The sequence below is a fragment of the Vidua macroura genome, chromosome 13 (genome assembly GCF_024509145.1).
Source record: "Vidua macroura isolate BioBank_ID:100142 chromosome 13, ASM2450914v1, whole genome shotgun sequence".
In the NCBI taxonomy this organism is placed as follows: Eukaryota; Metazoa; Chordata; class Aves; order Passeriformes; family Viduidae; genus Vidua; species Vidua macroura.
This window is the reverse complement of record NC_071583.1, coordinates 18699368-18842228: the sequence shown is the minus strand read 5'-3', so window position 1 is coordinate 18842228 and position 142861 is coordinate 18699368. Positions and strand designations below refer to the sequence as shown.

The following is a 142861-nucleotide window of genomic DNA, read 5'->3' as shown; positions in this document are numbered from 1 at the left end:
AATGGCCTGCATGACTCAACATTTTCCACAGTTTTTATCAGTCCAGGCAGACTTTTTTTTATGCTTTCAATGTTTTCAAGCAACTGGTCTATTGCAGCAGGGTTAAAATCCTCTTGAAAACCACTTCTACAATTTCAGAGGTAGCTATTTAGACATAGGTGATACAACTTTTTTTAGTTTTTATCAGTCCAGGCAGACTTTTTTTTATGCTTTCAATGTTTTCAAGCAACTGGTCTATTGCAGCAGGGTTAAAATCCTCTTGAAAACCACTTCTACAATTTCAGAGGTAGCTATTTAGACATAGGTGATACAACTTTTGTTAGCATAGGAAGGGACAATTTAATAGTCTCTGTTTACTGAACAGCTCTGACTCATCTTGTCCAATCTGTCAGTGCTCTCAGTGAGGTGGAGGGAGGGAGAAGAAAAACAGAAATAAAACAGAGTGTGCAAGAGAGCAAGAGAAAAGGAATGTGATCGTGTCATTAGAGACTGCATTCTAAATTATACACAACGGGGAGCTGAATTAAGATGGTAAATCCCCTGTGTTAAGTGTTATATTTGTCTTGTTCAGAGAACAAACCCATGTGCTGCCATTCCAACTGTGCTTTCTGAGGGAAGCATGCAAAGGAAAACAGCATCACCTCCATAGGAAACAAAATACTCCTCCTGCATCTCCTCCAGGCCTGGCTACAAGCAGCACATTCATGTTTCAAAATATGGCACCCAGAAATCCCAGCCACCTGTACAACACTCACTTTTGCTTTGCTTGAAATTTCAATAGAATTTATTCACATCCAGCAGATAAAAATGTGTATGCTTAACCCTCTTGCCCCAAATACCCTTAAATCCAAATCCATGATTTCCTCTACACCCACATCCCTCACAGAAGTCAGTACCTCTGCACAGGAACAGCCACAAACAAATTCTGGCTAATTAATTAATGTTAGCAACTCAATTAAATAAGGCTCTAATCATTAACTGCTGTGACAGGGATTGCTGGAAAAGGCCAAGAGGGGTTTTTGTTGCTCTCTTTCAGAAGTGTGGCTGCTCCCCTGCAAAACCCCACAGGGATTTGTCTCCTGTTAAACGACACGAGGAATTCTGCAAAACTCGTGCAAACTCCCAGCGCTGCACGCAGTGCTGGCTCAGGCTGCGGGAGGAATTTTCACTGTCGACCACAACGCCTGTCAGATGGAAGTGAGAATATCACTTCTAGCCCAGCCCATCCAGTTCATTGCTAAAGGCTGGAATTCAGCTTTCCTTGCAGTGCTGGGGAGGGATGGATGGATGATGGATGATGGATGATGGATGGATGGATGGATGATGGATGATGGATGATGGATGGATGATGGATGGATGGATGGATGGATGGATGGATGGATGGATGGATGGATGATGGATGGATGATGGATGGATGATGGATGGATGGATGGATGATGGATGGATGATGGATGGATGGATGGATGGATGGATGATGGATGGATGGGTGGATGATGGATGATGGATGGATGGATGGGTGGATGGATGGATGATGGATGGATGATGGATGGATGGATGGATGGATGGATGGATGATGGATGGATGGATGGATGGATGGATGGATGGATGATGGATGGATGATGGATGGATGGATGATGGATGGATGATGGATGGATGGATGATGGATGGATGGATGGATGGATGGATGGATGGATGGATGGACGATGGATGGATGATGGATGGATGATGGATGGATGGATGATGGATGATGGATGATGGATGGATGGATGGATGGATGATGGATGGATGATGGATGGATGGATGGATGATGGATGGATGACGGATGGATGGATGGATGGATGATGGATGGATGATGGATGGATGGATGGATGGATGGATGATGGATGGATGGGTGGATGGATGGATGATGGATGGATGATGGATGGATGATGGATGGATGGATGGATGGATGATGGATGGATGGATGGATGGATGGATGATGGATGGATGATGGATGGATGATGGATGGATGGATGGATGGATGATGGATGATGGATGATGGATGGATGGATGGATGGATGATGGATGGATGGATGGATGATGGATGGATGATGGATGGATGGATGGATGGATGGATGGATGGACGATGGATGGATGGATGATGGATGGATGATGGATGGATGATGGATGGATGGATGATGGATGATGGATGATGGATGGATGGATGATGGATGGATGGATGGATGGATGGATGGATGGATGGATGAATGGATGGATGGATGGATGGATGGATGGATGATGGATGGATGGATGGATGGATGATGGATGGATGGATGGATGGATGGACGATGGATGGATGGATGGATGGATGGATGGATGATGGATGGATGGATGGATGGATGATGGATGGATGGATGGATGGATGGATGATGGATGGATGGATGGATGGATGGATGGATGATGGATGATGGATGATGGATGGATGGATGATGGATGGATGGATGATGGATGGATGATGGATGGGTGATGGATGGATGGATGGATGGATGGATGGATGGATGATGGATGGATGATGGATGGATGGATGGATGGATGGATGGATGGATGATGGATGGATGGATGATGGATGGATGATGGATGATGGATGATGGATGATGGATGGATGGATGATGGATGGATGGATGGATGGATGATGGATGGATGGATGGATGGATGGATGGATGGATGATGGATGGATGATGGATGGATGGATGATGGATGGATGGATGGATGGATGATGGATGGATGATGGATGGATGGATGATGGATGGATGATGGATGGATGATGGATGATGGATGGATGGATGATGGATGGATGGATGATGGATGGATGGATGGATGGATGGGTGATGGATGGATGGATGGATGGATGGATGATGGATGGATGGATGGATGATGGATGGATGATGGATGGATGGATGATGGATGGATGGATGGATGGATGGATGGATGGATGGATGATGGATGATGGATGGATGGATGGGTGATGGATGGATGGATGGATGGATGGATGATGGATGGATGATGGATGGGTGATGGATGGATGGATGGATGGATGGATGGATGGATGGATGGATGATGGATGGACGATGGATGGATGGATGATGGATGGATGATGGATGGATGGATGGATGGATGGATGGATGGATGGATGATGGATGGATGGATGGATGGATGGATGGATGGATGATGGATGATGGATGATGGATGGATGGATGATGGATGGATGGATGATGGATGGATGATGGATGGGTGATGGATGGATGGATGGATGGATGGATGATGGATGGATGGATGGATGATGGATGGATGGATGGATGATGGATGGATGATGGATGGATGGATGGATGGATGATGGATGGATGGATGGATGATGGATGGATGATGGATGGATGGATGGATGGATGGATGGATGGATGGATGGATGATGGATGGATGATGGATGGATGGGTAGAAGATTATTTGGATCACAGAACAGATGAGTGCTGAATATACACTAGGAAGAAAAACTTCTGTATTTCATTTCAGAGCAATCATTAACCTCTGGAGCCAGGTGAGCAGCCCAGGTTCCAAGTAAAAATCTTCCCGATTTCCGGAACACTAACTCATTAAATAGGATTTCAATTTTAAAATCCCATCTAATGTTTTTACAGCAGGATGCTAACGCTGAGCCACAAACAAATTCTGGCTAATGAATTAATATTAGCAACTCAAATAATGCTCTAATCATTAACTGCTGTGACAGGAAATTCTGGATAAGACCTTTCAGGCTGTATTTACTGTATTTATCTAGATCTTTTCAAAAACACTCTACAGGAATACTTTTCAATCTTACAGATTTAAGTAATGCTGTAGTTTAACACAGCACTGTTATTCCTGTGCTAGTCCTATTCCTGGGACTACTGAAGTAGCAGAGCCTGTATTTCTGACCCCAGTTTAACCTTCTGCCTTGATATCATTGTATTATGGCTAAATGGTGATCTCTGCCTGCACCCAAGCTGGTGCAAGCTCTGAATTTTATAGTGCCAAGGCCAAATGATCCTTTGAAAATAAATTCTCCAAAAGTGGGTCTTGTCTTCTGCCAGTGCACGAGGAGCAGCCCAGGGGAATGACTCTGGGGCTTTCTGTGGGAAATACCAGTGCCAGTCAGCCCAAACAATATATTTTATTTATAGCCTCTACTTATATTTTGGCCAGGCAGCAACGTCCTTCAGGCTTGCTAAGAGACACCCACACCCTCCAGGGCACAATCAGCCTGCTCTGAAGAGAGCCCCTCTCAAAATGCAGACTTGTTTTCATCCTTCTAGCTGGGGGAAAAGAAATCACTTTGTGGGTTAAGGTGTTGGCAGAACTGCCAAGCAATTCATCCTGAAGTGGTTTTCTTTGTTCACCACCTAAGGTACCCATAATTTTGTTAAAAGAAGCATATTAGCTCTGATTCCCCATCGTGTAGAACCTTCCCAGAGCCTGCCCAAGGGCCCAGCAGTGTATTTATAAGAATATATATATAAGAAGATATATATTCTTATATATCACTTCTAGAAAGACAGAAACACCAGGAATAACTGGCAAAAGTAAGAACTGAGTCCAAAAAAAACAGGTTCCAGCTTGTCTGGAACCATTGTTTAACACTTCTCTCAGTTTTCATGCTGCTGTTCACTCTCCCACTGCCTGAGGTGAGAGACAGGCCCAGAGAGGATCCCAAACCCTGCAAGGATGTAAGAATTTCAGTGAAGAGACTGAGGGAATGCTGCCTTAGCCCTGCACCCTCCTCTGCCAGAACCATCCTTACCTTCAGTGTGCTGACAAAAGCTCAATTTCCTTTCCAAGGATCTGCAAATGTTCCCCAAAACACTTTAATTAGAGCTAAGCAATAAATAACTACATAAGTGATCAATGGATGGAGTAAGATCATTTAATCTGCCTGACGTTGCTGTTACATCACCTCAGTGAGTGGAAACATAATGAAATTTCCAAACTGATTTGTTACAAATCCTGCTTTATGAACTGCACTGTCTCCTTTATTCCTTCCCTTGCAGAGATCCTCTCCTCCCCAGAGTGATTTAATTGTAGGAGCAGAAAATAAGCACTGTAGCACTGCTGGGAAAAGCCCTGATGTTCAGCTATCAAATCCCAAACAGAAGGTTTCCAGATATTTTTATAAGTACATATTATAAATTATTCCCACATCTAATGTCAGAATGAAGTAGTAGGCTCTGGAAGAGTCCTGCAAAGGAGACTGATTCTGAAATTAAAGATCCAGTATTGTGTTAGACCCGCTTAGATTTTCACAGAGCACCATAAAGACATGAAGTTCTGTATTTCCCTCCTCCTTTTGATGAGTCACTGCTTGTGACATGGAGACACTGTGCAGACAGTGTCTTTATGAAGATTAAGTAGTCTTATGAAATGCAATTGGAATAAATATGTACCTGTCAGTTCGTAATTACATTCAGAACAAACCTCACGTTAACAGCAGGATGAGGAGCCAGCAGTAGAGGAATACAGTCTGCATGGGTCCAGCCTGTTTCCCTGGAGCAGCAGGCAGGGATTCACAGCCAGCCTTCCTTTCTGATTTCAGTAATCAGTAATCCCAGGGCACAAAATGGGAGCCATTAGGGCTGTCTCTAAAAATACAGGGATATCTGGTTCCTGTGGCTGCTGAATCAGAGGCACCTCAGAGGCTCCATGGGAGGGGTTTCTGGATAATCCACTAAGGGAGAGGAGTTTGAGCAGAAAGAGCTCTGGGAACAGCCAGAGGAACTCCTGTTCACTGTCCATCAGTGAGGGAAGGAACATGTGTGAATAGAAGAGTTGAGGTTTGGGTACCACCCTACAGAATGCCCTGCCCAGGCAATGCCACCCACACCTCCACCTGGAGATTTCTCAGAAACTGATATTAAAAATCCAAACTAAGATTTATTTTTGCTGTTTGCTACCTCTTCTACCTCTGTCAACCAACTCTTAGCTTTTCTCTCACCTAATTTTCCTCAGAAGGCATAGCTAAAAAGCAAAACTATTTAAAGACAAAATGAGGTACCACTACTTTTAATGCCACTTCTACTTTCTGATGTGATGATGGCTGTCACTTGGGGAAAAAACAAACCAGGAAAGTGCTGCAGGATTGCAAATGCTGCCAAGCTTGCCCCTAGCATAGATTTGACATCTAAGCAAAAGACAATACTTCAGTTCTCTGAATCAATCCGAGGAAGCAATCAAACCCCAGGTTTGTTGGATATTTTTAACCATACAGAAATAATGACTGCTAATTACTATGCCCAGCACTCTGTGTGTTTATTTACAGAACTTCCTCAGGAGCTCTGCACTTCACCCTGATTAAACAGTGAAATAAGTTTCAGTTGTGCCACTCAGAGAGAAAAATATTCAGTGTCTCCACATGGGTACATTCACTGTTGCTGCAAATAATATGTCCAGAGTGAAATGAGGAACCTGTGCTGGGGAGGGCAAAAGCAGAGCAGGGGCAGGCAAACAGCTCCCTCAGGAAGAGCAGCATGGTGGAGAAGGGAATTCAGGGCTCTCACTCCTGCAGGTCAGCGGCCCAGCAGATGCTGCATGCAAAGCCTGAAAGAAGAGCAGAGGGGAAACATCTCACCCTGTTTAATTTGTGTTGACCACCACACCCACTGCTCGGGGAAGGTTTTAATTAGACGTGTGGGGAGTTTGCCAAAAGAAACTCATTAGTCAGTTGACTGTGACAATTGGCTGCAGTGTGAAAAGCATCACTTTAAGTCCTTGTTCTGTCCTTCTCCCCTGCTCCCAGGTCATTCCCCAACCAACAGTTTCTCTGGCCAGCTCTTTCTTAATATTAATTAATCTTCTGTAAATAGTCACTATTCAGAAAAAGGTTTTCCAAGCATGGATTTCAGGTACTTAAAATCTTGGCAGTATAAATAGTTACGTGCAGTTATCCAGCTACAAAAAGGACAATGGGGAAAATTGGACAAAATGTCAGCCATAAAGGCTCTAAGTGAAATGGGAAACCACTGTTTCTGGAGAGAGGAAACATTAATATTTCAGGTTATTTATTAATTTCTTCTTACTGTTCTCAGAAATGTTTTGGAAAATCTTGGGATCATCCCAATGAAGAACAGGGATATATTGTATTGTATTGTGTATATATTTTCCTAAGATTTTGTAGAATGAAAGAATGTTTCTGTGAGCAACTTTTAATATATTGTCAGTTTGTGGTTCTGCATTTGCAAGAGTCTTTCGTTGGCTCACCACTCGTATGTGGTAATCAGAATATTACAAGTGCTAAAGGCTACAGACAGTGTTAAATAAAAATGAGGTATTCCTGAACTTAGCTAAGCAAAACACACTGCATTATGTGAACTAATTCTCTTCAACTGCAATGCCTCAAAACCTTTGGATTGAATCCAGGTTTTTTCCCACCCAGAAATTTCAGCCATGTTGGATGCTCTTAGAGCTGACAGAGTCATCAAACTGTTGTTTCACTCAGAAAAAGCAAAGGCAAACAGGATTTCATTTTGCTCATTGTCTTGCAGGAGTTTGTGTCTATTCCTGTGCTCCCCAAAGAATCTCCAGTATTTACCCAGAGCTTGTAGCAAGTATGCAAAAATAAGTTGGCTGTTTAACAGGACAGTGCAGTGTGCTCTTCTTCAAACACAGTTTTACATCCATCAATTTAATTATCTCATTTACCAGGTACAGCTTCATGGTCTTATTCCTTGGGTTTTCTAGAGGGCCCAGAGCTCTGATTGAATTTCTACAGCATTGGCTTTTGTTTCCCACTATTTATCAGTTGAATATCACCTGCAGACCAAAATGTTTACTCTTGCCTACAGGTGTGCGCAGTCTGACATACAGGTGTGCAACCTGTTTTATCCTCATTTGCAAACCTGTACAGGAATGCACAAAATAAAATAAAATTAAAAAAAAAAAAAAGAAAGTAGAAGTTCAAGTGACTTGAAACATTTCAAAATGTCATTTTTCTCTTTTGCCTTAATGTCCTCTCCTGTCACTGAATACTTGGAAAAATAATGAAAGCATTGCATGATGGAAAATACATTTACTCTAGTATGCGAGACATTTTTAGTGTTTCTACTGTCTGACATATCAAATGAGACAAATTAAATACACACCAAGCAGCAGCAGACAAAAAGCACAAGTGACAAACACAGAAAAGGGAGGATGGAAAAAGGATGTGGTTGTGGGTTTTCAGAAAAATACCTCAATGGATTTATCAAGTAAACAACTCTATTCATGCTAAGAAGTTCTTAAGGGTCAATCCCTTTGCTGAAGCCTATACAAGGACACGAGGGTTTGGTCAAACCTTTCAGTGCCATGTGGAAAATAAAGCTCTGCTTACAGGCAGGTGCTCTGTACCAGCAGAGGGAAGAGAATGCATCTCTAATGGAAGGCCATTTTACTGCAAGGCAGTTTTGGGTTAATGACACCTATAATAGGGCAGTGACTCCCACTGCCCTTCAAACGTGGGACTAAAAAAGCCCTGTGCTATGGACATGGCTCAGCAGCCATTGACATCCGGGTCAAAGTCATCCAAGTCAGGCTGTCCAAGTTGGTGCCATCCCAATCAAAGCCATCCAAGCTGACATGGTGATTGTCCCAGTCATCATCATCATCTGAGCTGTCATCATCACCGTCATCATCATTGTCATTCCAAGATGAGGTCACCCTTATCTGAGCTGTTCTCAGGCAGGAGAGCATCCAAGTCAGCCTCTGAGTCACCACTGGCCATGTGCAGCTCACCATTTCTGCCACGGCCATCCAAGTGATTGTTGTCCTCTCAGTCATCATCGTGACACCTGAGCCATTCCCTAATTTACTGTAACACTTCTCCTATTTGGACAAATTTACATGTTAGTAAATTTAAATTAATATTAGACATTAATTGTATTTAATCAATTCAAAACTTACTAACCCAAGTTCTTTTCTAACTTAACCCTTGTAATGGGTATGTGTTTCTAGGAGTTAAAAAAAAATGTGGCCTTTAAAGTTTGGTTTTGTGTTTAGGCTTTTCTTTCTGGAAAGTTCTAGTGGGAACAGAGAACGTTTTATATAAGCTGCATATAATACCAGGATGAATAACCAGAAAGTGCACTCCAAGTATTTTTAAAAATAAATTATTGAGTCTGTTAATAATACAATAAGATTAAAGGACAAATAAAAGAATGAAAAATGAATTTTTATTAGAAAATCTGACTTCATTGTCACATTCTAAGGATAAAAAAGAGAGAAAAACAACTTCTGGATTAATCAACAAAAGACAGAAATTTTCCTTCTAACTTGAATACACAATGTTAAAGTTGCACTGCATTTCTTAAATGTTAACATGCAAGTTTAAACTAATTGTTTTAAGACAGACAACACTAATTTGATTCTCTAAGTACTGAATTAGCTCAATCACAAATTTCACTAAAATGCAGATCATTGTCCAGTTAGGGAAAGGTACTGGAAGTAAAAAGGAGACAGAAGAAAAAACTTCACTGTAACAAATAGCAACAGATTTCATAATTATAAATGTCATCCTTATCGATTTCATACTTCCATTCTCCAAAGTTCTTTACATTCACCACTCATAAATGGTAAGAAAGCCCAAAATAAAGCCTATTTTAACAATAACATATGTTATTCAGCTACTGTGGGCAGTCATAAATTATGGTTCCTTCAAAATACTATACACAAGCAAATAATTTAACTGTCTGAACCACAGTAAAAGCATGAGAAGTTTTCTGAGTAACTCTTAAAAAGCTGTGCAATAACTCAGAAAAAAAAAACATGGATTTTTATTGAGTTGTGCAGATTTATACATTTATCTTTTAAAAATAAATAAGAAATTATGTATACATTTATTAGCAAACATTGGAGTCTTTATAAGATCAAGACTGTTACAGACATAAAAGAAACTCTAGATGAATTCAGATGTCTTTTCTGGATTAAGCAAGAACTCCTGGCTGCTGACCTGAAAGGGGAACATTTTGTCATTGCCTCCCATCTCCCACATTCAGGCACTGCCTGCCTGAGGCTGTCTGGTGTTTGCTGCTGCTGGAAGCAGTCCCAGCCCAGCTCAGAGCAGAGTTTGCAGGTCCTGGAGCTGACCCAGCCTAAACCTGCAGACAACCCCAGCAGCGGGGCAGAATCATAGTGAGGAACAAATGAGGATGAAGAAATCACAAGATTTTTTTCCTTCAATAAGGTCCATCCCTAAATTACAGCCCTCTTTAGTATTAAAGTTCAGCTTCCCCCCAGCGCTGAAATTTGGATTTTACTATATATTTTTCAATCATGTGTGTATCAAACTGGAGGTTTTCAACTGCTAGAAACCTTGTCTTTTCTCAGTTACATACTTTTTTTCTTCTCATCTTAGACATATTGTACTGATGAAATTGTTAACACAGACTTTCAACACAAACTATAATTTGGCAGCTGTGAATTGCACTGCAGCATTTATATTTAACTTTAGATATGTTATTAAGAAAAAATCATCATTTTTCATTTATCATTTCCATTTATTTCTATTTGCAGTTCTGACTTTGTACTCTCTCCAAGTGAGAGCCCTTCCAATGCTTTTGGCTCTAGCAGGTTCATTCTCCACTCTGTTGTTCTACAATGATGCCCATGAGAAAAGACAGTTTTTCCTTGGGTGTTCTGTTGTACAGGACTGGACAGCTGAGCACTCATAAGAACTTTGATTTGTCTTTCAACAAGGAGGAATTTCTTCTCCCAGCGATAAAATTATAAGAAGCAAATGAAGAGACCACCTTGGAATGCAAGGATTCAACAAAGAAATAAACACAACGGTAAGTATGACTTGTCAAGGAAAAAAACTCAGATAACCAATAATCTTCTAATCCTGCACAAGGAACCTCTTGCCAGCACCTCAGTGTTTAAACACATGGCTCATGCTGTAACCTCCCCGAGCCAGGCACGCTGCCACTGCCACCATCAGCTGCTTGGCAAAGCCAGCAGTGAGGTCAGGCAAGAGCTGCAATTCCTGAAACTCTTGCCAAAACCAGGCAAAGGCACCTGAATAAAGGGCATTCTAATGCCTAACACAAGCTGTGTCCTCCTATAGCTCATCAGAGATGGGCTGGCTCAGAATCCATACTTCTTGTTTTTATCTTGTGGGGTTTTCTGAGGCTTCAAGATGATCTCTACACCATGGAGGCTCCTCCAGACTCTCTGTGTTGCTATAGGAACAGATTATTTCACTCAGGCTGCTCTTTTAAATGGTCAAATTGGGTAAATGCAGAAATCATCGGCTGCAAAACTGAACTGATTACTCTTTTCAAGTCCCTTCTGAGTATACCAAATTTTAAGAGAAGTGAATCAGCAAGACATTTGGCAACTGAAAGCAAAATCAGAGCTGAAGACAACTTTAATGGGTATCTTAAAAAATAACTTTAAATAAACTATATAACATATTCTCTTAAATGAAAATTAAATTCTCTTTAATTTCTCTTGAAGTATGCTTGCTACTCACTATTTCATCATTTCTGGACTGTTTGTATAGATCTAGACTGAAAGAACACACATTTCCCACCCCTTCCTGCTGCTCAATATATTTGATCACCCCCGATTTCCTGTTAAAATTCAGCAAGGAAAGGAAACTTTAGGAGAGGAAGCATTTTAATTATTAAATCACGCTGTAATAAGGATTGCATGGACTGACCACAAGGAAAAAGGCCCAAATGATATTTCTGTTGTAGTGAACAACTTCATAGAGTCATCATTTGTGATATTGTTCATATATGGTAAACAGAGTATGGACACCAAAATTGAGGAAGAGGGGAGGGATAATTATGGTCATTATTACACAGTCAAAAAGTTAAAACAATCTGGAATTCCACAGAAAACTTCATTTGCAAACAAATCATCATTTGGAGTTTTGTGATGGTAAAGGTTATAGACATTTTTTTTAAATGGATAGGATCCATAAAATTGGAATGAAAAAAAAATAAGGAAAGGATGAGTTTCTATAAGACACTGACATTAATCACCTTGACTGTCCTCATGCATTGGAATTACTTTATGTTATCAGTAGTATATCCAGGTAATAATGTGGTACGTTTTTTTTCCTAAAAGAACTTTGGACCTCTGAGTATTTTTTCATTGTGCAGGGGTTATTCATATATTAAATGGCTTTCTGCTCTCATTTAAGAGTCAGATTGCTGAAATCATCCTGAGAGAAGGAATGAGAAACCTCAGGAATATTCTGTTTGGGCTTCGTATCTCACCTTTCTTCTTGGAAAGAAGAGTGCAGTAATTCTTTCAGAGCACAGAGCAGGTGGAGAGCACCAAAGAATTGTTTTCATGCACACAACAACCCTGACCATTTCTTCTGCCTCACCCTGTGCATTAGCAAAATGTCCAGAGGGGATGGGGCCAGCAGATGGTGATGCTGCATCCCAGGGAATGGCAGACTCACCACCCTGCAGGGAGCCTCTGGGTCAGTGCCTTAGGATTTCAGCTTTTGTATTTTCCATCTCTTTGCACTCCTGCAGTTCTTTGGTGTGTAACTCCAAACTCCACACACAGGGGCAGCTGCAGCTTTCCCATTTGGGGCAGACACAACAATTCCTCTCCAGGCCTGGCACTCAAGGACACCTCACTGCCTCAGGCCCCAGGGATGGGAACAAAAGGGACTTGGAGGAGTGTTGGAACCCAAGGTGTCCCTCAGACACTCTTGGATGTTCCGGGTCCAGGGCAGAAGCCTCTGAGACCCTGGCATTTAGCCAGAAACCCCTGTGGTCTTGAATTTGATCCATGGAACAATTTACCAACCTTGCAGGAAGAACAAGAAATCACAAAAGTTTAGATATTATAATAGAAGTAGTTGCAAAGTGAAAGGAAGGATTTTTGAGTGCTGTACAGGGGGGTTTTAGGCCTTGTACAGAGGGGTCTGAGTTTTGTAAATGGGGGTCAGAGGTTCTAAGATGGAGGGATTTGGGCGTGCCCTGTCCTCCTTCTTTCTTCTTCCTATTCCCCATGTTCTTGGTGGTGTTGGCACCCACAGATTGGTTTAGAGTAGAAAGCCACTGTTCAACATAGGTAATAGGCATTGGGAAAAAACTATAAACATTTAATACGTAATGTGTGATATAAAAGATGGCACCAACCCTTGGGCTGGAGAGACGGAGAGAGACACAGAGGGAGAAGGAGTCAGGGACAATGTCAGGAAGTCTGTGTGCCTTGAGATAACATGCAATAAACTGCCTTGAGACCAGACAACTGAAGACTACTGAGTCTTTCTTTGAAGGCACGGGTTGGAGGAGAGACTTTATCACCACCCAGAGTCACCCCAATCTGGGGGTGATTCTGACATGGGAGTAAACCTGGGGTAAGTGACTTCATTGCCTGGAGCTGGAATTGGAAGATTAACCCCAATATGTAAATGGACCAAACTTATAAAAGTGTGAAACCCATGACCCATGGTCCATTTTTGAGTGTAGGCCCTGGGGGGCTTTCACCTGCCCAAAAGGTACCTGAAGGGCCTTCAATAAACAGAACTGCTTTTTATTCTCTAATTCTGTCTGGCCTGTGTTTTGAGGTAGCCCCAAAAAGGCACCAGGGCAGTGCAGGAGGCCCTCAAGGCATGTGGAGCAGCTCCAGCTGAACATTGCCAAAATGTGCAGGGTAAGATGTGAGAGAGGGAGCCAAGGCTGAGCTCAGCAGAGCTTGGAGAAAAGGCAAAACTATGGAGTGTAACATTCTGAGGGGGAAAGGGAAGCTTGTGATAAACTCTGGAGATGAAGGGTGGGTGGTGGTACATTGAGGGAAGAGGGGGGGAAAATTAAAGGAAAGTCCTGAAATAAAACATTGGGAACCTGATGTAACGAGAAATGCCCCAAGAAAAATCTGTACATGAACAATCTCGGACATTTGATTGAATTAAAGATGGACATTCTTCCATGAGTAAATTTGACAGGAATATTCTTTATGTCTGTCTGAATGCCTGATCAATATTTACTACCTGCAGAATACCTTGCATTGACTTGATGCTCACTGGACTTGAATTTTTGATGCTCAACTGAAAAATAAATCTGTGCCTGCATATAAAATTCTGGTTGTGCTGCAGATGCTCAAGCTCTTCTGCAGCACTTTGACTAATTCACCTTCCCTTCAGAACAACACAAGTCCTTTCTTACACATTACTTTATTATTCTTCATCCTACAGCTGTGTTAAGGATATGACTCACTAAATAATGAGCGGTTTCTCACATTTTAGTAATTTTTAGCAGGTTAGATTTTAACTGTGTGTCCACAGGAGATGTCACAGGCAGGAAAGGTTTGCTTTGCACACCCAGAGGCAGTGCAGACATTTGAATTCTCCCTCTCTGCTCCCCAGCAGGTGTCATTATTGCAGGCAGGACGAGATCTTGGTTCCCTGGAATTGATGGGCTGCATCTGCCCAGATCAGAGCTCCAGAAAAGCCACACTGTGAGCCAGCAGAAATTTCTACAGTCCATTAAGAGTCTTCCATTGAACAAGACCCTAATATACTTCTCTCTGTTTGTCCTGTGGGAAAAATCTTCTGGTATTTTGCAGTTCTATTTTTCTCCAGTGCTCTCTGTAAGAGAAAAAAAAAAAATCATTTGCTCATGATTCATTTTTTTCTGAGAAGCTCTGCACATGTCACCATGTAAAAGAAAGCACTCAGTGCCAAGCTGTGAAGTATCCTGCATTGCCAATGTGCTTTTATTATTTGGTTACTTGAGACATATAGGTTTTTTAAAATAAAAATGAAATCCTTGCTTTGAAATCCAATCCTAAGAATGTCAGAAGGAACAGTCTGTTGTCACTAGGGAAGGAAGCAGGGCTAGGTTTTTTTAATAATGCCCAGAATGTCAACAGAAACACTTGACATTGATTCTTGCTCTGGAATGGAGGAGTCTTAAAGAACTGAGATCTGAGCCAGCTTAATTGGCTTGGATTCTTTACAAATCTGGCTTAAAGTGGGTGAACTACTCAGTCAATAGAGTATTTTGGGAGGCTGTGCATTCTAGTCTGAAAACATGAGCGGTGACATTTCAATTCTCTTGGAAGACAGCAGAAAAATAGATCTGAGAATTCAACCTCCTACATGGCCAGAGACCAGTGACAGAAAGCACCAAGTGGCTGCTCCAACTTCTCCTGTGCTTCTGCCAAAGAACTGAGAGTCCACCTTCAGAAATGCCTCCTGTGCTGCCTCGTCATTATTCAGAATTATAGCAATAACCTGCACATTTTATAGGGATATTCTTCCTTTGGATATACACAAACAGCAGGAACTAGTCAGGAACTGGGCAGGTTCCACCTGGCCAAAGTTGGTCACCTGCCATGTGAAATGTGTTCCAGTCACTGCTCAAACAGGAGCACCCTTTAATGACCCAGTTTATGTTCTACTCCTTAAATTCAGGCTACCTGTAAAGGTGAGGATATCTTTTATTTAACTAACACAGAAATCTTTTTCTCCTCAGTAATGTGTAATTAAATCTGCCAAACAGAGCTATAAAATTGTTAGCTGCCTACTGAAATCAAAACCTTAAAGCACTTCCCCTTGAGCAACTTAAAATAAGTGTGGAGAAAGGAATCTAGCACTGACCAAATCTCTAAAAACTGCTGTGCAAAATTCAAGAATATCAGAATTTAACTTTGGGCATATATTGGCTATATAATCACTTATACTGAAAAAGGAGTTAACAGTAACATCCCATAGTCTGGGCTCGAAATGCATCCAAGACTTCCAGCCCAGGTATGCAAAGAACAATTAGGTCACTGGTGTTAATGAAGGCAGATACTCCTGAATTCTGTGCTGAAGGGCTAGCAGAGCTCAAAAGCCTTTCCTAAAGGCTACAGGAGCACCTAAACACACATCTCCACCCTGACACCATCAGAGCAGAGAGTGACCCCTCCAAGAGCTGCTGTTATAAACTATTTATCTGCACAGAAGCTGACCTGCATCATTAGCCCAGACTGTTTCCAACAGGGCACTCAAACACTGCATTTTTACTTAGAAACAGTTGTTATTCTCATTTACTACGAAGATAAACAGCCAGTCCAGAATTCATCTGAATTTTCACTGTGTTTTAAGACGCTGCTAATTAGAACCTAAGGAAAGGACTAAAAATACCCAGAGATGCAGCTGACATCTCCCTGATTCAACGTGAGAACCTTCTGTGCTAGCTGAGAGCAGTGACTAACACAACTGCTTCAGTGTGTGCTCTGCCATCAACACTGGCACTCACTTTTGCCTAAATAAGATGGATAACTTAGGTGAGAAGAGTTTTTTCCCCTGCTCTAATTATTAAGCTATTCAGGAATTCAGTGAACAGAGCAAACAGCCAAAATTTAATATATTCTGAAAGAAGTAGATTCAGGTTGCTGGGAAAAACAGCTCCTGATCTGTATTCTAAGTCCATCAAATGTAAATATATTTTAAGCAAAAGCTTTTCAGTATTTCCCAAACTTCTGGTAAAAGTCTGTGGTTTTGCTCTGACAAAACAGAAAAATGAAAGGAGCAATAGTTCAAGGAGCAAACAAACAAACCCCAGATAATGTCATTAACATTACCAGGTCAGAAACCCTGGAACTTTTTGTTCTGTGTATCATAAAGCCCTTCAATATCATTGTGGCTGCAGATTAAACTGAAATATTATCTCAAGGCTTCTAAGGTTTTAGCCTGACTAGCATGGGATGACACCAATTTCCCCATTTTTACTGACACACCAAAGAAGGGAATCTGAATAACATCCCAAATTACTGATCAAAATTCAGGCACTCAAATATATAGTCCAAATAAAGAGATACATTAAAAAATAATTAATTACAAGTTACTGGGCAAAATTAATTAAAGCAAGATCCCACTCCAGCAGAAGAAAAGTGCTTAATATTCTTGTCAAAAATTCGATTCTAAATCTATTATTAAATATATTCATTTATTAAATCTAATTTCTTAAATCAAATAATCGAATTTATTAAATCTTATTTATTAAATCTAATAAGAGTAGTTCTAAAAGCAGTCCAAACAGGAATAGGTAATGTAAGCTATTTGTAGGACATGAGTCTAAGCAGCACAGTCTATATTTGTCTATTTAACAACCTTGTATTTAAGTAAATATGATTTTCATTACAGAAAATGTCAGAGCATTTTACATGCATCTGAACAGACCGAGGTGATTTGCATCTTCATCTTTCATAGGTGTCAGAATTCCAGATTCTCTGATGACAAGTAGAAATAGAGTTTCCTACTAACCCTAAACATCAGGGCAAGAGAGCACCACACAAGTGGTACTCAAATTCAAGTTATCCAATCCAAAAGTTGGCTTGGAACACAGAAAAAAAAAATAAAAATTAAAGCCATTTCAAGCACTTTTAATAATCTTTTATTTTGGTTTGAAATTATTGCTTATCTGCCGTTCGCTTTTTTTTTTTTTTTTTTTTTTTTACTGGATGCATTAGGTAGTTCTCAGCCTTTGGAACACAGAATTTTTGCAAAATAAATAAGAATTTAAGAACTAGAAGTAAGCAAAACTTCTCTGAAATGCACCTTTATGTGCCTCCATCTCTGCAGTAGCTCAGTGCAGTTTGCACTGAATACGAGCCATTCAATTCAGAGAAAATCTAACAATCAGGAATTCCTTTTCTCTGGTTTAGTATCAAAAAAGAATCGATTTTGTGTTGCTTTCTCCATGGCTGCACACTTGCATTCAAACAGGTTAACCTGAAGAAAAGTGGGCAGTGATTTTCCTCCCTAGTTACACACAAGGGATATCAGGCCAAATTTCAGATTTTTGTATTTCCCTCCCAAGAAATTCTTGCTCCCTCCTGCTCCTCTCCTACCTTGTCTGAGAGAATTCTAAATCTGTGAAACAAAACTCCTTTTGCTGTTTCCTTGGGGAAGTTGGTAGGCCTGTAATAAATCATTTATCCTGAAATGCATTCATCTCTCTTCCTTTTTTAATTTCAGTTCAGCAATGCTAAATCCCCCAACCACCTACCTGAATTAAAATTGTATCTCTCCATACCGTTTGATACTGTTTCCACCACAAAACATTTCAGAGGCTTTGTGAAACATCCTGATTTTAAAACATCATGCCAGATAATTTAATGCTTCAATCTAGAGTATCTCAAAGATTTGGGATCAATTCTGAAAGTGAAGATTCCTAGGGAATTCTCTTTTTTCCTGTTATAAAAAGGCTTCTCCAGATTTAACTGCCTATGATTAGTGTTACTTTGGACACGACACAATTAAGATGAATTTTACAGATCTGTGCTATCAATTTCTTGCTTCAGTGCTATGTGCAAGACTGCTTTCATCAGCTTATCACAAATTCTTTAAGGAAACTCAACAGCAATTTTCTATTTTGTTTTGGAATCTAAAGCAGACTCGAAATCCAGAGAATATTTTACAAAACATATGTACAAACAGAGACAGACAGCAAAGTGTTTTTTGAGAATCTCAGAGTATTAACAAGGCCAAGAACATCTAAAATCTTCCCTTTTGGCAACAACAAACCTTACACAGCTCTAAAACCCAAACTGCTTTATTGGCCACACTGGGATGTTCATAGTCTGTGTGTGGAAGCTACTGTTTCCATCCTAAATAAATTTAAAAGGCAAATAAATTCCAATAATTAATAGACGTGTGAGACTTTTTGAAAAATAGCAATAGTCTGATTGAATTTTGATAACTGATATAGGGGATTTTTCCAGCACTGAAATGTCACCTACTTGCAGCTAATTAACCTGGACTGATGGAATGAGCAAAGCCAGGCCTCTCAGAGGATTTGAACTGCATTGCAGAGCAGCACTTATACACTAAATCTTTTCTTCTGGCAAATATTAATTTTGGTCTCCCTTGCACTTATGAAATCTTCAAGACGCTGTGTTTAGCAAACATCTCCAAACCTCAGTGCACTCATAATTGCATAAATGCAAAAGAGAACTTACTGAATTTTAACATCTCTTGAAAAGGTTTCTCTTTCCTTTTATGCAGAGGTTCAAAACTCTTGCAAAAATCCCAGTGATGTGTTTATTTTGCCACAGCTTTGCAGGCTGCCTTGTTTGTGTGTCTTACAGGATATCTTTATGATTGACAAATTCTGTTAATTCTCTATTGGGCTTTTTATGCCTCTAATTAACTACGAGATTAATGTAATTTGTAACACTTCTAGTCAGGTAGCTCCACCACCCCAAAGAAAAGTTAGATTATATTCTTACAGAAGTTTAACAAAAGTTAAACTGTATTCTTCTTATGTATTACCCATGGATCACACAAGATATCCTGTAAGACACACAAACAAGGCAGCCTGCAAAGCTGTGGCAAAATAAACACATCACTGGGATTTTTTACAACAGTTTTGAACCTCTGCACAAAAGGAAAGAGAAACCTTTTCAACAGATGTTAAAATTCAGTAAGTTCTCTTTTGCATTTATGCAATTATGAGGATGCTGAAGTTTGGAGATGTTTGCTAAACACAGCGTCTTGAAGATTTCCTAACTGCAAGGGAGACCAAAAGAAAAAATATTCATCACAAAAAAAGATTTAGTGTATAACTGTTGCTCTGCACTGCAGTTCAAATCCTCTGAGGTTCTCCTAAATAGGGAGAACAAAGCCTTATGCAATTAAATGCAGAAAAGGAAAGTAAATAAAAGCACAGCTCAGGTGAAGTGCCAGTGTGGACTGCAGGCATTTCAGACAGAGCTACATAGGCACTTCAAGGAGCCTGAAAAGAAGAATAAAAAGAAACATAAACAGAACTGATTAGCTATGTGAAAATGGCCTTTTAAATATTTTTCATTTCCATTACAGATAACAAAGTTTATGTGAAATGCAGATAAGCGTGGTCATTTCTAAATGATTACAAAATGTCAAAAGATGCATATTCTCATTTTTCATGATCATCATGCATTATTACCATGATATTATAACCTGCATTCAGTATTAAAAGCTCCAATTTTCACAGAATATGAATCCCATTGATGGAGTCTCCCACGGTAACAGTTTCAAATAAATCAGCTTAAGTAATGGAAGAGCAGCTAGGATTGCACTGATAGTATAATACAAGTGAATATTGTCATAAATGAGGAACTAGAATGACAATTTTTTCTTTCATCTATGGAATGAGGCTGTTTATACCAACACAGAGCCTCTGGTTAGACTAGAACCTAGAAAGGATAAAGAACATCAATTAACACATTTTGAAGGACAAAAACTTCCTCCTGATTAAGACCAGCCTCTTTATGAAAATGAAAGTTTTTCAAAATGACATTTGGAAGAAATAGTTACCAGCTGTGTACCAGCCATTTTCTAGATCAACACCTCCCCTCATCTTTATCTCATTTTGCAGCCCTGTCACCTTCTCATCCTCCCTGTCTTGCCTGAAGGGCCTTGCCCAGCCCAGCCAGGTAAAGGAAAGCAGCAGAGCAAACCCCTTGTTTAGCAGCAGAAGTGCAGAAATTATTGGAGGAGATAAACTCTTTGTGCTTTCGCACAGCCCACACAAGCATTAGCTTAAAATATCACTGTAATGTATTTTTCCGTGTCACTTGCTGTTTATTCTGCTTAATGATCCTTCTTATTCTTTCTCATGTGTGCACAGAATTTCAATTCTGCTTTGGTAACTCATCATGGTGAGACTATGCAGCTTGCTGGCTACAATTATTAGGCTAATAAATAATGTCCTGTATTGAAGCTGTATAACTGCCTTCCTTAGGATTTAAATATATTAGCATATTAATAATAACATAGGCAGTTAAATCCACTTTAATTCAGACACTTGAATTCAAACTGTTGTCCAATAAAGCTCCTCCAACACACAAATTGTACAAGCTAACTACTAGATCTCACTTCCATGAATTAACATGCAATCAACTGTGGTTAAGCTGTAATTAACAGCTGATCAATTAAAATACACAGGAATACCACTGCAGAATCCATGGGGATCATTCAGCAACTTAAACCATCACACCCTCAGCCTAACACCCTTGACATGACTTCTCACCATCCACACATATTACAGGAACAAACAAACATCATGGTTAATCACCCAATTACGTTTAGAAATAGTCACAAAATGGATGTGAAAAATAAAGGGTGGTAAGGAAGCATCCTGTCAAAATCAGTGCCCTTGAAAGCATTGCTGTTGCAGTAAGGTAGAAAAATCATAAAGAAAGGCTTCACAAAATCAAGCCTGCTCTCCTGGAGTCAGTGGCTGGCCTTGTCAAAGCCAGCACTTTGCAAGTTCCCGTGTGAAAGCAATCCTGGTGTGAGCAGTTGGTCAACATAACAATCTGTTCCTGGGTGAAAACCAACTTACACCTGTATAAACTGGTTTTACACCTTTAGATAAAAATGAAAACTGTCTCTCACAAACAACTGTCCCTGCACGTACACCCCGGGGGTTTGAGTGACCAATCAATACAGAATAACAGCTTGTTAATAACCAATAAAGTAATTGGCAAAAAGCTCCTGACCAATGGGAGTCCCACACGAGGTCTGTAAAACTGTATAAAAAGGAGTGAGGTGAATAAAGAATGGGCTTTTCCACCACGAGGAAAATGGAGCCCGTGTGGTTTATTCCCATACATTGCCATCACTGAAATGATTTCTTTCTGGAGTGACCTTCAGCTGCTGTCATCACTTGCCTCACAGAGCCATTGAGGAGCCACCATCTGGTGTGGCTGTAGGTTAATGCTGCTGGGAATGCAGCTGGAGCTCTGTTACCATTCCAGAGGCAGGGCTGTAAATAATTCAGGAGTACAGAGCTGAAATAGAAAGTATTGAACTGGGGATAACCTACGGCTTCTATTTGTTCCATCCAATAAGGGAACACCGTCATTTGTTGCTGTTTGATGCCTCCACAGAGAAGGAAAAAACTATAAAATGTGCTTTTTTTCCTTATTTCTTATCCAACATAAGGTGTAACCCTAAAAGCTGGGAGGTGGGATGCTGGTTTAAAGCATTCAGGAAGAAGAATGAGTGCTATTGATCACTTCTGCAAAACAGGAGCTCCCAGGAGATTTCAGCTGCTCCCACAGAGACAGGTCAGTTTTCCTGAGCTCAGAAGTTGCTGGGGACAAAATGAATCTCCCTGGCGCAGAATGGAGCAGCCTGCAGTGCACCACCTGCATGGACACAGCACGATTCTCATCTCCCAGTGCTTCACTGCATCCCACAGAAGGGTGTGTTGCTGTGTAAAAATATGCTCTCTCACACATTGCCAGTCTGTCACAGAAATCCCTTCCTGACTAGAACAAGCAAGGAGACAGGACCAAGGCAAGAAGAAAACACAAAAATTTCAGTATTTAACCAACTTTTATATCATTTTTATTTCAATTATCTTGACTGCTATTCTAGCAAAAATCCATTTGTAGATTGATACTAACTGCTCCTGCTAATAAACTCTGGGTAAGAGCAGGATGAGCTTGTGTGTGGTGATGGCCAAGCTGCTTTCAGCAACGGGCTTGGAAGACACACCTGGAAATACCCAGCTATTTCTCTGTCCTTGCTGGAAGAGACACCTGGAAATACCCAGCTATTTCTCTGTCCTTGCTGGAAAACAGTCCCTTGGACACTGATGAGCCTTGGGTCACAAATAAGCTTGTAGGGGCAAGGGGGAAAGCTGTGCTGCCAAAATGTAACATACAGTGCAAATCCCCTAACGCTCCCAAGTGGCTGCACACCACAACCTCTTCAAAGCTGAGGAAAAGGGTTGTGTGCCATCCCTCACCCCTGGGGTTTGTTTAAAATGAGTACTTTCCAATCCAGAGGAGGATCTCCAGGAGGTAATTCAGATTTGGTACAGAAACAGAGGACACCTGGTGGTGTTTAGTTGTTAGCATATAAAAACAGCAATCCAAGTCAGATGTGTGTGTGCAGCTGCACCAGCAACAATTACCAGAACCCATGCTTTAAATAAATAAAAGATGGAGTGATGGAGAATTTCAAATAGTGTAATCACAGAAACACACGGAAATTTCAAACAAACAACATGAGTTGCTGAATGCAGATGCTGCCACTACTTTACAAAAATGAATTTTTTAACGGTTACAGGCAAGAAGCAGCAACTCTACACTCCTAGGAGTCTGCCACCTCCACCAAACAGACACATGCTATGGAAAAGTAGGACAGATTCCCCACTACTGCAAAACCCAAGGGCACAAAGTTGTCGGTTTTGCTGGAGGAAGAGGTAAGAGCACAGAGGAAGAAGCAATTGAGCAGACTCTGGGACAGTAAAATCACCACAAGTGAGGTACCCAGCACCTCCCAAACCACAGCATTCCCCAGCTGCACAGAGGAGCCACACAGCAGAGCTGAGCCCAGCTCCAGACTGCCACCAACTCATGGACTGACAGACTGTGAGTACTCAGATTCCCATGTGAAGTTAGTCAAACTATTCTTTTAATTGAAGATACTGTTATTAAGATAACTCTGTGAAGACCCAAACTGGAATTTTCTGTTGCAGCAAATGACAGGCCCCCAGCCAGGTAATAATTAGCATTGACTCCATCATTCATAGAAGGCTGATCGATTTCTTTATTCCATTATTATTATGAAGAAACCCATTGCTTTTATAGACAGTTACAAGTAGACCTACTTGATCCTCCAGTCCAAACACCATCACCACTGGCTGATTATGAAACCACCCTTTGGTAAACAAATCTCCATAACTCATTCCACATGTTCACAGCAACAGGTGCAGCAGGTTAAGATAAGAATTGTTTCTCATTCTTTTCTCTGATCTTCTCACAGACTTTTCCCAGAAAGGCCTGGGAAAGTTTTCTGTTGCTTTCTGTGGCCAGAGAGCTGCTGCCATAATTTTCTATTGTACAATAGACACAATGAGCTGCAAATGTCTCTTTTTAGAGATATTCAGACACTGAACAGAGTCAACATCTGTGAGACTCCGCTCTAAGGAGCTGGAGAGCACAGGGGTGCCAAGGCAGGAAAAAAGCTGCACATGCATTTATGTGTGGGCTATTCAAAGTGTGCATTTTATTGCCAAAAAGTGAAATAAAGGCTCAAGGTCACACTCCTGTCATGCTCTCAGTAGTAAGTATTAGAACTTACTTGGCTGGAAAGGAATGAATAAAAGCAGAAGACTGTACAACATGCAGAACGTTGTTCCCTTCCTTATACAACTTTAATGCATGGATCAATCACAGCCAAGATTTTAAGTGCAAAAATTCTGTTAAAAAAAACCCCAAACAAGTACTTTTCTCTTTTGAACAAGCACTGTCAACAGAAGAAGAGATCTTCTCATCTCTCCTGATTATACCAACACAAACATGTGTGGTGAAGCACACCGGCGACCTGGTTAAAACTAGACTGGTTTAAAAAGCCCCAAGAACCCCAAACAGTTGGTTTTAACCCACATCAATTCCCCAATCTGTTCTGATCTGCAGCCACGCAAACACCTACACTGATAGAAGCGGAGAGAAGAAAACTGCTCCCTTCATCAGCAGTGCTGGCTGAGAGTGAAAATCAGACTGAAGACCTTCTGGTGTTTGTAGGCTTTCTTACCAAAGTTAGCAAAGCAAAACTTCCACTGAAAAACAGATTAGAGGCCAAGCTCAGAATCAGTATGAGACATAATACAGCTTTTCATAAACTTTCAGATGAGCTCTGAGTGTTATCCCAGAGGACAATTAATCTCGACACTGCCTGTGCTGCTGGAAACAAAATCAATTTAAAAGTCAGCAGTAGATGCAAGAAACAAACTTTAGATTTAGCTTAAAATACATAAAAGTCAGCTAAGGAAGAATAGCAAAGAACAAGTAGAAAAACAGAGCCTTTAAGTTTTTTGAACAAAATCCACCTTGGAAGCCTCAAGGAGAGAATTTGAGCTGGCAAGGTAGAGGTGGAGATTGACTATTCTGCAATATTTGAGCAACCTCTTCCCCAGATTTTGTCTAATATCCAAGGAAAAATGCCCCAGATATCATACCCTCTCAAAAGTTTGCTTTGTTACCTTAATTTTTAATGTCAGTCAACAGCGTAAGTTCCTCCTGAAAGGTTATCTGCCTGTAAATTTTCCAAGAAACTTCCCCTTTTTTACTTATTAGAATAATTGCATTCTAGTTCCATACCATCCATAACAAAATATAAAAAGGTCTTCAGCTTCTATTTTGATTTAATAAAATTAGACTTCTTTAGAACAGCAAAGAAGGTAAATAGAATTTAGAAAACAAACTTGACCAGTAAGTCAGTATAGATACTTGAAACTTTCTGCAAGAAGTTTTCTAAATAATGACAAAAAGAACCAGCCAAACAATGCCAGTTACTTATATCACCAGAATGTTTCTTTGTGTACTTCCATAAATTGTTCTGTAGAGTTAGATTTTTCTCAGAAGTAATCTTTGGCTAACCTAAGCAGCTGGACAAAACTTAAAATGTAAGCTCGACAAATCTGCTGTTCTTTATACTGTGTGCCATGAAGTATTTAAATAGTAATTATTAGTTATAGTTAATATATATTGATGTAGCATTTAGTATCAATGTGTTATTAATGCCTTTAATAACTAAAATACTTTTACTAAGGAAAGAACAAGGTCCATGATCTGACTTACGAGTAGTTAAATGAGTTCAGAGACATTACTGGGCACTGAATCACAATCCTGGGGGAGAACAAAAGTCTCCAAACCCCAGCTATAATTGCACCTTTGGGATCTTATTATTCAGAATAATAAAAATTCATTAGCTATAATGTGATTGTTTCTAATATAGACACATTCCTCCTAGCATGCTATGGTTTCTCCTCTGAAAGTGAATATTCAGAAGGGTCTCTCTGGCTGCATCATTTGATGAGAAAAGCTCAGAAAAGCAGAGGTCTGGTGCAGTTTTATGGTGGAACCTGCCTCACATTGTTAAAGTTTTACATTTTTTTGCCAATACAAGATTGTTCTCTTGCTTCAGGTGCTCTCTCCCAAAATTCCCAATGCCCATTTATCATATGTTTATCTGTCTTCAGAATAATAATTGTATAGATGGTGACTTAGCTGTGTATATCAAACTTTCTTGGGGGTTACAGAACATTTCATATTTGTTTTAATCAGATACTATGAGCCCAGTGATGTCTAAAGATCTTACTGTGTTTGGAATTCAGTGAGAGCATAAATTTATCTCCGGCTGCCGGCCTTTCCTCAGACCTCAGGTAGGGAATTTTGAAAGCCATAAACCACAGGAAGATAAAATGTGATTTTTGGGTACCAGATGCAGACAAGTGTAAAATCCTGAGGGAACACGGCACGCTTCAATTTCATGAGGCCCATTTATACATTTAGCGCTCACTCGGAGCCCAGACAGGTTTATTGTGTAGGACTTGAGCATTCAAACCAAGCCAGGCTCAGCACGAGGAGAGCGTGAGACAGCCCTGAGCACAACCACGATGATTAAACGCTGTGGGTTTGTGTTTGTGTTCCCCGGGGGATGTGTGAAGAACTGGAACACCGGCAACAAGTCCTGAGGAAAGCCTCGGAACAGCATAAAATATGAATTTAAAAAAAAAAATTAAAAAGAAAGAGGAGGAAAAACAATCGAAGAAGGGGTGCAGAATTGTGATGAACTAAAAAAATTAAGATGAAGCAGCGGTGGGGGGGAAGACTAAATGTTAGGCCCATATGCTGAACATCACCTCACTGTGCTTGGTTTGGTGGGACAGCACAGCCCGGAGGGACCCTGAGGGGACAATGAGGGGACACTGGGGGTACCCTGTGAGGGGACTGAAGGGGCCATGAGGGGACAGTGAGGGGACCCTGAGGGGACACTGGGGGTACCCTGTGGGGAGCACTGAGGGGACCATGAGGGACGCCTGAAGTGACCCTGAGGGGACAGTGAAGGGACCTTGAGGCCAGTGCTGAGGGGACCCTGAGTGGAGCACTGAGGGGACGCTGAGAGGAGCACTGAGGGGACAGTGAGGGGGCAATGAGGGGACATTGAGTGGAGCACTGAGGGGACACTGAGCACCGAGGGAACGCTGAGGGGAGCGCTGAGGGGACACTGAGCACCGAGGGAACGCTGAGGGGAGCGCTGAGGGGACACCGAGAGGCCGCGGAGCGGGTCCCTGTCAGGGCCGCCCGGCCGGCCCAGCCCCGGCGGCACAGCCAGCCCGCCATGCGCACGCCGGGCTGCAGGGGGCGCAGCGCGGCGCGGGCTCTCCTCCCGCCGCCGGTGGGCGGGAGCGCCGGGCTGGGCCGGGCGGGCCCGGGGCCGCGGCCATGGCGCTGCCCGTGCTGTCCAGCTCCGCCGTGAAGTTCCGCCGGGTCCTGGCGCACTTCCCGCAGGAGCTCAGCCTGGCCTTCGCCTACGGCTCCGGGGTGTTCCGGCAGGCGGGGGCCTCGGCCGAGCACGGCGAGGTGAGCGCTCGGGCCCCGCGGCGTTCCGCGTACCGGATCCGCCTTCCGGCCCTGCGCCGTGTGAACGGCGAGGGGCAGAGAGCCCCAATCCCTGAGGGACAGAGATCCCCAATCCCTGAGGGGCAGAGAGCCCCAATCCCTGAGGGGCAGAGATCCCCAATCCCTGAGGGACAGAGATCCCCAATCCCTGAGGGGCAGAGAGCCCCAATCCCTGAGGGGCAGAGATCCCCAATCCCTGAGGGACAGAGATCCCCATCCCCGAGGGGCAGAGATCCCCATCCCCGAGGGGCAGAGATCCCCATCCCCTAGGGACAGAGATCTCCAGTCCCCGAGGGGCAGAGATCCCCATCCCCGAGGGGCAGAGATCCCCAATCCCGAGGGACAGAGATCCCCATCCCCGAGGGACAGAGATCCCCATGCCCGAGGGGCAGAGATCCCCATCCCCGAGGGACAGAGATCCCCAATCCCCGAGGGACAGAGATCCCCATCCCCGAGGGGCAGAGATCCCCATCCCCGAGGGGCAGAGATCCCCATGCCCGAGGGGCAGAGATCCCCATGCCCGAGGGGCAGAGATCCCCATGCCCGAGGGGCAGAGATCCCCATCCCCGAGGGACAGAGATCCCCATGCCCGAGGGACAGAGATCCCCAATCCCGAGGGACAGAGATCCCCATGCCCGAGGGGCAGAGATCCCCATGCCCGAGGGAATAGCGCGGGCGGGTGTCCGGGCCGTGCCCAGGCACTGGGGCTGTCACTGTGCGGGGCTCGGGGTCCCTCTCAGAGCAGTGTGTACCGCCTGTGTGTCCGGATGCTTTTGGAGAGTTCCTGCAGCTTGTCCAGATGCTGTGTGCTGTATGACGGGAATTTCAAATATACTGCCTCAGTGCAATGGCAGTCTGGAGGGCTTCCTCATCTTCTGAGGGCCAACAGCTTGGAAGTAATGTTTATTTTTATTTTTTGGGTTTTGTTGACAAAAGCAAAGGAATACACTACAAAGGAATATTCTAGAAATGCAGTTCCTTGCTGCCAGGTCTCGAGTGGTGCTTTTGTCTGCCCACATTCCCCCATTCATGGCCAAAAAGTGCTGTTCATTAGAGCTATAAGCTGTTCCACTGAGCTGTGAATTAGGGTGGTGAAGATCTCACACCTGCTCCCCTGTTTTGGAGGGTTGAAGTTTGGTCTTGACCAGGACAGGAGAATTTTGGACTGTCTGATATACTTGACAATAAACATACAACTTCACTGTAACCTTTGAACTGCATCTGACATTAATACTTGTGGTTTGGGTTTGATTTTTATTTTTTTACTCATGAAAAATATTTAATTGGAAGTTTGGTACTGTGTATAACTTAAATTATTATGATAACATTGGTTCTTCTTGAGATTTAAACCTTCTTGTTATCCTCAGACGAATATGCTGGACTTCGTGTTTGCTGTTGATGATGTTGTGACCTGGCATATGATGAACTTGTTAAAGAACAGGAGTCATTATTCCTTCCTTAAATTTTTTGGGCCCAAAAAGATAAGTACCATTCAGAGATATGGAGCAGGAATTTACTACAACACCTTAGTGCCATGCAATGGCAGGGTAAGTACAAGCAGTCTGAGTGAATTGAGCCAAATATTTATGTCTGTGAAGTATTAAAATGATTAGCTTAAAGCAGATTTCAGGAAGCAAATATTGCAGATTGTAATTGTAGATTAACTCGTGGTATCTTCAATATTTATGTCTCAAACTGCTTCACTAACAGCATTTTAATTAAAAAGCAAACAGAGCAGCCTGTCTTGCACCTTACAAATGTGAACAGTGTTTGGAACTTATAGCTAAAGCATTTCTGGAACTGGATTTATATTTTTTGTTATTGGATTTATATTTTTTGTTATTGGATTTATATTTTTTGTTATTGCTTTCTGTCTGCCAGTTTTGCTGGTGGTGAAGTTTGGTGGTGCTTCATCCCAGCAGTTGACCATGTAGTAGCAGCAAAGTGGGCTGTTTGATATAAAATGCAAGTTACAGCAGCAAGCTGGAATCGACATTTGTGTTGTTTAGTGTCTCATGTCCTGACCTGTGAGGCTTGGGTGTGATCAATAATTCTGGTGAGTGGTTCTTGTCCAGCAAGTCCTGTTCCTGCACCTCTGTGTTTGCTAGGGAAGAGTGAGAGGAACACTGTCAGTCTTGCTGTTCTTGTCCCTGTATGAGATTTTGGGGTTTGAGCCTTATCTGTGGGATATAAAAATGGATTTGGGATTTCATTTGGAGGACCAGTGGTGTTTGCCATGACATTGTGTTCTTGGCTCTTTATGCCCTGGTCTTATGTTCTAATGACTCAGTGATATCACAGGCTGTGGTCCTTTGGTATCCAGAAATTCTGGAGCTGCCTGCCTTGCTGTGGTGATAATCTTTGGAAATTCAGGTACTGCATATTGGTAATAGACTGTGGAAAGCCCCATGTTTTTCCCAGTTACATAAAAGAAGCTGCAAAATCACAATTTTTTTCCTTAACATCAAAGAGCAAAAGAAAAAACTCCCTGATACACACCCCACCTCCCAATAACAAGGTGCATAAATATCTGGAGGTTGTAATTTAAGTCTCTGACAAACCATTGCTTGAGTCTTTTTAATATCGAAAAGGACAATGTGGATTATTCCAACTATTGTAATATTTGGCTGCTGACTTTATTGCAGCTTTGATTCTAGAAAAGATCTTAATTTCATGCATTCCATTTTCTCCCTGCAGAAGTCGGAATGTAAATGGGAGATTTTTCTTTTACCTCATACGTTAATTAAAACATAAAAATATTTTCCAGTTTTTATTTGAGGTTGTATGTGTGCCTTAGGATTAAGAAGTTATAGCAAGTAGTAAGTTCCATATAGGGAAAACAGTGCAGGTATAGGTTTTTTCAAAAGCCTCTATTTTGCTTTGTTTTTTCCAGATGATTAAATATGGAGTAATTAGCACTGATGCCCTGATTGAGGATTTGTTGCACTGGAAAACTCTCTATGTGGCTGGGCGCCTACAAAAGCCGGTAACTGCTCAGTTTTCTCTCTGGAAATTACAGGGCTGGAAAAGAATCAGTTAGAGTTTGAACTTCATCTATTAGGGATCTGTGCAGCAGTGCTGCTCAAATAATCTGCCCTGATTTAGGGGTGTAGCCCCAGAGGGATAATCTCTCAGAGAGGAGGTGAAATGTAGTTCCTAATGATGTTCTGTGGAAAAAGAACCCTAAATATGCTCAAATAATGCTCCAAAAAAAGTTCAGATAATGCTAAAAATGCTCAAATAATCTGCCCTGATTTAGGGGTGTAGCCCCAGAGGGATAATCTCTCAGAGAGGAGGTGAAATGTAGTTCCTAATGATGTTCTCTGGAAAAAGAACCCTAAAGGTGAGTATATTAATAAGAGTTTTCTGCCTGTAGTAAATCTTGAATAACTATTAATGCCAAGTCCCTTTAATGTTAAACGTCTTATTTGCCTTTTATAACAGATTATAGGGGTGCCCAAAATTTAACACAGCTAAAGAATGGAAATCTTTAAAGATGAAAGAAGTTTTGCTGTGCAGTTACTGTCTGGTTCATAACTGAATGAAACATGGGTTCTGCATGTTGGTTTTTCTCCTCCATATTTGGACCATAAAAAATAATCTTTGCTTTCCCCCTTGTGCCTGCCTCAATGTGCTTTCAGCAGATGGCAGCAGTGCTAAGGGAAAATTTGTTATGAGGGGAGGGGGAGAATTAGAGGAGAAATCTCTCCAGGTCTTGGAAGAGAAGTTAATTATGCTTTTAGCTAAACAACTTGGAGTGAAAATTTGAATGGATTGTCTCAGACTGCTGGCTTTATCTCCAGAGATGTATTACAGCATGATCCAGGTTAGAGCAGCTGTTATCTTTGTAAAGGACGAAACTTAATCCATTGAGAAAGATAACTGAAGGGAGAGTTCTGGATGTCACATCAGCAGTGAATAGCTGTTTTCAGTGGAACTGCATTTGCTGCTGCTTTGATTTGTGACCTGGTACAGTGGATATAAATTCTCTGTACTGTGACAAAGCCTTCCTTAACTGTGGTGCTCTGTCAGATTTAGCCCAAGAATCAACGTTCATGTTTTACAGGGTGATAACCATTGCACTCACACTTCCTGGGAGATTTGCAGCTCTCTAAACCATTGAAAATTTGTTCACAAATGCTATCAGTGTTTCAGGCATTCAGATTTTGAAGCCTGCTGTATTATTTTCTTTCCCAAAAATCCTGCTTTGTATTGGTGGGGGGGGGGGATGTTTAGAAAAGGAGGAGGTTATTCCTTTTGCTTCTCTAAGGCAAGGCTGGTGTCTTCCATGAGGAGGAATAGCATCTCTGCTGAGTTTCATGTTTTAAAAGGCTCTAACTGTGGTGTCCTTAACATGTCCATAACTTGATGTTTCCATGGCAATCCTAAGGTATTGCAGTCACCTGCAAGTGACTGCTTGGGGTGCCACAGATTTCTCTGTTCTGACTTCCCTTAGATTTCCCTGTAGCATCAAATTAGGAATGTACATCTAAGTGAATTGCTTGATGAGATTTGAAAAAAATCAAGGGGGGTACCTTTGTTCAAAAAGGTGTTGTAGAGCAGACAAATATTTAAAAGCAGCCTTTTTTAAGCAAGACAGGATTGCTTAACCAGAACACTTGAAAAAGACAAACTCACACCAAGCAGGGATTCCTAGGGGAATTGTTTCTGGAAGTGCACAGTTATCTATCTCCTAAACCAGCTTCCCTTCATCTGCCAGTGTGTTTCTGTCTTCAGTTCTTACCAAAGATCTGCTTTTTATTCCAGTATATTTCCATATCCTAGGTGATTGGATTCTCTAGTCGGTCTTGAACAGTTTCAATGTTTCCTAAAAATAAACACTTCTTGTGGCAGGTAGAGGCATTCAAGTGATCTGTTCCTCATGGGTAAGTGAAGATCCCCTCGAGTTCACATTCTGCTCATGCAAAGTGCAACAATAAAGCCCTGCTTCTTCTAGGACAACCACTGTCTGAGAAACTACTTGAAACATCTGACAGGGGAGTCCTCAATTAAAAAAGAATAAAAGGAATAAGAAAATTTAACTCTGTCTGGTGTTCTGTTCTCTTTTAGTGTAGTCTTTTTTCTTATTGCACAATCGCATGTGAAGTATTTCTGTTGATACATTCATATTTCCTGTTCTGATTAATCTTAAATTTACAAGTAGAAAAGGTAACTAGCTCTTCAGAGATAGCTCATGTCTGGTGCATGAGCTACATAGGTGTAGCACCTCCAAACATGTGTGTGAAAACAGCTTTATCTGGCAGAGTGTTAATTCTTAAAAACATGTTTCTTTCTCTCACATGGTGGGGGTACTCTAGTACTTGTACCACACTAGTAAGATCTACTCTTAAATTATTTTCTTACTCAATCTGGCATGAGAAATAAACAACATTTCTAGCTCTAGCTTCAGTAGCACTTTGCTGAAATCTTACTTCCAAATGGCTCTGCTTTTCCAGGTGAAAATCCTGGCCCAGAATGAGAACAGCAGGCTGCAAGCTGCTCTTGTCAGCAACCTGAAGAGTGCAGTGACAGCAGCCTTCCTCATGTTGCCAGAGAGCTTCTCTGAAGAGGACCTTTACCTGCAGATTGCTGGACTCTCCTACTCTGGTGAGTGTGGGGGGTCTGAAGTGGCTGAGAAGAGCTGTGGTTGGAGCACAGTTGGAGTTTCGTGTGTGATTAATCATCTCCCTTCTTGCTTTGGGCCTGCACTGCTGCATGCACCAGGAATTCTCTCTGAACGGTGGTTACGTAACGGCTCCAGTAATTGGGTTTATTCACAGGAAATAGGTGCAGCTACATCGGCAACGCTGCCTGTGCCTGCTTGGTTTATGAGCAGCTAAGTGTGAGTGATTGCATATGATGAAATAGTGGGGGTTCTCTCCTGTTTGCATGGATTGTATTTTGGTGGAATGCTTCAAAACCTTGGGGAAAAATTTTTTTTCTTTCCACTCAGTGCAATGTTGAGTCATCTGATAGTCTGACTCATACCTTGTCATTTCTTTTTGAGTGTGCTGTGTTTAAGTTTCCTATATAGTTAACTTAAAGATCCTGATTATGATTCTTTGATTTACATTTAATACTCCTGGTTGGTATTTGTTGAGTTTGTTTATTTAAGAAATTGGTAAGGAAAAATTGAAGAAACTACTGCAAATGGTTTTCAATATAAGATGTAATTGTTACAATTTAACTCAGCACTGCTTTTTACATGTTGACATCCTTACTGGAATTACTATGATGGAGTTTGGTTGGAGTTGTACTTTACACAGCACTTCCTTGGCTCATATAGAAATGCAGTTTTGGCTTTTAAAGGAAGCACAGGGGGGTCTAAGCTGCAGCTTGGCTGTACTGAGGGGTGTCACTGTTTTATGTAACACTTCTCAGGGCAGTTCAAATTGCAGCTCGCTTCTCCAGAGCAGCTCTCTCCTGAAGTGTTGCCTGTTTTAAAGCATTAGGAAGAGGCTGCTGACAGTGGGACTGCCAGCCAGAAATGGTCACTGCTTATCTGCCCACCTGAAACCTGCCCAGCACTGGCACTGGATTCTTGCTGGTCACTAGTGACCAAGATACTTTTTTTGTACTCTTTGAAACAGTGCAATCAAACAAAAGTCAGTAAAATGCTGAGACTGGCTGTGCTGTGTGAACAAAGCTGAAGCAACACAGCTCCCAGCTGGGAATGTACAAGAAAAAGGCTGCTTGTGGATATTTATTTTGCTGCCATTTCGTTAAGTCTTTCAGAAGCTGTACTAGTAGACAAAATTGATTTTATGTGTTACTCTAATCGGTCTCCTTGGAGACTGCTGAAGAGAGTTGTTAATGCTTTAATTTAGAAAATGTTTGTCTTTTTTTTTTCCTGCATTTTTTGAGAGCACTGAGTCAGTACCATTTATATGCGAAGTGTTTGTTTTGTGGCTTGGCATAAACTGAAATAAACTAAGGAAGGCTAGCAAGTTGGCACCTTTCAACAACATTTATCTCCTGAATGTGGGAAGTGGGAAAAGGAATTGATTCAGAATTTTGGTTGTTGATACAAGCTACACTGAGCATCCAACTCCTGGCTGGAAACCCAGCAAGCAGCCAGGCTGTTACCTAAAAGAGGAGTGGAATGCTTTCATATAGACTGACTGGCTTTTCATTTATTCTCTTTGAAACTTCTCAGTCATGGATCTGAAAAGAAAGTGTTAAGGCCAGTAATGCAACAGTGGTGTTAAAAGGAATTGCTTTTTGAAACTACTGACACAATACTTGGCTAAGAGGAAAACTGATCCAGTGATCTTACCAAGACTACTGTTAGCTGAACTCCAGGTACTGCACTTGGAGTGTGGAAACAATGCAAATCATTACCTCTCAAACTGGAAAATTTCAGCTCATTTGCTTCTGGATACAAAGTATGAGGACTGGGCAATTTGTTTAGTAATTGTTGAGATTCAGGTATGGTGCAAAGACTGTAACTGTTACTGTTACTTGACAGCTGGAATTACTTTGTTTCCAAGTAAAGATATGGACACATAGGCTGATGACATTTTATCAGAGGCCACATAACATATGCCTTCAAGGACATTTTTTTCTGTGCTTGAAGGTGTTTGAATAGTTTTTTTGACTCTTAAAAGATTATTATTGTGGATTATATTGGCATACACAATATTGGAGAATAGAGTTTTAGATGGCAGCTCTGTACTATGTTGATTTCTATTACATTCTCTTTTGTGGTTTTGGGGTTTTCCTAATGGCTTAACTCTCTCTTTCCCTGCCTAGGTGATTTCAGAATGATAATAGGAGAAGACAAATCCAAAGTGCAGAACATAGTGAAACCCAACATTGCCCATTTCCAGAAGCTGTACAGTACCATACTCCAGGACTGCCCTCAAGTGGTGTACAAGCACCATCTGGGAAGGCTCGAGGCAAGTGTTCTCCTTCTAAACAGCTTTAAAACAAGCAAGTGCTTCATCACTGACAGAAGGCAGGAATTATGCCATGCACCAGGAGAGCAGTTGTAGTCTCTGTGCTTGCTGTTTGTTATGTTTCTGTTGTTTAGTTAATTCTGCAACCAGCAGACTCGCCTTACATGCCAGGTTTTTCATATGGAGGAACTACTGCTCATTTTCTCTGAGCACAGAATAGACCCCAGCAAGGGAACCAGAGCAGATCATTGTAAAACGTGTGTTCTAATGGCTTCCACATGGAAATAACAGGCTAGGAACTGAGGAATAAACAGATGGTTTGTGTTAGAGAGATGAGGCTATAACTCAGAGGTGCAACTTTCTGCAATCAAAAACTGCATCTCACAAAAAAACCTCCTCAAGTTCTAGCTATGAAGATTACCTGACTAAATCCAAGTGAAATCCTGGCATTAATAGCCATACAAAACCATTTTCCCTCAGCTTTTTGGGAAATCCAGAGTGACCAGTATCTTGAATTCCATCTTCCTGGTGTAACATTGCAGTTAGGGGAGAGATGCCACAGTCAGTAGCAATTTTTCCTTTTGTAATCTCTATGTCCCTGTGTGAATATTCAAGTGTGATATAAACTTCATGGTGAAGTCACAGATAGCACCACTTGTCTCATGGATGTGGGCATCTTTTTATCCTCAAGCCTTGGTAATTCTCTCCCAAATGCCACCTTTAGGATGTGTCTTTGTTAGAAATTCATTTAACTGCAGGCTTGAGTACTGTAAACAGTTTCACTGCAATGTTTTGGGGTAAAACACAGACAAACCTGTATTATCCTGCAGCTATCTCCATGTTTTCTTACTGCTTGTGAACAGTTTGGAGGAAGCAATATTTAAATGAATTTGGGAAAGAATTAGTAACATTTCCTTCAAGAAAAAATTCCTTTAAACAAATCCTGGTAGCATACTGCAAATTTATTGCTGGATAATAAATCTCTCCACAATCCCATAACAGTCATAAAGACTGCTTCAAATCAACAGCAAAATGAGGACATTTAATCAACAAAGTGTTTAATACTTTATTGCTCACACCTTCCTGTGGTTATTGGCAGTTATTGCCCAGCCTGAGGTGGCTGAGTGCCATTGGGGATGCAGTTAACAGAATGGAACCCCCTTCTCCAGGAGATGCAGAGCTCCAGAGAAAATTCCTTCTTCAGAGGTCCCTCAGAAGCACAGGAGGCAGAGCCCAGCTCTGAGCTCTGCTTGAGGCACGGATTCCTCCCACACAGTGCTCAGAGCCGCTCGCTGATGGTGCCTCTGGAGTTGTGGCTGACTCATCTGGAGATCATTTTCTCCACACTGACAAAAGGGAGTGGAGAGGGCAACCAGACTCCTGTCTGATGTCTCCATGAAGTGGCTAAAACCTTGTGTGGGAGGAATGGAGCTCTTCAGATTTTCCTCCTCTTTTGGAGAGCTCTGCCCCATTGTGCATTGCGTTTTGGAGAAATCTGTCCAGGCCTGCATGTTGGTATCATTGTATTCAGAAAAGGCTTGTTGGATTTCTGATTTAGATTGCAAAATGTGGGATGAATGTTTTCTTCAAATTATACAAACCAGATGTGGTTTGGAGTTTAAAGCAGAGAAAATGGTTTTCAAGCTAAACTTGAAGTGTTTGTGTGTCTGCAGTTTGATTATATTCAGGCAGAAGAAACTCAGCTGAGGGGTCTTCAGGGATCTTTTTATTGTTCTGTACTTATGTTTCCAAAGGAAATTGGATACAACAGAAATGATACAATTTCAATGAAAATTTACTTGCAGATGCAGCAAGATCATGTGTGTCTTCCTTTGAATAAAAACCCTTGCACTGAGTCATTCTTCAAGTTGAAAACTGAGATGCTGCATTTCCCTGTGCTTGGGAAGTTTTTATTAGCATTGTCAAGGACCTTTTCTAGTGAAATGGATCAGGTTCTGTGAGATATTTATCAGAGGTCAATTTTCTGACTTCTTAAAAAAACAAGAGAGAACTGAATGTTTTTAATGTCTTACTTTTATAACATTCAGATTGATAAGAGTCCAGAAGGTCAATTTACACAACTTATGGCTTTGCCAAAGACTCTGCAACAAAAGATAACTGCTATAGTAAACCCTCCTGGAAAGAACAGAGACGTGGAAGAAATTTTACTACAAGTTGCCCATGACCCTGATTGTGGATTTCTGGTGCATCAAGGTAGGTTTGGACCAATGTCTGTAATCTCCTTTAAGGCATGATCGATACACAAATCTGTTGTATATGTTCTCCTATTTCAGGTGGGTTAAAGAGAAGAATGGGTTCAAGAGAAGGGTGAAAAATCCAGGAGATTGATCATGAAATACATTCCTGAAAGCCTGGGTTTGGATTTGACTGTAGACAGGTTATCTGAAATATTATCAACAGCATTCCTAGTGATACAGAAAGATGTCTTTTGGGAAAGAGGCAGAATTTAAGGGATAATAGTGCAGCCTGCTTAGATCACCTAACTCTGGTGCTTCCATCTTCAGGCAAAACTTCATCAAAATACTGAGCTTTATATCCTCCCAGTCATAGATTGCAAGGCTGAGGTAATTTTCTGACTTGCTAACATTTCCCTTGGCAGTCATCGTGGTTAGCCCAGACATGTGAGCCCTGGCAGAGAGCTCCAGCTTAGAGGGAAATGGCTGAGGTGCTTCTCATCAGCACAACTGCTCTGAGGCAACATTATGTCATATGAGCAAGTTAAAGCTGATGCTGCAGACACCAATGTTCTGCTACACTGCAGGAAAATGAAAAAGTTTAGTACTTGGGGTCCTTTATGCATTTGAAGAACCTGGCACATTTTCTGTTCCAGGTAGTAAATTTTGCAAGCTCCCTGAGCACAGCAAAAATTCCCGAGAAACCTGGGAGCCACTAGACACTAACCAGGGAGCTGAGGGCTCTCAGCCTGATTTCTGTGGGGGAAATAAAGCTCCAGGGTACTGCAGTTCTCTATGGACAGCCTGGGATGAGCTGCACCTGAACATGGAGGTGTTCAGCTTCTTTCTTGGGCTGGGCTCAGCCAGTGAAGGGCTAAAAGCTGGGTCTGGGAGCAGGGAGCAGTGTTTGAGCTGCACACAGCTCTGCTGGTGCTGAGGTTGTATTTCTGTAGCTGCACAGGGAGCAGCAAACTGGACACATCTTCCTAGGCCCTGCACTTTAAACTCTTAGGAGAACACATCAAGATATTCTTTCACTTTTGTGGCCAAAGCATTTTCCTAATTCATCCATCTGGGTAAAGGCCAGGCCAAGCCATTTGGGAATCCTACAAGACAGAGCTGATTACTCAAGCTAAATTGCATTGTCCCAAGATGTTTTGCTACATCAACGCAATTTGTTCCTTTCCCTTCCCTATTCCTACCCCTCAAATGATTGTCCAGTGGACTATTGTATCCTTACTTATACATGGATTTTGTTAAGCTTTGTTCTTCAAAATGGGAGCAGGATTTAAAAATATTTCAAATTATGTCCTATGGGTCAATGCAGAGTGTCAGTTTGGAAGATTAGCTCTGAGACTGCTGCACTTCTGCATTTCTTTCAAGTATTTAGTGAAGTGAGTAGTTTTGTACATATCAGTATATATGTGTGTATATGTATAGGTACATATCAGCTTTTATATGTCTTAGAGCAAATATTACTTAATAGTTCAAAAAAAATTTAAGATTTTTTAACTGTTGTGCCACAGTGCAAAGTGGTAATCAAGCCTTATCTCCAAAAGCTGTAATTTAGAAAAGCCAGGGAAGAGCTGCACAATAGAGGTATCTCTGCTTGATCAGAGAAGTGCCAAATCCCAATTTCATGTTGAAGTAAACAGGGAGTATCATTTGTTCTGCTCTAGAATGTTAATTTTCCAGCACTTAGATGAAACAACTCTGAATCCTCTGTGATTAATCATGTCAGTAGAGAGCTAATGGGAGCACCAAATAAATGGATTTGATCAATTCATACTGCTTGTTGTCTGTTTTAATATTGATATGGGTTTTTTTCTGTATGTTACATAGAAAAGAAATTAAAATAGTTTAGAGAATACTTTTAATTAGTATGAAAAAGCAGAGCAAACCCAAATTTTCTCAGTGTATGTTTTACTTTCAGGCTAGCTTGATTGTATAACTGGAACAATATTTAACTTGTGCATGGTGGAGGGGGAAAAAAAATCCCCACACAAGTGCTGAGATGGGTAACATCTGTGTGCTTTTCCCTCTGCAGGCATTTCAGGAATTGTGAGATCCTCCAGTATAGTGCAGAGTGCTAAAACCATCCTGACAGCTGGTAAGAATGTGTGGGATTTCTATCAACATGGGCCTTCTGATTTCGCACAGAAAAAACGACTGTCTTGTTACAGGAGTTTAAAGAATACATTTTTGTGTGTTTCACTAAAAGTTCCCAGAAAATAAAAGCAACATTTAAAGCAGAGGCTTTCTTGCAAAATTATGAAATACTGAAAGGGACTGGAGTCCGTGTGACTCTTAAATAAACAACCAAACAACATCAGCTTTCATTGTCTCTGCTTCTGGATCTGTGCAGAGGAGATTTTGTGGAGCAAAATAATTGGAAGGGAGAGGTTAAAAACAGTGTTATTCCTGTTGAATTCAAGTTATCCTGGGTGTCCCGTGGGGCAGAGCTGGGTAAGTGCAGGAGTAGAACAGAAATGGTTCAGCTGTGGGGATTATTTGTGCTCTGTTCCTGCTGTTCTGATGGGCAGCAAATCTCCTCTGGGGCTCCTTAGCTCCCCTTGTGTGGCACTGCCAGCCTCTCCTGGCACTGGCACTTCGGGATGGATCTCTGAGCAACCCTTGGCATTTTTATCATGGCTTCTGCTTCGTGCACCTGAAATCACTTATTTGGGAAATGTATCTATTTCCCTTGGTCTTAACTGTTTTTTGCTTTATATATAGTGGCTTTTTTCTCTTTCAGACAAACTGTCGTTTCCTTCTAGTCAGTTATGTGGAGTTGTATTTAAAAACTATTTTCTACTAGTGGTTTTTATGGTGGAAACATATTTTTGTGATTTGAATTAGGTAGAGCAAAGCAATGTTGGGCCTTTGCCTCCAGCACAAGTCCAATTTGAGCAAGGAGGCTTGGGGGAGTGGATTTTTCTTACTTTTTGCATGATTTAGGTTATTTTTGGCGGGGGGAAGTTTGGGGGTTTTTTTTAATGTATTTACACTTGTCTGCCAGAATCTGGTCAAAACCATTAGTGACAGAATTCAGGAGTGAAATTTACCTGCTCAGGGATGTCACCTCAGTATTTTTGAGGTGTGATGTTTGTGTGATCTGCCCTGGAATTGAAGAGGGATGGGTGTCCATAGCTTTAAAGTTAATTAGCAAAAACCTTTTGCCTTTTTTTTTTTTAATATTTGTCTCCAAACACTTATGACTGAGTTTATATTAAATCTGTCGGTATCTTCTAATTAAGATTTTCTCCCAGTCATGATTTCTTAATCTAAAATGCATCGCTGGGGCAGCATTCCTGGCTGTGCCAGCTCTTGGGGCTCTCCATGTTCACAGGATACAGAATTCACACAGAGAAAACAGGAATGTGGCAAATGGAAATATTTGCTTGACTCAGGCAAAGAATGTGTTTTACAGGAAAGTGTGGAGCTTTACATTCAGTCCCTAAGGATGCTGCATTTCTTTCTTTATTCTCTTTCCAAATCTTGTCTAATATTCTGTTCCCCTAAGACCTATTTTGACACTTACTAGTAGAAACTTTAGGAAAAATATAAGGCTCTGACTTTCTGCAGTGCTTATGTCAGGAATAGTAGCTTAAAATAAAATAATTATGAAAGACAATCATGAAATCTGAAAGCTCCATTAAGCTTTGACTTTTTATTGCTGTTCCTAATAAGTGTACAAATACTTTGCTTGCAAAATAATATTTTCATAAGCTGGCCATCACTCTTTTTGAAGTGTTCTAGGGGACACATCTGTTTTCTTTAGCTGATTATTTTATCTTAAGAACACCAGCTGAGGTGAGATGCCTGCTCTGGTCCACAGCACGGCAGTGCAATGTCCAGCATTTCTAAATTCCATGGTAAATCAGCAATAGCGGTGCTGAGATGCCATGCTGGGTATGAACATTACTGGCAAGGAGCACAAGAAGGATTTTCAACCCATTTAAGAGAACTTTTCTCATCTTTCTCTACCAATGTGGTTTTCAAGTGGAGCCCCAGCTCTGTGTTTTTGTTTGTTGTTAAATGCCCTATTTAGTTTTTGAAAAAGGGCCTGTGTATTTCTTTGAGGCTGTGGTGAGGTTGCCTCTCTGTTTCCCATTAGAGATGGCACCAGGGTTTGATTTGTTTTCCCACATAGCCAGAGCCTGCCTGGGCTTTGGGAACTCACTCTGCAACTCTTATATTTAGCTCCTCTGAAGCTTCTTTCTTCTTTGTATTTTACTCAAGCAATGCTGGAAGCTTTGAAAATGTTTCTGTAAATACAATCTTACAGATTAAATCATCAATTTCTCCAAGATACTTTTAAGTTAGCACAAATGTTCTAAATATCATTTGTTTTCAAGGATTCAATGATTTTTTTTAAGTAGCAAGTTTCATTTGTTCAAGATACTTTTAATTTGGCACAAATATTCTGAATAGCATTTGTTTTCAAGGATTTTTTTTTAAGGAACAGGTTTGCATATCAAATATTCTGGTTTTGTGATAACTACTCTCTTCATCTCTTTATCTGCCTGAGCAGATAACTGCTGGCTTCACTGTAAATATCTGTAGATATGCATATATCTGTGCATGCCACACTATAAATACATAATTATTTGCTGCACATGACAACTGTCCATCCATCCAAAGGAAATCCAGGACACTGCAGCCAGGCAAACCTAGCAGGACACTTCGGGGGACTGCCAGTCAAACCCTGTCTTACAGCACCAACACTTGCAAAAAGTTCAGCGTGGATCGTTAAGTGAAACCAGACACGGGTTGTGTTTACACAAACGCTGTGGGCTCGGTCCCATGTGCATCAGGGCTTTGTTCTGTGTCCTAGAGTGGAAAAATCTAAAGGGGAGGTGGAACCACCGAGTCACAGATTCAGAGCTGCAGTAAAAGACATTTTCATGTGGTCCAAGTGCTTCGGATTCTGAGAGAGAGCCGTAATTACAGCCATTAACTTTTCCTGCAGCTGTGATTCATCAGCCCGAGGCTGCTTTGGGGAGCAGCTGAGCTGGATGGACAAACCTGTGCTGGGGCAGCGGGGCCAGCAGCTCCTTCCGTGCCCTGGGTGGAGCTCAGAGGAACGGGAAGGATCTGCTGCTGAGCAGGTGGGCAGGCTGAGAGCAGCAGTGTCTGTGCAGGCTGAGAGCAGCAGTGTCTGTGCAGGCTGAGAGCAGCAGTGTCTGTGCAGGCTGGGAGCAGCAGTGTCTGTGTGAGAGCAGCAGTGTCTGTGCAGGCTGAGAGCAGCAGTGTCTGTGCAGGCTGGGAGCAGCAGTGTCTGTGCAGGCTGAGAACAGCAGTGTCTGTGCAGGCTGAGAGCAGCAGTGGCTCTGTGGGAGCAGCAGTGTCTGTGCAGGCTGGGAGCAGCAGTGTCTCTGTGGGAGCAGCAGTGTCTGTGCAGGCTGGGAGCAGCAGTGTCTGTGCAGGCTGGGAGCAGCAGTGTCTGTGCAGGCTGAGAGCAGCAGTGTCTGTGCAGGCTGGGAGCAGCAGTGTCTGTGCAGGCTGGGAGCAGCAGTGTCTGTGCAGGCTGAGAGCAGCAGTGTCTGTGCAGGCTGGGAGCAGCAGTGTCTGTGCAGGCTGGGAGCAGCAGTGTCTGTGCAGGCTGGGAGCAGCAGTGGCTCTGTGGGAGCAGCAGTGTCTGTGCAGGCTGGGAGCAGCAGTGTCTGTGCAGGCTGGGAGCAGCAGTGGCTGTGCAGGCTGAGAGCAGCAGTGGCTCTGTGGGAGCAGCAGTGTCTGTGCAGGCTGAGAGCAGCAGTGGCTCTGTGGGAGCAGCAGTGGCTCTGTGGGAGCAGCAGTGGCTCTGTGGGAGCAGCAGTGTCTCTGTGGGAGCAGCAGTGGCTCTGTGGGAGCAGCAGTGTCTCTGTGAGAGCAGCAGTGTCTGTGCAGGCTGAGAGCAGCAGTGTCTGTGCAGGCTGAGAGCAGCAGTGTCTGTGCAGGATGGGAGCAGCAGTGTCTGTACAGGCTGGGAGCAGCGGTGTCTCTGTGGGAGCAGCAGTGTCTCTGTGGGAGCAGCAGTGTCTCTGTACAGGCTGACAGCAGCAATGTCTCCCTGCAGGCTGCAGCGCCTGCACCATTCCCTGCAGTCCTGCAGCAGCCATGCTGCAGTGGATCTGCCACATGCTGCACTGCACTGCACACCTGGAGTTCACTGGAATGGCAGAGCAGCCGTTCATCTCTCAGAGGAGCTGCCTCCTGCAGCTTGGGCATTTCCAGAGCCACACTTACACAATTTTAACTTCTTTCATTTGTTCTGTGCCAGAGCTCAGCCTGGCTTTGTGCTGCTGCAGGAATTGTTGCTGTGTGTGCAATCTCCATGCACATTTGTCAGGCACTATAGGATTTACGTGGTTATTTACTCGTTATTTGAGATGCTGCAAACAAAAGCCTGTCATGACTTCATTAGTGAGCTTGCTTTCGCAAAAACCTAGTGAATATGGAAAAGTTGGAGCCTACATATGGGATGCACATGGGTTTGTCAGTTCAAAATACATGTATGGATGTTTTCCTACCAAAGGGGGAGTTGAGTTTATTTAAATTGCAGTTGGAGACATGAGAAGTGCAGAACTGATTTTCTGCAGTCTATTTGTTATCAGAGGCTTCTTACTCTGCTACATTCCTGCAGAAATGAGTGTGCACTTTTCCTTCTTGCTGCCAACTAATTTGTCTTCTTGCAACGTGAATCTGAATGCATCTATCACTTAAAATATTATATCTTTAATTGATTTCTTTCTTTCACTTTCTTTTTTTTTTTTTTTTGAGGTCTTTCCAAATCAGATATTTTGATGTCCCTCCCATTCGCCCCCCAAAAAATTAAAGAAATCCTGTGCAGCACATGGCTAAACTTGGGTTGTGGTTCCTTGTTTGTTGCAAATCTTTCCTTGTGTTCTGGGCTGTGACATTGTGTGACTTTTGGCTAAATTCCTTGTGTATTCTCAGTCAGTCTTGTCAGGTGTTCAGTTCAATAAATGTAGGAAAGATTGTAAATGTAATTTAGTACACCTTTAATCTATGCGTGTGTCAAAATTAGAGCTTTTTGTGCAGCACTAAAAAGTTGCCTTTTCAGTTCTGAATTTCTAAGGGTGTGATTAGACTGTGCTGTAATCTGAGCAGTCACTCTGTGTGTTTTGGGTTTATTTGTTTGGTTTGGGGTGACTTTTTTAAAACAAAAAAGGAAAAGCAAGTAGCTACACTGGCTGGGATCTCCGAGCCCCCCTGAAATGCCAAGACTAACAGTGTTTTGTTTTTAAATTTACAAATAACTCCGTGACTAAACCCAGCAAAAGGCTGTGGGTTTTTTACTCTAGGTCTGTAAGGAAGGCTCATCTCTGCTAGAACTTCAGAAATTGTTTAACTCCAAGGATCAATTTTACAAATTTTGTGGGAGTCATCCTCAGTCCATCATATCTAAAACTCATAAATGCTTGGAGGCAACAACTGCTGCTGGACCTCTGAAAATTGAGATTTCTGCCTTTATTGTATGCCATGGCATGGTATTTACCAGAATTCTGCTCTGTATGCTCTGCTTTGATAGCATTAAAAGTGTTTTTGGTGGCATTATTTACTGTGTTCTGACTGTGACAGGGAGGTAATTTCCATGTCTGCCTGCTGGATTAGGCTGTCATTCCCCAGGGAAAGCCTTCATTTGATGCACTAAGCACCTTCTGGCTGAGTCAGCCTTGCTAAATGTTGATGGTTTTCCTCTTTTTTCTTCTTTTTTAGGGGCAAAGAAATCTGTGACTTACAGTTTGAAGAAATTATATAAGATGACAAAGGGAGGGTTAAAGAAGACATCTTGAGTCTTTACATACTGTGTATGGGTAAATAAATAGTACTTTTTCTCTAAATGTTTTGCAGATGTGACTTTGCATACTTGAGAAGATTACAGTGTATTTAAGAAGTCTGTTCTGATGATTTACATGCCCAATTTTCTTAATGAAATAGGAACATTTTTAATGGGAGGTTTGTTGGCAATAGGGCAAAGGAATTATACTCTGTAAATACTGAAATGAATTTTCCTGTGTATTTTGTAGAACCCTAAGTAAAAAAGATTGATTGTACAGATGGATTAAAACCCAAAGTGACTCATTTTCTGTGTGTTGGTAGCTTTACTTCCCAAAGGACCCTCAGAGTCTCAAAATGATCAATATCCCATATTTAGTTCTTTCAGGGCTTTACAGAACTGGAGAATCCATTGAGTTTTCAGTAGATATGAAACTGCCCTCTGGCATTCCTGCCCTGACAGGTTCATCCTTGGAATTCCTCTGAGCGTGCTCCCTGTGGCATCTTGAATCCCAAAAATGCCACAGTGACTTTCACTGGGGGAGAGGGAAAAGAGCAGCTTGGCAGGTGTCACATCCTTTAATGAGGATATGTAATAATATTAATCAGTAAGGATATTTAATAATAATAGAATGGTGTGTTCCTCTCGTGAGGCTGAGATGAAAAGTGCCCAATTCATGGGCATTGTCACAAGGGCCAGAGTTGGAAGGAAAATCAGAATTCCATGGATCTCTTTGGGCAGACGTATGCAATATTTGTTGTTTGGCAGAAGATTCCATCAAAACACTTGAAAATTTGGAATATTATGAACAAAAACACAGGTTGGTTAATTCTTTCATTATCTTTCTTTTCCCTTAAAATACTGCCCATAAAGATGAAACTTGAACTCTCTTTAAATTAGCTAAACTAAAGAGAATTGGAGTTTTACTTGACTTGTTACATTAATCATGCCATGAAAAAATGGGCATTGCTGGCAGTATCCATGTCTGGTGCAATAAATTAGAAGGATCTTTTGTAAATAGAATATTTTTCACACTGACTCAGGTCGGTTTGCTAATTTGGGAAATTTTCCTTAATAGAAATAAACTCAGCTAAGATTTCATTTTCCTTGTGAAAATGTCAATGATGAAAATAATTTAATGGTAAAAAAATGAAATAAAATGTATGTTTCCTGATCAGCATGTTTGGTTTTTTCCTTATGTATTATATGATCATCAGGGCCAACTCTCAAGCTACATTTGATTTAGAGATCTCACTTTAAAAAAAGAAATTATTGCAGTGAAGTTGTCTGCTAATTGTTCCCAGGGAGAAGTTCAGAGCATAAATTTAAGAAAGACAATGCAAAATACATTGTTGTATGTAATAGGACTCATACAGACTTGCTTTAATCACAGGGAAACTTTTAAATATTTATTATTTTAAAGTATTTGAATTTGAAATTTTAATCCAGACTCAGGAAATAATTACTGTGAAATAGGAAATAAATAATTGGGAAACTTTCTAAGGTCTGAGGCAGGTTCCTCACACTTTGCATTATCCATTGGTGATAGAATGTGTAAAACAAATCCCCTCAAATGTCCCTTTGCTGATGGTACAAACTTTTTATGGGGGCAAAGAATATTTGTATGGCCCTTGCATTCTCCTGCCCTGCTAGTAAGAGGCCAAAGTCCCCAGTTTGAAAAGTTTATATTATAAAAAGTGGAACTAGGGGATTTAAGCCACTTCCAGGTAAATCTGGAATTTTTTAATGATGAAATGCAGTTGCTTGCATTTCAAAGCAGCTTTCTTGTAAAAGCCCTTTGCAGTAACGTTAAAGAGAATATTCTGAATGTTAAAGACACACTTAAAAGTGGGGTTTGGTGTTTCTGAAGGTGCTGGCTACTGAAGTGGTGGTTCAGAACATCAGAGGGCAGTGACAAATCAGTCTGGTGTGAGATGAGCTGCCTCACTGCCACAGTGAAACCCCAGGCTCCATCCTGCACCTTGCTGCCTGCGCATTTATCCCAGAAATAATGTTCTTGTGGGGAGAAAGAATAAAAAGTGAAGTACTGCTGGCTGTTTAGCAGCTAATTAACTCTCTTTATGTGCAGCAGATGCCGTGTGGGTCAGGCCCTGCCCAGCTCTGAGCTGTTTGTCACTGTCACTCTGCCAGAGGATCCCTGTGTCCTGCACAGGTGGGACTTCACTGCACTTCCTGGAACTTGAGCTGGCTGTGTTTGGCTTGTGTTGCTGGATACCCACTGCAAGGCTTGGTTTGGCTTTATGAACTCTGTGTACAGCAATATAAGAAGTCATTTCTTGCTCTTTGGAGTGAGTTTTGCAAATCCCAGCTCGATAGTTCCCGGTTCCCTCCATCTGTTGATGCACTGCCAGTGTCCAAGTCTGTGCACTAAATCTTTGGGAGATGTAAAAAAGTCCTTCCTCCTCATCCATATGGGCTGAAAACTGGATTCTGCTCTGTAAATCATTCATCTTGTGCTTTTTAAGAGTGGCCTACCTCTCCCCTTGGGGCCACTGGTCTTGAATGTATTTATTTTTCTGGCAGAGAGCCACGAATGAATCATAGCCCTGAGCAGCTCGTTGTGAACTCCTCACCATTGTTAAGAGAGTACTTGGGGCAGTTGTTACAGAGCTTTGCTATGTAAAACTTTTAAGAGAAGAGAGATTGATTTCAGCCTTGTTAGCTGCTTTTGAAGTCCCCACCAGTTGTGTGGAAATGATTTCTTCTGCTCTTACAGCTGTAATCCACTAAAATAACCGGGGATTGTTGCACGGGAAGTTGGGACATAGGAGTACGTTACTGCCTCTTTGTCCTAATGAGGTGTGGTTGTTCTTTCACCAAAAAAAGTCACTTCAGCCTTTCATTCCATTTGTAACTTTCCTGTTTATACCTTCCTGCTCCATTTCCATACTTTATTGTTTCTCCTCTTGATTTAATTCTCAAGTCTTTCATTCTGTTCTTCAGACATCCCTCTTTTCTGGCTTGCCCGTTCCACCATGGATATTGTTTCATGTCCCCCCCCCCCCCTTTTTTCCTGTGTAGCAGAGCTTTCATTAAAGGCAACCAGGCAGATGATTTATTTCTGATGTCTGAAAAGGCTTCTTTGTAATGAAGAGCCTGGACCCAATCAAACTGCTGAGGGTTTGTGTAGGTGAGTCAGCAGCATGGGCCTCACTGCCTCTGAGATCCACAGTGCCAGGGGAGTGTGGAACAGCCTCCTGCTCCAGAGGGAATGAACTGGATGACACAGGAAGAAGGGGAAATCAAAGAATCAAAAATGTGACTGCATACATAATCATTTGGCTGCTCCTAAACTCGGTTTGGAAAGGCCACAAAGCTGAACCACACAGGCTGCTGACCTCCATCAGCACATGTATGACGTGTTCCTCCTTGCTTGCACATTTCCCCTTTTCCAAGTGCTGGAACAGGGAGTTTCTCCAGGTGCATGACTGTGGGACCCTCCAAATTCCAGCTGTATCTGTAGGTGCAGAGCCTGTATTTCTCACCTGTGCTTCCCCGAGGCTTCTCTTTAGGTTTTGTTGACCTTCACTGTCAGCAGATGGGAGTCACTGCTGCAGCCTGAGCACAAGGAAGGTGCCCATGGGCAGCTGAGCTGGGATCCCTTCCTGGAAGAAACACTTTGCAGCATCCCTGAGCTTTCTGATGTTTGCAACAAACATCTGTGCCAAAATTAGGAAGATCAAGATGGACACAGAGGCCAGGATTCCTGGGTGGCTGAGGGAGCTGAACCTTGTTCTTCACTCTGAGGTGCTAAAGCAGGAGCCTGCTCTGGCTTGGAAAAGCTCAGAATGAACCCAGCCCTTGGTGAGTGTCCAGTGCAGGGGGATGCAAGCAGGGTTGTGACTCATGTCTTTTCCCAGCAATTAATTTAAAAATAGAATTGAAGTTGAAATATGCTCTGAAGGTCAGAATATCAGGGCAGTGTGTGTCTGATAGTTTTTCCTGGGTAAGGTGCTGAGAGAGGACAAAGTATTCTTCATTTTCAAAGTCACTCTGCTGGCCATATAGTGTAGAAAATGAATTTTCTTTGTATTCCCTACTGCAGTAAAAGAGACATTACCTCCATATAGCTATTTTCTGCTCTGCTTTTTGTTTGACTCAACAGTTGCTCTGTCACGTTTGATACTGTGGTTTCACAAAGTTTTGCAGTGACCGTATTTACCAGTTTTCCTAGATAAAAATCTCCACCACAGTTGCTAACTGATCCTGAACTTAATGACTGCCTTAGGGAGAGGCAGTAATCACTTTACTCCTGCATGTTTTAACCTCTTACTCAGCCTGCTTCAGTCAGAAATGTTTAGAAATGGATTAAGTCTTACTACACGAACAGGAAGCTTCAGACTATACATTCTGAAATTATTCATGCAAATTCCAAATATTTTATTAACATCTTTAGTCTAAGAACTTCCATGCAATTTTTGCCTTCATAATCCAGCATTCTGCCAAGTCCTTTCCAGTAGTGGTGGGGACTGTTTGAATGGTTAGACACATTTTTTTTCTGAGAAATGAAAGGTCTTGCAGCTGCGAAGACAGACTGAAAATCTCTGCAAGTGTACTGGGTATAGAGGGTTCTTCCCCATTTTAAATTTGACTAAATTTCATCTTGAGGAGTTTGCAGCCACAAGGAGCTGTCTTTTAAAGCAAAACAAAGCAAAAACTGACCAAGAGCAAACACTGTGTGTTTTGGTTCTTCACTTCCCTTTGTTGTACTGATACCGTCTTTAAAAGCCTTGAACCTGATATTTAAGATACCTCCCCTAGTGAATTAAATAAGCCAAGTAAATAGTAAAACATCTCATTCTTGAATTAATTTGTATTACTTCTCTACATGGGATCTCTTTAGCTCCACAGTACACTTGGTAAATTTGAAAGCTTGTGTTCCCACACAGTGATTATTTGCTTAATCTCTGCCTCCTGCCAAAGCTTCTCCAAACCTCCTATTTTAAAATTCATATTGAAGCATGGGAGGGGAGCATTGCATGGTTTTTTTTTTGGTTTGGTTTGTGGTTTTGGTTTTTTCTTTTAATATTGCCATCCTCAAGTTGTCTTGCTCTCAGCAGTGGTGAAGGGTCTGGCTTGCTTTCTGTACAGCAATGACAGCCAAGAAGTTTTTCCCTTCCTAGGATGCTTCAAGAAGGGCTGCCACAGAGCAGCTCCCAGTGTCTGCCTCATGATGCCTCATGACACTGCTTTGGCTTTACAGCCTGGGGCAAAGCTTTTTAAAGCCAAATTACTTGCACAAGAAATTCTAGACAATTTTATTTTCTCTGTTTCTTTCCCCTCGTTGCCTCCCAAGTCCGGCGTTGGGTGAGCTTCTGCTCATCCTGCTCACCCCTGTTAACTCTGTCCCTGCAGCCCTGCCTTAGACTCTTGCCAAGGAGGAGACTGAGTCAGCAGCACTTTGGCAGTTTGAAGGTGAATTCCCTGCAGACAGCAGTAGGTGATGAAATCCATCACTGCACTTTTAGTTCTTACAGCATTTTTAAGTGGATTATATTCAAGGGTTGTGTTCGCACAGCTGCTTTTAAAGCAAGGATTGGTTTATTTTGCCTTATGTTTTTGTTGTTTAAAGAATGTCTCCTCTGTTGTTTGTCTAGTTTATCTGTGACTAATTTTAGCAGGATTCCCTTTCCAGTATAGAATTGAAAATTGGTGTGTTATTTTTATTAGAGAATCAGAGGATAATTCAGGTTGGAAAAGCTCTCCCAGACCACTGAGTCCAGGCTGTGCCCAATCCCCACCTTGTCCCCAGCCCAGGAGTGCCACATTCAGGATGGCACCTCCAGGGATGGGCACTCCAAACCCCCCTGGGCAGTTCCAATTCCTGAGCACCCTTTCCATGGGGAAATTCCTGCTGCTGTCCACCCTGAGCCTGCCCTGGCACAGCCTGAGGCCTTTTCCTCTTGTCCTGTCCCTGTTCCCTGGGAGCAGAGCCTGACCCCTTTGAGCCATTTGGGAAAAAACCCTGGAAAGGGCACACCTGGAAAGCTGAGGAGAGAGTCCACTTGTCCTGAGGAGATGAGTGACCTTAGTCCAGAAAGGCCAGTCAGGAAGAGTCCCAAGTCCTCAGTAATTAGCCAGATCAGGCTGTAAGAGCTGCAAAGCTGGCCCCCAGGAGCAGTGAAAGTCAGGGTGGGTGTTTGCATCCAGCAGATGTGACTGAGCTTGGTTCTTCCAGAGTGATCCCATGTGCATCCTTAGCTGATAGATGGATATTCCAAAGGGCTTTGGACACCATTTGGTCCCAGTTCCTTCTCTGCAGTGACCTGCTGCTGGTGGCTTTGGTCTAGAAGAAATCCTGGTGACTGAAGAGCCTTTTCTCACAGCCTGCAAATGTATGGAAGTTCTATAGCTTACCATGAATTGATGTGGAAACTGAAAATAATTCTGCATCTCATCTTGAGCTGCAACCTGTTTGTGATTTTAATGATCCCACTTGGACTGAAGTTCATCTGGTCCTGTGTGAGACAGAATGCAAATCAAATAGGGAATGAAATCTGTTACGTGGATGTTTACTGCACAAAGTGCATAATGAAGAGGTTACTCTGCATATTTACCTTCAGCTGTGGATCACTGACTGTACTGACCTTTCCTTTACACTAAATTTGCCATTTGGAGTTCTGCTGTGAACCATCTGTGGTCTTTTTATCAGTGTTTAACAAAACTTTAACAAATTAAAACCAGTGGGTTGTGGCCAGGAGTTGCTTTTAATTTGTTAATCTGACACTCCTTTTGTATTTAATTTTTTTCAGCTATCTTGTCTGTCTTCATCTTATGGGAACCTCCATGGGGTGAAATCTTTTCTAGAACAAAGCAAGCAAAAAGTACCTGTGGTTGAATGTTCTGAAAGAGCAGAGTTAGTGGTGTTCATGTTCTGTGTGAGTCTGAAAATATCTCATTGTTTGCTTGAAGATGATGGTGCTGTTCTGACCCTGCTCCAACTGAAATTACTCTGTTTCTTTTCATCTTCCCTTGGATGATGGGGCAGACAATTATGAAGAGGGCAAGCTTTGTCTTGAAGCAGGTAATAAATAACCATCTCCATCAACTTTCATTTTGGATCAACTTGTCTGGCTGGAATTACTGCAATTTAACACATTGTGATGTAATGAATAATAAACTATCTTCAAAAAAATTAAATCTTATGTATTTTGAATTTTGGGTGTGTTTTTATATAAGGCAGCTTTGAGCTGCAGTGCAGCTGAATGTGGATTTTAGCAAGGAAGAGTTTCAGATTCAGAGTTTAGGAGTTTTTCATTGCTGAAAAGATGTTTGCTTCTGAGGCCACGTAATTTGTGTGTCCTAAAACGTGCTTTGAGACTGATTTTAAAAGCTGCTGTCACTTGGTGTAAAACTAACCTGTTTTATGAAAGAAGGTGTGGATAGATGGAAGCATGCAGTGTAATTGGACTGACAGAGATGGCAAAGCACTGCCATGCCTCATTAAACCTGTGACAAATAATGGAGAAAATGTTTGCTTTTGGCACCAACCGCATCATCTTTGTGCAGAGTTTGGTCCACACTGAGCTTCCCTGCAGACTCCAGGGAACTTCAGGCATTCCTGGCTGATGGCAAAGAAGTATCTGTATTGTTGCTGTTTGAAAACCAAAAGAGATGGCAGTAAGAAACTGGAAGAACTTCCATAAATTCCTTTTTGTTTACATGCGGTGATGCCAGCTGGCAAATTCCTTGCTTAGATGGGCACCTAAGGAAAACAGAGCTTTTTGCAGCTCTACACTTGCACTGTTGATTGAAGCCACAACCCTTGCCATCTGCTGCTTAGAAATCACTGAAATCACTCAGAATAGTTCAGCAGGCCAGGTTTTGGTGGGGAATGCTGCAGTCTGTGCCAAAAGTGAGGGATGCCACTGCTGGGGCTGTGTGGAGGGAAAAAACTTGCCCAGGGCATTTTTAACCAACTCTTACTAGAGTGGCAATGCTTGCTTTTCTTGGTTGGTCATGGAACAGATGTCAGGCAATTCCAATAGGAATTACAGGATTAATGCTTGAGATGGGGCTGTAGGATTACAGAATTCACAGGATTCACAGAATGACCAGGTTGGAAGAGACCTCAAAGGTCATCCAGTCCAACCCATGTCCCAGCACCTCAGCTAAACCCTGGCACCCAGTGCCACATCCAGGCTTTGTTAAACACACCCAGGGATGGTGACTCCTCCACCTCCCCAGGCAGCCATTCCAGAACTTCATCACCTGTTCTGTAAAAAACTTTTTCCTAATATCCAACCTAAATTTCCCTTGGTGCAGCTTGAGGCTGTGTCCTCTGGTTCTGTCAGTTCCTGGAGAAAGAGCCCAACCCCACCTGAGCACAGCCACCTTTCGGGGAATTTCAGAGTGATAAGGTCACCCCTGAATATCCTTTTAGAGAGATTAGGCCATGGGATCTCCCTGCAGACTGCAATTTGCTAGAATATGGGGTTTTTCCCTTTGGTTTCAGGACCTTTCGTGCCTCTATACTGAAATAAACCAAAAAAAAAAGTCTTAAAATGTGGTCCTGAGGCAGCTGAGATTCACGGCCAGCCACAATCCCAGCTCCCCCACGCAGGGGTTAAACCTTCTGTTGCATTGGCCATACTTTGTGAAGAATGTGATTAATTTTTGGTGATTAATGTACATTTGGAACAGGAGTGGCATCCCAGGATTTGCATCCTGCCTTGGGAGCCCTACCTGGCTGCTGAAGCATGACTTTTTTACTTCAGCTATCTCAGGTATCTCGGTGAGTTTTTGGGTTTCAGCAAAGTAAATTTTTGCTGGTATCTGAGTCAACAAAGAGCTTTTGATACCATTGGGTTAGAAAGTTCCTGCTAAATGAAAACCAAATTTTAACACCCGAGCAAAAGAAAATATAGCTCGTCACCCAAGACTGGGTTTGCTTTCCTAATGTGTGAATTTGCCTGGTGAGCAGCATGTGTTGAGTTCAGCAGTCCCAACAAGGTTTTTTGTGCTGTGTTAAGATCTGTTTTCCAAGATTCCCAACGTTTGACAACTTGTAGTTCATTTTTTTGTTTGTTTTTTACAGATGTTGTCACCTCACTGCAGTGGAAGTGTGTCCATAGGGAATGCTCGGGGTCACTGTTCCCAGCCAGCTGATGCTCCTCAGGCTCCTGAGATGTTTAATAAATATCCTGTTCTAAAACTTCTGCTGGGAGCTGCTGCAACAGCAGCTCCAAAGGATCAAAAGCTGTTTTGACCTCTCCTTTCTCAAGCTCCTCCTCATCCCAGGAGCTCTGTCTGGTTAAACAAAGAAACCCTTCCCACCTCTTCCCTCCAGCAGTTAGAAACAGGAGTGGCAGACTTTTTTCTCAGAGATACATATTGAAAAGTCCTGTAATTAGTCTGCAGCAATTAATTCTTGTGATATGTACCAATATCTAGTTCAGATCTTTTCTCAGTGCCTGTGGTTTTGTTTTCCATATTTCATGGTGTTTTTCTTGTCCAGTATCTTGTTTTCTCAAACAAGTTTTACATTACTGTTTTGACTACTTTTTTTCCCAAATATTAGATCATCGAACTCCTCTTCTTGCTTGCTGGTAATGAAAATAATCTCCACTAGTCTGTTAAAACAATACCAATTTTTAAATTATATTGTTATAGAAGTCACAGATGAAGGGTTTGCAACATGTATAAAACTATGTTCATGGTTGTTCTGACACTACATGCATTTAATTTGTTTTATGAACTGAAGTGTTCCTATTAGATACCCTGAGTGTGTGGAGTCTAAATCTGGATTTAATTTAGGTTTGGAATGTGCTTTTGGCTAGCTTTTGGTGGCCCGGAGATCTCATGACCTGTCCTTGCGAGGATATGAAAATACTTCGGTGTCAGCATGATTTTGATGGACTTTAAAATGGGAGCTGGACAGCACGGAGCCTTCACGGGCTCTGGACCCTCCGAGGAATCCAAGTGCGGGGTGTGCGGGGTCATGCCCGGCCGCTCCCTGCCCCGCGCCTCCCACGGCCCTGGCGGGGCTGCTGCGCCGCGGAGCCGAGCTCCCTCCACCATTTCCTGCAGAAATCCCACTTCCAGCACCTCAGATAAACCCTGCTGTGCCCTGCTGCTGCTTTTCCTGGAGCAAACACCGCTGCGGTGCCTTTTCTGGTCTTGTGCGTTTATTGTCACAGCGAGGGAGGAGGAGCTGGACGGGAGAAATGCCCTGAGCAGAATTCCACAGAAACACTCTCTGTTTCTGCAGCGCTGTGCTCTTTTTGGGTTCCACCACAAAGCTGCAACCCTAAGGCCCTTCAAGGGGCTCAGGTTGATTTATTGTCCTTTTCTTTCCCTTTGCAATGCACTCCAAGAGGCGCCTGAGGGCCACCTCAGATCCTTGTGAGGATAAAATGCACCATTCTGGGACCTGTTTGGTGACTGATGTTGAGTGTGCCCACCAGGAGATCGCTGCAGCACTTTCCCACATCTCCTGCTCTGGAACTCATTTCTGCGGGCCTGGGAGCAGCATTCCCAGGTTCTTCAGAGCGCCTTGGACAAACCTTGGCTTGGCTTTGGGGAAGTGGCTCCTCCAGATGCACAAGCTGCCCGACAGCTTGATTTGGAAACATTGCTAAAAACAGGCAGAGTTTTATCAAGGCTTGCTCCTGCATTGCTGGAAGTGGCACCCTTGGCACGAACGCTGCCGTGGGAATGCCCGGGGCTGTGCCGGCGTGCTGGGAACCGGCGCGATCCTTTTCCAGCGGCGCGGTGTCCGCCCCGGGGACGGGATGGGAATCGGAATATTCCGGTTTTGTGCAGCGGTGCCGAGGGGCTCCTGCCCTGCCGGCGGAGGGGAGAGGAGCAGTTTGGTGACCAGGAGGGCTCGGCTTTGCTCTCACTCAAACTCGGCAGCTCCTCCCAGGCTGAGTGAGTCACATCGGGAGAAGGGATTCGGTGAAACCCCGCCGCAGAGCGAGCAGTAAACAGGAAAGCGCCGGGGCTGCTCCCAGCAATTCCCGTCAGATCGTGCGGAGGACGGGGATGTGACCCCCATCCATTCACAGCAGCTCTGAAACTCGTCACTCGGGCGTGTGCCGGTGTGCCTGGGGACACCGAGCCGCTCTCAGATGCTGGGACAGCGTGCTTTAATGCGAAACGCGCCTTTCTGCTGCTAAAAAGCGCTTTGTTCTTGAGAGAGGCTTTCTTGCTGTTTTCCTGGAGGTTTAGTTTAGTGCTGTTTCCCTTTGGTTTTTCCTGCGGGGGGAGGAAAAGGTTTAGGGTTAGAGCAGGGGGACAGAGGAGCAGCGTTGTCCCCGCCCGTGCTCTCCTGTCCCCGCTGTCGCTCCCGGCCGTCCCGGGGCTCGAACCCGCCACCCTCCGTCCCCGTGTCCCTCCTCCGCGGGGGCGGGGCCGGGCCGCGCGCTCCCTACCTGCGAGGATGTGACGTCAGCGCCTCATTACCCTAATTGCGCTGACGTCACGGCCGGCCGGCCAATGGGGGCGGGCGGCGCTCCCACCTGCTCGCCGCAGAATTCCCTCATTCCTGGGATTCCTCGGCGGGCCCGCGCAGCCAGCGGGGCCAGCGGCGCCGGCCGAGCCGCGCCTGCTCCGGGCCCGCACCGCCGCCGCTGCCTCCGCCCGGCCCGGCCCGGCCCGGCCCGGCCCGCGGGGCGCCGCGGCCGCGCTGCCGGCACCGCCCGGAGCGCCGGTGAGTGCGCGGGGACAGCGCGGGGACAGCGCGCACAGGTGGCCGCGGGGGCGGAGGGAGCGGCGCTGGCGGGCGGGACGGGGCTGGGACGGGGCTGCCCCGGCCCGTCCTCTCTGCTGCCGGGCTTTCCCCGCGGGAACCGCGCCGGGCGCTGCCGGCGGCCGGGGAACCTCCGGCGGTGTCGGGATCCAGGCGGGGAGGGAGCCGCTCCCCCCGGGCCGGGGAAGGTTCCGCTCCGGCGGCCGCAGCCGCGGGTCGCAGGCAGCGGGAGCCGGAGGAGGTGCCCGGCAGGAGCGTGCCCGGGGGTATCCGCAGCACCGGGACGCTCCCGCTGTCTGGAACTCGCGGCTTGGCTCCCGCCCATCGTGTTCTTCCTGCAGGGAAAATCCCCGGCGCCGTATCGGTAGCAGAGGTGAAACCTTCTAGAACGCGTCCCAAGGGCGCTGTGAGGGCTTTTGGCGCTGCATCTTTTATATTCCGTTGGCAGAGGTTTTTTATGTAGCCTTTCGCAGCGTGGTGTCACGCTGGCCGCGTGTTCCGCAGATGTGATCAGCAGTAATTAATTCCCTGGGTGAAGCTGTCCACGCTGATGCCAGTGCATCCCTTTTCTGAGAGGGGATGAAGGGGAATTTAACACCCGTTTCCACTGGCAGTGGAGAATCCATAAAGCCAGCTCAATGCCTTTCTGCTGTGTTGGTGCTTCAGGATTGTCAGGAACAAGAAATAATGGCCATTTTCTTAATTACACCAAAGAGGACTTGGCTGATCAAGAGTTCCAGGATTTTTCCTGCAGGGTGATTTATCTGATTAGTTTTTCTCTGACTTTAGAACAGAGTTGTTTAAAGAGTATTCCTCCCAGAGAAACAAACTGCAGTTTGGGAAGCCTGAGTGAAGCTCTTTGCAGGGAGTGCTACTGAGAGCCCTTAGAACTCTATAAAATTGGGCAGCAATATCCCTCTCCTGCCTTAATAACAAACTCTTTTAAGGCTCTTCTCCAGACTTGAAGGCCCTTTATTTGTATTTTCCTATCTGTGAACTTGTGAGTCTTCTAATGTGGAATGTGTTTTGCTTAAATTCTCTACATCTCTTCTTATTGATACACAGTTATGATCTGGTTATTTGGGATCGGGCTTTTGGGGCTCAGTTACAAGAACTGCTTTGATTCACAAATGAGATACAGCCCTGACCCGTTTGTTAACTCTTGGTAGATTTTGGGCCTGCCTGTTGTACATTTGCATTTTCCCCATGAGCTGCCTGGGCTGGAGCAGGTGCTGCCGAGCCCCCAGCACGCTGTGGGGAGCAGGGATGGAGGTTTTGGTGCAGGATGCTTTTCCTTCCCTGCTCAGGAAGCCCTCTGTGAGATGGGGTCAGATTTTAGATGCACCCTAGAGCAGGAACTGGGCCAGAGCTGAGCACCCAGGAGTGCTGCTGAGATCTGACAGTTTGCTATAAAATTGGCCTGGAAACTAAAATAGGATAGAAAATATCTGTACAGCCCTTTGGGGCAGGTTAATTAAGAGCATCCACATCACAAACCATCAGTTTCTTATTTACATACGAGCAGCTTTGATAGCCTTCTGAGCACCTCCATATTGCAGGGGTTAATTGGTTTGCTTCCAGACACACCTGGGAGTTTTCTGTTAGAAAAGGGAGCTTTGGATCTGTTCTCTTTACTGTGGTTAAATGTTTCATAATGTGTTTGCAGCAGGTTGTGTAACATGTAGGATGCTCTGAGCGATCTTGTAGGTACAAGACAAGGTCAGCTTGGACTTTCCCACCTTAAATTTCTTAGCTGTCAGAAATTATTAATAGCTTGCTTCTTAAAATGTTGCCTTGTTAAGGGGGATTTATATAGCAAGACAACAAAAAGCACGAGGTAAAATACCAAAGCTCTGCTTTAAGCTTATAATTTTCTGTGTGATGAGTTAAATCGTTGTTTCTGGTTGAAGATTTGCCTGTTCAAACACATTTTCCACATGCATAACAAGCATGGTTTAAAAAAAACCCAAAGTAGGGGATAAATACATTTTTTAAAAAGTGGTGTTTAGCCAAATAGGCTGAAGGTGCTCTCAAGATTTTGAGTTGTAAATAGGGAATGATCAGTGCTGCTTGGTAATCACGCTCTAAAGTGAGCACTTTAACATTTTAACATTTCACATGGGAATCTCAACCCAGGGCTTTTCTGTCCACAAGCAGAAGCTCTGGTCCAAGCATAGCTGAGGAAATTTGAATGCATTGTGCCTATTTGAGAAAATTATTGATTACAACGTGCCTATCATTGTTCTCATTCATGGGGCAAATATGCTTTGCTCTCTCCTGTCATAAAAAATAAACTGTGTTTACCTTTTGTGCATTAAACTTCTGCTTTATCCTCCTTCCCTGTGTGGATTTACTGATTGTGCTGATCAATTGTGTTTGGATTTCCTCTTCAGTTTCACTCTCTTCCATTGAAATCAGCCGAGTCTGTTTCTTCTTGGCATTTCTGGGTATGAATTTGGGCAGTTTTGGGGCTGTCTCCCGAGGTGGGAGCTGCTTTTGATCACTCTTTTCAATTAATCTTGTTTTCCCTGCACTTGTGCTTATCTGCACGTTGGTCTTGATGGTTTCTCAAGTGTCTTGTTACTCATGAATTGCTTTTTCATTGTTGTAATTAGTGGGCTTTGTTTATTAATCCTGCTCTTCTCCCTCCAACCTTATCTGTGTGATTTCTGCAGATGGCAATTCAAGTGCCAGGCTTTTCTGTCCATCGGGGAAGGCTCAGCCTTTCTCTCCTGGCAGGGTGTAGCTCTGTCCCAGCAGGTTCTGGGCTGCTTTTGCTGTTCCTCAGGTGTGCTGCTGTTCTCTCAGTCCCACTGCAATCCAGGCATTGTGACTGCTCTTTGGGGTTCCATATCCCAATTCTCTCATTTTGCTGTGCCTGCACTCCTGTCTGTTGTTCTCATCCCCCAGTTTTGGCACCTGACTGGAGCTCAGGTCTGTCCTAGTCCCATCCTAACTCTGTATGAGGTCACTGCCCAAACATCATCTTTGCACCTCTTTGCTTCCTCTCCCTGTGCCACTTCCCCTTTTTTAAAATCAAATGGAAAGTTCTTCTCTTTATCTCACTCTTTCCTGACATGCCCCACTGTGAACATGAACTTTGGCGGGATTCAGTAATTGTCTCTGCTTGGGCTCAGCGAGTGGAGCTCTGCTGCCTGTGAACGGAATTTCAAAGCAGCAACCTCAGGGTTTGTCCCTTTCTGATGCTTGGAAGGTGCTGCATAAATCCCTGAAAACACTGAACCGTTCCTTTTCTAAAAAAAAAACAAAACAAGATTAGCAGGCATTTGTAAAGCTGAGAGTGCTCTGTGGGTTTCTGGGTCTTGCAAAAATGTCAGGAGAGGGGAAATAAAGTGTTGTTTCTTTACACTAATGGGTATTGCATGCTTCGGGTGCTGCATAAAAAAATCACAGGTGGGTCAGTGTTTAGGTCAGTCTTTCAAACATCTCAGATTTCCCATTTTATGTCTTTACAGTTTTCCAGAATGTTTCTTTGCTGCTGTGCAGGGGAGAGGACAGAACAGGGCAGCGCTGAGTGGGAGCAGTAACTGATAAATAAGAGCACTTTGGAAGATATTAAACTAATGTTTGAAATAACACTAGATAAAAATATCTTGAGTGCTTTTGGCTCACGTCTCCTGAATCCAACATTTAAGACTTTGTAACCAGTGAGATTGGTTACAAAGAGATTTGTGAGATTTACTTGGGAAACTGTTTCCAGGGTGTTTAAATCGGATGTAGCCAGGGGAAATCCAGTTTTATTTGTGTTTCACTCCTTGCTTGCTTTCCCTCACCAAGTGCTCGCAGAGAGCTGTGGTTTGGTGGGGACACGTCAGAACTCAGGGTTGGGCTCTGCTGCAGAGACAGGTTTGTGTCACCCTGAGAAATAGCTGGATTTTTTTGGCTTTGTGTTTGGGTTTTTTCTGGTTTTGTTTTGGGTTATTTTTTTTTTTTAATTTATTTTTTTATTTTTCGGAAGCCTGGGAAGTGTTTCTGGTCTTTCCTTTCTGAACCGTGGCTCCCCCAGGGTGGCTGGGCTGGCCACTCCAGGCAGCGTTTTCTGACTTGCCCTGACCAAATCAGCGTTTTAAATTTGGAGCTGGGAGAGGATCCCTCCTCTCTCTCTCCTGGGCAACCTACATTTCTTTCCTGAACTATAATCACAGATTTGTTAGTCTAGAGATAAAGAGATATTTAACACTATTTGAAAAATAATCTGGCAGTGTACAGCTCCTTGCAGGTCATTTTTGTTCCCTGTTTCAAAATGCCAGAATATCTGGGATTTGACCCTGGGAATTGCAGTTTTTGAATGAACACAAGGCCCTGATGCCAGGGGAACACCTCAGCAGCTCTCTCGTGATGTGAACTTTAATAATGCACAAAGCTGCAAAGCTCTGCTGAGGCCACTTTCTTTAGTCAAGTTGTTTTTAAAGTGTCTAATTTCCTGAACTGGATGAAGACTTGGTTCCTGTTTCCTTCTCCCAGTGTGGGTTTCTGTCACCAGTTAATTCTCTTACTGGGAGCATGGTCCAAGAAGGGATTGGGCATCTGCTGCTCTCATTATTTAAAAATTACTGGAAAGCTGAAAGAAAAAAAAAAATTGAAACTACATAAAAAAATGTACAAAAAGAACTTATTGACTACATTAAGAAAATTAATGTAGTTAATTTGTTTTTAATAGACCTTTCACTATCCTTTATGATGTTGTTTATCAAGAGTTGATTTTTTTTCCTAAAGGCTTGACCAAAAATATCTGTATTACTGTCTTTGAAGTGTAGGATGAATTTAGCTCTGAATCCTGAGTTATCTCAGTCTGGTGTAGCTGCATCCCCTGATCAGACAAAGCTGAATCAATTTTCCAACTGAATTTTAACTCTGTTGGAGGAGTTTGTGTGAGAGGGTCAGTAAAGTCCAAGAAAACAAAAAATAAGAAAGAAATGAAGCGCCAGGGTCTGAGGGATGCAGGTGGAATGGTGCTGAAGGGTTTCAGGGAATGCCCTCTTCCAAATCTTTGCTTTGGTTTGGTGGAGGATGTGGCCAGGTAGGAAAGGAATAAATGTTTCATGAAGTCAGAACAGTAAAATAAGATAAGGTCTTGTCTTCTAAAACCTCTTGCCCACTGGTATTGTCTTGAAATTAAAGAGTTAATTGACTTTATAAGTTCAGTTAAAATATTCTTGAGCAAAAGCTGATTCTGGCAGGGAGGGAGAAAAATGTTTTAATCCTCAATACACTTGGTTATTTCAAATTTGTCTCTTCTTCTTACTTTGCTCTGTGGAAATCCTACTGGATTTCATTATTTAAACTTAAAAATATCAGCTTTAAGCTTAAAAATACATTTTTTTTCAGCCTACAAATGCTTTAAAATCCTTTCTCTTATGCTTTAAAGTCTTTGATTAAAGTCTGACTTACTTAGGAGGAGGGAGTGAGGATGGTGAGGTTTATTGTTTTAGTGCAAAGTCGAGGAAATTGCTTCCCAAACATGTGCTTGTTGTTAAGTCAATGTACATGCTGGACATGTGTTTGAGATTTCTGCAGTTGCCACTACCTTTTTTTTTTTTTTTTTTTTTAAGATCATACTATAAAGTAAGTTACAGTAAACAGTTCTTATGAGAGAAGTTTTTGCTCAGTTTTTTTGTGGGAAAACCTCAACAAAATTTGGTTGTTCTGGGTTTTTTCTCGTTCTCCATTTTTTAACAGTTCTGCCTGTGCCATTGCCTTTTTATTTGAAACACATATAAATTGTTGGCCTTGTAGTAAAAAACATCTTTACAACATGTTATTCTCTTATTGTCTTCCTTCCTTTCCTTTCCATATTTTTGGAATTTCATACTGAAACATCTTTTTTTTTTAGTTTTGAAGCCATTCATGTGAAACTTTGAGAAGCTGCAATGCAATCCTTGGTTTTATGGGAGCCTGTTGCTTGGTGTAGTGCTGGAGCAGGCATTTTTAATGTGGTGGGAATTCATTTTTTAAATTAAAATTTTTGTGTTGTAAGGGGCAAAATCCAGGCAAAAGCAGCTACTGAGGTGTGATTATGACTGGAAAAAATACAGTTCTGTGTGTGGTTGTACACACACATACCCAGAGTTCAACTGTGTGTTTATTAGTAAAAAAAATCTTAATCAAATGATAAAATCTGGATGATTCTCCTCTGGGCATGGGAGAGGGTGTGGGGGTGAAGTTTCTGGGACCCTGAGGATCTGCAGCAGCCCATGCCCATGCAGGCAGCCAGGCCAGGACATCACATATCTCTGATGTTCTCAACAGAGCTGTTTGTTAGGCAAAGCCACTGCAACAGGGAGCAGATAATTATTCATGTACACCATGTGTGAGCAGTGTGGCAGCTCCAGCACCTGGGAATTTGGTGTTCTGCAGAGTTTGGGTGGAAAGGCAATGCCAGCATTTCTTTCCCTGTTCTCAGCAGTGACACTTTGCACAAGCCCTGTGCTGGTTTAACGAGAAAAGAACAGCACAAACTTGGATTTTTGGTTCTTTTTGCTGTCATGCTGCTGTTGTGCATTACTCCTCCTGGAAGCCTGGGGTGTGTGCGTGCTCTGGGTGTTCAGTTTGCTCTCTGAAACCTCGGTTCTGAATTTTGCAGGATCCAGAGAGGAATGGAGACTCCCTTGGATGTGTTGTCCAGAGCAGCATCTCTGGTCCATGCTGATGATGAGAAACGTAAGTTCCCTGCCTTACTGGACCCAGCTGCTTTGTGTTTGCACTTGGGGTAGTAGTTTTGGAGCAGCCTAGAGGCTGGTTTCATCCAGCTTGGAATTTTACTGAGCCCAAGATGTGTAGGAAACTCTTCAGGCTGATGTAGGTGTGTAGGAAACCCTTCAGAGGTCGTTTTCCTCAGGTGCAAACCCAACAGCTTGCATTTAAATGGATCAGTGGGCAGGACAGAATGACTGGATTTTTAAAAATTAATTTATACATACATATATAAAAATATGAATAATATAAATATGAATTTATTTTAAAATGTATTTAATTCATGTCAAGGTGCCTCTCTTTTCCCAGTTGCATTTGCATTGTTAGCAGAAAAAAAAAGTTGTGGTGGAGCTGGTGTCAAACTCAGGCCAGGTTGAGAACTCAGACTCCCAGATAAATTGGGTTAGATCTCATTTCAGAACAAAGAGCTGGGTGGGCATCACTGTGCTGTGAAGATTTCAGTTGATAAAAACTCTCAGGTTGACTTTTATCATTAGTAATGAGCTCTTCATTTGCCTTTCTCTGCCAGCAAAAGGGAATGAGTGGATTTTAAACAGTCAGAGGCTCACGTTGCCCATTATTTGGGTAATATTTTGGTAATAATTTTGATGTTATTCGGGTAATGTTTTTGCCGTTACCATTCATGGTAAGAGTTGCAGATGGGTTAACTCATGTTAGAATAATATTTTCAATTCTGCCAAGCTGCAGTGCCAGTTCCCAGATCAGATTGTTCCCTGCATGCTCAGTAAGAAATGTCCTTGGTGCTTTCTGAGTAGTGTGTGCACTTTCTGAGTAGTGTGTGCACTCAGAAGAAAAATGGTATTTTGGATTTCTGACTAGAAAAATGGTATTTTCAATTTCAAACTGCTTTTGCAAGTCGTTTCTGTGCATAAAATCACCTTTTAAGATGAATGCAGCTTTTCTTCTTTGGTCCATTTGTTCTATATATATTTTTGAGAATTATTTGCCTTGAAAATGGAATGAAATAATTGGTTTGCTGCTGTAAATCTGCTTTGTAAGGAACGTTGGTTTTGCTGTTCTTGCATGTTCACTTTGCTGCTGGACAAGCACCAGGTTTTCAGTGGTGCCACTCTGCAGGGATGATTTGGTTGCTTTGCCCCAGTTCTTGGCCATTACTGTTAAAATGAACAGAGTGGAACTCCTTGAGGAAATAATTTCAACCCTGATTTTGGCCTGGTGGGGGGGGATTTCTTTTGGCTACATTTAAAAAAGTATATTTTGAATTTATACTCAATTTTCTTGAGCTTAAATGCATTCTTTTTGGTTAACTATTGCCTAAGACTGTAGTTTGATTTTGAGCTCCACAGGTTAGGAATGTTGGATTTAGAGAATCCAGAGGAAGTCTGATTCAGTGCAACTCACATGTGAGGGAGCTGATGTGTATCTGGTTCTAATTTACATTCCTTTAGTCTTACCACTTAGACTTAATTAGATTTATGCCACTCTGCAGCTTCTAACTTGTGCTGTCTCCAGCTTGCCCTGCTGTTCTCTCACACCCCAAAGTGCTGCAGTGGCAGGAGCTGCTGGCAGGAAAGAAATGAGCAGGGCTGTCCCTGAGCTTGTGCCTTTCTGTGTCAGCTCTTGGAACTGTTCTGAGTAAAATGAAGTTCGTTTGGAAATTAGTTTTAATCTTGAATTTAGCTGTCATCCTCAAGCTTTCAGTGAGGTTTTAGCAGTGGTCCTGTCTGTATTTCTCTATCCCTGCTCACTTTGTCTAAAACAGAATTCTGCAGTGTTTCCAATATTCCAGCAATGACCAGGAGTGCAGCAATATCACCAATATTTATGAATTTAATGCTTTGAAATGTGAAGGATCCTCTTATCTCCGTGGGCACTCACTGCAGGGCCAAGTAGTACTGAAGTGTCTTTGTGTATACAAATCATGAGCTGTTTAAAACAAATACTTTTCAACTTAGCAGCACTTAAAGAAATGAGTTTAACCTCAGCCAGCAAGTGTCACACAGCTCTCACTTGCCAGCCCTGCTGGGATGAGGAGAGGAATCACAAAAAAGGGTAAAACCTGTGGGTTGAGATAAGAACAGTTCAATTACTGAAATAAAATGTTCTATTTATGATAATGCAAAGAGAAAAGGAAAAGAGGGAGGAGTGAAGCCCAGGACAGAGCCACTGAGTGGTGGCCAGCACTGAGGGTGGCTCCCAGTTGATGCCCCAGTTCCATACTGGGCAGGATGCTCTTGGTCAGTGCTAAGTTAACCCTGGGTGCTGCTTTCAGTCTCATCTTTGGTTTAGCTCAGGAACTACAAACTGTATTTCAGCAGCTCCCAGTTTAAATCTTCCTGCACTTGTTAGCAGTGAAAATTTATGAACCACATTTGTTTGACTGCTGTGTCACGGGAAGGATGAATTATGGAGCAGGAATGGCTGCTGCACTTTGGGATTTTAACTCCTGCCACAGAGATGGAAGCAGTTAGTTAGGTTTATTGCACAGTGGAGCTGTACTTAAAAAAGCAAAAGAAGACTGAACAAAAGAAGACAGGCAATGATGTCATTATTAGTCAGACACGTTAAAGGCTGGTCACTAATTTCTGACTTGTCAATAGTGGAGGAAAGGCCATAAAAATCTGTTTGCCCTGATGAGGAGCTGTAGGTAACGTGCAGCTATTTCATCTGTAAATGGCACCTGCAAGGTTTTGCTGGGATCTTTTCAGGGAAGGGATTTAGAAGAAGTAGCCATCTCTATGACTTTTTATTTTATGGGTTTTATTGTCATCACAGCCTTAAACCTTACAGAACGTGGGTTCTTGTAAACCTGATTTGTGCAGTTTCCAGTGAGATGCTTGGCACTCGTTACTCTTCTCTCCCTGCTCTGTTCTTCCTGGGTTGGTTCTGATTTCTCATCTGCTCAGGGTTCAATTTGGCTGCTTTTGGAAGAGCACAGGGTGAGCTGGTAGGGTTTAAGCAAGTATTCAAGCAGTGAGGATGATTGTAATTTCCTATTTATCTTGTATAAGGGGTTTGGGAACTGGTCTTTCAGTCATAAACAGTTTTAAAAGCATAATCTTGACACTGAGAGAACAGTGAAGGAAAACAGTGATCAGGACTTGTGCTTGCAGATTTTATTGTAAGCACTTTGTACTCAGTGTGTGTGGATTTATAGGAGCACTTTATTTACACTTCCCTCCAATATGCAAGCCCAGTTTAAAAATGTGGTAGAGAATAAGAAGAACCATGTGGCCTTGCTTGGGCAAGCAGGAGAAAATACACTTCCAGAAGGAAATGAAAGGTTTGGGAACAGCTCACAAATAGCACCACCAATTCCTGGGTAAAACTTTGCATTTTAATGCTTTGGACCAAATCCATACCTGTTGAGCCTTAATTTATGTTTTGCAAAACTGATAGAGAACTACATTAAAAAAAAAGAATTGAAGATGATGTTCATCTTTGGTGAATCCACGCTCCTTGCACATGTGCCATCAGCCACATGTGTGCAGGGAAGCCTGGAACTGCAATTCCACACTCCTTGCCTGTGAGCACTGTTATTGTTTGGCAGCAATTGCTTTTATGTGGTTTAGTTTAATCCACTTCAAATAATTAAGCCAGACCATACAGCTGATATTTCTAATACAGAAGAATTATTGTGCTTTAAAATCCCTGCCCTAATCTGCTTTGTAATAAAATCCTGGTGTAGACAAGAGCCACCAAGCAGTTTTTACTGCTCCTCTCTGGTATCAGGAGTTCATTAGGAGCACGAATTTTGTGCTGGCTGCCACCCCCTCATATGTGTATGAATAAATATGCAATGATTATTTGTTTTGGGTAGCTGATCCCAAATCAGATCTGCTTCAAGGCTTGGTTGAGGAGAATTTATTATTTTTTAGCACTATTGAAGAGCATGGTGGCTCTGTAAGCTTGTTTTAAATAAAAAAAACAAGCAGTGTTTATAGCAGAATTAGACTTGAATGTTATTTGTGTTGAAGATATTAATGATGAAATATTTCCAGCATCACCAGGACTTTCCACCCACGCTGCTACTGTTTGTTGTGTAAATTTATGGCAAATTATGGGCAGTGAGCCTGAGGCAGCATCTAAAATCAATGTTTGCAGGACTTTAAAGAGCTTCCATCCTTCTGTGGGAGCAGTTCCATCAGCACTGAAAGTACCCCAGGTCCTGAAGGTGTTCACAGTGACTAAAGTGAGGAATTGGATGGAATTTGAACTGTGAATGCAGTTGGTACAAGGGAAGTCTCAAGGATCATTTGCAGTTTGCTTTTAGAGGATTGTGAGGCTTTCCCAGCATTAGTTTGGTTGTATGGTTTTGGGGTTTTTTTGTTTGCTTGCTTTACCTTTTTTCTAGAGATTCATCTGCTTCAGAAAAATGGGCAACAGGCCAGCATTTTTTGCACAGATGTGAAATAGCAGTTTCATGTCACAAAACTCTGTGTTTTCTGTTCACAACTTCACCCCATTCTGAGTGGATCTGGGAGGAATTGTAGTGTAAGGACGGGAAATATTCCAGAGCAAAATATCACTCAAAACAAGGAAAGATTTCCAGTAGAACACAATCTTATCATGTGATGTGCCCTTTGTATTTTATTTGCACCTGTAGGGGAAAACAGCAAATCTTGTGACAAAGAAATAAGTGGAAAAGGTCTTGGATTGTGAATTAAGAGAAATTTCAGTTTTGCTGCTCATCCATGAACTTTTGCTTCAGGGGTGGAAGGGAATCAAATTGGTTTAATAAGGGCATCCTGGAGCATGTGTAGGGATCTTCTGACATCTAAAATAAGTTTGTGTCCTTCAAAATTCCTTGCTTTGGAGAGTGTTGGGTTCTGTTCCTCTACCTGGGAGTCATTACAGAGACTGAGGAAATCCCTGTCTTGGCTTTTCCCAATGTAGCCTAAGCAGGAATTTACCTTACCATGGAAAGGTTGCATATGATGCTTCTACCAAAAAATCTTCCTTCCTGTGACTTCCAGGACTCCTCCAGTAATGAAGTTTTTTGTTTTGTAAGACACAACCGCTTGAATTCAGATTTTTATTTTGCATTTTGGAAATAAATTTAACAGTATTTTGTATGTGTGGGTTTTTTTTCTGAGTGCTTTCAGAGTTTGGGGATTCTTAATCAGGGTCTGTCAGCTCTTGGGTGTCTCTTACCAACCAACCCAGCAGAAATTTTCATTTAGAGCTTGGCAACTTCTTCAGGACTTTGGTTGAGGGGAGGGTGAGAAGCTCTCCAGGATAACTTCTAATATGAATATAGACGGATTCACCACACAGATGCTTGTTTCTTCTTTTATGGCTAATTAAAATATTGACTTTGTTGTCTTTTTGCCAGGTTGGTTCAGAGAAGAGGCAGGTATTTGATATACACAAAAAGTTGCCTTTAAAAATCAGGGGTGTGATTAGACTGGTGGTGTTCTGCAACTCACTTTAATACCTGGATTCTTCAATTGTGGAAATTAATGTGTAGTTCAGTAACAGAATAGTTCTTATGATTTAGCAACTGTGCTTGTGGTCAGAGCTTTTCTGTGCTGTCCAGCAAAGGAGAAACTGAAGTTTCCTGGAGGAAAAGCTCTGATTTCTAAGGAGCAGTGTCAGCAAAAATCTACATTTGTAATCCCTTAACAGCCATAAGAGGTGTTAAAAGTACATTTATCAGTTTGTCATGTAAGTAATGTTTGATCAATGGTGGAGGGAGTCCTGTTAGTTTTGGACAGGAATTTGTGACATAAATAATCCGCCCCCCCCTTTTTTTTTTAATGGAAGGGGGGAAAGTATGGAAATGTGATGTTTCAGCACAGTAATAATGTGATGAAAAAACAGAAGTGGTTCAATCCTTGAGATGCAGCCTGAATCATCTGATGTTGTATGAATACCAAAAGCTTGAAATAATAAAACTGAGTAATAACATGCAGAGTGTTCTGCTTTTAAATTGATGAGCCCCGCAGAAAATACTAATATCTTCACTGTTTTAAATATCAGTAAAGCTGTTTTTTAGTAAAATATCTGGATGGCTGAACTTCTGACCTTCTGCTTTTTGTCTTTCCAAAACCTTTAGCTGTTTGTATCACAGAGTGGCTTCCTGTGAGTGCTGTCAGGGCCATCCCATTAATGTTAGGATTTTCTTGGAAGCACGAGTGTTACATAGGACAACTGCTTGCTTGGCTTGTTTTGTTTTAAAAAAACAATGAATTATTCTTACCCCCGGAAAGTTTCACCCTTTTTTTTTTTTTTTTTCCCTCCGAGTTTATTGTAGCAAGGAAATAAAAGGATGTTTTCAACGTGTTAAATAGGCTGGAAAATGGGGCAATTGTCTGCCTGGCGCCTCGATGTGTTTTAGTGGAGGGGAACCCCATTAGCAGAGCCAGTGCAGGGATGGAAATTCCTGCAGGAACAAAGGGCCTGCGTGTTCCTTCGGAATTAATTTTTTAAAAGTTCAGCTGCCTGCAGTTTGGAAACAGTCACAGCATCCTTCAGGCACCCCGGATGTTCCTGAGCCACATCTGTGGCTTTTCTTCCTCAGCCCTTCTCAGTTCATTCGGGATAAAATCTGGGGGCTGCTGGCATTCCCCCCCCCTCCCAATAAATGTCTTTTGCTGAAATTTTATCTCTCTGAATGCTGTCTGGCGAGTGGAGGGGGAGGAATCTCCTTGCTGGGATGGAATTTGTCATCAGATCCCGAGCAGTGCTCTGGAAATGCCAGCTGGCTGGAGAGCAGGCTGGTGAGGGGATGGCCCGGCCCATACGGGACTTGTCAGTGCACATGCTGCTGAATGAGTGGCATTTCTCAAATGCTGGCTTGGGGCTGGCTGTTTTACCAGGTCTGTCTGTCTGTCTGTTTTACCAGAACTCCTCTTTGTTACAGCCTGAACTCCCCAACAATGCAGGGAAATGATTCCCTGATTAGGGTTTGTCCGTGCAGCTTTCTGCTGGGGATGGAAATTGGAATAGTGGAAATCTGGCCATTCTTCCCGTGGTTCGTATTATTTGGCGTGTTTAATTTGGTTTTAGAAAGGAAAAAAAAAATTCTTTGTTAATTAGAAGTATTGCAGGCTGGCTAGAAAATGCAGGGTGCTTTCCAGGATGTCCTTTAGGAGCACAGAGAGCACACAGAACATTCCTGGAAATGGCAGCGAGGCAGAACTGGGGAGAGCAAAGGAGTTAAAATATTGCAGCAGGACTTTGCATTTGGCATATTTATCACTTTCTCTACTCTTTTTTATGTACTTGTTTCTGTAGGTACTTATTTCAGCACTTTATCAAGTGTCTGGAAGGGTTGGAATAGAACACTCTGCAACTTCCTTGTTGCCTCTAACACCGTGTCTTAAACCAGGCTCAACATTATAAACCCAATTCTTTCAGCAGCAGTTAAAATTGCCTGTAAATTAAAAGTTAAAAGTTAAAATTGAGGTGGTCCTATGCAACTTTCACTCCTTGTTCAGTCACACAGCCTTTAGTGAAATGATCATAGGAATTTTACAGATCTGTTGTAAAAAGCAACATGCAAGTTCTTAGTTAATGAGCATCTGTTTGGAATTTCCATTTTTCCCTGGCTGGGAACCCAGACTTTATTTATGGTGTGCCATTCAAATCCTGACCTGGAGGAGGAGGGATCTGCACGTGGATTTTCCAGTCCAAGGTGAGTGTCCTGATGGAATGGCTTGTGAAACAAAGAGAGGATACAGTCAATTAACACTCTGCTTTACTCACTTCTGCCTTTTGTTCTGCTGCTCAAGAAGCAAAAAAGCTGCAGTGCTTTGCTTCAGCCTGAAGAGAAACGAATTTTTTCTCCAAGAAGCAAACACCAAAATTACTTGCTTTTATTTTTTTCCCCCCTTGTTGGATTATGGGGGTTTTTTTTGACTTAGAGATGGGGTAACTGAGAGGTGTTTTAGAAACTTTTGTTCTATTTTTAGTTTTATGTGAAGGGTGAGACAATACAGATGTTATAATTCACACTATCACAATTAGAAGTTAACTATTTCTTAATTGCAATATATTAGAATTACAATAGATCGCAATAATAATAATTAATTATTAATAAATAAAACTAAAAATAATCATAATTACAATATTTTATATATTATAGTCTTTTTATCAGACTTAAAATCCTCTACAAATCTATTTCTCACACCCCCTCTTTTGCTGCTGACTCAAAAACCAATTCCCTGTGAAAGCAGAGTTCTGGCTACAAATCTGCAGGACAGCTATAAACTGTCAGTAAAGAAAATTCTGTCATCCATGAGCTTAAAAGAGAAATGCTTCTTCTTTAGCAAATTGAAGAGTGATTTATTACTCCCCTCTGATTTTCTTTTTCCCCTTTCTGTTCTGACTTTACGTTTAATGACACATTCATGGAAAGGTGCCCCCAAACCCTCCAAGAGTATTTTTGTGCATCCCCTGCAACAGTGATAATAATTGTGGAATAAATGTGCTTTAGATACACATTTATTGCTAATATTCTTAATTCTGAAATTTAATTCTAAGCAGTTAAATAGAAAATCTAACCAGCTGGGCAGAAATGGCCCTCTGTGTGTTTTCTTGCTTCAAAGGGAACAATTTTAGCACAGACGTGGGGTTTTTCTACAACCAAGAGCAGTAAGTGCTTTTATTTTCTGGGTCATGCCCACGTTGTGTGTCTGGTTTGTGTGAAAACATCTGTGTGCTCCAGCTGCAACTCCATTCCTGGAGATCTCCTGCTTTATTTGCTGTTCTGGGGCTGGGGACAGAAAGGGCCCCGCTCATCCCTCTGTCCCCCTGCCCAGTTTGTGCCTCCTGGTGCTCCTCTTGCCTAGCCTGGAGCAGCGCTGGGTTTCATAAAGGTGCAGAACTTGTGCTTTCCATTTGAACTCACCTCCCAATTGTGATGTCTCCTAAGGACCTCTTGCAGTTCCTTTTATCCACAGATTTGCCTCATCAGCACACAACAGAATGGTTTGCCCGTAGTGCTCTGGAATTCCAATGTGTTCAGGTTGAGCAGTGTTGAAATCTGTGATCTTACTGTGCCAGGATTTGTCTTTGGGAGAATTTCAGGATATATATATTTTTCCAGAATATATATATTTTTTTTTTCCAGAAAATATATATTTTTTCCAGAATATATTTTTTTTTCAGAATATATATATATTTTTTCCAGAATATATATATTTATCCAGAATATATATTTTTTATCCAGAATATATATATTTTTATCCAGAATATATATATTTTTATCCAGAATATATATTTTTTATCCAGAATATATATATTTTCCCAGAATATATATATTGTTCCAGAATATATATATTGTTCCAGAATATATATATTTTTACAGAATATATATATTTTTCCAGAATATATATTTTTTCCAGAATATATATATTTTTCCAGAAAATATATATTTTTTTTTCCCAGAAAATATATATATATATTTTTTTTTCCAGAATATATATATATATTTCCAGAATATATATATATATATTTCCAGAATATATTTTTTCCGGAATATATATATTTTTTTTCTTCAGAATATAGGTTTTTTTTCCAGAATATATATATTTTTTTTCAGAATACTTTTTTAGGATATATTTATTGCAGAGTGCTGGTATTTACCATAATTACATTATCTTATGCTACATTTATACCTACTCCAATTATTCTTTTAGTCCAAAATGATGAACTCCAATTTTAAAAGTACATTTGAATAGTTACTTAGCTTTAAATACTAGTAGTCCTTAACAGAATTATCAATCAATAATTTATTCATAGGTTGAATATGAATTTAATTCATATTTTTTATTTCATTATTCATAGTTTATTCATAAGTTGAATATGGATATGACTTTTATTGTTGAATAAAATAGATACACAGCTTATAAAGAATGTCATTTGTCCATGTTTGAGTATGAAGGAAAATAATGGGCTTTGCACTGTTGTCTTCTGTGGAAAGCAAGAAGGATTTGGAAAATTTAAGAAGAGTTAGGTTTATGCAGCACCTTCCAAACACCAGGAAGGGACAAACCCTGAGGTTGCTGCTTTGAAATTCCGTTCACAGGCAGCAGAGCTCCACTCGCTGAGCCCAAGCAGAGACAATTATTGAATCCCACCAAAGTTCATGTTCACAGTGGGGCATGTCAGGAAAGAGTGAGATAAAGAGAAGAACTTTCCATTTGATTTTAAAAAAGGGGAAGTGGCACAGGGAGAGGAAGCAAAGAGGAGCAAAGATGATGTTTGGGCAGTGACCTCATACAGAGTTCGGATGGGACTAGGACAGACCTGAGCTCCAGTCAGGTGCCAAAACTGGGGGATGAGAACAACAGACAGGAGTGCAGGCACAACCAAATGAGAGAATTGGGATATGGAACCCCAAAGAGCAGTCACAATGCCTGGATTGCAGTGGGACTGAGAGAACAGCAGCACACCTGAGGAACAGCAAAAGCAGCCCAGAACCTGCTGGGACAGAGCTACACCCTGCCAGGAGAGAAAGGCTGAGCCTTCCCCGATGGACAGAAAAGCCTGGCACTTGAATTGCCATCTGCAGAAATCACACAGATAAGGTTGGAGGGAGAAGAGCAGGATTAATAAACAAAGCTCCTCCTGCCTCCCACCAGATGTTTTGCCTTTAAAGGTCACTGGAACTCTCTGCCAGGCTGGCTCCTGCTCCCCAGAGCGTGCCAGCAGAGCTCCCAGCTGGCACCAGGAATGACATTTCATGGATTTCTTGGTCACTTCCCTGCTTATCCAGCCAAAGCTCACCACACCCACTTGGACAGCTGGCAGAGCGTGAGTGAAAACGGGAGCTCCGTGTCAGGACAGAGATGATGGGAGCAACGAGCACCTGCTGGGCTTCTGGGGGGCTGAAGGCACAATCTCTGCAGTTCTAAGGGCTTGATTTTTTTTTGCAAGAATTCAAGATTAAATTGATGCACTTGATTGATCCAAGATTAAATGTATCCATCTATAGGTAGAGCAGAGGCAACCTGGCAAACCTATGTGACAACTGCAGTATCATATTGTAATAAGATCTTGAATAAAACAAAATAAAAATTGTAATAAGAACTCAAATGTTATCTGCCCGCACTCGGATGTGCCCCCACTTTTTTATGGTCACCTGTTCAGGTGTGCATGCCTGTGTCTGTCTGATCATCTGGCAGCTGTAGCCTGATTTATTTTTCTTCTTCCTTGTCATAAATAGGGCATTATGAGCTGTTCCACTGACCCTACTGCAACCCCATTAATGCCACTTTCTGCTCTGTCATGCTCAAATATTAATTAGGAACAGGAGGAAGGCTGACAATGGAAAAATGTGGATTTTTACCACTGCTTTTGGCTTCCCCTCTTGTCCTGCACTGCTCTGTTCCAACCTGTGCCCTTGTGCTCCCTCACAGTTCCAGTTATTGATAACAGCAGGTTCTGGTGGCACTCCAGTAATTCCAATTAACATGTGTAAAGCACTAAAGGAGGAGTTTTGTGGAAGAACTTCTATTTATTTCTCAGATTGGATTCTCTCCTGGGTTTGGCTGGGACAGAGTTTTTTCCTTCTGACATGACAGATTCCAAACGTATTTTTACAAACTCCTTGTTTCCTTTTCCTCTTTGGATTCCTGTTCTTCATTAAGTTGGAAAGGGATCATAGTTTTCCTTTTTAACTGGCTGAAATTGCGTGTTCATTGAAGTAAGGGGAAAATATGCAAATGATGCTACCTTGTGACTTCTTTTGATTGTTAAAACACAGAGAAGATAAATAATTTCTCTGGTACCTGTAGAATAACTGATGTTTCCTTTGAGGAACAGAAGCTGTAAATGAGGATTTTTTTTTTTTTTTTTTTAAGGTCTCTTTCAATTTACTCTCTGCATTCTCTGAGATATTATTTTTAATTTTCTTTCTACCTGCCATTATGGAGGCAGTGGTGTGTGGGTAAGAGATTGGAGGCTGCAAATGAGTGTGCAACTTATTGCTGGAATTAAATTCCATGGGCCAGCTATTTAATTAAATGTTCCATGTGAACTGGCATCCTTGATTTTGTATGGCCATAAGGAAATCCACATCATGTCATTGTGAAGTAACTGACCTTATTTTGATTGCACAGAAATCAATTGTTATTAATGTAATGAAACATTTAATGTATTTAATGATTTTAAGCAATAGTTAATTAATTTTTTAATGAGAATTTCTTTTGCATTTTGTTGAAATAGCAAGGAAAAATTGGAAGGTACTTTTATTTCAGTTAGAGGTCTGTGTTGTCAGCTTTAAATGAAATATACCTCTGCAATTTGATAGCTGCTCTTCCAAAGGTGGAAAATCCTAAGGGTGAGTGAAAGAAGAGGTGAGAAATGGTGAGAATAGGGTTGAAGGAGGAAAAGGCTGTTCTGTGTGTCAACATTTTTAGCACAATTTCTTTGCCATGGTGTGAATCGATGTGTTAGCTCATAATTCATAATTCATAAATATTTTGAGAGGTTTAATATCCAGGTGCTTCTGAAGTAAACGTATGAGAAGGAAACTGGTAATGCACAGGGAATTCTGTAGGGAATTAAGCTGGAGGTTGGGGAGAAAGGAATTGACAACTTAAAAGTTCCTTTAAGAGCTGCAACATCATTTCTTGAAGTCTGCTACAATCATATTTTAGCCCCTAATTGTTTTTTTCAGACTGTAGGCTTGGGTTTGTCACTGTTCTGAGAAGGAGCTGTTGAATCTGTTGTGATTTAAATCAGTGACAGCAGTTTGTGCTGTGCAATGTCAGGAATAAAATAATAATATGAGGGATGGAATAACAGCGTGACAAATGCTGGTGGCATCAGTACATCCCCTCCCAGCTTGTTCTGTTATAGGCTGTATTATCAATTTTATTTGGAAACCAGCTTTGGGAAGTTCTCATGGCACAGCAGCACCAGTTTAGTGAGTTCCCTGATATGATTAACACACACTGTGGCAATAAAAACCATTTTAATTGATTCCAATCTTCAGAGCTCAGTCACATCAGGCCAAGGTTAATCTTTATAACTGGGATGTTAGAGGAGACACGTGAGTGTGTGAAGGTGAGAACTGGATGTTTCTATTAGGATTTGTGTGTGCTGGCTGTCATCTGCTGACACCCTGTCCTGGGACCTGTTTGTCTGCAATCACTGCTGTGCTGAGCTCATCCTAAACAATATTGCTCAACTCTGGCATCCAAAGGTGCAGGATTTATCTTCAACCTTTGTTATGCAACACAGCAGATGACTTGTATCTCTTTTTTATAGTATTTTTAAATATTAAAAGTATATATGCTATATGTATTTTTAAATATTAAAAGTATTTTTAAATATTAAGTGTATCTATATACTATATGTATTAATATATTCAATATCTATGTATCAAATATAGTATTATAGTATATATATACTATATATATAGTATATTATACATATAGTATTGTATATATATAATATAGTATTTTAATAATATTTTTGTATTTTTATGTTATTATTAAAGTTATTATTTTATTGTATTTTAATAGTATTATAATAGTATTTTTAGTTGGTTTTTTGGGGTTTTTTTTTGGGTTTTTTTGTTTGTTTTTTTTTTCTGTGAAACTTTGCAAGCTGTTGGGTATTTGATAACCTCTGGCAGTGCTCAGATATCACTCCTGATGCTGAATCCTGATGTGGCTAATTGGTTTCTTTGGGATTGTCCTCACTGCACAGACATTCCTGGCACAAACTCAATCTTGCAGCAAGCAAAGGAAAGCTAAATGGAACAGGCTTTAAGCTGTGCTGGTTGGCCTGTCTGGGAGTATAAAATAAAGCCTAAATTAGCTCAACAGAAACGGTGTTTTTGAAGCATTCTGGGCTGTGATGGTTGTCTCATTGCAGAGAAGCTCCAGCACATTTTACCAACACTTGTGAGGCTGACAGAGCTCTGAGGGTTCAGTGTTTGTTCAGTGTGTGGAGAACCTGAGGAGAAAGTGGGGTATAAAAATCCACATTACTGCCTATCTATCAGTAAATAAGAATGGTCTGAGAGCAGTGACTGCAGCGGGAGCAGCGGCACTGCCAGGCTGGGAAGGTTGGGTTAAACTTTAAAAATTCATATTCCACATGGACACAGAGGGGAAAAAAAAAGGAGGGAAGGTTGAGGTGGGATACAGCTCACCAGAGCTGGATTTTCTTGGTGGCATAAAATTCCATAAAAATAAAAATTCAGGCAGAAATTTTGCCAGGGGTGAGGTGTGTTGTTCCACGCTGGCAGCACAGTTGATCTCCTACTTTGTTATTAGTGACATGAATTTACTGGTGGCAAATCTGCTGCACCATGACTAAAGATAAAGAACTTACTGGCTTTGGAGCTGGGAGGGTTATTTGTTCAGGAAAATCAACAGGCAGCTGGTTTATGTTCCTTTGGTGTTGCCTGTGGCAGTGATGTGTGCACAGGGAGACTCTGAGGGGATATCTGATAGAACTGACGGTGAGTTTCCCTTTGTAGCTGCATCCTGCTGCTGATAACTCTGTGAGGTGAACTTTGATCTTGGGATCATCTGCACTGCAGATTTCTTACTGGGGCTGCTGCCTTGCCAGGGCTCATTCCCATGAACAGTAATTAATTCTAATTATTGTATATGAGGACGTGGAGTCCTCATTTTTCTATTTGATCAGAGAACCTGTGTGAGGGCATCTGTCAGGCTGTGGGGGTTTTTTAGCTGAAGTTAAGGAGCAGATTGTGCTCACTGAGACATGTGAAGGGTCACAAGAACCCCAGAATGTCCAAGATATGCAACTCACCCAGCTTTTCCCAAAAGGCAACGTTTTGGTTGCTGCAGTGCTGGGCTTGCAGATGTACAGGCAGGAATTGGCTGCTTCTCTCTCGTGTGGAGGGTGAATGCTTCACTTTCCTGGGAGATCAAACCTTCCTCGTGGGCCCTGGGAGAATCTGAATTTGTATCCCCCACTGATAAAGCCAAAGAGAGGAGTTTGTGTGGAGGCTTTGCTTCTTTTTTGCCAGGGTCAGGATTAAATGCACCAGACAGTATTTCTTGTTGGGACTCAGATGTTTGTTAGTTCTCATCCATGTCACAGTCTCACAAACCCTGAGTTCTACAGCACTTCACTCTAACAAACTAAAAATGGAGCCCTATTTCTCTCTCTACAAGGCCTTTTAAGGATAAACTGTCCCATTAAGAAATGACACCTAAATTATTTTTACTTTTAACCCAATAACCAGCCACCTGTGTCCGCAATGGGGACTTTTTTATCCAATTACACAAAACCACCCAAACCCATGGAGAAGAAGGAGAAGAAGGAGAAGAAGGTGGTGAAGAATGACCATCTTACTCTAGATATATGACTACATTCTAAACCTTAAACTCTGAGTTTCCCAGCCTGTGCTATCACACACTTCCATTCAAACTGCATCCCCACAATCCCAGTTGTGCCATTCCATTTTGGAAGCTTCTCCACGGCCTCAGGTCAATGCAGTGTTCTCCTGGGGGTCAGTGCCTGGCAGCACAGAAAGTCTCAAATTCTCAGCAGCCAGGGCTCCAACAGGTTTGCAGGCTGAGCAGAGTCTGGAGAAGGAGGTGGGTGTTCCACCAGGGTTCCTTTAATAAGGCTTTAATAAAGGCTGCTGCTGTTTAAAATCCATTGTCAGTGCATTAACAGGTCAGACAGGTTCTGCCTGAAAGGAATATCCAGAGCAGGAGTTCTTTTATTTGTAATTTTGAGAGTGGATGAAAGCAAGGCGTGGTCCTTGGAGAGTCAGGATCTGACTGGCTTCTGTGCCTTCAGGGAAGTCTCATCTTCCTGCCTGGATTCTGCAGCTGCCACAGAGCTGGATTCTTGCCTCGGGTGAAAACTGAATGGATTCCTGTTTGCAAGGCTCCTTGCAGACAGAAATTCTGTGCTCATAATGTTTCTAATCTATTGTCTGTATGAAATGTCAGAAAATTCACCTTTTGGAAGTCAAAATACTGACCACGTGGCTTTGGTTTAGGTGCATTCTTGTCCTTATCTAGAATAAGAAATATGATAGTTTGTTCTGTTGTGTTCTGGGTGTCCGAGTGTGTGACTTCAGAGAAAGCTCAAGATAGTGAATTTGATCTGAGACAGAAGAGCTCGACATGGCTGAGTGCATTTGAAGGATGGGACACCAAAGGAGAAAATAAATTTTGACAGTCTTTACCTATCTATACTTTTAAAAAGTTGTTGTGTTCTGCCCAACCCAAACGTTTTGGCACTTCACGATCGGCCTTCAAAAATGTTCAGTTCAAAAGTTTTCTCTAATTTCCAGTTCTGAGCTTGTGGATTCACTTTGAGGCCTAATTTACATTTTTTTCTTTTTTAAATCTGTTAGATTCAAAAGCTGAAAAGAAAATTTTTGTGCAATATTTTCAGGTACCTATGGGAGAAATGGGCCTTTAAGAAAAGCATCAGCATTGCAAAACTTTGCAATATTATGAAGTTGCAACATAAAGAACCTAGAGAAAAAAAAAAAGAGCAATACTCTTTAAACATTTCTGTATTTTAAAAATAATATATTACAATATTTATCCTGAAAACTGATTCTGAAGACAGGTAATCGTAAAGAGTAATGTGTCTCCAGCTCAAGATTTTGGGCTTTTTGTTAAATTTATTTTATTAATAAATTTAAAACTATTATATAAAATATATTAAATGTTACCAAATTAATTTAAATTTATTAAATTATTTATATAATTGCATATAAATTATTTATATAGTTTATAGCTTATATTTATCTGTACTATAGTCTATTTCTATATATTTATATATTTATTTATAATTTTATATATTTATTTATATTTTATATTATAGATGTTCTACATATATATATTTAGTTATAATTATATTCTTATATATTTATTATATATGTGATCTATTTTATAGATTTTTATTTATTCATTTAATATCAATTATATAATAGATATTATACATTTCTGTTACATCTATTTATATAGTTTATAGTTTATTCAGTTAAATGCTTTGCAGCCTACCCTTTTGCTGCTGGTTCTTTTCAAAGGGCAGCCCAGCAGGGCGAGCAGGGAGCAGCAGTGTGTGAATTTTGGACTCCTGGAGCAGTTGCCCAGGGCTGCTCACACACCTGGCAGCCAGTCCTGCTCCAGCCCCATTACCAAGGCTGACACAAACTCAATATTGAGGTCATAAACCGGGAGCTTTTCCTTTGGAAGCTGCACCCCCCTGCTTTGATGCCTGGCTGGAATGCTTGTTGGTGCACGCCGTGGCTCTGTTTATCATCCTGGCAGGAAATCAGCACCTCACACCAGGGATGTGACTCCTCCTTTAACTGTCCTGGCCCAGCCCCAGCAGTCATTTTCATATGACACTTCAGTTCTCCAACTTCTGCCAGCAACGAGCCCAGAATTTTTGGCAATAATCTGATTTACGTAATTAGCCCAGCTCACCACCTACAGCTGATTTTTGTTTTTTCTTTTTCTTGCTTGGGAGTTGGGATTTGTTTATAGGGAATTTTATCTCAATGGAGAGCTGTTGGCACCATTAGGACTTCTTCCTCCTAAGCCACCAGTCCTGTCACAAAATAATGCCTTTTTTCCCCTTTGCTCTGGAAGGAGGCGGATGTGAACTCCAGTACACCCAGGACATCTGTTTTTCCAGCTTTTTGGAAAGAAGGTGGAATATCACTGGGCCAGAGAAGCAAACACTGAGTTCATGGATCTGAGAGCACCTGTAGCTGGAGAGAAAGGAAATAAAAAGTCAATAGGAAAAGAACCAAGACAGGGAGAATTAAGGGGGTACCCTGAGAGTGTGATCTGCCACTTCATTTTTGGGATTTCAGGATCTTTTGGTGCTATGTGTGCCTTGACCTGAACTGTCTGGACTGTCTGAACTGTCTGGAGGGAAACAGGGAATTTAGAGCCTTGGTCATGAAGAATTAATCTTTGATAGGGAAATTGTGGTGAGACAGGATGGGGAGCTCTGGGTGAGGTGGGATGGGTTGGTTCAAGAAGAGAGGAATGGGTTTAGGGTGGTTGGAGAGCACAGCTTGAGGAAGGTGTTGAGATTGTTGCAAGGACAGAGAGAGTCGCTTGTAGGTGGGTGAAAGGGGATGTTAAGATTGGAAATATTTTAAAAGGCCGAGGAGATTTTGGGGACGTTGTGGAATATTTGTTGTGTTTGGGAAAACGCTGAATTTCAGGAAGCGAAGGGGTGGTGGATGTCAGCCTTAGGGAAAAAAACCTGATATAAAAACCACAAATCTGCACAGCCAAGGCTTTTTTTTGTGGTTAAAATTTGGTAGCTGTGATCCTTTCCTCTCTGCCTCTGGGTTAAAAACAAGCAAGTGCTAAAACATGACAAAGCTCAGGTTGTGGTCACTGCAAATTCCTGCAGCACCTGGGATTCCTCATGGCCTTAAGGACAAGCTGTGGCATGGGCAGTGCTCACCAGAGGGAGATTTTGATGAATTTTTGGTAAATTAAGAGAGATTTTTGGTAAATTAAGGAGATTTTTGACTTTTTGCTAAATTTAAAAGCCAAAAATTGGGTTTAAAGAATGGTCTCTGCTTTTAAAGGTGGTGAGTGATGGTTGTGTGATCCCTAAGGAAACCAGGGTAGAGATGGCAGAGGGGAAGTGATGGGAAATGTAAATATAGATTTTACTGGTTTGTCAGAAAGCTGGAAGTTAATAACAAATAAATGTCTTTTTCAATCCAAAACATGTAAAAACCTTTTTTTTTTTTTTTTTTCATTTTTGGAGTGAAAACAGCAAAAGCACAATAAAAAAAGCTAGTGTTGATTCCACTGAAAAACAGTTTTGGTGGGGAATTTTCAGCATTCTCTAGGTTTCATTTTTGGGAGGAAAATGTACCTGTAGAATTGGAAATGGTAACTTTGATCCTTTGGAAAAAGGGTTTCAGCTTCCATTCACTGCCAGTCCTTGTCCTGGCTGGAGAGCAGCAATGTTGGAAGGTTGTGCTTTGGAACAGGGAGGGCTTTTTTGACTGCTTTTTGTGAGGTTTTTCTTATTATTTATCTATTTCTGAGACCTGAATTTGTACTTCTGGACAGCAAGGGCATCCTCTGCAGGATTTAGTGGAATTAAGACCATTTATAACATTCCACTTGTGTCCTGCAGAGCCCTGCACACATCCATGTGTGTGAATAAAGAACATACAATATTATATATTTATACACTGAAACATGCTCTTCTTGTATTAATACTTTAAATAATGCAAGGCCGTTGCTCTTTTTCTTGTTTTCTTTGTTCTTTTTCTTCCAATAATCCAGAGGACACCCCTCAGCATCCTGAACAAAGGTTTTTTTGAGTGGCTGGGCTTTTGTGAGCACTAAAATTTGGGATAAGTGAGAGTGTGTTTAAGGTTGGGTTTGTTTTTGGTTTTGGCTTGTTTGTTTGGTTGGTTGTTTTTTTTTCTTTTTCTTTTTTTTTGGTGTGGTAAAAAATATTATTAAGGTCAAATACTTTTGAAATAACAGAGAACAAGACCCTCAATTGGAAAGGAATAGCCTTAGAGCTTGAATGAAATTTAATTTAATGGAATAGGTTGCAAGTTGCATAACTGGGTTTTGCAATAGCTACTTGTTAATATTTTAATCTTAAAATTTAGGGTAGGTAATTGCTGTGATGTGTAGAAGCCAAAATTATTCCATTCTGTAGGAAAAGTTGTGATAGATTTTAGTGCATGGGACAGCATTGGGAATCCTGGTTTTGTATCATTTATAAGGTGAATTATTGGAATATTCAGTCTGTGTGCAAGCAAGGCCAGCTCCACAGATTTACATATGTTAATACCTAAGCTCAATTAGGCCACACATATATCTATATTTATATAAAAAAGTGTATTTCATGTCTTGCCAAGCGAGCTATAAGGGGAAATGTTTTCAAAGACTTTAGCAATCCTAGAGCTCTGCTTTATTTCTAAACCCTGTAATTAGTGGCTTCTGGAAACTGGATTTGCTTCTTCCCAAAGCTGAGGGATACACACGGTAATTTTGAAATCTAACCTCTAAACACAGTCTGGCTCCTAATTTTCCTAAGTTGAAAGTGGTTTAGATGCCTGAGCATCAAGCTGACTTAAAATTGGCAATTTTTTTTAGTAATCTCTCATTTTAATTTTTTTTTTTTATCCTTTCTCATATTGGAAGAATAGAAAGTATTTTTTTTGCCCTGGTAACACAATGTCAGGGTTTGCACTTCACTCTTTGCATCTGGAGGCTCTGGTGGTGTTTGTAGTTCAAGTTGAATTATGTTTGTGATTATCATCAACCCTTCAGAAATTTAAAATAGTATGCAAATAACAGAAAAGATTATCAAGTTTTTAATTAGCACATAACAACTTTCCCACCCAGATAAACTAGATTTCTCTGTTGTATGCTTTAGCTGCATTTTTGAAGTGTTCTCAGCCCAGCCTACAAAAACAAAAAGAGAAAAACACCAGCAAATTGAGAGCTGCAAGATACCAGTGAGAAATGGAAAATATTCTTGATAAACCAGAGGCCTCACCCAGCACCTCTGTGCCTATTTTATATATTCACCCAGAATTAATTGTGGTTTTTGCCAAAAAAAAAAAAATCCTACAAGGGAAGTTCTGTCTGTGCCCTGCCTGGGATTCTGCCTTTCCTGGCCCAAATTCCCACCTGGAAAAGGCTGTGGAAAGTCAGCAGGTGTGTTTGGTTTGGGGTGGGAGGCAAATGATTCCTGCTGCTGAGGGCAGGTTTTAATTCACCAAACACTTTTTGAGTTGATAGCCAGCTTGGAATTTTCTGATCTGGTATGACACAGCTGGTCCTAAATCGCTCAGTATTTACAAACAGGTGATCTGAAATTTTTATTCACCACCATGGTGAGATGCTTTTTGAAATCTGTGTGTCTTTAAAGAAGAGAGTAGTACAGAATAAGAACTGCAGTGCATTTAAAAAAAAAAATAAAAAATAAATGAAAAAAAGTCCATCTGCCAGTCCAGACAAGCCATTACCATCTATTCCTGCACCTACAAGTGCTTGCACCTCTAGACACTCTTAGGCATCACTGTATTTTTGGTTTCCCTGGCATTTTGTTCACTGGGGATTCCAATGTGAGTTACCCAGCACTTTGTGACACTCACACTCATAAACAGATTTCCTCACTGGATAATGCTGTGTTTGGGTTTTGAAAGCAGCACTCCCTAAGTTTAGGTTATGACAAGAATGATAGAATGCATAAATTCTTTCGTTACAATATTGGGTGTAAACGTCCCTATTTCAGGCTTGAGAAGCTCCAGTGATAATTAAAAAGGCATCTTTTGTGTTCAGTAATGTCTGGCACGTTGCTGAAACCTTTAACTAGGGGACAGGTCAAACAGGAAGACACAGCTTGAGCTCAGAGATGCCCTACCTGATGGGGCTTTCCTTAATTATTGATTTATTTTAAGGGAACATGTAGTTGGGTGTGATTAAGATCTATTTGCAATGCAACTTTATGATTAAGAAAATCAGGTGGAAGAATGCACATGGGAATGATGTGTGTTTTGATATCTTCTGTCCACTGGTGCAGTTGAGTGCTTAATGCTTTGTAAGAAGTGTGTAAAGTTATTTTTGTGGTATCTGGCTCACTGAGGGAAGAGTTGTGTTTGTGGATCTCAGAGGCACAGCTGGGAGATTGCTGCTTGCAAGGAACCTGAAATGTCATTTTCCTTGTCATCCATTTCTGGGCTTGCTGCGTGTTCAGTCCATTTTAAGTGTATTTCCTCATCACACCTGAATGGGTTTCAAAGCAAACACCCCATCCTGCTTCAAGGGGAATTTTTTGTTTTGCCTTTTTCTTGTGCAATGCATTCTAAGAAATACAAGAACAGGGATGTTGAGAGCAGCTTTCCCCACACACTGCCGTGGAGTGCGTGGAAAAAGAAAAGCCTTTTCCTTCAGGCACATCTCTACCTAGCAACACTCAACTCGAATTTGCTCTTTTCTTAGGGCAAGAAAAAGGGTAAAACCTGTTTTTAAATGTTCTTGCTTTACTCCTCCACCTCCTCCTCGGTGTGCTGAGGTTTCAGTAGGTGCCTGCCTGACCTGAGGAGCTGCAGCTGACAATTATCTATTCAAAAATGGAATTCTGCTGAGCTGCACTGTGTGGCCACACAGACACAGCAGAGTGTGTTTCACCTCTATAAAGACTATTTTTTCTCTCAGTTGCAGAACTGGTCACTGTTTCAATAGTTGCTCTCTGCTCATGCTCTTCACGAGTGGAATTTCAGCTGTGTCCCATCTGTGGGGTTGATTCTTAGCCAGTGTTGCCCATTTTCCCCCTGGAAGATGTGTTGGAGTGCAGGCACCAAAGGCATTTTGTTTTCTCAGGCTCTTCAGCACTGCCTGAGGCAGCAGCACAGGTGAGACAGGAGAGGGTCGAGAAGGGCAGAGAAAAGGCACAGAAAAAAGCAGCTCCCTGTATGTTTGTAATGCTCTAAAGCAGCTCAGTGCTTGTTCAAATGCTCTAAAACCCATATAAACTCTCACTGTCAAATCTGATATCATAGACTTGATAAATTAAGAATTTTCCCTACACAAATCCAACTGAATAAGATACAGTTGTAAGGGTTTACTTTTATATTAAGTGGTGACTTACCTGCTCTTTTTGCTTTCCTTACTTTGCTTTTTGTGTGTTCTGAGGCGGTGAGACATTGCTGTGTGCAGCCTGAATTTGCTCTCTGGGCTGAAGTGCAGCAGAGCCCTGAGAGGCTGAAGGCTCTGCCCTGCTCTGTGGGATAATTAGGAGAAAATCCCCCGTCAATCCCACCGGAGCCGTGGCTTTCCCGTTACCTCTAGAGGCTGCTGTTGTGTTAAAGTTGAAGTTCAGCGCGTTCCCAGCGGATCGCAGCTCTGGGATTCGGTGCCAGGAGCGGGGAGTGTGCGTTCCTAGAGGAAATACTGCAGACAGCGAGAGGCGGGGATGCCTCGGCTCGCTCTGTGTTTGCAGCTATCAGGGAGTAGAAGAACTGATGAAAAGCAGCCTTTTCCCCCGCCCACTGCTGCGCTGATTATTGGTTTCTGTTCAGTGGAAGGTCTCTCAGACCGATGAGCAGCAATCTGAATTGAGAATTTGCTGACAGGAGCCAAGTACTTTACAGTGACCCTGTCAGTATTTGAGGTTAATGTCTGCTGGACTTGGGTTTGTTAAGCTGATACAATTTTCTTTCAAAGAAAGTTTTCCTAAGAATGGATTTTGGGTTTAAAATGCAATATAAGGGATATGTTTACATTGATAATTCCCCCACATTCTTTCATTCTTTCTTGCTGCAAACTAGGCATTGCCTTGTTTGCAGCACAGATATTTTAATACAGAAGTTCAAAAAGCTCTTGGCATTTGGTACAGTTTATTATTATTTATTGTAAAGCACACTCATTATGCAACATCTGACAAGTCCAATCAGAGTTTGTACTGAAATGCTGAAAGCCATTCACCTAACAAGGATCATTACTGCCTAAAAACCTGCACACCAGTGACTACTGGTCTAATAAAGAAGAATTAACTCCTTTATTAGTGTCTGGACAGCACTTCTGAGTAGTCAGTGGTTTCTGGACAGCACCCAACCATGCTTTTCCAAACAGCTTGAAGAAATATGTAACTTTGAATAGAGAGAATTCAAATTGGACTGGGAATTGTAATGGCCATGCACACCCCTTTCTTATAGAGCACTGCTCTAAAGGAGTGTAAATAGTGTTTTCTTCCTCATCACCTGCACCTCCCACAAAAATCTAAGTATTTTAAAGCGAAAAAATCGAATACTTATCTTCTTGTCCTTCCCAAGCACCCAAGAAATGTGTTGCATTCATGTGAATTCAGGGATGCTCTCTATGTGCATATCAAAATATTGTCCCCAAAATTGGTGAGGAACTTGCATTTCATGCTGAAGAAATGTGCCCCTCTTTTTTTTAATGTTGGAGGTGTATATTTTTATTGTTGTTTATACCTTAGATGGCTTAGATTTCTCTTGATGTCTTTATTAGATGGCTGTTTTAATTTGATGGATTGGTGTAGAATATCTCTGAGTATGCACAATATGTAAAACTTTTCATGCCCTTCTTAAAAATCACCATTTATTAAAGATGTTTCTTTTTCTAGAAAATAGCATGGGCTGCTTTGGTCTGCGTGGTTGCAACTGTTGCAAAACAACTGCAACTTTTTATTAGATACCATTCAAGAAATGTGCTGTTACCTCAGCATTGTGCATCTGCAGTGAGGAGAAACCTTTTTTATGTTCTAGGCAATCTTCCTTAGAATATTCAGTAGACACCAGCAGTAAATTTAACCTACTGTTTTTACTGGAATGCCCAGAGTATTCAAGCAGTAACTCTCAAAATGCCATCACAAAGTGTCACTCTGCGAGTTGCCTCTGTCATGTCATCCCTTCCCCTTCTCTAGTGCAGGGGAGAAGTTCTCAGGGTGGAAATTGAAGTTTTTTACTGGTTCTGCCCTTGTGTGCACCATGAAGATTCCCCATCCCAGACGGGCAGGAATGAGCTGTGCTCCAAGTTGACGATGGCAGAGGAAAAATTAGGATTCCATTAGCTTTTTTTATTTCTCTTTTCGTATCAGCCCGAGACTTCAGGCGCTGATGAGCCGCAGGAAATGCGAACTGATGCCCATGGAGGTTCTCACACCCGCCCAGATGTTCTGCCCTCTCAGGATGAGTTGCACACATCTGTCTGAGCGGCTCTGTGCTCCAGGCTGGGGCTGCGGAAGGGCAGCCCACACCCTGGCATGAGAGAGCTGCAGCAGCACCGGGCTCCATCGCCTCTGTCACCTCAGCCGGAGCTTCGGCAGCTGCTGAAGATCCAGAGCCCGGAATGTTTAACCACTAATAGCCCTTAAAAAATCCCATCTGGCTGTGCCCCGATGGAACTGTAGCAATGTGTGCGATGCCTGTTTATATGCAGAGAGAGAAACCTTTTTAAACTATTTATATATAAACTATATACACGGGGCAATGGCCACTGCCTCACGCCTTTTATTTTAATTGTCTCTCTCATTCCTGTGATTCCATTTATCATTCCTGTGATGCCACGCCGTGATTCCATGGCTGCTGTGGCTGTAGAACCGCATTTACTTCTCGCCGTAAGGCGCTGAGGCCGTGCTGGGGAGCGCAGGGAGGCAGAATTAGCTTTAAACAGCAGGCTCAGCGCCCGCCCCCGAGTCGCCGCGCTGCCGCCCGTGCCCGGAGGAGGCCCCTCAGCGCCGCTTCCTCCCCTCGCAGCCGCCTCCTCCTCCTCCTCCTCCCGCCGCCGCTGTTTCCTGTGCGAGCGGCTCTGACGCGGCCGTGCCCTCCCTCCTTCCCTCGCTCCCTCCCTCCTTCCGTGGCTCCGCCGCCGCCCCCCGCTCCCCGCCGGGCCCTGCGGAGCACAAAGCAGCCGCGGCCGGCCGGCAGCGCCTGCGCGGGGCGGGCCGGGCTCTGAGGGCAGCGGGCTCGGAGCGGGGCCCGGCGGGCAGTGCCGGGCACTGCCGCTGTCAGCGCCGGCGCTCGCAGCAGGCTGCGCCCTCCTCCCTGCCTGCCCTGCCCCGCCGCGTTCGCTTTGCTTTTACGCTCTTATTTTTAATTGTTTTTTTTTTTTTTTTTAAACTTGGAAGAACTCTTGGGAAGCCCCCGCACGGCTCGCTCCCCTCGCCCCGCAGCGCGTTCCCCTCGCGTTCTCCGGGCTGTCGGAGCCCGCTCCCCCCTTCCCGACCCGCTCCAGGCTGGGCCTCCGCTGGGGTTTGGAAGCCGGGAGCGCCTCGGCACCGTCTGCCTCCCCCTCCCGGAGCCGCTCGTCTCCGCCAGCCCGATAAATGCTGTTTATGAGGATGGACCTGTTGAACTACCAGTACTTGGACAAGATGAACAACAATATCGGCATCCTGTGCTACGAAGGTAATAGTGCCTCGCCACGGGAAATCAGTGGTGCCCTCGCACGGGGAGGGATGGATCCCTTCCAGGATGGATCCTTCTCCGAGCGGTGCTCGCTGTTGTTTGTCAGCGGGGATGTTTTTGGAGATCGCCGGTGCGGGACGCCCCGCGGGCTGTTGTCAGAGCTTTGTTACAGGGCAGGGATTTCTTTCTTTCTTTGTGATTTTTTTTTCCTGTTCTTTTTTTTTTTTTTTTAAATTTTTTTTTTTCACAATCCGCGTTTTCAGCGCCAGCTTTCCTTTCCCTGGCCGGCGGCACTGCTGGCACTGAAGGCCGGGGGGCGGGCGGGGGTTTGTCCGTCTGTCCGTCTGTCGCGGCGCCGCGGGGCTGGGCCGCGGCCGGACACGCGTGGGCCCGGCTGTCCGGCGTGTCCGGCGTGTCCCCGCGGGGCCGGGGCCACTGCCCGGCCCCAGCGCCGCCCCGGGCGTTACACAGGGCCCGTGTGTCCGGCGGGGCTCCGCGCTGTCCGGCGGGGCTGCCCTCCCCCGTCAGCCCTCAGAGCCCCGCTGGGAAGGCGCCTGAGGTAACAGGGCAAAATCGGTTTGTGAATCTGCGCGGAGCTTTCTCTACGTGCGCCTGCGAGAAGCGGTTATGGCTTGGCTTTGCCTGGAGAGAAAGGCACCACTGAGCTAATTCGGCTTGGCAGCGGGGCTGGTTTTGCTGTAGCCACACACAAGCGCCGCGAAAAGCTGGTGGTTTTTTTTTTTTTTTTTTTTTTTTTTTTCTGATTCAGCAGGAACGCTTTCCATGTTCGTTCGGAAAATAAACTTGCTGGAGTTGTCAGGAAAGAGACAATGAGGAGCGTACAGAGGCCAAGGAGATATCTGTTCACAGTGCTCAGGAAAAGGCCAGGCCAGAGCGCAGGCAGCTGAATCTCACTTTGGAAATGACAATCTTTTCTCTCCCTAAACCAGCATGGCCACATTTCTTCCCTTCAGGAAGTGGAGGGGCTCCCTGTTGCACTGTTAATATCTTTGTTTCTCCTTTTTTCCTGTCTTTTCTTTCCTGCACAAATATGTATATATTCGTTTGGATTAAGCTCTTTTACAGAAGATTGAGCTGAATAATACAGAGCTGAGGTTCCATGAAGTTGAATTCCCGAATTCTTCCTTATGCCATGCTTTCTTTGTTAGAGCAAGAAAACTTGTTTAAGAGAAAAAAAAAAAAAAAAGAAAAACAACTTTCAGGATCCTTTAACTTTTTCATTTCAGGATCCTTTAACTTTTTCACTGCTCTCTGCAAGTGTTTTCTTGCAGTCTCTCTCCGCAATTAGTGTTTTCTTGGGAAGCAATTGATAATTTCTGATGAAGACCGTGGAATTTCATGCAAAGCTGTATTTACGTAACACATCTTTCTGAGCGCTATGTTCACTGAGTTTTGTTGCTCTGTAGTTTTGGCTCGTTACTTCAATTCATTGTAATTATGCCTTATATTTATGGAAGATTCTTTCCAGTCCCCTTTTTATTCCCCACCCTCTTCTCCAGTAATTATTATTTAACCAGATCTTAGCTTTAATAGTTCAAAAGCAAAAGAACAGCTTAAGGAATACACTCTACTGGAGCAGTTTTTGTTTAGGTTAAACATCTGTTGCTATTTTCCTTATTCTGGAAGTTAACATTTTTAACACTAAAATAAACACACACAAAATGAAGAGAAGAAAAGCAAAACTTCAGTGGTGTTTATAGTGAGCTGTTTATATCCCAATGGTTTAAAAAAGTGTAAACACTGGCAACATCTGCTCTGAACTCAAAGGGTGTTTTAGAGATGCCTACAGATCTTCCTGGCCTCTGCCATAGTATTTATTTTAGAAGTGAGTTGTGTCAGCAGTGATGGATCTTGTCTTTCCAGGGACACTGTTGCAGTAGTAACTACATTGACAACAAAAAACGCCCTCTCAAACCCAATTAATTAGGATTTACTGAAGGCCACACTTGAACTACTTATAAATTGATGCCTTCCTGAAAAGTACTTCTGAAGATGCAGGATAAGATAAAAATAGGTTTGACATTTCAGAGGAAAGAGTGATGGGCCTATAGGCCACAGGAAATAGATGGGTTCCTTGTTCCCTTAGATTCTCTCTTGAAACACTTGTTTTTGGTTTTTGAGATGATTTCTACGCTGGTGAGCTATGGCAGCGTGTTTTATGAAGTTTACTGGTGGTTCTACTCTTCTGGCACTGGAACTGTTGGATTTGCAATAGCCTGTGGATCAGAGATGTGTTGATACCTAAGAAATAGGGAAAGTTCCTCCAGTGTGTGCATCTGGCAACCCTTTAGTTGGACATGGAGCAGAGGAGTGTGATTCGCATCCTGAGAGGGGTCCTGCTTTTTCTTGCCCAGCAAGAGTCCCAGATAGCAATTTGTTATCTGTGAGCTGCAGGCTGCTGAGTTAATGCCAGCCCTGGAGAGCCTTCCCTGCCTGGGAGGGGCAGGAACCTCCCAAGAACCTCAGCTGTGTCTTCATCTCAGTCTGCTCCTAAATGGTGCCATTCATGGTCACACTCCAGCCAGGGAGTCCCCAGCATGGAAATACTGTGCTGTTTAGTTCATTAAACACACCTCTGATTTTGGCCTCCCCTCTGGGGGAAAAGAAGAAATGGTGATAACATAGATGGGATCTGCCTTGTGGGCAGCAAATTGTCCTTCTGCTGGGGCTGGGCTGGCAATGGGAGAGCTGGAAGTTCTCCCATTGACTGTCCAAAAGTGAGCTGTGCTGCAGGCTTAGCTCTGCAGGTGGAACCTCACCTGAGGTTGGCTGTTTTCTCAAACGTGGGGTGATTTAGTTGTTGTTGTGAGGTTGGTGAGCCACAGGTACAGGTTCTCCAGAGAGGCTGTGGAGTCTCCACCTTTGGAGATACTCGAATCCCACCTGAGCATCCCACCCTGCCTGAGGCTGGTTTTGAGCAGGAGGTTTCTAAATGACCTCTAAAGGTGCTTTTGTAGCCTCCTGGAAAATTCTGCACACTCGTGTAATTAAAACAGCCACAGCCAGGAAAAGGATTATAACCAGAAATGAGGGGAAAGAGTTTTAGAAAGGGGGTCCATAACTCTGAAGCACAGGATAAAACCATTTCCTTTCCTTAAGGTTGTTCGTTTTACACTGATTATTTGTGTCCTTTGGAGAGTTTTCTTAATCTCATTACTAGCTTTGAGCCCTATGATGCCCCATGGTAATCTCAAATCCAACTGATGCTTTTGGAGAAAAATCTGAATGTTAATGAGTTGGGTTTTTTTTAGCAAGTTGCATAAAAAAGACATTTGAAAGAAAATTTTTAAATCATTCAAATGGGGATGCTTAGTCCTCACCAATGGAAAAGGACAGTTATATTAGTAATGATCAACCATTTCAAGCAATTTATTGTAATAGTTTTGGTGCAAGAGAAAAGAAGAAATAATTAAAGAATTGTTGCCTTGGCATCTGGATGCTCATCTTTAGCGTGGATGCATCTGATATTCTTCTACTCAACATTTGCTGCCAGTGATCAACAATGGCCAGTTTAATGAGTGGTGCTTTCAGATCATTGTTTTCTTCCTAATGAGCTGAGGGCCACGAGGAAGCTCCTGGGAGCCCTGGCTGAGGTGCAGAGGCCAGGGAGCAGCAGCACTCTGAGGCAGGCTGGCATTCCCAGCGCTTCCTATCGAATGACAGCCACTTGATCCGGCCAGGTATTCAGGGCTGGAACATCTGCATCTCGTTTTGTGGTGGAAACTCACTTAACTCCAGCTCAATATTCCTTCTGAGCCCGGTGTTGAGGTAATGGAGTGCTCAGAGTTAAACAAAACAGAACAGAGCACAGGTGATGCTGCTCTTTGACTCCAGGGCTGTCCAGCCAGTTCTGGCTCTGCTTTCCCACGGAATATGCATGAGGAGGAGCAGTCTCCAGGCAGATCCGTTTTGTTCTGTTGTTTATCACAGATGGTGCAGTGTTGGAAGGCAGATTTCTGCCTTCCTTCCTCTTTCTCTCCCCGTTTCAGATGCTCTGGGTTATTGCTGCATTCTCAGGGCTGGAACTGCTGTGCTGGGAAAGGTATAAAGAAATGCAATAAGATGCTAAGAAATCCCCCAGGCATGTTACTTGGAGCACTCAAAATAGTTATGCAGAATTCTCTGGATAGCCCAGAAGACTGGATTTTTTTTTTTTTTTTTTTTTAATGAAGAAAATTGGATCCAGATTTCTAGCAAAACACCCCTTTTTGGTTTCAGGACAGCTTTCATTAGTTAGTGGCATATTACATAATTATTTCACTGACTTCCTGTAAGGCTGGAGCGTTCTTTGGCTTGCAGAGCTGGGTGTCCTCTCAGGGCACTGCAAAGCATCCTGAAAATGTCTGTGTCTTCCCCAAAAGGCCACTTCAGATGTTTGCTATCAGAGGCACAGATCCTGCTAACTTCTTTTGCTTTTTAATGAAATGCAATGTTTTCTTAAGCTCTAAAGAAGAGTTTCCATCAGCTGTCTCTGCTGACCTTGCATTTTTCTCTTTCTCTAACATCAGTTTCTCCTATTAACTGCAAAGTTTGGGTTAGTTTCTAAGTATGTAAAATGACTTAAGCACTGTTCTGCTAAGAATTGGATAAGAATCTCCTTCACGGCAAATTAAGTGTTCTTATTTGTAACACAGTGTAAAATTTCTGTTCAAAGCCATGTAAATTAAGATGCACCTACAGAACGTTCCCCATTTATAGAACATTCTGTGGATTTTGCATTTTCAATCTCTTTCATCTTTGGGAAAAAAACAAAGAGCCCCAGCTTCACAGTTGGGCTTTTCTTGCTCATTTCCTCCTAACATGAAGTTGGGAATATCCTCTTCAGGACTGACATCAAAATTCAGTTTATTTTCCTCCATCATCAAAGGCAGGATAGATTTAGGTCATACTTTAACTTTTTTTTTTCTCCCTCTGGAGTTCTCACCCTGGATGCTAGTTCAGCATTTGTACAGAGAACTCAAACAAGGAAATCAAAAACCCAAATATAATAGAGTGTTATCCCACAGCTTTCTGTAGATAAGATAGGCAGCATATATTTTTTCCTGAGATAAAAGGTAGTGAGGTTTGTAGCAGTAAGTTGAATTCTGTGTTAATGAGCAATTTGCTTAAAGGCTGTAACTTGTTACTCACAAGTCAAATTTGTTACAGTGCCAGCTCTCTCTTTGGATATAAATCCAGGGATTTTAGGAGACATTGAAAAAGCTTAAATTGCTCCAGAGTTTGAACAATGCACTGCATTGTATGGAGAGCTGTTAGAGAAAAAATAAAGCTTAAACAACAGTCTTCATTGTGTGGCATCTAAAATTATGAATGAAAAAGTTCATCCATATGTATTGGCTTTGCCTTTTTTAAATATCTGCTTTGCATGAAAATAGTCGTCTATTAATTTCTTCTTGAGGTTTAATACAGATGGGCCTTTATATTTGATTTTGGCTGAATAGACTACAGAGTTTGAACATGCTGCATGCAGACAGAGTGCCAAGCAATTTAGCAAAGTTGTTTACACTAACAATAATCCAGCAGGACAGAGCCTATAAGTTCTCACTGATAATAGTGTGAGGTAGTGGTGAACACGAGTTCCTGGAGAAGTGTTTACAAGAATGGCTTTATACTTCCTCAGCGTTAGAGAACCGGGAGGGCTTTGGGGTTGAATTCCTTCTTTAAAGCCAGCCAGTTTTTCCTGCAGCCTGGATCATCCCCCTGCAAATTGCTCTCCAGATCGGCATGGATAGCTGCACACACAGGGGCATTGTTTGTCCCTGCCTTTGGGGATAACTGTGGCATGAGGCTGAGGGGCAGGGACAGACACCAGCAGTGCCAGCAGGCTCCCTCTGACTTTCCTGGGGGCACATTGCCCCTGGTGCTTCATCTCACAGCTTTTTTACATGTTCTCTCTCTCAGCCTGTCCCTACCCGTGGGCTCAGCCGTGAGTGGAGCTCAGGGAGCAATGGTGTGTGTCCTGGGAGGGATGGGGGCACATGGAACCTCCAGGGCACTGAACAGGCAGTTGAGCTCTTAATTAGGGTTATCTCTGCCCACTTGTAAACCTCACGTCACAGATGGATGGAGCTGGAAGAGGTTTGGTCTTAATAGTAGGAATAGCTGGCACTGATTGGAGGGTAAGGCAAGCTTGGGGGACTTCAGTTCCCTGGATCCCAGAATGTCCTGAGCTGGAAGGGACACACAGGGACCATGGGTCCAACTCCTGGCCCTGCACAGACACCCCAACAATCCTATCCTGGGCATCCCTGGGAGCTCCTGGAGTTCTGGGGGCTGTGTCCATTCCCTGGGGAGCCTGAGCAGTGCCCAGCACCCTCTGGGGTAGAACCTTTCCCTGAGATCCCCCCTAACCCTCCCCTGATGCAACTTGAGGCCATTCCCTTAGAAAAGGTCATTCTTGTTAAGAAATATCTCAGTACAGCTGCTTGTGCAACCTTGGTGAAGTTGAGGTGCCCAGCTCCACCACAGCATTGGTTCCAGCCAAAGGAAAAGTCCCCCAGAAACCTGGGTGAGGTGATGGGACTTCAAAGATCTTCAGAGATGCTGTTTTAATAGGAATGGCAGTCCTTAAATCTCAGGGTGATATGGGTGGTGGGGACAAAAGTGTGGAACTGAGGTAGGAATAATCCCTTATCTAAGTTTCACAGCACTGGTTGGTATCAGATTTTTTTTTAAACAGGAGTTTAGAGTGTTTCCTTGCCCAAATTTCATGGCACTGTTTGGTAACAGATTTTTTTACGTAACACTTTTTTTCCCCTTTTCTTTTAAATTTGGTTGTTGCTCGTGTTAAAAGCAAGGACTTGTTAAGCATAGTAGCACTTAGTGCAGCCCAGCTTTTCCCCCCAAAAATGTTGTGTGCTGCTTGTGCCTCATTTTGGTTTTGGAGAAAAAGCTCATCCACAGTGGTGTTCAAGGATAGAAGCAGGTCATATTTGGGATAAAGTGGGATGTTGCAGCCTTGGTGGCACACAGGGAGGAAGAGAAGTTGCCTTCAGCAGGCTGGTGCCAGCTCAGTTCCCTCACAGAACCTATGGCTCCTGTCCTCTCCTAATTCCCCTTGTTACAGGAGTCTCTGATTATTTGAAGACATGCTCCTTTTCACTCCTCATCGCTCTGGAGTGTTCCCTGTCAGCTGTGAGAACCAGGCATTGTAGTGTATAACTTTCCTCCTATTCTTCCAAATGTTGCTAGCAGGTTCCAGGAAATATATTTGCTCTCCCAGGGAAAGTTTGGAACCAGTTTTGTTTAAAAAGCAGTAGATTTTCCTGGAAACCCATTTGACAGGGCAGGCATGGAAACCTCTCAGCACTACACTTTCCTGCTTTGTGAGGCTTAATATTTATTTCTCAGCATGCAGAAATAGTTTTTTTTTTTCTTTTCTTTTCATTTAAACATGGGTTGTAGTTAGATGTGAGAGAGATTTAATCCTTTTTTTTTTTTTTTTTTTTTTTTTTTTTTTTTTTTTTTTTTTTTTTTTTGCCCAGGGCAGAAATGGCACTGTTGTATGGGGATAGAAACCAATTTGGTGCATTTATTATGTTTTGTTTTAACTGAAAATCCCAGAACAGCAGCTTGGCAGTACCCTTTGTAGTTACAACCTACAAAGTGTCCAGCCCAGCCATCTTTTGCATGGGAAGAGTGAAACCCAAAGCTGCCAAATGGATCTTTTTGAGTAGCTGTTGTTCTTTTGGGAATGAGTGGGGATTTATTTCTTTTGCAAATGGTATCAACACACTGTGCTTGCACTTTCGAGATGATATTGAGACTTCCAATTTTGTTACTTAATTGCTAATGTTTACTAGGTCTCACTTCTGAAAGTAAATTAAGATTTTTGTGACAGTAGCAAGGTTTGGACACTTTCAGAGCAGAAACTTTCAGAAAAATATGGTTTCTTGGCTCTGGATTACAGTATTGGAGTTGTTTTCTGTGATGCTCTGCTGATTGTAATTAAATGTCCCTGTAAAGAAAATTAAATTCTCCAGGCAAAGGGAAACTATTTCTATGAATCTAAATGGTCTGGGAAGATCAGTAAATGCCACACAAGAGCTAGCCAAGTAAAATAGGACTATTGAGTTGTTCTGTTTATATTCTTTGGAAAGCAACATCTTCTAAAGCAGCTCGACAAAAACTGCTCTTGCCATAGAGAAAAAGAAGCTGACACAAGTGTGGCAGCTCCTCTGTGGTGCTTTTATCCATGAAATGAGGACGGGCTGAGGGAAGTGCTGTATGATTCATATAAGGCAAGTCTGAACTCAGCCAGTTCCTTGGTTTAGTATAAATATTTATGGCATTGAAGGGGATTTTTTTTTTTTAATATTCTTCCTCATGCTCCGGATCCTTGTTAGATGTCCTCCTCAGACATCTGGTGTGCAGTGGTGCTTGTTTAACCCCCACCCTGCAGTTTTCCTGCTGTGGCATCTCGGAGCTCTCGCAGCCACTCTGTGGTTGGCGTGGATTAAACCTCCTCGGGCCAGCTGGGGCAATGCTGACGTGCACACTTTTCCTGCTGAACACTCCAAACCCAGAGGTGAACACTCTGCTCTTGTCCTGCTGCAGGCATCACACTGAGCCATTTACCAAAGGTAGCAAAAATAGGAATTCCAGCATTAGCAAGGTTGTTTACAGAGCCTTGGCTGGGTTCTCTATCTTCAGAAATGTTTCTCTCTCTGATGTTACATAATCCATGTATTTAACTCAGCTCGTCACAAAAAAAAAAAAAAAAAGTTAAAAAAATTGTTATCTTTCTTTAAAAACTCTTAAAAGTCCAAATATGTAAGACTGTGACTGCTTTGAGGTACATTATGTTTTCCTTAACAGCTGATCCGTGGATGTTCTGCGTTTTTCTTTGCAGTACAGTAAATTGAACACCACCCTGGTTGAGTTCAAGTCTTTTTCAATTGGTGTGTTTAGCAACAAGTATGACAGCAAACATTTTAATGCTCACATTTGCATATATTTTTAATCCTCTCTGCAGAATCCTTGCTCTTGCAGAAGCCCAGTTAATTCAACTTTTAGCCAGCCCTGTGAAATAAACAATGACCGTTATCCTTATTTACAGTGGGGAATAAAGAGCTGTAACTGGTTGAACTCACAGAAGTCTGGGATAAAGCTGACAGCAGCATTCCAAGTGCCTCAATTGGAATATTTTGCCGCAGCTGCTAAACCTTACTGTGACCTCTTAGTAAAGAAAATTGCTTTTACCTGTTTGAGATGTTCAAATAAAATATGTCATTAATCAGCTAAGCAGGTAAAAACAATGATTCTTGGACTGATGCTGTATGGACCTGATCCTTACTTTGTGCTCAGCAGTCATGGAGGGGAAACAGGAGCTTTTGGACCAAATCGTTGTGACTTTGGTCCCTCTGTAGTGGATCCCACCCAAACTGAGGTGATGGAATCTCCTTCTGGGGATGTAGTTAAGTCTTTTTAGGTGATAAAAGGAATGAGGCCCTGCAGACAATGCTGGGAAGAATTTGAAGTTCCCCTGTCTGAGCCACAGGACCTCCCCAGGTCAGTTCCTTGAGATCACAGCCCGTTGAGTTGGATAAAAGGAATGTGCCCGCAGATGTTAATTTTTATATTCTCTTTGCAGGATGAGTTGGGATCAGAGACTTAATGAAATAGCAGTTCAGCTGTGCTCCTGCAGTGCAAGCTAGTCTGAGCCCATTTATGACCTGAAGCAGGGCTTCCAAACCTTTTAATTACTAATGCAGTGCCTCACTGCCCCCAGCATTGCTGTTTGGTTCCACTAAAAACTTCACAGTTAATACAACTCCTGCTTAATTATGGGGTGGAACATCTTAAATGTGTGATAAGGGGGTAGAGAGCTGCAGAAATGTTTTTCAAGTGAGATGGGGAAGGTTTTAACAGGTGATTCACTGGGGAATTACATCACAGTAATGCAGTGAGAGGTGTGATTCCTGGCTCCTGTGGGAATAGTGTGACGAGAGTGGTGGGTCACAAACACACAGCTGATGTGTTTTTGTTACCTTTGTTTTACCAACCCATCTGCACTTCCCTGTCTTTCTGGGTTCTGTCAGGATTGAGTTGCTTCTGCAGCTCTGAAATAAACAGAGAAGGAACCTGGAGTTGTTGTCAAAAAGGAGATTCAGCTAAGGACTAGTAGAGATAGGGCAGGAAGACGCAGCTCTGGTTGAAGGCAGAGTGTAACTTTGGTGCTGCTCACCCCTTCCAACCCCATGACTGTCAAGATAACTTCAAAAATAAGAACCTCTGCTTGTTCTTGTTTTTCCAAGAGTTCTGGAAAACCTGTCCTCAGTGCCCAGAAAACTGTGAGAAAGGCTGCCCAGGCAGCATGTAATTTCTTGGTAGCAAGCACAATCCCTCCCTCTATCTGCCCTGCCTTCTCTTCCCCTTGGAGAGAACATTGATTTGGACAGAACATTGATTTGGAGTGACCCTGCAACTTGGCCCCACAAAGCAAGCCCTGCTTGTGAAATAAACAGGCGGGCTCTGAGCTGGCCAGTGCTGCCATCCATCCCCTGGCACCACGGGACTGGCTCCCTTTTATCCCTGGGACAGCCTCCAGCAATCCCAGCGCTGCTGCTGGCCTGGTGGGAGTGCTTGAATTCACATCCACCACCTTCAGTCCTTCTGGGCAGGGATTCATTCTGTGCTACCAGCTTTTTCACAGCTAAACTTTGCAGTGGAGCAACAGTTTGAAAGCTTTTGTGCTCTCTGGTTAGCTAATTTTTTTTTCTGTACGTCTCTTCATAGCCATTTTCTTTTTTCCCCAATAAAATCCATGTAGTTGTGTGTCATGAACCCAAGGTTAAAAACTGCTCTGTCAGAGGCACAGATTTAGTTGCATCTTTTTCCTTAGTGCTGCTGTGTGCCTGTTTGTTTTGGAAGACAGTCCTGTCAGGAACAATGGTGATATTTTGGCTTTTATGTGTTTCTTTACACCAGCATCCATAACCCTGGAGAAATTAGATAGAAGCCTTTCCTCTGAATCTCATGAGCTGCACTGTTCTCTGGGCTCTTCTAGAAGCCTCCACAAGTTCCTGGATAATAAAACACTGCACGAGAGCAGCATCTGAGGGAGTGCTCAGCTATACCTCAGCATAACACAAAGCCAGAGGAGTGAAGGTCCTGTGTTATGCACCACCCAGGGCTTGTGCTGAGCTGAATTTGCTTTATTTTCCTGTCTGGGGCAGTGGCTGGGCCCTGTCTCAGCCCTGCCCAGGAGGAAGGGGCAGGCTGGCACATCCTGCTCCTTTTCCATGCTCCAAAGAGGATCTGGCTTCCCTCTGGAAGGCTCCTCTGCTTTGCTGAGGATTCCCAATTTCCCCCTGCCCCGCGCAGTTGTCGCTGCTCCCTCGCTCAGCTCTCCCTCTGCACAAGGGATTTTGGAACCCCTTCTGAAGGACAAAGGGATTTTGTTCTCCACAATGGATTCTTTGTGGGAGATGGGTTGGGATTGTTCTGCTGCTCAGTGGATTAAAATCTTGGGTATTCTGCCCAGTTTGGCAGTTTGGAGGAGCTCAGTGTCCCTCACATGGGAGACCATGGGGCTACACATCAGGTAGCAAAACCAGAGTGGAAATCCAACTTTTTCCTGTGTTTGTGGGGCCAAATGTGATTTTTTTTTTCTCATTTCACTGTGGTTTAGGAAGAGAATTTGGTCACTTGGATGCAAGTCCCAGGGATCCCGTCTGGATCTTGCACAGTGCCCTGAGCAGTGACCATGCTTTATTCCAGATCCATCCCAAAGGCAGCACCCATCTGTGCATGTCTTTTCCTAACATTTTAAATCCATCTGCTTTTCTGTTCATGTTTTAAAGCATTTCTCTCCTCTCTTGAGGGTCGTTTTACCTTCCAGGTAGGGAATTTGGGGAGAAATAAAATGGGAATAAAAGAAACATTGCTGGAAAATGTGGTATCAGATTTCATAGCTCTTTCAGAGAGCTCATTTTCTTGATGGTCTGAATATTTTCACCTGTAGCAAAGGAGAATAATGTGAGAAAAGGTGTTCAGAGCATCTTTATTTTAAACTGCAATAAAAGCCTGTTGTATTTCTACAAATAGGCTCCAGTTGAAATAAATGGAATTTTTTTTTACCTTTCTGTTGCACCTTTTGCTTCAAATCCTTATGAAGGAGAGTGGGCACAATTTATTGGATTTACTTTTAATGTGACCCTGTTGCAAGTGAACATGTCAGAATTAATGTTTGAAGCATGCTTGCTGTAGCACATCCTGACTGTGTTCATACCCACAAGGGACACTGAACACCCAAAATTTAATTTGTGTTACAGGATCATAGCCATGGAATATCAGCCATTGGAGCAAGGGCGGGGGTGGGGGGGGGGAGTTTAAACCTGAGTATCCACAAACAATATCCAAAAAACCCCAAAAACCAACCAACCAACCAGAGGGAGGGTAGCAAATATTTTCTCTCTAGGGGGAATGATTCAAGTCTGAGCTTTCACAAATTGAATTTGTCTCTCTTTGCCATCACATGACAATACAGCTATAAGGTAGGATTTAGTGCATTGAAATAATGCTTTAGCCCCAGTTTTACAATTTCTTCTGTCATGACCTTGCTGTGACTTTGATTTACTTTTGGAATAGATGGCAGGGCTTCTGGCTTGGATTTTTTCAGCTGGTCTTTGATTAGTTTAGCTTTGTCATCTTTTAAATTACAAAGTCATTTAAGACTCTCAGTCTTGGTGACCAAAAAAAGAACATCTAGATCTGAAACTACCTTTGGTCTGGGAAACAACATCTTCAACGTGTTCCCTTAATTATATTTCACTCACCAAAAAAAAAAAAATATTGATAATGCTTTTACATTTTCAATAAAATCACATTATCACATGTGTCTTTTGCTGCCCAGTAAAGAGGAATGTCATGTTTGCTAAGCAAAAAGGAATATGGAATTGACTGTTTGCTGCAGGGAGTGTAGAGGATTCTCCTCCCTTTGTCTTCCTTCCTCCCCTCCTGTGTTTGGGATGGCCAAACTGCTGCCCTTGGCTGGACTCAGGAGCTGGGCTTAGCCCAGAGCGTGGTTCTTCTCTGAGCAAAGACAAAATGATAATGGTGCTCATTTTTAGTCCCTCTTCACTGCCTTTGGATGGTTGGTGCAAGCTTTTCCTGGGAGAGCTGGCAGAAAGGCTCAAAGGTTGCTCCTGGGGTGCAGCCCTGCTCCTTGAGCACATACCCATCCTCTGTCAGAGAAATCCTTTCTGACCCTGATGTTAACAAGTCCTGTGGCCAGCCCTGGTGTTATTTATCTGGGGATCAGTGTAGTTTTACCATTGACTTCATCCAAATCGTGCCTGCCAGATAATTGAAATCTTGTTTTAGCCACAGTTTGCACGAGTACAGGTACTCTGAGCAGAAAAAGCAACACTTTTTTCAGAGTTTTGTAAGAGTTACCTAAATGGGCCATGATCTTAGTGAGAGCTGCAAATTCAAGAAGTAATCTCATGGTCTAAAGTTAGACCCAAGCCTGAGTTCATTGTTGGGCTGGAAGTGAACACAGCCTCACAGTCACAACTGTTGAGGTGTGAAAGCTGCAGTTTGACAGAGGAAATATTAAGGAGCTCTGCCAGACCACAGCATTAAAATTTATTCCACCCTGCTTTCTTTGTGGCAGATCTGCTGCCCTGTTTCTTCCCATGCCATCAATTCTTGCCTCCTTGCCAAGGAGACCCCCTCAGCTGGTACCTGGTATTTTTAGGTACCAGGGAAAATACCAGGTACCTGAATTTTTCAGGGAAAATTTTCAGCCATTGTTGAAGTGTTCAGCAAAGATTTTTTTTTTTAATTAATCTTATGTATTTATTAAATAGTTTATGGAACTGAAGCAGTTCCCCAGCCACGGCAGTTGATGTAGCCATGGTATTTTGTACAGCTGTGCTTTTATAGCACGAGGGGAGAGAATTTCAGATGAGTAGTCAGTTTTTCACACTACCTCTGAAGGAGCAAATAGGGTAGTACTGGCTTGGGGGAGGCAAATTTGCCATTTTCTGCCTGTTGCACTGTAGTTTTTGGTACATCATGCAGCGTTTTCAAGACCTATTAAGTAGAAATGATCTCTAATTTTGATTAACAAGATATTTTTGGAAGGATCCTCTAGCGAGCCTGCTGCAGGCTGCCAGTGATGCTGCTGCACCAAATTCTGGCTCCTTTGTGAGGCTTTTGAAGGGAAGAGGAGGAAAGTGGGTGGAGGTGATTGAATGCAGGGGTCACTCTTTAATGTCCCTGCCTGCAGTGTGCAGCAGAACGTGTCCCTGCTTGGCAGGCAGGGGCAGCTGGAGGAGCCAGCACAGAGCAGTCACTTGAATCACTGGATTTTGCTTTTGGCCATGGGTTTTCTGGCGTACAAATCTCTGCACAGTGGTAGCCAGAGCTTGCTTCCAGGAGTAAGTGCTTTTCATATGTTTTGTAAACGGAGGAGAAGAGGCTTTTTGCCAATTTTTCTCCACATGTGTATGTGACTTTCTGGTTTCCTAAATTAGCTTTTTGTTATCATAGCAGAAAGTCAGTAAAATATGTGGCAGATAAAGGAATCAGTAAGTTGGCCGCAGAAAGAAATCTGTCAATTATAATAAAGAATATTTCCAAGATCTGATGTCTTAGCAGCATGTTTTAATCAGGCTGTTGCCATTAATACTTAATTTTTTGTTGTTCTGTAGTTTGCTGTTTTATTATGCTCTCCAGATAGGCCTGTTTAATGTACTCTAAAGGAAATACAGACTACTGTGACTCTGTTTACAGTGGTTGATGTACTATTTCCCAGAATTAAGTCCTATTTAAGCTCATCTTAAATCATCTCTTCTGTAGAAGCAACCCTGAAATAAAGTAGTGGTGCAGAATGCTGGTTTTTGGGATAAGGGATTTTGTTTGTTTTTCTGAGTGAGGGTTGCAGAAGTGCTCAGCAATGATACAAATAATATAATTTGTAATTCTTTGTGGGATGTCTCTCATGGTGACCCAAGATTTCCTCCTGAGAATGAATTAATTTGTTGTCTTTGGTCAAGCAAGTGAAGCAGATATGCCTGGAACTGCACACTTTTCAGATTGCCTGCAGCCAGTTTCACACAGATCTGATTTCAGGGGAATTTCCCAGTGCCGGGGCTGTCAGTCCTCTCCCCCTGTACAGTGGGAGGTGCAATGACACCCAGAGCAGGCAGCTGGCAACATCTGCACAGGGGCTCGGTGCTGCCTTGCAATTCTCTGCTGAGAACTTGTTCTCATGACTTGCTGAATTGAGTAATTTGTGGTGGCTTCCCTGCTTGGTATTTGATATCTCAAATCATGTGATTATTTTTATTTTGTGCATGAACTGGAATTTTTATGCCATTTATTCCAATTTTTGTTGGCACAGACTGATTTCTGTGTTTGCCATAGTGGAATAAAACATGCAATAGTTTAGAAATTTGTTCCAATCTATGTGTTATTCAATCTCCTAATGATTTTTAGAATATAGTGATAGAGAATAAAATAAATTTTATTTTATAGTATCTTTTTCACATGTGTATTGCTTTTGTGAAGATCTTGGCTTTTCAGCATATGCCATGAAAGTAAATTTTGATCTTGAACCAATAGAAAAAGCTGCCCACGAAGGTCTTCGTGTACTACTCATTCCTGGGAGTTTGGCCTTAAGAACATGAGGCAGCTCCTCTCACTAATGAGAGTTTGTCTGCAGGTATTGGAAAAGGTAATTAAAGGTGTGATGCCCATTAATTAAAGTCTGTTTAATGCTTTTGCCCATGATTTTTTTAATAGAGTGGCCTGAGGTCATAGTAATTCAATCCAAGACCTTAAAGGTAAGGACCTTGATGACAAACACCACAACTGAAGAATTTTAAGGGTTTTTTTTCCCCTAAAAGTTAATAAACTTGTCAGGAATTCACTCTTGTAGGTAAATCCATCTGTCAGATGAAGAACAAAGATGGGCGAGGGCAGTGCTGGGTTTTTCTTTCGAGGAGTTTTATTCTAACCTGCCTAAGGTCTGCACCATGTCAGTCTTCAGCTGGCAGGACAAAGGCACATGTGGATTTCTGGGTTGTAATTAATGCTCAGACTTTGTGCATCACAAGCAGCCAGCGGGTCAGAGGAAATTGGGAGGGGGGATAGGATATGGCAGCCCTGTGTCCGTGCAGCCCATACCGAGTCACAGGAAGGAAGCTTGCTGCCAGAGTAGTGTATATTTTGTTTTTCCAGTCTTTGGTGACTCCTGGAGCTCTCAGACAGATTTCAGACCCCTCTGGTGTCTCTCTGTCAAGGCACACTTGTTAAAACACGACTTTTGCTGTTGCGGACGTTCCGCTGGGGCCGCGGCTCCCGCTGGCCAGAGAAAGGCAAACAGAGGTGGACATCCTCTGTTTACACAGAGCTGTCCCAGGGCTGTGAGGGGCTGGGAAGAGCCCTGCTGGCCTGACACACACTGTGTTGAGTGGAAGCACTTTCAGCCAGGCTCCTAAGTGGTTAAAATAAAGCACATTCCTGCTGACTGCATGGGCTGGTGTCAAGCGAGAGCAGAGCTGCTCTATAGGCAGACACTACGTCACGGTGTTATCTTTGTTTAGCTTGTCTGTGCTCTATCATGTTGCCCAACAGTTTTAATAAAAAAAGAGGAGGAGGAGGAGAAGGAAAAAAAAAAAGAAGACTAGTATGAATAGTTGTAAGTAGAAGTATCTGAAAGCAGCAGATCTGGAGTGCCTTCCACCAGCTGCTGGCTGAAACAAAGAGGAGCATTATGAGAGGCACAATAAATGTGTTTGCTATCTCTGCTCTCAGTTGCAGGGCAGACACAAGCCGTCACAGTAATGAATTTTGAAGCCTGGAGTTTGGACTTGGGGAATTTATAAAACACAGTGGTTTTATCAGAGTGTTGCCTTGCCAGCTGTGTGATGGGAGTCTGGTTTCCATGGAGTGTGGTCAGCTGGGGGAGACAAATCTAGTCCTTAAAACAGCATTTGGGGCCATAGTCTCCTCTGTGGTTTCTCTCTCTCTGCTTTAAATTCACGTTTGGTAAGGAGGAAAGTAGTGGGGAAGGAGTTTTATTTAAATGAAGAGCAGTTTTAGCCCTAATCAAATATGCAGGCCCCACGTAAACTCAGGGTGCTGTGCAAAACCAGTACAGGAATTTCCATTTCATCCCTCTAAACAATGTAAAGAGATAGTTTCCTTGAGCTTCCCTGTTGTCTGGACTCTTTTTGGCATTGTTCTCCTGCCTGGTGTGGGCAGGAGGGGCTCTATCAACTGAACTGTCCTGTCAGTCCTGTAAGAGACTCTCACTGCTCCCACCTGTTCAAAGTTTGGTGAATTTGATTCATTTTGGCCCAGTGGTGCTGGTGAGATCCTGGTATGTTTAGCTGAAGTCTTGGTGTTCCCTGCATAATCAGGAAAATGCATTACCAAATTGGATAGGCTTTCATTAGAAGCCCTTCCTTTCTTTGCTAAATTTCTTTAAAATAGGTTTCTTTCAGCATACAATAGCATTTTTACCAGATTTTATACTCAGTTTGAATGTTAATATATAAATGCTGTTCTTACCATACATAGAAGAAATGAGTTTTTAATTTTGAAATAAAATATCCCAATTTTGGTAATTGTATACTATCAGGTCCTGTTTGGGGAAAAAGGACAGGTTTCTGATTTACTGGATTGAAGAATGTCTAGAGATTTCTGGTGTTTTATAAACACCCAAGTTAGCTTTACATGGGTATTTAAACTGCCCAAGGCACTTAGGAGTTGCTCAGGAGGCAGTGGGAGTGAGGTGCCCACATGGAATTTGTAATTGCTGTTGTGGAATTTTGTGTTGGAGTCCCCAGAAGCGATGGGAGATCCTGCAGGAGAAGAGTGATTGTGCATGGGTGGGAGGACACAGCCTCCAGCCTCAGGTGCTGAAAGCTTTATCTTTTGACATTGCTTTTAGATTATTCCTTTTCAAAGACAGGAGTGAGGGAGATTCCTCATGGAGAGGAACTGGTGTGATGTGGTTTGCTTTGAAAGTTTAGAACATGAACACTCTGTAGGTGGGGGTTTCTATTGGCAAAATACAAAGGAAAATGCACAAATGTACTGATCTGCAAACAATTTCCAAAAGATGTTGTGTTGATAAAAGCTTTTTTCATGGCACTGGGGTAGTTGTAGGTGCTTCTCAATTAATGTTTGGTTGGAACAGGAGAGCTCTGGGTGTCTGACCTAGAGCATTTGCAGCAGGGCAGAGTTTTTGCTATTTAGAGCTGAGATGGAAAGTTCCTATTTAGATTTGGTGCCAGAGTCTTTAATAGAAATCATGGCTTGTGGTGTATTATAGGTCAGCGTATATTTGCTAGTTTATATTATGCTGACTAAATTGGCAGAATGCTTATTTTTACTGGTAAACATTCAGGAGGTTTTCTCCTCGCTCCTTCTTTTTCCAACAAAATGTTATTTGTCGTATGTAGGAATTAAGGCAGCATTTTATAAATCATCTGCCTCAGTGATGATGTGAAAATGTGTGGTGGCACACAAAGATTTCCATTGTCAGGTACCACAGGGCTCTAGATGGAGTTAACTTAGGCCTAATTTTAGGTCTGGAAATTATGGCTGTGTAAAAAACAAAACGCTTCTGGCAGTGTAGGAAAAATACAAATTTTAAACTCCAGCAAAAGCAGCTATTTCGGGGATATTACCAGAATAGGTAACCCTGGTTAATTTAGCTCCTCTCCAAGCCCCTGATGGAGCCCCAAAAGCGCTTTTTTTACATCTTTAAATCCCTATGAGGTCTAAATATGACCTGAGGATGTGAGTTCCAGTGAAGTCCATAGCGGTGAAGTGCAGCACTGTGCTCCAGGCTATAGGAGTAGTGAGACATTTAATTGAAATGGGAAAAGCCCTGGTCACGCTTTAACGCCTGCTTAGCAACGATCTGTCCTGTGCTTGTGCACAGCCAACTGTGGCATTGCTGGAATTGCTTACACACAGCTCCCATATGCTGGCAACGGCTTTTTCTGGGAAGTGTGAGATTATATAAAAACTTACCATCTACTCAGTCTGCCGCCAGCTGGAAATTAGCATTTCTGTGATTCCTCTGCTGAAGAGTTGTGCTCTTTTGTTCGTGGGCCCAAACATAATTTTAAAGTATAGAGAAAGACATTTAGGGACATATTTAAAAGTTGAATCAGCAAGTTCCAGTTTCCCCCCTGATTTTTCCCTTGCATAGTTATATACCAGACAAGCTTGTTTTGGACAGCGTTTTATAAAGGGAATCATCTGAGAATCTGAACGTTTATTCAGTTTTAGATCTGAAATATTTGGCATTAACGTGAACTGTAGCCCTGGAATTTATAACCGCGACTGTAAGAAGAGGAACAAAGCTTTTATTTCTCTGTGAATAGTCATGGTTTGCAGAGTGAGGTAATCACAGCCCAGTGCTGGAACTGCAGCCTGCCAGGGGAGGAATCTGAGTGAAAAAGCTGAGAGGGAATCTGAGTGAAAACGCTGAAAATCTGAGTGAAAAAGCTGAGAGGAAATCTGAGTGAAAACGCTGAGAATCTGAGTGAAAAAGCTGAGAGGAAATCTGAGTGAAAACGCTGCTGCAAAGATGGGTTAGTTCAGCCTTTGGGATCATCCGGGGTGAGCTACCCCTCTCCTGCTGCCTTTTCTCAATGCTTGTTCCAGCATAAAGCATGGTTTGGGATGCCTTGTCCATCCTACAACAGCATCGTGTGCAGTCTGGGGGACGTTACTGGGGAATTTCAGGGGGCATTACTGGGCAATTTCAGGGGACGTTACTGGGGAATTTCAGGGGATGTTATTGGGGAATTTCGGGGGTCGTTACTGGGGAATTTCGGGGGGTTTTGCTTGGTGCTCCCTAGAGGGGGATGGTTGTCGCTGTTGTCCCCGTGGCGGTGACCCCCTGTCGTGTCTCCCCGGGCAGGTGAAGCGGCGCTGAGAGGGGAGCCCCGAATGCAGCCCCTGCAATCCCCCGCGCTCAGCAACCACCGCACGGGCCCGCCGCCCATCAGCCCCAGCAAGAGGAAGCTCAGCATGGACCAAGGGGACGAGGAGCTGGACTGTGAAAACGACCACGTCTCCAAAATGAGCCGCATGTTCAACCCGCATCTGTAAGTGCCTCTCATCTGTCCCCGCACGGAACTGAGCGCTGCGTGCTAAAATCTGCTAAAATCGTGTCCTGGCTCCAACTTTGTGCTCGGTTTTCTCCCTTTGTTCCAGCTTGTGTGGGAGATCTGCAGAAGAGCCGCCGTGATTAGATGGGTTTTCATGTTTTCTTTTGTTTTTGTACAGCGTGAAGTAACAGGAATTAGCTCAGCCTAACTATTTATAGCAAGCCATACGTATTCACCTTGCGATTTCTGCAGTATTGTTCCCTCGTTCTTTGTAAGGCGCTCCTTTCACTTCCCCCCATTCTGAGGCTCTCCGGCTGGGGGTGGGGAGGCAGCAGCAGCAGCAGGAGGAGGAGGAACACAAGTGCTTTGCATTTTTCCGAGGCCAGGAGCTCGGAGCCAGCTGCTTCCTGGGCTGCCTTGACAACTGGGCAAGCGGCAGTTGTTGCTAAACATTCCTGCTCTGACAGTCAGGTGTGGAATGTGCCGGCCAGGTAAGGCGTTGATGAGCTGTGTTGGGCAATCAGCAGATGCCATTCCTGGGAATGCGAGCCTGGCTGGCACTGCTGGAGAATTCCTGTCATTCCTGCCTGGAGGAAGCGATGGATGGAGCTCCTGTGGCTGCTGCCTCAGCTCCTGCAGCCCCGGCATTCCGCGCATTCCACAGTCATGGGATGTGGACGGAGGCATTTATCCTGCCATAAATCACCGCAGCCTTACTCACAGGCTGGGCCCGCAGTCTGCAGCCTTGGAATTTGTTACAAATCGGGAATCCAGCGCTGAAGTAATGCAAAACAATAAAAGCTCGCTTCTCATTTACAACATACCTCCTCCTCTCCCTGAAAAAATTAACTATTCATAGCCTTTCTCTGGGGCCAGCAGGGCTTGGAAAGAACCGTGTGCTGCATTTCTGGATGCATGACATAACTGAGAAGATTTATGGCATTTTTGAAATGTTATGTTACTTTATGGGGGAAAAGTGTGATTTTTTTTTTAAGACTCATTTTCTACTGATGAAATAAAACACAGCTGGCAGTTACGTACATTATAACACTTTATATAGCGGAGGCCATAAAAATAATGAAGTCTGAACCAACAGACTCATGTGCAACCAAGGTTCAAAACTAAAAGATGCAGGCAGTTATTTCATGTGATCCCTTAGCTAAATGTCAGAGCTGCCTCATATTTTCCAGTGTGGTACATTTTAATGGTTTTTTTTCAATAGATTCTTTCTGTGATTTCGTATATGAGACATGCATCTTTTCTTCTTGTAATAAAAAGCACAGATTTTCTGCCCAGGGTTTATGTGACTTAATCTGTTTCAATTAAACTATCTGCTGCAGATGAATTATAATCTAAAATAGCATCCATGAGGCCATCTCTTTTTCTACTTTATTTTGTAAGTTTGATCTGGCCGTACAAAAGTATGCTTTTAACTGAATATTATAAAACCTCAAACATCTATGATTCATCTGAAATAGCTGGATTTCTGTGTGTTTCAGATATATCAGAAAAGTTCACAAACATCCTCTGAATTTTATTCTCATTTCCCTGCCACTGCCTTAAATGAAGTTATTTTTTGGACTGTTTTTCATATTTTCCATCTTTTTCTGATTCTGATGTTCTGGTTTAAGTATAGAATTGGATTACTCAAGCCCTGTGGATCTGTCCAGAGAATTTTATTTGGGAGACGGAAAGTGTGTTATGGAAGCTTGGCTTGTTCACACCCAAGAAAACACAGTAGATTTGGGGAAAGAATTATTTTCTGGAGCACGATAATGGCATCCATTGTAGCGACTTGGAGGTCCTGGAAATGTAAGGTTGACAATGTTCAGTTTAGAAATCCAAATGTGTGAGAGATGTGGAGTGTAGTGTGGAGATCAGGTGGCACGGTGTCTGTGGTGTCAGCAAAGACATTTCTGTGACTGGGACTGTAAAGATTAGTTTGAGGCTGTGTGTTTTGAACTTTTCAGGGCCAAGTTCCCTGAAAGCACAGGATGAAAGTGTTCTGACACAAAACCTGGGCGCAGCTGACAGAAGTCTTTATAACCTCCAGCAGCAGCTCTTGTTCAGGCATTTGGGTCTTCGTGATGGTGCTGGTAGAACTGGGAAGCAGTTGTGTATTCATTCTCTTAACACCAGCATCTTGTGGCTGGAAATGTAATTAAATAGGCCAAGAATTGTGTGTTTGGTTCATTATAAATGGTGGAACCTTTTCATTAGCAATTTGATCTTAACTCTGAGGTAGCAGCACCCCACTGTGCTTCAGCAGGAATGAATCCATTGAAAGGCTTTGGATGTGTTATTGGAAATCCAGTTACGTCAGCCTTTTGTTGGGAAACTGAGTGCTTTGAGACATTCCCTGCTCAGGTGTAATTCCCTGAAGGATCATTTGTGAGCTGTACTTGGGTATGTTTACTTTTATTGTGGAAAAACACAACTATTGGAGTGCAGTCTCTGGAGCAGAGTGAATCAAATGCCCTGGCAAGCCTAGCAAGATCCTTAAATGTGTAATGGAATTAATGTGCAAAGAACACTTTATCAAATGTGATTTTTCAAAGGAGAGAATTCTCAGTGTTAGGATAATAATATACTTGAGAGCTTGTGGATTAATTTTAAAAAACCAGCATGTGACACTGCCTCCCTTTCACGTACTTTTATAGCTTCTGTGGTTTTGTGGTGATAGAAATTGTGAACACCCATAAACTCCTTAGCTGGGAAGAACAAGTACTTCCAAATTAAAATATAGTGACAGGTAATATGGAATTCCCTTATTTGAATTTCACTCTTTCTGGTGTGTCCCTCAGGTGTTTAACTTGAAATGCACCCACTGAAGTTAAAAGTCTTGCTGAAGTAAAACGTGCTTTTGGCTTCGTGCTGCTCTGTGAAGGAGAAGCGAGCTTGTTTTGAGGCTCGGCTTGAAACATGGCTTTGTTTTCCCGTGAATTCACTAAAACCACCGTGGTTTAGAGCAGAGCGATTGGGAAATAGGATTACACGAGAATTCTGTGCGGGGCAGGGGCGGGTGGCTCCGTCCTGACCCGTCCGGGGAGCGCTTGGGGCGGGGAGCGCTGGGGGCCTCCTGCCCTCTCTCCCCCCTTCCCGGGCTCCGTCCTTCCCTGTTTCTCTCCTGCTCGCCTTCCTCCCCTTCTCCTTCCCTGTCTCCTCCTGCTCTCCTCCCTCCCTCTCTCCTTCCCTGTCTCCCTTCCGCTCTCTTCCCTCCCTTTCTCCTTCCCTGGCTCCGTCCCGCACTCCTCCCGTGCTCCCTCCCTCCTTCCCGCTCTCCTGCTCCCTCTCTCCCTTTTCTTCCCTCCTCCCTCTGTCCCTCTCTCCTCCCGGGTTCTTTTCCTCGCAGCAGGGCTCCCTCTTTCCCTCCTTCTGTCGCTGGTTCCCTCCCTCGTCCCTCCCTCCTCCCTCTGCCGTCCCTCCCCGTTCCGCAGCCCGGGCACACAAAGGCCGCCTTGTCCCGCCCGCCCCGCCGCCCTGAGAGACCCCAGCGCGGCCAGCGGGCACGGCGCTGCCCCTTCCAAAGAAATGCCCTTTGGAATTCAGCCGGGGACCATTATTTTTGTTCCTTGTGCTCAGTACGTCAGCCTGGAAGCTGGCGTTTGGGGTTTGGGACCAGCGGGCTTGCGCGTGGAGAATTTCCCCCTCGTTCCCGTTTGGTTTGGTGGCGTTAGGATTGCGATGGCAATTTATTTGTGTATAAAAATCTTCCTACAGCTAAATGCTTGCAGCTGTGGAGTCGAGGGAGTAATTGTCTCGATTTGTGTGATAAATAATTTGGCTTTTTCTTGTAGTAAAAGATCTGCACATGACTTAAGTTGCTTTAGTGTGTATCATATAAAATGATGTGTAGTTTCAGACTCTTCAAATTCTGGGCTGTCTTCAGTTTTGTTACACTGAAGAATGATGTCAATCCCACCCAAAAGACTCCAGAAGCTGCCTTACACTGCAAGTTTTTTACCATGAATATCCAGTGGCATTTGCTCACTTTAATGACACGGTGATAGAAATTAGTGGGGTAGCCTTTAAAAAAAAGTGTGCTAAAAGTTACCTTTATTTGAAGACTGTGAATAACTCAGGCTAGAACAGACCATTTCATCCAACCTCCTGCTCAGAGCAGGCTCAGCTGCATCTTCAGCAAGTTTAGAGTTGCTCAAAGGGAGAAATTTTGAGTAAGATTTGAAATATTGAGTAAATAAAGTTCCTCATTAGAGGGGGATTCTTGTCACCTTCCTCCTTAGCTTGGTTGAGAACGAAGGGTGGAAATGTTCTGCAGAAAATCAGGTCCCTGTTGTGGAGGAACGTGGCTCCAGCAGGGCTTGAAAAGATACAGAACTGGCTCTCAGAAGTAGTGTGGGAGTTGTCAGAGAAGCTCTTTGCTGCTCTTTGGGTTCCAGACTTCATGTGGTATTGAGAAATATGTTTCCACTGTCATTTTATTGTGACAAATCGGAATTGGGAAAAAACCCCAGCACACAGTTGAGAACACCCAAAGTGTCTCTCATCTGCTGAGTGAAGTGTCTTCACCCAGTTCTCAGCACAAATGTGTCCTTGAAGGATTTTGGGGTTCACCTGGGGCTCTCAAAGCAGTCCTGTTGGGGTTGAACTCCTCCGTGGATCCGAGCCCATGTGGCTCTTGTTCATTAAGTGGACAAAGGATCACAGGGCAGGTTTCAAACTGCTTTTACTAATTTTTTTTTCCTTTTCTTGTCTGCATTGCTTGAATGATGGAGTGAATCAGACACTTTCTTATTTATTAATGGAGATCACACAGTGCACAAAATTAAATTGTTTTCAAGAAATATATGTTAAATGGAACCTTCAGAGACAGACTTGAAAGAGCCACCATATCTGAGTTAATATTTAACACAGAGTTGTGCAGTTCTTAGCCACGGGGGAATTTCAGAAAGCACTCCAGTCCCTTTCAGTTGAAGCACATGTGAAAGGTTTGTTAGGAACAGTTTCAGGGCTAAAAGCAATTTGATTGATAGCTTATCAGTACTTCACAAAAAGACCTATCTGTCAAAATTTGGGTAGATGTTGAGGTACTTGAAAAACCAGGCAATGTTAGCTCAGGTGTCTCCTCCACTTGCAGACAGAAGGGGTTTGTTAGCCAGCTCCAGATTTCTGCTTTGATATCATGTTTTGCACTTTCATTTTCCATCTTTTGTGGAGGAGCATGACCCTTCCACGGTGTGGCAAGGCTCCAAGCTGCCTCTCGAGGGCAGAGCTCTGTTAGTGTTGCACAGAAGGGTTTGATCACCCACTTAGGGAAGGCATCTGGGGTGCTGTGCACTCAGGGGTGGAATGAGAACCACAGAATCACAGAATATTCTGAGCTGGAAAGGACCCACAAGGATCATCGAATCCAACTCTTAAATGAAAGGGGAATCCCTTGAGCCCTGGTGTTGGATTTTTACCCCAGGGTAAAAGCAAAATTTTACATTATGTGAATCAACCTATGTCTACAAGGGGTGAAATTCAGCACCAATCCAAAATCCTGAGATCTTAGAAAGAAGCAAGAAAAGAACCAGTAACCTTTGCAAACATACTCTGGATGTATATCCAATCCCATGGAAACAAAGGTTTAATCTCACTTCTTTCTATTTAACCATTTTCCCAGATGTTTCCTGCAGTTTGACAGATGTGCCTTTTACTAGAAAGTTGTGCTCTTGAGAATGAGAGTGTTATGGACACAGTTGCTATAGACAATGACCGTGTGAGGGTAAGGTTTGGAATAAAACCTTACATTAATTTCTACTTGAATCAGTAGTTTTGTTCCCCAGGCTAGCAGTGCTCATGCTGTGGGATGGCAGGCACAGCCTGGCAGGTTTAACTCCTTCCTGCAGCATTGCCAGGTGCTGGCAGACTGCTGGAATTCCCAAACAGTGATCTGGGGGAAGAAGCTGAGGGATTCCAGGGAATCCTTGAGCTACAGGGCTGGGGGTTGTGGGATGCCCCGAGGCTGGGCTGGTTTGAGGATTATCCTCAAAGAAAGAGGAAGGGAATAAAAGGGCTTAGGTGCCATTGGGGTCTGGAGGGTTTGATCCCAGTGCTGGGGTCTCTTTCCCAGTGGGAATTCTGCAGATGGACCCTGGTGTGGATGAATCCCCAGCTGGATTGGTCCCACTGTGGATGATGGACCCTGTGTGGGTGGGTTACAGAACATTCCAAGTGGAACAGAACCCACAAGGACCATCAAGTCCAGCTCTTCAGTGAGTGGCCCACAGGGGCACTGAAGCCACAGCTGTGGTGCTGTTAGGTGTGGATGGATCCCAAGGAGATGGATCCCCTGTGGACATGACTGACACCCCTGACATGAGCGATGTTCTGCTGCCCAAATGATGCTTCATAAACCTTTGTCACAATATTAATAGTAACTGTCATGATTCACAAACCAATACCTTCAAAAGGGAGTAAGCAAAATCTCCAAACATTTTTGCTTGTGATCTGCTTTTCTAATTAAGACTTCCCTAAACCAGAAGCTGCTGTGAGAGGAGACTGTTGATTGCACAGTGTGGGGTGCCTGAGCTGCAGAAATGCCCTCCAAACACTCATCTGTTGCTGCTGGGGTCCATTTAGTTACCAGCTTTTCAAGGAAATATTTTACTATATTGGTCTGAATAGCTGTGCAATATACAATGAAGCTGTTACTGTTTTTATAGTGCTTCTAGAGTTTTCGGTAATTCAGATTTTATTAGCAATTGCAACCAGTTTCAATAAACTTTTAATGAAATGTTGATTCCTTCTTTAAAACAGCCTGTGAAAAAGTCTAATTTCTTGAAACCAGTTGTTTAAACACTGCTCTTGGTCTAAAGGCCTAAAGAGCCTGGGGTTTTTTTGAGAATTTTTGAAATGTCTGGAAGTGAGTTATTGTAATTTCTCAGCTTTTCCTGCTTCACCTCTGCTAATGTTACGGTGTATATCTGATGGATAGAGACCATAATTTGTAAATTTGAAGGATCCCAGGCCCTTTTCCCTCTTTCTCATTAGACCCAGTGAAGCTGGAAGGGGAGGCTGTTTAGTCCCATTTTCTCCTGATGATTTGGCACAGTTAATTCCAGCACTGTGACCTTATTTTCAGAGACTGGTTTGTGTCATTAAAGCTCTTACCAAATTAATTGGCCATGCTCATGCTGTTGATATCTTTTACTTCCCCTGTCATTTATTTGAAGAAAATTATTATTCTGCTCCTCTGCTGTAAAATTCAACTTCATGCAGGCTTTTAGGTGGTGGAACTAGGGGAAATCCCACAAGACTTGTGAGAATTTGGGGTTCATGGACTGATTTAAGCTTTTACCCACTTTTACAAAAACAGTTCCATGACGGGCATTGCATGATGATCAAAAGTACTTTTTCCAAATTAAAAAAAAAAGCAAAAAATATTGCAAGGAACAAACCAGTGAATCCTCTGAGAGAATGTAACTGGCATTTTGTATTTCCTTTAACACTCCTGCCAGGTTTCACCCCTGAGTTTGAACAGCAGCAGGTTTTCCCAGAGCCTGCAGGACAGCCTGAAGTGCCCTGGCAGTGCTGAGTGCCCGTGGCTGATCCTGGTGCCCTGGGACATGACCCACTGCAGCATTTGATGTGCAGCCTTTCCCCTGACACTGGCCCAGGGTGTTCTCTGAGTGATCATAAATAGTTTTTATGGTATTTTCCAGTGACTGAGTATAGAAGGCTCGTTGCACGTGCCAAGTTTGACTTCAAAAGGAATTAAAAAGCTGCCCATGACCCCTCTGATGGATGGGTAGGGTGCAGGAGGACATGTGTGCCAGAGGTGTTTGGGTGGGCACTGCAGTGGGTGCAAATGAATCCCTTCAGACTCTGTCCCTCTGACCCCTCTGACCTTGGAGATGTTTCCATTAAAGCCTCCCTGCTCTTTCCCTACCCTCAGGTCTTCATTCCTGCTTGTTTGAGATGTGGAGTGTCTCTTCTACCTCATGTTTTTATCATTTGCTCTCCTGGAAGTTCTCCCCTCCAAGCATCAAAGTGCCTTAAGCACTTGCAGCAGCTCAGAGCTCTGCAAGGATCATTTCTTTTCCCTTCCAGCAGTGATTTGCTGTTCTAGATCCCATCCTGTTCATCCCAGTGCCTCCAGTGTCCTGCCATGCTCCACTCCCTCTGCTTCACCAGCTTTGTTTGACTGCCTCAGGTACCTCAAAACACCCAGGCACTGTGGTGGCTTCTGCAGGGTTCACTTTTGAGCTAGAAGGGAAACCTGAGTTCTGGGCTGGGCTGGCAGCTGTAGGATGGAGTTCCTGGCACACTTGGATGTGTCTGAGTTCTGCTGAAACTGCCATCCAAACAAATGCTCTCCAAAGTGCAGTGGCAGCATCTCCCAAGGACAGACCACATCCTCTGCAGGGCCTTTCTCAGCTTCCCAAGCACTTCTGCCTCCTGTCATTAGCTCTTCACAGCTGGCAGAAATAATTCTTCCATGCAGCATTTTTCTAGTGTGCAGAGCAGGATTTTCCAGAGGCAGCTGGAGCTACTGTTGTTCTTTGAAGAGAGACTTATGGAGAGGTGGCTGAAGCAGATAAATCCCAAAGAGCTGGTTGCTTGTCCTGTCTCCTTTCCAAGGACTGCTCTACTCCTGGGCAGGAGCTGGGAGAAGGAAGATGGAGATGCCCTGGTGCAGGTTAGAGGATCAAAAAGTCTCTCCTCTTGGACTGATGGGATTGGTGAGAAGCTGAAACTTTTTGACTTTTTGACTTTTTGTCCTCAATCCTTGAAAAGTAAGTTGGCTCTGATGGGAGCTCAGCTGCTGGTTCCCACCTAGGAAGAGTTAAACAAAACTTTGAAGATGTGGAAAAGGATCATGTTTATTGTCCAGAAATCATTGTGCATTTTAGAAAAAAAAATTGCTGCGATATTCATTTATACCTAGACACTTTTTGTGGTAACACTGAAATCTGAAGCTTTCTCTTGTTCTAGCTCCACTTTTTGAGCTATTCATGATTTTTAAAATTTTCTTTACAGGCTAAATTTTGTTAAAGCTACCTCAGTAGAATTAATGACATTGGTTACCATTTCAGAAGTTTCCTGGGTATTTATTATAAGTTAAATTCTTGTTGTGTCTCAGGAATGGCCTCACATAAAAGCTTTTTAAAAAATGATGGAATTTAGAATGAGCCATCAAGTGTGCCAGGCAAAAGAGAACCTAAACATAGGAGTTGGAGTAGGTTTGGAGTTGGAATATATTTGGAGCTGTGCAAGGCAGCAGCAGTGCAGAACAGAGAAGTTAGTGAGTTGTTTTTCCCCTTTTTAAAAAAAGTTGAATTGCAGGTAACCTGCAGTCTGTTCCTATTGCAGCAAGGTCCCTTTGTCATTGTTTCTGCATTGTATCTGTACACATGTTCCAGCAGTGACAGAACTTCTAATTTAATAAATCCCTGGGTTTTACTGTTATAAAGCAACCAGGGCTGACTTCTAAAACAATCCTGTCAGTGTTGGAGCAAAGGTTGCCTAACATTAAAAAAGAATCCTGTGAGAAAAAGGAGTAGGATCTGAGATAGTGTTAATTGATTTTACTGTACATTAGATTCAGATTTCAGATCTGTGGGCTTGGCTTTGGACTGAGGTCTTTGGACTGTGTGTCTCTTGCATTCTTTCACACTTGTGAGTATGAAGGCTTCAGGAAGGGAAATTCATCTATATCTGAATGTTTGTGCTTGGTGCAGGCTGTAATGGGACACTCCTTTGTGCATTTCACAGCTTATTATTGATTTCTTTCTTCTACTGTGAAATCTGTTCTCCTGGTTGATTCCATTTGCAAGTAACTGTCTGGTCCAAGTTTTATCTCTGAAAATCCTGTTTTGGTGAGGATAAATATAGAAAGTCTGACTTGTGTTTGTTTATATGTGAGATTATCCCATTTCTTTTCAGTGTTTTTTTTCAATGGTTTAGACATAAAGGTCTTTCCTTTGAGGGAGGGCATTCATTATGTCTCTCAGGAAACCATACCTGGTTCTGTGGCAGGAGTGATTCCTGCAAAAAACAAGGTTCTCTGCAAGTTTTGGGATGGAGTAATGAGCCAGAAAAGAAAAAGGCTCAAAGGAACTGGGGAGCACATAGCTGGTAAAGTGGGATGGAATGGGGTTGTATATTTAAATGACAGTCATTCAAGAGGGCATTGGGCTGTTTGGAGTATTTTCTCATGTTCTGAATACTACAGATAATTGGCTGAGACTCAGAGCAAATTGCTGCTGCTTTCAGGTTTTATTGGGGGTTTTGTTTGTTTTTTTAGTGAATTTGTATTGCTTAATTCAGAGTAAGGAACTCTTAGGATTTTTCTCCCTGGATGTATATAATTGTATTTTGAAATACCACTTTAAATTCTAGATTTCCCACCTCGCAGTAACAGAATTAAAGTGAGCAAGTAGATACTTTGCAGGAAATGATGCTCATCATGTGGAGCAGATATTCTGTATCAGTGGCTTAGAAATCCTTAAGCAGCCTTTAACAAAAGCAGCTGCCCTCTTTCAGACCTAGTGAATAAAGGCAGTAGAAGACGTTGGAAAACAAATATCATAAAGATGCTGAAAATGTTCAAATCATATCAGAAATAGGCTGCAGAAACGAAAGTTTGCTCTTCAGCAGGCATTGTGTTTGTGTGAAGAAAAGGGGGTGCTTGTTCTTTGTGTGAGTGAAACTCCTCTGGAGCTTCCAGTTCAAGCCAGCGCTGCGGTTCTGCCAAAGGGAGCGAGAACCGTCTGTGATTCCTTGCCTTGGAGGTACACTAATGCTTTTGGCAGCATTCCTGAGGGCTCTGCAGGCTGGAAGTGAGTGCAGGCAGCGCTGTCCCCTTCGTGGGCCTCTTTTTTCCCTTTTCCTGCAGCAGCTGGCAGAGGCCGCCTGTTGCTGTGCGCCGGCTGTGAATTCCCCCTGGCGGTGCCAGCCAGCAGAACAGCCTCGGGTGAAGGTTCTGCGGCACAAACCCCTGGCGACAGGGGCATTTACCCACCTCGGAGCTGCTCACTGCCATGGGTGTGGCTCTGGGGACAGCCACCCCAGCACATGATGCTTGGTAAGTGCTCTGATTCACTGGGGAGCAGCTGGAAAAGCGTGGCTGGCTTTTTAAGGATTGGAGACATTCACTGGAGGTTGGGATCGTGTCTCATTTTGCTAAAATGAATCTGGAAGTAGCTGGGATAGCTGTGTGAGCAGGGAATGGGGTGGTGGGCATGGATCCATGTGCCTGGCTCTGCTCTGGGCTCACCCATGGGAATTGCTGGATTTTAAACACTGGAATTGCTCTGGCATCGCCCCCACTGCTCATGGACTCAGGGTTGATAAAATATGCTGATTTTTAAGACAAACTGGAGTCCAGGGATGGCAAAACTGTTTGGACAGCTGGATTTGTTTGTAGTATATATTTTTAAGTTATTTTTCAAGCTTGGTCAGAAATCCTTCTTTGTGATTTTGGGTCCTTACGTTTGACTTGAGAGATGCATCTCTGAACTTGTCCAGAGTGTGGGCATTGTTTGAGCTTGTGGAGTCCAGGGAAATTTGATTATCTTCACACACTTATCTTGTGATTGCCCCTTCAGATAAAGTCTTTAATAGCCACACAAGAATCACCATGATGATGATGATAACAAATTTTCCATAGAAAATTATTTTTTAAGTGACGCTCTAAACTAAATTACTTAATAACATGAAATTGATGAATGCCCTGTAAATAATCTTACAATTGCCTGACAAATGTGTAGGATTTGCTATTTATGTGTGAACAGGAGGGACTCACAAATGCTGCTATATTTTCACGAGGACAGAGTTTTCATGGTACTGTCCTACACGGTGCTGGTACATTTCCAGAAGAAATATAATCTGATGTGGAAGTAGAAGCTTCAGGTGTTTTTCATGTTTTCTGGAGACTGTATGAGTTGAAGGCGGATGAACTGAAGAGAGGATTTTAGGGAGTGGATTATATCCAGTTCCCTGCCCGGAAGAGGAGTTGTTCTAATTTAGGAAGAGAGAATTATTTGCCTACAGAAAGGCCTGGGGTGTGGTCTGCTGAGATTGCTGAGATAACTCAAGAATTTTAGGTGTCTTTAGGGAAGGTCTGCCTGCTGGGCTTGTTCCTGGAGACAAGCTGATCCCATTGCCCAGTTTTTTGGTTCCTTCTTCCGAAGGTCTTCAGGGAAAATTTTTAATGGGTTTTTCTGTGTTATAATTTTTGTTAGAATTGGCTTTTTGTTTGGGGTTTTGTTGTTGTTGTTGCAGGTTTGGTGGTTTTTTTGGCAGAAAAAATGCCAGTTCAACAATATTTAGGGCTGTGACTCTTCATTTAAGGTGAGGATGAGTGAAATAAGCGCTGTTGTGTAGAATGGAAAGTTTATTTTGCTTGGGAATTTCAGTAAGTTTGTTCATCAGTGGTCACTTGACAGCCCCCCCCCCCCCCCCAGTAAATGCAGCACTAAGTTGTTGAAAAGGGAGTTCTAAGACAAAAAAAACCCAAACAACTTGTGTAGGTACATGTTTCGTTTCATTTCATAGGCGTTTTTTGGGGAGTAAACAAAACTTTTGCTTTGAAAATCAGCTTGTGCTTACTGAAACAAAACAGAATAATTCTGACTAGAGATTCTGTTTGAGGCAGTGAGAAGTAGGAATCTCCTGGAGCTCTCGGTGGTTTTGCAGTTCCCAAATTGTAATTTTAATAGTAGTAGCCCAGCTAATATTCAGTAAAAAGTGAGAATTTGGCTTGCAGCCACCAGAGGTTCTGCACTGCAGCACCAAGAAGGAGCATTTGCTGAACAGTGATTTCAGCCGTGGTTTTGGGGGTTGCTGTTTCCCAGGATATCCCAGGCTTTGTCCAGGCCGTGTGTGAGGTTCCTGCCTGCGTGCTCAGGGCTGGGCTGGGATTGTTCCTGTGTCCAGGAGCTGTTTCCACACTGTAATCCAAGAGGAGCTACTGTAGGTTAAATATAGAGCCCCTTGTGCTGCTATTAATTCACATTTGCATCAGTCATTAGCTCAGAGTGCTGCAATTCCAAACTTTCCTGCTGAGGCTGCTCCTGCAACTGAATTCTGCTGGAACTGAGCTGGGACAGTGATTCCTGGGGAATTGTGAGCTGCTGCTCAAATCCAGCCTGGACAATGGGCTTGTGGAACACACAGGACCAGCTGTGAAACCTCCAGGGTTGGATTTTATGGTAGATTCTCCTAATCTGCAGCTGCTAATTTGTAATTAGTGAAAAGGGCCAAGGGGATGCAAAGGGTTACGGATTGTATTGTTGTGCTGTTGGCTCTTCCCTCGCCAGGCTGCCAGGGGAATTTGGCACAGAGTCCCTGTGTCCTGAGCTTCCCAAGTCACTGGTTGCCTGGCATCGTGTTAACCCAGCTTCTACCACGATAAATGAGCTGAGATTTGATTCAGGAGCAATAATTTCTGTACAGCCAAGTGACTCTTGAGCAAGCTGAGGAATAGCACAGAAGAACTGTGAGTAGTTCAGCCAAGGTGCTGTTCCTGAATGCAGCAGAGATCTGGATCCTCATCTCCAGAAAGGAGGTGACTTTTAGCTCTTGCTGACAGGGGCCACAAAGATGGCAAAGATACAGGTTTTATTTGAAGAAAGTATTACTGGAATAAAAACTTGTTGAAGAGATGAACTTGGGAGTGGCTGCAAGATGATGAGAGGGGAGCAATGGCTTTGTCTCTCTCCTAATTCAAGAGTCAGGGCTAGGGCAATCCAAGCCATTGGATTTTAGGTTGAAAAGAAACAAAAAGAGCCTGTGAAGAAAAGGTACTTCAAAAAGTATATGTAGTTTAAAGCCTGGAATCCATGACCATGGGTTGTTGAGGCTAAAGGATTTAGGGCTGGGCAGGATCACCATGGGACATCCCCACAGCCCATGTGGGTGCTTTAGGGGCTCCTTATTTCCCTTGACTGGCAGGACTTTTTTCCTTCGGCCTTGCTTGTGGAGAGATTTCCTCAGAGGTTGAAGTAAGCAGTAGCTTTTTGGTCTTGTAACTTACTTCAGCATTGAATATTGATTCCTTTTCTGTCTCTGCCTTTCATCAGAGCCTTTTTAAAGATTATTCCTGCATATTAATTCGCCATGATAGGCTTTAAAAAGCAGGGGAAAAGCCACCTTGAATTTCACACACTTACAGACAGGACACAGAGGGCATTTCACTGGTACTCAAGAATGGTCCAAAGACAGGTTGTTATTTTTATTTTCAGTGGAGCCGGTGGTCTCCTCTGATGCTTTTGCAACTGGAAATTGCTGGTCCCCACTGCAGTGTGTGAGCTCTTCCTGCTGACTCCAGGCTGCTGGGGATGCCCACGTTCACCTGGTGATGAGAGAAGTGCTTTTCCCTTCAGTCACTGGTTTGCCTTTAATGACAATTCTGTTGCAGTATGGAAACTGAAATCCCTCATCCACAGATACAAACCCAGCTTTCTTTTCATTGCAGTGAATGATGGGCTCATTATGTGAGCACATCTACAGGGATTTACTGTTCAGGAGTAGCTGGAAATTAGTCTTTTGAAAGAGCAGTGGTAAATAAATGGTTCTGAGATAAATGCAGTGTAGTTTGCTTTTCTTTCATTTTCTCCTCTGAAAATTTTGCTTCCTGCCTTGCTTCCCTGCATTTTTGCTAGTATCACCCATGTCTTTTCAATAAAATAAACTTTCCTTGGGCTTCAACAATGCTTAGAGAATATTGCAGTGTTAGATGGAGTGGGATTAATAGTGTGGTAAAGAGGAGGAGTCTGATGTTCGCAAAAGTTGTTTCTTGGTGCATATACCTGAGTATCTGAAGAAATTCCAGGCTGAAGAGAGATGCTGGTTGGCAAAGCTGGCAGGTTTGGAGGGTTGGCTTCTCTTGGGATATCCCACTGGGGGTCCCACCTGGCAAAGTGCATTCCTGCCAGGGCTGATGGAATGCTGGGTGTCTCGGGACAGCCTGGAACCACACGAATCCCTTTTCCCCTTTTGCTCCCTGCCAGAACCAAGACTGCCAACGGGGACTACCGGAAGGAGCACCGGGAGCGGAGCCGCAGCCCCATCGAGCGGGCGGCTGCCCCCACCATGAGCCTCCACGCCAACCACATGTACGCCTCCATCCCCAGCCTGAGCATGGAGCAGCCTCTAGCACTGACCAAAAACAGCGTGGATGCAGCCAGGACAGTCGGCATCTCCCCCAGCCTGAGCAGCGTGGAGCGGCAGCAGGTACGGCACCGGCACCCGGCATCGGCTGCAGCCACAGCCTGGGGCAGCTGCAGCGGGAGGAGAGGCTGCTCCTCGGGCAGCACGGGGTTAAAAACACACCCTGAATGTCACAGCTCCTCGTGATCTCCATTGTGACATTGCCAAGCTTGGCAGTGCAGGAGTTGTATTTGGGAATGTTTGGGAATGCATGAGTTTTTATTCGGGAATGCATGCACTGTATTTGGGAATGCATGAGTTGTATTTGGGAATGCACCAGATGTATTTTGGAATGCATGAATTTTATTTGGGAATATTTGGGAATGCATGAGTTTTATTTGGGAATGCATGTGTTGTATTTGAGAATGAATGAGATGTATTTGGGAATGCATGAGTTTTATTTGGGAATGCATGTGTTGTATTTGAGAATGTGTGAGTTTTTATTTGGGAATGCATGAGTTGTATTTGGGAATGCATGAATTTTATTTGGGAATGCATGTGTTGTATTTGGGAATGCATGAATTTTATTTGGGAATGCATGAATTTTATTTGGGAATGTGTGAGTTTTTATTTGAGAATGCATGAATTTTATTTGGGAATGCATGAATTTTATTTGGGAATGCATGTGTTGTATTTGGGAATGTGTGAGTTTTTATTTGAGAATGCATGAGTTGTATTTGGGAATGCATGAATTTTATTTGGGAATGCACGAGTTGTATTTGGGAATGCATGTATAGTATTTGGGAATGTTTGAGTTTTTATTTGGGAATGCATGTGTTGTATTTGGGAATGCATGTGTTTTTCTTTGGGAATACCTGTGTTTTAACTGGGAATTCAGGGTGTGGTTGGTTCAGGGAGGCCCCAGCCCCTGCTGGGCAGTGCCTGGGGACATCCCCTGTGCCCCTCCTGGTGATCCCTGTGTGCTCCCCTCCCCTCTGTCCCAGCTCTCTCCACGCTCAAGAAGGGGTACAACACAGAAGGGACAATTTGACACTGGGTGGGTGACCTTAGTTGTTTTAGCCAGCCAGAAGCATTTGCTGTGTTGTTCAGAGCAATGTTGTATCACTCATTCCCCTTTCCTAAAGCCGAGTCATTATTTTTGATTATTTTATGCCCAATTTCCACATGCTGCAGTGGTTGTTAAGGTTTTTTAGTTGGTTGTTCTTTGCTTTGCCATCTTGCACATGGCATTTGTTTTGCTGCAGAAGTGCTGAAGCTGAGCCATTTCTGTAGGCAAGAACAGTTTTCTTACGTGCCAGACTCACTTTTATCCCTCCTACAAGTGGAGAGACAAAGCAGCAGAATTGAGCTGTGATGAGCTGCAGCACTGAGAAATTAAACTGGCCCAGGTACCCAAGCTCTTCCTTCCCTGGATCCCTCTCTGTTCTCTTGGATATTTTGAACCAGATTACAATCATTTTTCTTGGGAAAATAGGATGTTGTGCCTTGCTAAGAGCACAGAGTAGAAATCATACAAAATAAAAAGTGTATTGAAAAAAATAATTCCTAGTTTGATGATTCCTTGTTTTGGGGAATTTTTTTTAATCTTAACATGTTGAATGAGATTTCATCTTACTCTGTTTCTAATAAAACAGGTAGGAGAAGAATATCTTATTTGCATCAGGACAGGCTTATTCAGCTGTTATAGTTAGTGATTGTTACTAAATTCTCAGTTTATCTCAATTTTTAATAAAAATTTCTATATTCTGTGCACACACAACCATAGCAGAGGATTCTGCAAGGTGCCTTACTGGGTTCTTTAAGGTGTTGGCATGTGCATTTCTGAGATATTATTACCTGTCTCTCTCTACTTCCCACCTCCTGCATGTCCAAAATACTCTTCTGAAGAGAATTAAATACATGCCTTTCTCAAAAACCACTTCTGAGAGGCACAAAATCCTGGCCCATATAGAAAATAATTACTCCCACATGTGAACTGTTTACAGAAAAATCAAATAATTCTTCTGTTTTTCTTTATTTACTTTTTTCTACTTTGCTGCCAGTGCAGTAAGATGTAAATAACCTCATTGCTGTTTTGTCCTGGCAAAAATCATGTTAAACTTCCCTGGAAAGCTCAGCTCTTTTACTTTACTGGCCTTGCTCTTACTCTGCCTAAAGTACCACCAAGGAAGGGAAATTCCCTCCTTCCTCATTGACCTTGTATGGGGGTAGGTGATTTTTTTGTGGGTAAAATTTTGTAAAATGGTCAAGAAATTAAATTACGTACGTTCTGTTAATCTTTTGAACACTTACTACTTAATTTGCATTGAGTATAATGGACTCCTTGCATCATCAAATAAATGGAATTTATTCCAATACCTGTGTTATTTCCCTTCAGCCCCTGGAGAAACTGGGGCATTTCTTCTCCCAGGGCCTTGTGTAAATGTCCATAGTAAACAACTATGAAAAGAGTATTTTATGGTTACACTTAAAGTACAGCTGGTGGAGTTCTAATCTAATGTAATGTAGCTGTGAATAGACATTTTGGGGAATTTGCATGTGCTGAGAATGACAGTGAAGTTAATTAAGTATTAATTCACCTGAATTCCAACAAGAAAGGATTTGTGGTCTAGACTGGCTCAGAGTTCTTCATATTTATTGTACAGCCCATGGGATTAGGATGCACTGCGGAATACAGAGGTAGGGCTAGGAAAACTCAATTTCTGAATAAAAATTATAACACCAAGACAACAAATACCTGGAAAATCTGCAAAACCCCTCTATGTGTGGCCATAGAATGAAACAGACATTTAATGGGTTGGCATTTAGTGCTGCATACAGAACTCAGTGAAGTTGACACAATCACTGTAAAATCACTTCAAAGATTTGCTTTCACACTGCCCTTTTTCTGTTCACTGAAATAACCTCTATGGAAATGCAATGGATTTTAAAAATGGATTTTTATTTTTAATTTTTAATCATAGAAACCGCTGAATATTTAGGGATTTAATATGAATTGGATAGTTTATGGGTTTAATTGCTGTGGCTGTGAAGTTGCAACACTCAGTGTAAAATTATTTTTAAGATTTGCTTTCACAACGCCCTTTTTCTGTTCACTTACATAGGAACCATTGTGGAAATGCGATGTGGATTTTGATTTTTAATCTAAGAAACAGCTGGATATTCGGGGGGTTGATATGCAGTGGGTTGAAGTGCTGCTGCTGCTGAGTGTGCCACTGTGCTTGTGTCCCCTCAGAACCGTCCCTCTGTGATCACCTGTGCTTCTGCCAACAACCGCAACTGCAACCTGTCCCACTGCCCCATCGCCCACAGCGCCTGCTCCGGGGCTGCCTACAGGAGACCCTCCAGCTGTAAGTGCCTGCCTGGGGTTGGAGAGGACAGGTGTCTGCTGAGGAAGGCAGCAGCCTCCCCTGAAATGGAAAATGTAAACCCCCTCCCTCCAAATTATTGCAGTTTTGAAATTAAGGGGTTCTCAGGCAAAGATATGGGAATAGGAATAACAGTTCTTTATTAGGAAAATTAAAATAAAATGCAGTAATACAAAACACCACTGCCAGAGTGAGAGCAGGCCCTGGCACCTGTGGGTCAGGGTGGTGGCAGCAGTGCCATTCCATGGGGGCTCAGCCCTCCTGCAGTGCCAGCTGTGCTTCTGCTGGAGCAGGATCCTGCACAAGGCTGGAGTTTTCCTCTGGAGCTCCAGGGCTGGTGTGGATGGGCCTGGGCTCCCTCTGGGAATGCAGTGGGGCAGAAAGCTGCTCCTCTGGGAATGCAGTGGGGCAGAGAGCTGCTCCTCTGGGAATGCAGTGGGCAAAGGCTGCTGTGCTGTCCCAAGGTCAGATTGGATCCAGGTAGGAATGCTTGGCTCCTCCCCTGGGCACAGCCTCTCCCCATGGGATGATGGAATTTTCTCAGCCATGCAGGGACACTCAGTGGCCATGAACAGCAGAGATCTCCTGGAGGGAGGATTGGCTGTGGCAGAGATAAAGAAACCTGCCCCGTGAACAGCAGAGAACTGCCCCAGCTCTGACAGATGGGGACAGAACACACCCCCAGCCACATCTTGCATTGCACCCTAAGGCAGTGCCACCCCCAGCCTGCCCTCACTGGGGTCCCAGCAGAGCAGAATGGTCCCCACTGTGCCCACGTGGACAGGGAGAAAAGGAGGTGGAATGATGGACAGCCCTTTGTCTCCTCCTGTGCCACAGCTGGGGGTACTGCTGCGGAACTAGGGAGAGGGAGGTGTTCTTGTTTTGAAAAGCTTATTTAGAAAAAAAACAAGCACCCCACACAGACAAATAAGTCATTATGTTTATTTTAATCCAGCTGACAAACAGCAGCCAGGGCCAGCAGATCCCCCCACGCTTTTTTTTTAGGAGCTGTAGTTTCCCCTGCCCTCTCAATGGCCAGGAGACTCTTGTGATTCAGCTGCAGTCGCAGAAACCTTTCCTGCAGCCACAAATACCCTTCCAAAGCCCGGACCCTCCACCCTGCTCTGCATGGATAACACAAAAACCTTTGGAGGGCAGTTGCTACAGCAACCCAAGCTGGGAGCTTTAGCTTTGTGCCTTCTGTGCAATTAGCACTGCTCATGAAATCTGCTCAGGCAGTACTTGCTGGGAAAGCTGGGCTGTTCCTGTTCACTCTCCCCGCACAGAAAGCACAGGGGAAGCTCAGCCCTTGCCTTGCAAGTCCTTTACCTGCTGGGGCAGAGCTTTAACTTGCAGCACTGCCAAAAGCTCAGGGCTGCTCCAGCAGCCAGGATGTGTCCATGGAACAATACCAGCTTGATGTAGGCAGCAACCTAAAGCCCATAGCAGGGTAATTATTTGTATTTTGTTATTAATAGTAATTTTTTTATATGAAGATCAGTATACTAGAACTACTATACTGATAACTAGAACTGGGAGCTGAAGGAGACCCTTAGACTCTTGGAGAAATCAATCACTGTGGATCTCAGATTTTACAAGTTTTCTCACAAACTGGTGCTACTGGTCCCAGGAGAGCTGCTCCAGTGGGCATGGGAACAGGGCTGGATGTTTCCAAAAAAGATCTGTCTCCTGTCAGGTGCAGAGGTGTCTGTGCATGACACTCAGGTTTATTTTAGGATCAATCAAGCATTGCTTTAGGATCAAGCAGGGGGGCTGTGCCATGGATGCCAACAGTTCCAAGTATTTTTGGAAGGACAATTCTTATTGAGACACACAAATACTGATTCTAAATTGTAGAACTGCAGTGCTCTTATATTTAGTCTGAGGAATTACTACAGTTCTTGTTCAAAACTTTCTTTTAAGGCTTTTGTAATAGTCTTACAGCTCTTACTGCAGTGCTCCTGATTCATTTAGTTCTGACTGCTCCCAGCACAAGTGTGTGGAGTAAGATGAAACCCTGAGCTCAGCTTTTGGCATGCTGCAGTTTAGGATGAGATCTCCTCACACCTGACTGCTATCAGCAGCCTTGGGAGCTGATTCTAAACAACTCTTTACATCATTAACTCCATTTAAGCCTAAATATAAGTTCTGTGTGATTGTTTTGGGAGAAGGTTTCCATAGAATTGGAGCTGGAGCTGTTATTTGCCTGAGGGAGAAATACAATTACATGTAAATGCTCACCTGTTCCAGGTCACAGAAACGCAAAAATATTTAATTCCATTGTTTTTTTTTTTTCATTTTAACTCCTTCCTTCCCCCCTTCTTGCCCACCCCTTTCTCTGCCAGGTCTGTAAGGGTGTGAGGAAGGCCATCTTAGTGACAGGGACTTGTAATGACAGGGCATTAAGCTGCAGGGGAGATGCTTTGGGGGCTGGAGGCACTCTGCTCTGGAGACAGGCTAGGAGAGATAGTGGGGTGTTCAGCCTGGAGAGGAGAAGGTCCTGGGGAGAACTTAGAGCCCCTTCCAGTTCCTAAAAGGGCTCCAGGAGAGCTGGAGAGGGACTGGACAAGGACCTGGAGCAATGGGATAAGGGGAAGGCTTCCCATGCCCCAGAGGGCAGGGATGGATGGGGTATTGGGAAGGAATTCCTCCCTGTGAGGGTGAGCAGGCCCTGGCACAGGGTGCCCAGAGCAGCTGGGGCTGCCCCAGGCCAGGTTGGACACTGGGGCTTGGAGCAAACTGGGACAGTGGAAGGTGTCCCTGCCATGGCAGGGGGTGCAATGAATGGCATGAGCATTAAGGTCCTTCCAAGCCAAGCCATTCCAAGATGTGTGAGAGAAACCAGGATGAGGTGCAGGTTGTGACTGCAGCGCCAGGGTTTTAAGTGCCCCTCTGCTCCCGTCCCCACAGCCACCGCTGCGTGTGACCCGGTGGTGGAGGAGCACTTCCGCAGGAGCCTCGGCAAGAACTACAAGGAGCCCGAGCCGGTGGCGAACTCGGTGTCCATCACGGGCTCCGTGGACGACCACTTTGCCAAAGCACTGGGGGACACGTGGCTGCAGATCAAGGCTGCCAAGGACGGCGTGGGCAGCAGCCCCGAGTCGGCGTCACGGCGGGGCCAGGCGTCCCCTTCGTCCCACATGGTCAGCCACAATCACTCGCCCTCCGTGGTCTCCTGAGGACAGCGCCCTTCCCGCTGGGAGTTTGCATGGTTTGACTGAGCTTGGAGCAAGTGCTTCAGTAGTGCTGGGGGAGGGGAGGTTAGTTTTCAACACATGTTTTTGTGTACTCACTTTGTCGTTTTTTTGGTTTTTTTTTTGTAAAAGGGTGCCCTTAAAGACGATAGCAGGAACTATTTCATAAAGATTCATGATGTAGCATCCTTTTCTTCCTGCCTCAATTACCAAAGAAACCTCTGATGCAAATCTGCTGCCCCTTAAAAAAATAATGCACGCTAATCCACAAAAGCCATTACACTTAGTTGGTTGACCCAAGTGCTTTTTTGCTTTTCTTAGCTTCTCAAGACTAGAATTTGTCTGGTTTGCTTACATTGCCTTTTTTTTTTTTTTTTTCCCTCTGTGAAGTAATTTTGTATGTATATACTTGAAAAGAACTGTCATGTATGATTTGCACTATTGGAGGAGGACTGAAGTTGCACAGCAACTTTCTGGAAGAGGCTAATATTTTGAGGGCAAACTGCTGAAAAAAGGGTTTAAGGATGACATTTCTATCAGTTTGATTTTTCTTAGAGCAAAACAGCTTTGGAAGGGGAAGTCTCATACAGGTTATAGGTCTTTCTCTCTTTAGATTTCAGGTGCTTAGTGCTTGCAACTGGACTGCATAATTTACAGAACACGGGCATTTTTTCCTAAACACTGCAGTTTGTTAGAATAGAGCTGAGGTTGGAGGGTTCCATAGTGCTTAACGATGCATGTTTTATGAAAAATAGCTGGTATCTATTAATGTATAGACAGTAAGAATCATAATACTTATTAGCTTCTCTTCAGAATTAGTTTATTTTTGTCAGTAACAACCCTAGATATACTTACTGCTGGTACAGTTGTACTCTATGATATTTGTATTTGCTATTCACTTTAGTGGCAGCAGCACCGAGGGCAGCTCAGGACAGGCCTCGTGCAGCACTGCTGCTTCACAGGGATCTGCTTCCCAAACTCCAGTCTGTGTAATCCACCCTGAACTAGCTGCAGGAACTGCTACCCTTACGGATCTTGGCTGGACAACAGATTGTTACAGTTTGTGAAAGATGATCTTTCGGTTTGTTTATTTTATTTTGGTTTTTTTTAAGCCTATCCATCAGCCTACGCCAAGTCGCAGCATACATTCCTCCAGTAGATTTTATACAGGTATTACTGCATTTATTATCATTTGCTATATTAATAGCTACTAACTAGAAATTAGGCAGTAGAGGCAGGCATAAAACCACAGCTGTGCTAGTGCTAAGAGCTTCTCTTCTTCTTGTTAAGTGTAACTACTCTCCCCAGTACATTCCATCTTCCCAGGACAGTTGCAGCCAGGGCTTGGTTTTTATACTGTGCTCCCTGAAAGGATGGGCTCAGTGTAGGAAGTGAGAACTGGTTGGAAGATGAACTCCACGTGATGTATTATGGACTGTGTTACAGTATTGGGTCCATTGTGGCTTTTATTTTATGCTTTTTGTTTTTTTTTTTTTAAAGTTAAGCTATTTAATTTGGAAAAGGTGCAGGGTAGAAAGAGATCGGGAGATTGGCTCTTACTCTTGGTGAGAAGGTGGCTGCTCAGTTTTCTTTAAAAAAATGAAAAAAAAACCCACAAAAAAACCCAACCCAACACCTAAGCCCCCCAGTTTTACACATTTCACTACCATCTTACTGGGTAGTCAACGCTTCCTTGCTTTGGCATTCAGTACCCTACTCTCTGTAGGAAGATTGTTAAAAGAACACTTTTTTATATAGGTAACTTTAAGACCATCGTTACGCTGTGCGTAAAGAATGTACAGAGAAATTTGTAGGTATTTTTTGAGGAACAATTAATTTGTTAATGATATGTAGCTATTTAATTTTTCCCTTTCCTTTATTGTAATCATTCTTTTTTTTTTTTTTGTTCGTTTGTTTGGAGAAAAAAGTTGATCTTTTTTTTTTTTTTTTGTTGTAGATTTGTCTGTAATACAGTAAAAAGTGCAGGAACACAGTTATTCTATGAGGACACTGCATTAGCATTAATAGCCACTCGTTTGTTATTGCTACAGGCTACTGAGCAGTATAACAGTCAATACTAATACTGTAGATGGACTCTGTGGAAAATGTGACTCCTCTATTTCTTTGTAAACACAAATAAGATAATGTTTTTAAAGCTAATATTTTCAATAATAGCTGTTTTACAAGGTTACATTTACTTATCTGAGATAGGTAAATGGATTTGAGGGCAATAAAGATTTACTGTGCTACATCCAGTAGAACAGATACTGGGCACAACAATGTCACGAAAGCCAAAGGGTTGGGGGGAGGTGGAAGGACACTAAACTGAACTCACCCATCATGAGACGTGGTGAAGTTTCTTCACAGAGCCAGGTTATCTACAGTTCAGTTTGAAAGATTCTCTCTGTGTTTGTAAATCTGTAATATACCATTCTTTTGTGGCCTTGTTTCACCTGGAAAAAAAAAAAAAAAAAGGTTTGGCAGGCCATCTTTTTTTTTGTACTTAAAAGTAGCCTTAAAGAACAATAAAGTGCTCTTAAATCACAGGTGTGTTCCTAAGCCTCTGTATTGCCTGGTGAGAGAGGAATTGGTGTGTGTGAGGCAGAAGCAAACCTCTGGCCACATCCTGCCTTCCTTCCTTTCAAGCATCCCTACCTTTTTTAGCACCATAACCCCACTGGTGGGGCTGCCACAGCCTCAGTCTGGAGTTCAGGGGGCTTTCCCCCTACAAGAGTTTGTCCAGAAATCCTTTACAGCAATAAAAACCCTGCTGCTGCCCCAGCAGCCGTGCTGGGCCTTGAGGAACTCACCAGGACAGGGGACTGATTTGGAAAACACCAGCTGGTGCTGCATTTCTGTTCCTGTAAAGACCAATTTTGTGGCATTTTGTTCATCCCTCAGCTTCTTCAAGGAATCCCTCCCTGGTGAAAACAGCTGAATTTCAAATGTCGACGTCCACCGTCCTCTGCTCCAGGTGAGCAGCATTCCAATGGCACTGGAGATGGTTTATCCTTAAAAGGTAGCTGTAATTACCTGAGTTTGAGAAAGCCCCGTGAACCAGGCAAGAAGGGGGCTCCAAGAAGGAAAAACAACCTAAAAGGAACGAGAAGTTCCTGTTGGCTCAGCAGGGCCTGAAGGGTTTGGAAACATGGCAGGCCTGGCTCAGGGTGAGGGAGGATTGGCTGAACACATCTGAGCACATCCCTGCTCAACCCCCTGGGCAGAGGCCCAGATCCGTGCTGTGAGCTGTGTGGGAGGCAGGCCAAGGACAGCACATCCCACAGGCCTCCCAGGGGAGCTGCTGTCCCTCCAGGGAAAAGGGAAAACATCCCTGCACCAACGACACATTGCTGTCTGCCTGGTCAGTAACTTCGAGCAAACGCCATTTCCTGCGTGGTAAAGGGTTTGCTGACTGGCACCATGGCCTGGAGAAGCCAGCCCAGGCACACAGCATTTCAGAAGTGCCCCAGTATTTGTAGTGGCATCTTCTGTGAGCTGAATGAGAGGCACCTTCCAGCTGTGCCTTCAGTCCCAGCCCTACACACACAGTTCTGATTTCAACCCAACCACCATTTCCATGTCAGAAAGCAGAGCCGACAGCACAAACACCCTCAGGGATGCACAGCTCGGGGCGTGCCATCTCCTCAATGCACTTTGGATGCATTTCAGGCTGGACTGGGTGTGAAAATCACCTTTGCAGACAAATCCATCCAGAGGTCAGCGAGGGCTGGGCAGTGCTGCTGTGACCTGCAGTGGCAGCACAGGTGCCAGCCCTGTGTGGGCACCTGGGCCCCACGGCTGTGGCCAGTGACCCCGGGCAGTGACCACAGTGAGCCCTGGGCTGCTCAGCTGGGCTGGGGGAGCTCAGGAGCCTGGCAGTGGCACTGCTCAGGCTCCCTGGGAATGGGGACTTCTCCAGTGTCCAAGCACTGCCACCAGCTCGTGTTCTCAACGTGACAGCCGGGCAACACCCACAGAAGCATTTCCAGTGTTATTTGTGCACTCCTCAGGGCTGGCACGCTTGGGCTTGGCCCAGGGGACTGTTCACACTATCTTTAGATCCTTCTTGAAATTTAAAGCCCTCTGCATGCTCCTGATCTGTGTCCTCTGGCAGGGACACAGCTCCAGGTGTGTTCCCAGCTCTCTTCCCTTAGCAGACAGTGATTCCACAGCTGGATTATGAGGTATGATAAAGCACATTTTATCCCTGAGGAGCTCTTGATAGAAATTATATCCATTTAATAATCTTTTTAACCTCTTTTGAAATGGGAACATTCTGCCCCTCTCTGGAACAGCTGCCTCAAGTGCTTTCTTGGGTATAAAACAGCCAAGATAATTTAATAGTGAATTTTTAAGCTGCAGTTCCACACAGTGCCAAGCACCAGCCCATTCCCAGCACAGGCTGCTCTGAGCTGCCCCTTCCCTGTGGCCCGTGTCCTGCTGCAGGCTGCATCCCCATCCCCGGGGGAGGAACACCAAATAGGAAATTCTCCTTTGGAAAGGATCAGGAGCCCAGTTCAGACAGCAGTGGGCAGGCTCAGGGGTTTAGAGCTGCTGATTGCTGTGGCACTTGGGCATCCACAGCCAGGGACATCCCCCTCTGCTGGGGATCAGTTACACCTGGATATTCCCACTGGAATGCATTTGTATTGCAGCAGAGCTGGAAAAAACAGAATTTCTTTTTCCACAGGCTCATTTCACATAATGACAAAGCAGTTCCTGACTTCCACAAGAGCACATTTCACTGCAGTCACAAGAGAACCTTTCCATCTTTTCTTGCTCAGCCAGTTTCACTGCTCGCTGCTGCACTGTTCAGTCAATTTTTACATTTTATTTTGCTAAGCAGCAGCTTTCTTAAATGCCAGGGAGAACATCTGTCTTCTCTCCATCACAAAGAGACACAAAGGCATCTGTCAACACGAGGCTGTGTCAGCCAAATGCCTGCTACATTTCATAGTCAAAAAGCTGCTTATCTTCAAGCTGTTTACTCACTTTGGGGAAACACTCGGCACACAGAGCCCTTCTGAGAGCCTCTGCTAGCGTGGGGAATCAAGGTTACCTTTTTTAATCCAGGAAAACACAAAGCTCTGATCTCCTGCTTCCTGAAAACAGTAAAATACTGTGGGTCGAGCTGTGTTAATGATATCTGGCTTGTGTGTTAAAATATAAACAAAATACCACTGAGGTTAGAGTAGTCCTAGGTAGTTAAAAAATACAGCATTTCTTTTTGCTTTCAGAGGAAAAAAAGATTCAACACATTTAAAAAATAATATTTTTCATGCTAAGCCTAAACCTTTGCTCTCACTGCCACATTGCAATATTCACTTACCTGTTTTTTTGGTTTTTTTTTTGGTTTTTTTTTTTGGTGGTTTTTTTTTTTTTTTTTTTTTTTTTTTTTTGAGGGGGGAGGTAGAGATGAAAATAGTGGGAAGAACTAACAATACTCACAGATCAAAGCAGGGGCTTTTCCTTTTTCCCTCCAAGGGATGAGTTCTTAGGCTCCTGCTAAGAAAATCCTACAGAAAATCTCAGCTTATCAACTTCCCCAGAAGAAAGTGTGGGTGACTTCAAACAGCACCACAGGGAACAAAGGCTTTTCACTTGATTTCCCTGACATACCAGGAGTGAAGTTGATGCCATTTTTACTCCTCACAGGCTCTGAGGAGTTCCTGGCCCTGTCCTGTTCCATGCCCTGTCACAAAAACACCTGCTCAGGAAACACATCCCAAATCAGAGCTGCCAAAAATAGTCACCCTCTGCTGCGAAGCTTTTCACCTTAATACCAGCCTTTTGTCACTTGTGTCTCCTTCCTAGTGGCTCTTAGACCTCCCTCAGGAATTGGAAAATCAAGATTAGAAGAGGTCATTTATTAACCTGCAAGCCCCATTAATAAAGTAACAGCAATGACCAGCAGACCTAGTTCTTAAATGTAAGCAATATTCTCATTTTTCCCCTAGAGCTCAGCACATTATGTACATTATGTACACAGGTACATAATTCACCTTTTGCTGTGAGAAAGCCCCAAGGATACATCAGGAAAGTGTCCAGAGGAAAATAAGATCTAAAGCACTCCAGACATTTTCTTTGTTGTGATCAAGATGTGACTGGCTGAACTCAGGCTAAGAACAGGACTCAGAATCACCAGCCACAGAAAGGTAAAATGGACTTCAACTTTTAAAGGTGTTGCATAAATTGTCCTATTTCAGAGGTCTTCGTTTTGCTCTCCTCCTTTAATTCAGCCTCCAGCTCCCTGGTCTGGGCAATTAATGTCATTAACTCAAATGTGGAGTTTTCAGGTGGGAAAATGAAGAAAAAAACAAGAATTGCAAAGCCACCATTTAAAACAATCCCAGGGCTCGTTTTAAAGATTTTCACCAGATTTCCTCACAACAGAAAATAATGCTTTGGTTGCTGCCAGGCTTACAAATGCAGGCTGTGAGTCAAGCTCTGACCTTTCAGGAAGATGCAAAATCAGCAGCAGTAAATCAGATCATGACTTTGCTGACACGTCTGTACCTCTGAGTGATTAATCCAACAAATAAACAATTTCTGCCTGGAAATGCAGGAAGAGGAGTGTGGGATCCTCCTCCTGCTCTGCCCTGTGGCAGCTGAGCTCTGGATGCAGTTTTGGTCCCACCAATTCTCACAGGAAATGTGAAAAACACTGGGGCAAAGGCTGAGGATCAAACTCAATATAGACACACCCATCAGAGATCATTAAAGACAAAGTGAAGGCAGGAAATATTCTCTGTTTAGAGGAAAAGGTTGCTCCTTTAGCACTGCCCCATGACAGATCCGTCTCCTCTCCATTCTGCCCTCCTGGGACACATCCCCAGACAAATCCCATGGATTTCCCTAAGAGAAATGTCCATTTTAGCAGCACGGCTAAATTAGTTCACACATCACTCTGGAATTTTGAGACTTCTTTACACAATGCCCCAACCATTCAAAAATTGCTTTCCTGCCTTTCCAATGCTAAAGAACAGATACAGAGCATTGCTTTCCTATTGCTTGCACAAACCTCCACTGCTGTGTGGCTGTTTGCCCTGCACAGACACCCAGGGACAACAAACAGAGCAACATCAAAGTGCTGCAGTGCCTGCAAAGCTTTCTTGCCATCAGTTATTTGGGTTATAACTCATGTGATCAATTCTAAAGGTGTCATGGTTTGACACTGGTGCAATGCCAGCGCCCCCATGAAAATACACCTCTCCAAACAAATGCTGTGAGATGTTACCAGGAACAGAGCAGAGCAGGCCCAAGCCTGATAACAAATGAAAAAAGCTTTATTAAAATACTACTACAGTACAAGACACACACACTAAATCCAGGATGAAGACCCTCCAAAACACTCCTCCTCCCCCCACCCAATTTCCAAAACAACCACAGTGAGACATCACCCGGGATTCCTGATCAAGTTGCCACCCTTCAGATAATCAATACTCAGTCCATCAAGGGAGAGAGAAGTCTCTCTTGCACCACAGACCCCCCAGGAAACACAGTTGCCACCTCTTGTGTTTCCATGTCACACATGGCACTGTGCAGAGAAAATCTGCCCATGTGACACTCTCCTTTCCATGTCACAGTGTTCTCACCACCGTGCATGGACAGACTGCTCATAGGGCTCCTTTAAGGATGCTTTGCTACGGACTAAAAGAGACAACAGTTCAGCTTCTCATCTTGGGACTACAGTCCCCCCCATTTTCCCCTGGGGCCAAAGGTCCAAGAACAGAGATCATCTTCTTCGTGAAGACAGAGGGCATCACCATTCCCTCCTCAGCTTTTCTCTGTTCTTGCCATTCCTGTGCTGGTGGTTGCTGAAGCAGGTCTCTTTGGGTCACCACTGCATCCCCCAAAATGCAGTCTCAATTGCAGAAGAATCTGGTTCAGTCCATGGCCAACAAGAAAAGTCCAGCCAAAAGCCACTCCATCATCTCCTCCCACCTAAAAATTTCTTCTTCTAACATCTCAGGTCCCGGACTGTCTCTTTTCCACTATAAATAATTCGATCATATAGCCAAGACAACATTTGACTGTGTCCTGCTGTCCAGTGCTGAACAGGGTTGAGACAGAGCAGGCAGCTCTGTGTCTGTGTGAAAGTTGCAGGAGCAGCACCAGGAGCAGCAGCAGAGCAGTGCCCGAGGGTTGCCTCGGGGCCTGGCATTTGACCCTGCACTCGCTGCAGGAGTCCCTGCCTGGTTCCCTGCTGACCAAACCTTTGCACCCATCTGAGAACCTGGGTTCCCAAGGGGGCCGCCTCGAGTGGTTGCCAGGGACCTGAGGCTGTGGCTGCCCCGATTTTGGCTGCACGATGCTGATGTCAGAGTGGCCATTGTGACCCGTGCGACCAAGGTCCCAAAAGGGCCAAGCTGGGCTCAGGCCGTGTGTCAGTGCGACCTGGCAACGGGAGGAGAAGGCTGGGCCGGACGCTGCTGCCCAGGGACCAGAGGGACCCCACACCTCGGGATCTGGGCCTGTGCTGCAGGCTCACCTGCCTCTCCCTGCCCAGAATCAGCGGAGGAACAACCAGAGCAGACTGCGGTGTTCCTCGACGTGACGACGGGAGGAGAAGGCGGACAGGAGCAGGGCTCACGCAGGGCTGACCAGGGACTGGTGCCCTCGTGGCTCTGGGCCTGTGCTGCAAACTCCCCACACTCTTCTCTCTCGCACAGAGAGAGGACCAGCACCTGGAGGAGACGGTGGCGTTTCAGGACAGGGACTCACCACTGACAGCTGCCATGTCTCACAGCAAGCAGGAGGGCCCTGGTGACAGGGAGCCAGGTGAGGGCAAAGCCACCCTCCCACAGCCTGGCCCAGGGGCTCTTGTGGCAGGCGATGTGGGGCCCAGGGCAGAGGCAGGGGGAGGCAGGAGCTGCTCAGCCATGCCGTGGCTGGGAGCCTCCTTCCTCCCCAAGTGGGGCCCAGCTGGGCCAGGGGCAGCTCCTGGGACACCCGTGCCCGCAATGGCCCCTGCTCTCCAAGGCCTCCAGCCCTGCCCATCAGCCAGGCAGGCAGGCAGGGGCAGAGCAGCCCTTGGGGCCGATGCTGCTGCAGGCAAAGAGCCCCGCAGAGGTGCCCATGCCCGCTGCCATTGGCTCTGTGCCCTGCAGCCTGCATGCTGTGTCGCCGTGCAGAGGCTGACCGGGACATCTGCGGTGACAAACTGGAGGACTGCGGGGTCTGTGCCCATGAGTTCTGCCTGGTGAGTGGCTCCGGGCGCTCCCTCCACCATTGCAATGGGCAGTTCCTGCCTCTCTCTCCTCATCTGCTCATCCCCTTTGCTGCAGTTCTTTGCCACTCTACTTTTTCATCAAGACGACGATTTTCTTGGATTCGTGGGATTTTTTCCTAGATATATCCGATTTGCAGTTCGGCAGGCGGCACAAAAGGTGAGAGCCTGACAAGAGCAGGGAGATTTGTGCCAGGCCAGGTTTGCCAGAGCTGAGCCCAGACACTTGGAATGAAAGGCCTGCCCTTCCGGCCGGCTGTGGGACAAAGTCTGGCTCCCAGCAGCTGCACAGAGGCTCTGGCACAGGAGCCTCCTCCGCCAGACGGCTCTGTGGGCTGAGACCCAGCAGTGGCCACATCCTACGCCCTGCCTGGAGCCGTGGGGCTGCCTGGGGAGGCCCCAAGGCTGCTGCTGATGGGGCTGCTTGGCTCTTTCCAGCACTGCTGCGTCTGTGGCCAGAGCGGGGCAACCATCAAGTGTTGCAAGGAGGACTGTGACAGATGGTTCCACCTGCCCTGTGCCAAGGAGGGCGGCTGTGTCACACAGTATATTCCAGATTACAGGTACCTCCTCCCCACTCCTGGTCGCCCCTGGGAGAAGATCCAACATTTCTCACTTTGCCCATCCATTTTCCTCCAGCTCCTTCTGCCCTGAGCACAGTCCAGAGCAGGACGTGGAGGCGACTCCAGAGCCGGGCACCGATTGCCTCATCTGCATGGAGCCTGTGGAGGATAGAAAGACCTTCAGAACCCTGGTGTGCCCAGCGTGCAAAAGGGCCTGGTTCCACAGGGACTGCATCCAGGTAGGAGCCATCCCCTCCGCCCCGGGGCACAGCAGGTGCTCAGCAGCACCAGGGCCTTGCTCACCCTGCTTCTGTTTGCCCTGCAGGGACAGGCCATGTGCGCTGGTGCTTTAGCCTTCCAGTGCCCCCTGTGCAGAGACAAGGCGGCATTCACGGTTGAAATGTTCACCATGGGGATCCGAATTCCCTTCAGGTTGGTGTCCTTCTGCCTGGCTCACAGGACAGGAGGTGCAAGTGCTGTGCTATGTGCCCTGTGAGTCTGGGCTTCAGCTTCACGCAGGACTTGGAAAAGCACTGGAGAAAGAGCGGGGACAACCTGTACCTCCATGAGGGCAGGACATCAGAAACTCATCAGCTTTTCCTTTCCCCATCAGAGACCCAGCATGGGAGGACAACTATGCCTTTGCGGATCTAGGAGAGAGGCACAGCAGGTGCACTGCCAGGGATTGCCTTTACCCGGGAGGCAGGGAGGACGCAGAGGAAGAGGGGTAAGCTGGGGAGCTGCACCTGAGGCTCTGCAGGATACGTGTGTCACTTCAAGGGCTCACAGGGGAAAGAAACAGAAGAGTTTGTCTGGACAATCCTGTGCTGTGGACACGTTGTCCACGAGTCCGTTTGCCTCCCCAGGCCCTGGGAACTGCTCCTGTGCTCCTCCTGCGCTGCTGAGGGCACCCACAGGCGCTGCTCTGGCCTGAGAAACCGCATAGAGAGCTGGGAGTGTGACAGCTGTGCTGGTCTCGGAACGGGTAGGAGGCAAAGCAGCCGGTGCCCCTGGGCTGGGGACAGTGCCCAGGCTGGGCTTGGCAGAGCCCGTCTGCTCCTGAAGGGCTGGGGGTTCTGCTCTGGCCTGGCTTGCCTCGGGCCTGGGTGGTCTTTCACATTCCTGCTTGGCCTTACAGCTTCCAGGGTTGAGTTAGAGCTCAGTGGCCCCAGCCTGACCAGACAGTCAGGACTGGAGCCTGCTGATGGCTCCTCAGCACCTGAGGCCATCAGCCCCAGCTCCAGCACCCTGGTGCCATCGGGGCTGGATCCCCAGTCTCCATCTGCGGAGCCCAGCAGCAGCCACCAGCACACAGTATGGCTGCAGTCTCTGCTGTCTTCTTCACTGCACACCAGCAACCCCAGCACATCGAGCTCAACGTACAGCAGCTCCTCTGACCCTGAGGACAGGGTCCATTCCAGACGTGCTGGGCCCGGCTGCAGGCCAACCCGCTCTCGCCAGCAAGGTCGGGCCCCAGATGGACCTGTCCGATCGAGGAGTCCCTGTGACAGGAGCAGGAGGACAACCACAAGGACTGAGAGGCCCAGGCCAAGGGAGACACCTTCACGGACATCCCCCAGACGCAGCCGTGCCTGCCAGCAAGGTCAGGCCCAGAGTCCGCCTGTCCGGTCCAGGAGTCCCTGTGACAGGAGCAGCCGGACAAGACCAAGGACTGAGAGGCCCAGGCCAAGGGAGACGTCGTCAGGGACATCCCCCAGACGCAGCCGCTCCCGCCAGCAAGGTCAGGCCCAG

General features: G+C 43.5%; 3 protein-coding genes across 7 annotated transcripts in view; all 3 read left to right on the top strand.

The window, feature by feature from the left end:
* Window positions 1-27163: 27163 nt before the first annotated feature.
* Window positions 27164-48621, top strand: TAMM41 (TAM41 mitochondrial translocator assembly and maintenance homolog). Of its 3 annotated transcripts, none has more exons than XM_053989591.1 (9): window positions 27164-27357; window positions 28764-28943; window positions 30290-30382; window positions 32853-33003; window positions 35149-35288; window positions 37337-37508; window positions 39537-39599; window positions 45212-45309; window positions 47365-48621. In XM_053989591.1, exons 1-8 carry the CDS (start codon window positions 27220-27222, stop codon window positions 45286-45288), a joined length of 1014 nt encoding a protein of 337 aa, XP_053845566.1. In that variant the 5' UTR covers window positions 27164-27219; the 3' UTR covers window positions 45289-45309; window positions 47365-48621. The 3 variants fall into 3 exon arrangements, with proteins under 3 accessions (XP_053845566.1, XP_053845567.1, XP_053845565.1); XM_053989592.1 differs by having other exon boundaries at window positions 47362-48621; XM_053989590.1 differs by lacking the exon at window positions 47365-48621 and having other exon boundaries at window positions 45212-46447.
* An 8276-nt stretch (window positions 48622-56897) lies between these two features.
* VGLL4 (vestigial like family member 4) lies at window positions 56898-133861 on the top strand. Of its 3 annotated transcripts, XM_053989610.1 has the most exons (6): window positions 56898-56946; window positions 63590-63666; window positions 109446-109632; window positions 124596-124818; window positions 127991-128105; window positions 131034-133861. In XM_053989610.1, the coding sequence occupies exons 2-6, from the start codon at window positions 63603-63605 to the stop codon at window positions 131300-131302; spliced, it is 858 nt and encodes a 285-aa protein (XP_053845585.1). In that variant the 5' UTR covers window positions 56898-56946; window positions 63590-63602; the 3' UTR covers window positions 131303-133861. The 3 variants fall into 3 exon arrangements, with proteins under 3 accessions (XP_053845585.1, XP_053845584.1, XP_053845586.1); XM_053989609.1 differs by lacking the exons at window positions 56898-56946; window positions 63590-63666 and adding an exon at window positions 89111-89527; XM_053989611.1 differs by lacking the exons at window positions 56898-56946; window positions 63590-63666 and adding an exon at window positions 109057-109113.
* A 6129-nt stretch (window positions 133862-139990) lies between these two features.
* LOC128814172 (PHD finger protein 7-like) overlaps window positions 139991-142861 on the top strand; it is a 3720-nt gene continuing 849 nt past the window's right edge. Inside the window, exons 1-9 of the mRNA XM_053989774.1 lie at window positions 139991-140098; window positions 140428-140519; window positions 140605-140706; window positions 140985-141109; window positions 141186-141348; window positions 141435-141541; window positions 141723-141836; window positions 141976-142094; window positions 142248-142861. The exon at window positions 142248-142861 is cut by the window's right edge and continues 348 nt beyond it. Of these exons, the coding sequence (XP_053845749.1) occupies window positions 140056-140098; window positions 140428-140519; window positions 140605-140706; window positions 140985-141109; window positions 141186-141348; window positions 141435-141541; window positions 141723-141836; window positions 141976-142094; window positions 142248-142861 (1479 nt within the window). The 5' untranslated portion in view covers window positions 139991-140055. The remainder of the gene's footprint in view (window positions 140099-140427; window positions 140520-140604; window positions 140707-140984; window positions 141110-141185; window positions 141349-141434; window positions 141542-141722; window positions 141837-141975; window positions 142095-142247) is intronic.

Coding starts and splice junctions, on each gene's coding strand:
- VGLL4 (XM_053989609.1), top strand. CDS start 89,446: ATGCTGTTTATGAGGATGGACCTGTTGAACTACCAGTACTTGGACAAG. Junction 109,633..124,595: donor CGCATGTTCAACCCGCATCT/GTAAGTGCCTCT, acceptor GCTCCCTGCCAG/AACCAAGACTGCCAACGGGG. Junction 128,106..131,033: donor CTACAGGAGACCCTCCAGCT/GTAAGTGCCTGC, acceptor CCGTCCCCACAG/CCACCGCTGCGTGTGACCCG.
- TAMM41 (XM_053989591.1), top strand. CDS start 27,220: ATGGCGCTGCCCGTGCTGTCCAGCTCCGCCGTGAAGTTCCGCCGGGTC. Junction 27,358..28,763: donor CCTCGGCCGAGCACGGCGAG/GTGAGCGCTCGG, acceptor TGTTATCCTCAG/ACGAATATGCTGGACTTCGT. Junction 35,289..37,336: donor ACAAGCACCATCTGGGAAGG/CTCGAGGCAAGT, acceptor TACTTTTATAAC/ATTCAGATTGATAAGAGTCC.